General features: G+C 36.4%; 4 protein-coding genes across 9 annotated transcripts; 2 read left to right on the forward strand and 2 right to left on the reverse strand.

The window, feature by feature from the left end:
• Nucleotides 1–14,866: 14,866 nt before the first annotated feature.
• Nucleotides 14,867–19,520, reverse strand: LOC131165337 (uncharacterized). Of its 3 annotated transcripts, none has more exons than XM_058123022.1 (5): nt 19,230–19,520; nt 18,681–18,813; nt 17,330–17,574; nt 15,486–15,657; nt 14,867–15,139 (listed from the first exon to the last, which is right to left on the reverse strand). In XM_058123022.1, exons 1-5 carry the CDS (start codon nt 19,343–19,345, stop codon nt 14,957–14,959), a joined length of 849 nt encoding a protein of 282 aa, XP_057979005.1. In that variant the 5' UTR covers nt 19,346–19,520; the 3' UTR covers nt 14,867–14,956. The 3 variants fall into 3 exon arrangements, with proteins under 3 accessions (XP_057979005.1, XP_057979006.1, XP_057979004.1); XM_058123023.1 differs by having other exon boundaries at nt 18,975–19,499; XM_058123021.1 differs by having other exon boundaries at nt 14,867–15,657; nt 18,975–19,505.
• Nucleotides 19,521–24,447: 4,927 nt separating this feature from the next.
• Nucleotides 24,448–47,806, forward strand: LOC131166367 (uncharacterized). Of its 2 annotated transcripts, none has more exons than XM_058124848.1 (3): nt 24,448–24,693; nt 24,913–25,623; nt 47,402–47,806. In XM_058124848.1, exons 2-3 carry the CDS (start codon nt 25,080–25,082, stop codon nt 47,662–47,664), a joined length of 807 nt encoding a protein of 268 aa, XP_057980831.1. In that variant the 5' UTR covers nt 24,448–24,693; nt 24,913–25,079; the 3' UTR covers nt 47,665–47,806. The 2 variants fall into 2 exon arrangements, with proteins under 2 accessions (XP_057980831.1, XP_057980832.1); XM_058124849.1 differs by having other exon boundaries at nt 24,448–24,626.
• A 2,893-nt stretch (nt 47,807–50,699) lies between these two features.
• LOC131166368 (ferredoxin, root R-B2-like) lies at nt 50,700–59,837 on the forward strand. Its single transcript, XM_058124850.1, has 3 exons — nt 50,700–50,775; nt 52,237–52,354; nt 59,077–59,837. Exons 2-3 carry the CDS (start codon nt 52,297–52,299, stop codon nt 59,538–59,540), a joined length of 522 nt encoding a protein of 173 aa, XP_057980833.1. The 5' UTR covers nt 50,700–50,775; nt 52,237–52,296; the 3' UTR covers nt 59,541–59,837.
• On the reverse strand, nt 59,370–78,603 carry LOC131166369 (replication protein A 14 kDa subunit A-like). 3 transcript variants are annotated; one of them, XM_058124851.1, is made up of 4 exons: nt 78,360–78,565; nt 77,855–78,149; nt 70,174–70,435; nt 59,370–62,001 (listed from the first exon to the last, which is right to left on the reverse strand). In XM_058124851.1, exons 2-4 carry the CDS (start codon nt 77,999–78,001, stop codon nt 61,937–61,939), a joined length of 474 nt encoding a protein of 157 aa, XP_057980834.1. In that variant the 5' UTR covers nt 78,002–78,149; nt 78,360–78,565; the 3' UTR covers nt 59,370–61,936. The 3 variants fall into 3 exon arrangements, with proteins under 3 accessions (XP_057980834.1, XP_057980836.1, XP_057980837.1); XM_058124853.1 differs by lacking the exon at nt 77,855–78,149 and having other exon boundaries at nt 70,174–70,395; nt 78,447–78,603; XM_058124854.1 differs by lacking the exon at nt 77,855–78,149 and having other exon boundaries at nt 78,360–78,603.
• Nucleotides 78,604–144,179: the final 65,576 nt, after the last annotated feature.

The raw sequence follows: 144,179 nt of genomic DNA on the forward strand, positions 1-144,179 counted from the left end.
CAGTTTTAAAAAAAAATATTGAATGTCACTATTGTCATAAGAAAGGGCATATGAAGCGGGAGTGTAAAAAATTGAAATTTAAGGAGCAAAACAAAGAGAAAAATTTTGAGAAAAGAAATTTCAGTTGCATCTGATGGTGATCTTATGGTTGTTTGTGATGGAAGTTACATTAATTTGAAAAGTTAAGAGACTAATTGGGTTATTAATTTCGGTGCGTCATTCCATGTCACTTTTGGGGAAAATTCATTCACTTCCTATTCCAAAGGAAGTTATGGAGTTGTTCAGATGGGAAATGAAGGTTTGTCAAAAATTGTTGGCATGAGAAATGTTTGTTTGGAAACAAATCTGGGATGCAAGTTGTTGCTCAAAGATGTGAGACATGTACCCGACATTCGACTAAATTTGATATCTATCGGAAAGCTTGATGATGAAGGGTTTGACTACCATTTTGGTGATGGAAAATGGAAGCTCACAAAGGATAATTTGGTGGTGGCTAAAGGCAAGAAGACTAGTACATTATACATGATGCAAGGTAAAATTGGTAATGGTGTTGTGAATGCGATTGAGAGTCACTCTACCACCGATTTGTGGCATAAGCGGCTTGGACACATGAGTGAAAAAGGAATGCATTTTTTGTTAAAAAAGAAGCTTCTATCCGGAATGAAAGCTACTTCTCTTAAAACTTGTGTTCATAGAGCTCATTTTCGTGCAAAGTTTGTTACTAAAAAAATCTAATGTTCTAGATTTGATACATTTCGGAGTATGTGGTCTTTGAAAGTTAAATCTCATAGTGGTGCACTTTATTTTGTTACTTTTATTGATGATTGTTCAAGAAAAGTTTGGGCTTACACTTTGAAAACTAAGGATCAAGTTTTAGATGTGTTTAAGCATTTTCAAGTCAAAGTTGAAAGGGAGATCAGAAAGGAGGTGAAATGTGTGCACTCAGATAATGGTGAAGAGTACATTGACCCATTTGATGCATATTGTTATAGCCAAGGCATTATACATCAAAAGACCGTCAAGAAAACCCCCCAACAAAATGGAATTGCTAAAAGGATGAACCGCACCATACTGGAGAGGATGAGATGTACGCTCTCTCATGCAAAGTTGCCAAAATCATTTTGGGATGAAGAAATGAGAACGGCAGTGGACTTGATTAATTTGTCTCCTTCAACTCCTCTATTTGGTGAAGTTCCCAAAAAAAATTGAAAAGATAAGGATGTTACTTATGATCACTTGAAAGTGTTTGGTTGTCGTGCATTTGTTCACATTCCAAAAAGTGAAAGATCCAAACTTGATGATAAGACAATACAGTGTGTTTTTCTTGGCTATGAGCATTGTTAATCATCCTAGTCGGGAGTATGTAGTTTAGAAGGGGGGGGGGGAGGAATAGACTCTTTTTCGCAGAATGCATATTTTTCTACAAAATAGAATGCTTGGCAAGATACAAGTAATTATATCACAATATATGAAATATAAGTCATGCACAAGACATAAATAAAAGAGTGAAGGGAGAGAGCTTAAAATCAAAAATTTAACGTGGTTCGGCACCAAGCTTACGTCCATGCCTTAGCACCAAGTTAAGGATTCCAAAATTCACTGAGTACTCCTTTACCGGCGGAGCAAGCCTTACAACTCGGGTACCAAACCCTACACTTAGGAACAAATCCTTGCCACGCTCACTAAGAGCCTTCACTTTGGTTCACAACGAACCTTCACCAAACGGTTCACAAAGAACCTTACAAGCAACCTTACAAGAAGATGGAAATACAACACAATGCTCCTCAAATGAGCAAATATAAATTACAACCCAAACCTCACACTATTCTCTCAAGAATTGAATCAAACACAATAAGTGAGCAAGAGAGAATGAGCACATGTAATGAAGAACTAATATGCAATGTGTTAGGTTTTGTATAAAATGATGTTTTTCACTAAGAATGATCAAAGACCTTCAAAATCATGTTAATACAAGTCTAATAGCTTGTATTTATAGCCCAAGAGTCAAAGGAGTCGTTAACTAGCTGTTGGGGGGGGGGGGAAGAAAAGATATTTTATTTGGTAAACTAGTTGTTTTCTGTTTGTTGGAGCAGTTCTGTCCGTTGGACTCGTCGATAAGTCCCCTGCACTCGTCGACTAGTGTGAACTAGTCACTTATCGACGAATCCCTTGTTCTCATCAATGAGTGCCCTAAATCAAAAAAATTCATCAACATGAAAGTTGTGGAATTTTTTCTTAACTTTTCAGGGACACCAAGATCATCTTTTTGGAATTTTTTGGCAAAAACTATGCCCCAAATATTGAAGGGTGTTCAAGACTTGGAGGCTGCACTATGTCAGTCGGCGATTGCTCTATTTTTCCTTATCAAAAAGGCTTTTAATGACTTAAAACATTTCTTGGACAAAATATAAGAAAGACATTAAGTTAAATGGAGTTCAAAACTTGTCCAAGTGAGTTTTTCCTCAAATATAAGATATCTTGATTTATGAAAATACAATTGAAAGATCATTTGATATCGTATATACTTACAATGTCCTTTTACAAAAATATACTTAAATTTATTGAAACTTTAGGACATTAACCATGCTTTGACAAAATCGAGACCAAGTATAAAAATGTTCTTAAAACTAAGATGTTAACTATCCTTTCAAAACATATTTTGAGTTTAGGATTGTTTTTGACAAACTCTTTGAATTTAACTTTGAAAACCATGAATGTAAGCCTATGACTTTTAGTGCAATCCTATAAACACAAGTGTCCTAGTGTTGACCTTATAGGTCATATCCCGTTTTGATTATGACAAATACTCTGATATTTAATGGTTCATGAGTTTGTATGCAGGACCAATCGGAAGTATCATATGGTGCACGCATATGAGTTTAAAGAAGATGAAGGCTCATAATGTTTATTCATTGTAATTTATATTTATCATTTTGAGTCTGTAATAGTAACATAGGAACATAGTCTGTAACAATTAATGTCTTACTTGCATGGTAGGATTGATAAGCTTAAGACCATAGATGGACCTTAGGGATTCGGTCGACCGACGCTAGATTTTTAGGGTATATGCTCAAAGGCCTTAGATCGACTATAAGACCCAAAAAAACTGCATGAAAATGCTCCCCATAATCTTAGTGTTGATTATCATATGAATAGTGGTAACTTTATAAGAAGAAAAGACCGAAATGCACAAAAATGGTATGTTCGGTCGACCGAACTTTTACACACAGAATTATTTGGTCAACCAAACCTCCACCAGATCAACATGTTGAACATTCGGTCAACCCACCAGAAATGTTTTCCAACGTCCTGGTCGACCGAACCTCCATAGGGTCAACATTTTGACTCTTCGGTCGACTGGCCTGAAAATGAACTACGATGCTCTGGTCGACCGAATATCCTCGGAAGAAGCCCCAACCGCCCAATCGACCGAACTACCTAGTTCAAAATCACCTGGTTGACCGAATAGCACGGAAGTGAAAAATCGCCCTTGAGACCCTTAGTTCGATTGACCGAAATCCCAATTTATTTTTTGCGCGGCTGACCGAACTCTGTCACTTGGTTAACCAAACCTTAAGTCCAGTTGACCGGTACTCTCAGGTTGGACATTTTTTTTACCGAGGTTAAATTTTTTAAACGGGGGTTAACTTTGCTAAAATATTTTAAAACAATCCTAATACTACCCTACATGTCCTAAACGGTTATAATTTTGGGGAATTCTATATATACCCCCTCATTTGCAAAAATTAGTGAGAGATTAGCAAAACAATCAGTAAATTTTCTCTGATTTTCAAAAGCCCTATTTTTCACATTCAAGCTTCATTCTTTTATTCTTATTCATCCTCATTGCAGACCTTGCTACGTAAGAGTATTATTGTGAGTTTCTAGTTAAGCTTACACTCTTGTTAGTTCTAGTTGATTGACATACATTTTTATCCGAAAGTAAGCTTGAGTTTTTTTAAGAGACTTCATTAATAAGTCTTCAAACTTCGCCTGTGATGCACTTAAATGTCCTAATTTTTTCACACACAGCCGATCCCAAGCCCAGGTTAAGGAGGAGGGTTTCGTTAGGTAGCTGACAGCCAGCGTAAAATTTGTCAGATCACTATGATATGAATCCTTACCGAATATTTGCTGGGGCATCTCCTACGAGAAACGCGTTGCACTTGAACCACCCGGGTGTAGCGAAAAATGGGCGAGGGTGGGCTAGGTTGTCGCCCCGAAGCGACGCGCCGTGTCGGCGCCCAGGTACGGTGTCAAATATGCGAGGGTTCTTGCATCATTCTGGACGTGGGCAGGTAAAGACATTAGTTCAGGAAACTAGGATTAGATTAACAACTTGGAATATAGGGACACTTACGGGTAAAAGCATGGAAATTGTGGATACAATGATTAGAAGAAGAATTAATATAATTTGCCTTCAAGAAACTAAGTGAGTGGGGGAGAAAGCTAGAGAAATCGATAAATCAGGTTTTAAACTTTGGTACACTGGAAAAGAAAAACATAAGAATGGAGTAGGCATTATTATAGACAAAAACTTAAAAGATAGCGTTGTGGATGTAACTAGAGTAAGGGATAGAATTATAAAAATCAAAATGGTATTAGGACAAGAGATAATAAATATCATTAGTGCTTATGCTCCTCAAGTTGGTTTAGCAGAAAATCTTAAGAGACCAATTTGGGAAGATATGGATAGTATTATACAAGACATACTAGGGACTGAGAAAATATTTATAGGAGGAGATCTGAATGGACACGTTGGAAGAGATAATAAAAATTATGAAAGGATACATAGAGGATATGGATATGGAGAAAAAAATGAGTCTGGGGAGATGATCTTAGACTTTGTTACGTCATATGATTTTAGTATAATGAATACTTACTTTAAGAAGAGAGAAGAACACTTAATAACCTTTAAAAGTGGACAAAATAGAAGTCAAATAGATTTTTTTTTTAACTAGGAGGGTAGATCGTGTATCATGCAAGGATTGTAAAGTTATTCCAGGTGAAAGTCTAACCACACAACATTGAGTCTTAGTGTTAGATATATGCATTAAAAAATGGAAGAAAAAGGATAAAATAAACCAGTGAAGGAGAACTAGATGGTGGAACCTAAAAGGAGAAAATATAATAAAATTTAAAGATAAAATGATCAAAGATGGGGATTGGACCTTAAAGGATGGGATAGATTCAAATACTCTTTGGAATAGATTAGCTAGCTCTATTAAAAAGATAGCAAAAGAGATTTTAGGCGAATCAAGGGGAAGATTCTCAAATAGCAAAGAAAGTTGGTGGTGGGATAAAGATGTTCAAAAAATCATAAAGACAAAAAGAATTTGGTATAAAACGTGGCAAAAATGTAGAAACAACGATAATTTTGAAAAATATAAGGAGGCAAGAAAAGATGCAAAAAGAGCCGTTAGTGAAGTTAAATATAGATCATTTAATAGTTTGTATGATAGATTAGGTACAAAAGAAGGGGAAAGAGATATATTTAAACTTGCTAAAGCTAGAGAAAGGAAGAACAAGGACTTAGGAAATGTAAAATGTATAAAAAGTGAGGATGATATTGTCTTGGTTAAGGACGAAGATATTAAAGAAAGATGGCGAAGTTACTTTAGTAAGTTGTTTACCGAAAACCAAATAGAAGGCTTAAATTTAGAATTGTCAAATGAGGAAAAGACTAAAAATATAAGATTTATTCGAAAAATTAGAGTTAATGAAGTTAAGTTTGCATTAAAAAAGATGAAAAATAGGAAAGCTATGGGACCAGATAACATCCCAATTGAAGTTTGGAAATGCTTGGGTGATAACGGAATTATATGGTTAACTAATCTATTTAATACAATTGTAAAAATTAAGAAAATGTCAGATGAATGGAGGAAAAGCACTTTAATACCTATATACAAAAATAAAGGAGATATTCAAAATTGTAATAACTATCATGGAATTAAACTTATGAGTCATACGATGAAACTATGGGAAAGAGTAGTTGAACAAAGATTAAGGTTAGAAACGAAGATCTCAGAAAATCAATTTGGTTTTATGCTTGGGAGATCTACCACAGAAGCTATTTATCTTTTAAGAAAATTAATGGAAAAGTTTAGGGAAAAGAAGAGGGACTTACGTATGATATTTATTGACCTTGAGAAAGCATATGATAGGATACCTAGGGAAGTTCTATGGTGGGTTTTAGAAAAAAAGGGTGTATGTTGTAGGTATACCGATATCATTAAGGATATGTACGATGGAGTAATGACTAGTGTAAAGACTATAGATGAAGAAACTAGAGAATTTCCAATTACCATAGGTGTACATCAAGGATCTGCTTTGAGTCCTTATCTTTTTGCTTTAGTGATGGACCAATTGACTAAGAGTATTCAAAAGGAGGTTCCATGGTATATGTTGTTTGCAGATGATATTGTATTAATTGACGAAACTAGGGATGGAGTAGAGGCTGAGTTAGAATTATGGAGAGAAGCTTTGGAATCTAGAGGCTTTAAGATAAGTAGAAATAAAACAGAATATATGAAATGTAATTTTAGTAATGATAGGAGGAATATTGGAGACAAAGTTAAACTTGATGATGAAGAAATAAATAGCACTTGTAGATTTCGATACCTTGGATCTATTATGAAAGCTGAAGGAGAAATTGAAGATGATGTAATGCATAGAGTTAAAGAAGATTGGGTAAAATGGAGAAGTTCTTCAAGTGTTCTATGTGATCGTAGAATACCCTTAAAATTGAAAGGGAAGTTTTATAGGACAGCTATAAGACCAGCTATGCTATATGGATCAGAATGTTGGGCGACGAAGAAACATAATATCCAAAAAGTAAAAGTTGCCAAGATGAGGATGCTTAGATGGATGAGTGGTATAACATTAAAAGATAAATTAAGGAATGAACATATTCGTGGTAAGTTAGGTGTAGCTCCTATAGAAGATAAGATAAAGGAAGGATGACTCAGATGGTATGGACACTTGCAACGTAGGCCTTATAGTGCACCTGTGAGGAAGAGTGACTTAGTTACTATGGGGGGCAGTAGAAGGGGTAGGGGTAGACCTAAAATAACTTGGGAGGAGATAGTGAATAAGGATTTAAAATCTTTGAATCTATCAAAACAAATGGTCCATGATCGCATAAATTGGCGGAAAAGGATTCATATAACCGACCCCACTTAGTGGGACTAAGGCTTGGTTTTGTTGTTATTGTTGTTGTATTAATAAGTCTTCAGTAGGAAAACTTCGTAGAGCTTGTGAGTTTTGCATCATCATTGCAACAATCAAGAGTTCGTATTACTTTTTGTTTGTAAAATAATTTTTTATGAACCGTTTTCAAATATCCAGTGTGCTTATTTTTTAGAAAAATATTTTTGGGATATTTGCTTGTGAAGATCTTTGTTATTGTACCTTTTGATTGATAATATCATCTTGACAAAAAGATCAAATAATTTTTACAAACTGATTTCAAATATCTTGTGTGGTTTATTTTGAGAAAAATATTTGTTGAAGGTATTTGAAAGTGTGCTTGAAGATAAACACTATTTTACAAATCAACTTCAAATATCTATTGTGATTTATTGTGAAAAAAACATTTGTTGAGGATATCTGAAGCGTGCATGAGATCATTGTTGCTGCATTGTGATTGATACTATTATTTTGACAAAAAAATCATTTTACATACACTCTCATGAACTGATTGTCATAGTTGCATTAATCATTGAGAGTAGACATTAAGACTACACTGAGCTTATCGTATCTTATCATTCGGTAGTGCGCATTAATTTGTGATATTGAGCTATACTGGTGTACATATCTGCTTGTGAAGAAGCGTATTTCCATGTACAAAAATTTCATATCATTTGTTCTATTCTAGGTGTGGGCCTGAAGAGGGAGACTATCCCTGTGGAATAGTCTCAGACTGGCTTAGACCCAGTTAGGAAAGTTAGGTGCGCCACCCTGGTAAGGCATGTTGTATTAGGTGTCACTCCACTCGTTTAAGTGAGTCATAGTGGAATCCTTGTGCTAGTGTAGTCAAGGCAGGGACGTAGGCACTTTGGCCGAAGATTGATAACATATCGCGTGTATCATTTACTTTTTGCGCACTTTACTTTACTGCACATGTATGTTTGTTTATTAATTGCATAAACTGACCTTAGGTTGTGTAATACTGTTGTTAAACCAATTGACCTAGGCGATAATTTTTTACATACCTAATTCACCCCCTCTTGGGATTGCACCAATTTTAATACCTAGTATGCATGCATTGACTCAACTCTTGCTCATAAATTATGCAAAAATAAAACGCAAGAGTTACAACAAGTTCCTACCTCACACAACCCTTATTATAAATAATTCAATGATGAAGCTTCCATCAGTTGTGCTTGGGTTCATTCGACTACGTGACCTTTTGATCTTTCCTTCTTCGATTGTCAACTCGGTCCAATCTTTGCTTTCGATCCAGTACTTTGTGAATGTGTCACTTGTACCTATACTAAGCATAATCTGCAAAGATGGAAGACACTAGGAACAACGAGTATGTTAATATCTATTAGGGATTTATACTAAAAGACATGTTTTATGTAATCGGTTTTAGTATTTATTAATAACTTCAGTTATTCCATTTTAATGAGAATCTTTGTGAGCAATGTTTGACGGACATTATTTATTTAATGATTATGCATGTGTGTCTTTTATTCTATATAGTAGGTGATCTAGTGTGTAGAGTACAACTTATACACAGAAAATTAGATCATCAATTCTTATAGAATATAAATTTATTGTTCACAGTCTTAAATGAAATTGGACACACTATTGGTAGGACTGTAGGATAAGTTTTTAATAGGTCTGTCTTGACTATTGGGATACTAGTACACTTTGTGTGTATTGAATATGACCGTCTTAGGGTAATTTTTTTTTATACTAACTATGTAAAGCAATTAATATCTCATGGTTATTATGAGTGCTTATACTCTTAATCCTGATATGATTATTGGACACGTGCATATAATGCTTATTACTTTGATTCATAGAAGAGTGAGATTCTTTATGGGTCAATAAACTCAGTGAGTTGGGTGATGAACATTAATTATTGATGGAATCCACGTCCTAGTATTGAGATTGATGATATCTCATTAAGGAAGCTTATAAGTTTTGATTGTGTCAAACCCTGCAGGTGGATTTTGAATCTGAAACATCAAATAAGTTAAGTGGAAGGTCTCAGGGAATTAATGTGTCAATTAATTAAATTGTCAGAAATTTAATTTTATAGATAAGTTTGTAATCTTTACGTGGGTAGATAAATAAGCATTTAATAAAGGAGCTCGAAATTTAATTTCGAATATGACAGGGAGTGCAATTATAATTCTTTAGTGGTATGAATTATAATTAACGTAATTAAGGATTAATTCGGGTCAGATTATGAATTCTTAATTACGTGGGAAGCCCCAATCATATTTTCCCAGAGGTCCTTGCTGTAGCCTATATACACGCGTTCCATTTAGTAGTTAGGTGAACTAAAAAAAAAAAAAAAAAACTCTTACAGAGGCAGACATTTTCATGAGAGAAGAAAACCCTATCAGTCATTTACGAGTCCACTCTCTCAAGAGTAAGGCGTGTTCAAGGAATACAGTAGAAGATTCCTAGTCATCTTCAAGAGCTTGTTTTCGTACTTGCAGATTCGCGATCAAACCAGACAGATCTCGCATATATAATCCTAATCACGCAATTAGAGATTGCATGATCTGATAATTTTTTTTGTTATCCGTATGCACTATAACCGGATCTTAGGGCTATTCTGCAAGTCCCTTCAATTCGTATTAGAGCCTCGGTTGATACTGGATACGAATAATAATACTGTGCTCTTCGAAATCAAATCGATGCATGCTTGGGGTAGAACGTGTGTATGCACTAACCTCTGTTTTGCAGCATTCTGTCCAACAATTATGGTCACATGAATGTATGTTTTGTGATTGCGATTGTTTATTACAAGATTTATAACATGTGAACTCACGTTATGGAGACATAAGATTTTGTAATCTGATGCAACTTCATCACAAGAATGTATGTTTTGTGATTGCGATTGTTTATTACAAGATTTTGTAATATGATGCAGTTTCATCTGAGAATGAGGCACAACTGTGGCGTGTGCATAGCAGTAGCGAAAAATAGGAAAAACCCTAGAACAGTGATGCAGTTTTTTGTTCCTTTTTTGAATTTGAATTTGAATTTGTTTTTGAATTTGAATTTAAATTTAAATTTAAATTTGAATTTGAATTTAAATTTAACTGGACCCCTATGACTTGACCGGGTAGGTCGAACCCCGCCGAGAGCGCTGCCTTGGGGCCCCGCTGAACCCGGGCACTGCATAATGGCAAACAAGGATTCATGGTGTTATGATGCAAATTGCTTGACCATAATAGTCGGATATTTATTATATCATATTTCTTGTTTATATATGCTTGCTTGACGTGTTTGTGTTATGTCATCAACATGTAAAATTTAAAATTTCAATATTGGTTTATGCATGTGCAACTAGAGAATAAAATTAATTCTCAAGTTATAATACACTTTTTTTTATAAAAAAATATTAAGGGAATTTGGAATTTTATTTGTTGCGTGTAATTTAGTTACCAATATTGGAATATTAAATTTATTTGAATATTAACTACGTGTTTGTATCCCTCATGAATTAAATAACTAAGTGGGTGAGGGAATTTATTATATATAAATCTCATGGTCCCAATCACTAGTTTATAGGTGAAGTAATTAATTTTATATGATGATATTAGTATCTTCCTCCCAATCAGATGGAATTAATTACAGACTCACCAAGTATAAACTCTAGTAATTGTTAGTATTTGGTCACCTCTTCATCTGGGGATTCACTATGGGACAAAGGTCGAGTATTATGTGATGGTATACACTTAGCTATGAATAATAGTATCCTCACCATCTGAGTCATTGCTATTGTTTATAGGACCAAAGCTAAGTCAGCATATTTAATTTTGTTCGGCATAGTTACTTGCCTAGATAGTAAAATTAATAGGTCCTCACCTGTCTACACAAATGTTGAATAGTAGACGAACTCCCATCGAGGTATACTACTCACGGTGTGCTAGGTAGCCTAGGTTAAGTCCCGCCTTCAGGTCGCACAACCCGATCATGTGGGGTGATTACATGATATTATATGATAATCCATTCAAGAAGGTTCTTTTATGCATATATGTGAATTTACGTATACAGGGAAATTTATTAAGTCGGAGCATGTTTTGAGAAGAAAGTAAGTATTTTTAAATATATAGGCGTGAGTACAATTTTACAAGATTTCTCAATTAAAGTTAAGTTAATTATTGGACGTGTTTTTACTACACTAAAGCTCATATTGTCACACACTAATAATAATCTATTCCGTCTTACTAAGAGGTGTCTCACCCCATGATTATGCAATATAATTCAGATGTTATGTGGAGTATAATAGTTATCAAAGTAGCGCAGTGAAGCGTGGGTGGGATAGAAGGTCGTGTGTAGAATTGTATTATTTTATTTATGCTTTTTAATGAGTTCAGATCTTTATTGTGATAATGGGATTGATATTGTTATATTGGGATAGTTTAATACTCTAGTAATTTGCATTTAAGGTTTTCCATTGTCTGTATCAGTGATTATCATAATATGGAATATTCTGGTTATTATAAGTGGTATCAAAGAAATTGAATGAAATTATCCGTGTTGTTACAAAACCAACCCAAGCTTCTATTGCAAACGTATGATGTATGCAATAATCGATACTCGCCTTGCATAACTCAAGCTTGATCGACCACCTAACCCCATATCGGTCACAAGCTTAGGAAGTTTAGCACCCATCTTTATTTCTACCATGACAATGAGAAAACCAATCTTGAGTTGTTGCCAAAAATCTGTCCAAATCCACATAAAAATTTAAATCCAAAAGTTCAAAATTCATGCTCTCAAATGTAATATTAGATTTGATTGCATGCTTATTAAGCCTTTTTGTTTTTTTCTTAATATTGTTGCGGTTAATGAAAAGGAAGAATAGGTGGAGGTCATTCTTAGATAGTTTTTTTCATGTGAATGTTAGTTTTATTTGACAAATTATTGGACTTCTCAATAGAGTAGGAAACTCTGCATGCAATGTGTACTTGAGACATGATATTTATTAAATGAAATTGGATTTGAATTTATATTGAATTTGAATAAGATGTGATATAAAATTGCATTAAAATTTGTTCAAATCCACCCAAATTCAAATTTAAGGTCCAAAATCAATGCTCTCAAACGCAGCGTTAGAAAAAGTCCATTACCTTTCTAAGTGATGAGTTACATAGGCTTAATGAACTGGTTAGCTATACAATTGAAAATGCATTCATCAGGGAATTAATATTGAAGATCAATGATAAACTTCTGAAGATATAGGATCTAAATATGACCGAACACACAAGACGATGACAAAAATTAATTTTGGTCACATGCTTAGTGAGCCTTTTTTTTTTTTTTTTGTAGATAATGAAAAGAGAGAATGGTTGAAGGTCATTCTTTGATATTTTTGTTATGTGAATGTTAGTTTTATTTGGCAAATCATTGGACTTGTTAATTAAAAAAGGAACTTTTTAATTTTAGTATGCACTTTAGATGTATGACATTCATAGAATGAAATTGTTAGAATTCACTCTCTAATTTTTTATTTTTTATTTTTATTTTTGAGTTATGCATGTATATTATCAATGAGTGCTTTAATTTTTTTCTTTAAATAAAAATCATATTTTTTTTATAAAAAAAAAATAGATTTGTACATTCTAATATATTTTTTTAAAATTAATACGATTATTCCATTATATTATTATAATTATTTATACTAAACATAAGAATGGAATGGAAAATAAAAATATCCATTTCCATTATAGTGTGATCTATGTATGCAAAAGAATGGAACGTGAATAATCATCCCATTCAACTCTCCATTCAGTTACCATCCATGCATTCTCACCTACATAAACACTAAGCTGAACATACAAACAAAATTTTATTAATAATTGGGAAAGAAAATGGTACCAAATTCTTAGACTCAAAAATTGAGGAAAAGAAAAGAGGGGGAAGAAGAATTAATTAATAAAAGCTTATTACTTGTATTACCTATATCTTGGCAATCTCTCTTAAACCTGTATGAAACTGTATCAGGCAACCTCTTGATTCCACTATTATACTTGGTGTTTAATCGGAACCTCTATGAACGCTCTCCTTAATGAGCTTCTTTGGGCTTCCTTAGAGTTTCAATCGTCACACAATAGTATTTGAATAAAAAGAAAGATTTCAAGAGAGAACTTTTAGACTGAATAAACTTTTAATAATCTGTCTCAATTTTTCTTCTCCGAACAAAGGGTCGAAGATCCATAGATTCCAAGGGATAAGCACAACTTGCTTTCTCCTTGATTGACAGACTTACTTTAAAAAAGCAACTGACATCTTTACTTTAATAAAACAACTAACATAAAAAAAAATGAGTAACAAAAAACACTACGTAAATATATAGCCTATTAACCTACTTTAATAGCCTACCAACTTTGACTTTTTAATACCTATAGTACACTTCATACTTTAATAAAGTTGCTGCAAAGATAAATAATATAATCAAATAATACAACAAACCTTAATAAAAGTGTTTTAATTTAACTTGATATGGTCCGTTCTGCAATGCCTAAGTATGACGCGTGTTAGACAAGTGTTTGATATGACCCTACTAACTAGTCCGATTTACAAATCATTAAGGTTCTCTATATAAATACTTTTTCAGATATAAGTGGCTTCAAATACTTTCTATAGGCACTAGGAATCCATTGTCGAGTTGGTGGACTAAAATAGTAGGGAGCATTTCTGAACCCATGCCCGTATGGCAGATGTACAATACGTGCGGAAGAGTATTGATGAGAGAAGTACTTATATTGAACCTGAAAGAATAAGCCTCTCCACGATAGATCTCAAACTCTGTAGATAGTGGTTTTAATTTGTTGTCTTCCATGGAGTAACAACGCATGTGCTGAGCTTGAGGAGTGGGATTAACTATGTGAACCCTTCTAATCACAATTTGAACCGGCTCGGGTATTTTTCAGGTGTCCCACAGGCAGGTGATAAGGCAACAACCCTTACAGGATGGGATGTGGAAGAGCATTGATGAGAGAAAAAGGATGAACAAGCAACCGGCTTTGTTCTTCATACTCAATTAGGTAGATAAGAGCTCTGATGCAATTTCCCTCTCTCTCTCTCTCTCTCTATGTATATATATATATATATATATATATATATATATTAATTTCTTAACTTACATGCTACTAGTAATGAAATTCATTAAATAGTTTTATAACTTCAATTTTCACAATGAAGCTTTGCTTCGAACATAAATACAAAATAAACAAATGAGACAAATTTTAACTTATACTATTAACTAATTGATTTTTTAAAGGCCCCTTTAAATAAGTTTCCATGCCGATTGCGTGAATAAGTTTTTTTTTTCTTTTTACTTCCCCTTTCGTTTAGAGCCCATTTGAATCAAGAATTTTGATTGAGAAAAGAAGAGAACAGAAAAAGAAAAAAAAGAGTCAGTTTTCACTATATTTTCCCTTTATACTAAATATGCCAAAACATAAAAATTTATTTTAATGTGATTAAAGTTTTAAAAAAATAAAATATAAATGATATTTAAAATCATGTTTTTGTTCATTGAGTCGGAACATTTTTTATTTTCTTTTTTATTTTTCTTGATAATCAAAAATAAAAAAGTGAATTCCTTCATATTTTTCTCTCCTTCTCCTCAGTTTTTCCAAACTCCAAATCAGGCCTCAGAGAACATTGATTTTGAGAGAAGCAAAACCTTTTTTTATTTTCACTTTCTTCTTTGCAAATAGAAAGAAAAAACAGAGTAACCTCAGGCCACTAGCATCAACTAGGTTGTGTCCTCTTCAGATCTCTGCAACAACCGAACAAGTTGGTCTACTGTTTGCAATTCAAAACTTACATTTGGAAGATGAAGACCCAAATGATACTCCTCCTCATCAAACTCCGTCCGCTTCAGGGTTCTCTTGTAACTATCAGTGGCAGCTCTTGGGTGACCCTTTGCAATGGATACCTGTCATTGCATTAAAAAAAGGGTCACGCAAGTTGAAAGATTAAGACTCAAATGGCCTAAGAAAAAGCAACAAAATGAAACTCTGCTTCGAATGACACCAATCTAAACTACTCCAAAAGTGAAGGAAAATGGCTATCCTTGTCAGCAATTTTCTAGAGAAATTAGCTGACAGGGCAATATGCACATTTTCTCCTTCATCCCAAGTTGTGTAAGCCGCCGCTGCCAACCTACAGCAAACCCTTGCTACATTCAAAATGCCTTGTGAAACAGAACTTACACACCTCAACACTTTGAAGAACCATAAGTTAAAAGGGCAAACGAGGATTGGAAAAAAATTGAGACAAACCCAATGGCCTTTTCCCAGCTCAGAGAGCCAAAATTTCCAGTCCTCCAACTCCCTCCCATCAATTTTAACAAATATGTCGCTCCATCTGTTGTGATGAAACTCAATTTTGTCCAACCTATACCACATTCCAGTCCCTATTGCTTTGACAAATGCTTCCTTCAGACACCAGTATCTGCAGAATTAGTCCACATTGGTCAGTTACGATAGCTTTTGGATTCCAACTGATTAAAAGCCATAACAATTTGCATCCTCTTACTCTCCTATGCTCATTAGACAGTGTGAATGCTATGAAACAACACACAAATTTAGGACCCTGTTGCAACAGGAATAGAAGTAAAAAACAAAAAAATAATATAAATAATAATAAATATGAACTCAAAATCCAACCAATCACTTGACATTATAGACTGCGCAAAAAATTATGACTCAGTTAAATTCAAATTAACTTAGCCCAGGACTCAGGAGACTAACCCAACATGTTCATTGCAAGCAAACTTACAGTTTATCTAACTGGTCTGATAAAAAATTCAAAACTAAATAAATAAATTTGGATTTGGGGTTTTGATCAAAATTTGTCATCTTATTCAAATAACTACATCACGTAACAAGAAAATGCTCTACACTAAGTTCAGGATAAATCATGTGCAGACACAATTAGCTAGGAAGCAGGCTAAATCTGCAAATTTAACCAAGAGTGAAAACATAAAGTTTACTTGAACTCAGTACATTGGAATGTCAACAACAACAACAAACCAAACCTTAAGTCCCACCAGGTGAGGTTGGCACGTTGGAATGTCAATGAGCGCAAATGAAAAAAAAAAAAATCAGATCAATAATAAATTGTGCAAGTAAATCATTTTCCGAATCCTCAAGATGAATACATGCATTATTCATTTGGTTCTACATGAAGGCAAATGAAAATTGGTAAATTTGATGCTAAACTAATGACTCCAAACTTACTTTAATGATAGTTCAATTTGATGCTAAACTAAATGTATTAACTCAATATTTTAAATTTATCGTATCAAATTCATTTGAAAAAGGATAATATATATTTAATCTGATGCTAAACTAAATGTAGTAATTCAATATCTTAAATTTATAATATAAAATTCATTTGAAAAGGGATAATATACCTTCATGATAGATATTGATTTTGTGGAGTTCACATAAAATCTATTTAAAATAAATAAGATGATAAATTTTGTTTTGATTTACAAGCCCAATTTATCATGCAAAGGAATTTCTATAATATGTTGATGTATCACTTTTTTCTTGGTCGTCCTTCCTATATTAGCAAAGAAACAAGAGTGTTTTATAAATTAATAGTACAACACAGTATATTATAAATTAGTAATCAATCTTTATCTATTTAATTGAACTCCTTATTCAATGTGAGAGTACCTTATGGCAAGAAACCTATTGAGTTCAAGCAGATAAAATTACACTTTTAATATGACATATTAAATAGATAGAAATATTTTATAACTTCTTAATTTTTTATAAAATAATTAACAATAGTTAGATATAATTATGCGCTAAATTAGTAGCCTTAAATAATTAGTGAACTTCTTGAACAAAGTAAAATTAGTTAACTGAGTTGTAACATATAAAAATTTGGGGATATTCTTACACCGAGTCAAAGTTAGTAGAGTGATTTTCTATTGTGGAACAATTGATGAGTTTTCGTAACTTTAACCCAAAGAATTAAAGCAGCATTTTTTGTTAAAATTTAAAGGGAATCTGATCTTGAAGGGCCAAGTGTTAATTAAACTTCAATGAAATCATTGATGCAAGTAATACAGTTTTCCAATAATAGCAAAACCAATAAAGTAAAGTCATACCTGTAAAACTCATTCAACATTTCATCACAACTGTTGGAATAAATTATTTTACTCCATTCCCAAGTTGAGAAGTAGGATGAGAAATTTAGAATGAATTCTGGAACTGCCTCATTCTTCGGAATGGTACGAGAAACAATATCCACACCAACAAGGCAAATTGGTTCAGATGCTATTGCCACGTAGTCACCATGATGGGATGTGTTAAAGTTAAAATTGGGAAATTCCAAGTTCATTTGATCACATTCCTGGAGGAACAATGAGGATTTGTGCTCAATGACAAAAATTTAAGCAAACTATGAATGGGAATTGAAATTTGTTCGGTGAAGCACAAATATGAGACTCCTTTAAGCATGGTTAAGGAAGGCAATGGGAAGATAATAAAATAACATAAGGATGATAACGATTCCCTCATTTACTTGAACTTCACGATCTGCAAGATGTTACGCAAAAAGCATTTTTTGCAGCAACAAAATGACCATCACATAAAACAGCTAGGTTGAGTATAATGCTGGCTAAAATACAAAAACCCATGCCTAGCATTTGGGAACATGAAGTTCTAGCTTGGATTTGGATTTGGATTTGTATGGATTTTGATAAAATGTAGTATATAAAAATTTTATTTAAGTTTATAAAAAACTACACAAATCCAAATTCAAGACTTAAAATCGATGCTCCCAAACACAATCATAGAGTTAACTCCTCACAATATTTTCTTTGTTTATTTATTTATTATTAATACTAACCATGCAGACACTATGTGCACTCCCACAGCGTCCAAGTTTCCTATTTTTCAGTTATAAAATTACTTGTATTGTTTCTTTTATGATCATACCATGAGCAGTTATGGAGATATTTAGGAATTTCCAAAAAATCCTTTTCATGTAGTGAAAAATAAGGTGATGTGCGAGGTGCAAAATCCTTGAAATTATTTTGTTAGATTGCCTACATATGCTTAAAGGGCGATCTATAAATGCCAAGGGTGTATCTTTTTTTGTATATGAAGAGAAGAAATTGATGATTGAAACCTGCCAAAGGTTTTTATAACTAATAGGAGAAATATTGAAGATTAACTTTTCAAATGTACCAAGAAAATATTCTTACAGGACTACAAAGTCTCATTTTGGAAACAAAAAGTCGCCTCTAATGTTTTTGCTTTTAAGTTACAAACCCTTATTTGCCAATGTTTTTAATTTTTAAACACAGATTGTTATTTGTAGATGATTTCAATTTTCACAAATACTTCATTATAATTCGAATCCAAACCCCAAGTTGCTCAAATTATAAACTCTACCAAACGGTATTGATGAATGAAGAACATGCAAAACAAGCCAACAAGTTACTTTTGACATACCACATAGGGTTTGCCTTCAGCGGTGCGGTTAATGCTAATCTCATCAGATGGGATTCCTAACACTTCATGGACAAGCGAATATTGAAGCAAACGGCTCACCAGCGCCCGTTTTCTATCCTCCATTCTCACAAATCTAGCAATGAGAAACCACAGGGTCACAAGGCAAAGTCTAATTATTAACCCTTTAAAATCCCAGAAGTCCCTTTGCCTATAGCTTTATTAACTTCAATTACTTTAAAGGCTCCGCTACCCAGGAAACTAAAGAAACATGAAATCCTCGTTCTGTTTGATTACCGAAAAAGATCAGTTGGGCGTTTTCGGCTTCGCGCTTCATCGGGAAGCATAAGAAGGCAAATGGGATTCAGATTTTCTGTTGTTTTGATTTCTTTTCCTTCGGTTTCTGAGCAATCAAACGGAGCAGTAGAACCAGCAAGAAGCAAACTTACCCCTCAAACACTTCCCGATAGACAGTTTGGAATGAATCAAGAAAAGGGCATGTGTGAATTGCAGATAAGAATTAGAAATCTGAGAGGTCAGGGCTGAGCTGACCTGGTGATGGAGGAGTGCTGGTGCTGAGGAAGAACAGACATGGCAAAGAAGAAGTCGGGCTGAGAAGGGTTCCAATCGGAAATGTCAACTACCCATCTTTTGACGCCCTTCTCCATCCCGATCACGAACGGACAGAGCCTCGCAATCGATAATGCATCTGGTATTGTATCATGGAGAGAATCGAACCGTCGAGCATAGCGAGGAGATTGGCCATACGAAGAACTCCAGAGTGACAACGGGAGATTTCGGAATTCACCATATACGGAAATGCCTACCGCGTTTTAATTTTTTACGAAAATATTTAAATTAAAATAAAATAAATACTAAAATAAATACTATTATTGAAAATTATTATTATTAGCACCACTTTTTAATATTTTTTGTTTTCTATGCTTGTAATCTAGGCATTTTTATAATAAATACTTATTACTAAGTAGTCATGATGAAATATTAGTATAATTTTAGTTTTAGCCGAGTTTATTCATAATATCAATAATGGTATTATATTATTTTTTTTCCTTTATTTTCTCTTTTTGAAAACCCCTTTAATATTCAACAAAATATACTAAAACTCTCATTGGGGCAGACACTTAAATCTGCCCAAAAAACTTATATCAAGCCCATAGTATGGTGCTATTGAATAATATTAATGCATGTGCAACATTTTTTTTTTTTTTTTTATATCATCGGGTGTCCTCAGTCGGCATTTACCAGATTACCCTAGAATGCAACACAGCCAAGACTATTCCCGCGTCCCGTGATACTGGCCCCACAGCACCACGAGGGTGTAAATTCAGGAACCCAGGGGAAACTCGAACCCGAGAGGCACACAGGCTGACCTCGTGAGAGGCACACCCAGTGGACAAGCTTACCACATGTGCAACATATTTTAACATGATATAAAAAAGACATTCTTTTATTTATTTGTTTTTTAATTTGCAAATGATGTCCTATTAAAAAAAATACGTGGATTTTCAAGACCCAAAACAAAAGAAGAATTGATGAGTTTACTGACATAATAATTACTATATTACCTGTTCTTGTGTCATTTAGAAACATCTCTTAATTAAATTTTTTTTAAAAAATTATTAGAATTTTAAAATTAAATGGTGAGGGGAGTAACAAAAGAGTATGACATGAGAACTAGGTTAATTTTTATTTTCGATTGTGAAAGCTTTTAAGGCCGTCTAAGAGAGAGAGTGTGTGTGTGTATAATGACCCCGAATATGTATATACAATTAAAGCATAATAATAATAATAATAATAAATAAAAATAATCATTAAGTTAATATCAATACGAATGTAATTCTCTATTAGGATCTTTGATTTCATGTTTGATGCTTAAGAAATACCTTATCCTAGCGAGTGCTTAGAGATCATTGCGGCTTAATCGCTCCTTGAAGGTTGGCCTAGTCAAAATGGAATTTCATAAGATAAACAGGATAGACACTGTTTGTACATGTAAATAAGTACATATACTTAAAATAATGTTTTGATTGACATAATAATAACAATAATAATAATAATAATAATAATATAAGTATCCTATGTGGAGCCCACAAGATCGTGTGGGGCCCACATGAGTCCCGAAATCGTGTGTGGTCCACATGAGTCTTGAAGTTGTGTAGGACCCATAAAATCATGTAAGAACTATTAGAGTTGCGTAGGACCCACTTGGACCTCGAAGTTGTGTGAGACCCATATGAGTTCTCGAAATTCGAACTTAATTCTTTAAAATATATATATATATATATATATACTTAAACATAACTTAAAAATAATAACAATGATAATAATAATGGTTTCAAAAAAAAAAAACTAATTAAGTAAATTAATTAAAAATTAATAAAATGGGAGTGTCGGCAAGCGCTCCCATTTTTCCCACATGTACCCCCATCCCCATCCCGTACCTCTCATCCTATGTCCATTCCTTTATTTTAAAAAAATTATAATTTCATCATTCTCCTCACACTTTTACAAATTTCATTTTCTTCTCTAAAATTTTCCTATAAATAGGAAACTCTCAACCTTCATTTTTCACAAAAAATTCTCAAAATAAGAGAAGGATTAGTGAGTGAAAAAATTAGTGGCGGAGGAAAAAAATTTTTATAATTAAAATTCTCATTCACCCACTCTTTCTGATTTCATTTTTTAGAGATATTCGTTGTGATCGTATCACAAGATTAAGTAAGAGGTAAGTAAATTTGATTATGTTAGTTTGTGAATTACGATGTTATCCCAAGAGAGGGGTGAATTGAGTATTTTTAAAAGATTATGATCTTTAAGATCTAATTTCGAAAAACCTTCAATTAAAAACTTTCAACCTGCTTATTTTTCCATATCTTTTTTTTTTTTACATAATAACATTTATAATAATTCTAATAACCTACTTAACTGTCAAAGTCATGATCAACTTGAACCCATGGGTACTAGAAATATACCCTACAGACAGGGTAGCTCAGTCCACTTCTACTGCTGCGGGGCTCTATTCGCCCTCCTACCTGAATTTTTTGAAATATTTGTAATGTTGGGGTGAGATACCTCTCAGTAAGGAAGACAAATTAAAATCAGTGTATGGCAACATTAATATTTTTTTGTGATAAACATATAAACTATATATGATTCATATCAGGTATAAACAATTGTATCATATTTGAATAAAACATAATTTAACATAACATAATTTAACATACTAAATTCTTGTACTGAAAAATCATTTTATATAAACATATCATACTTGAATTATTACTCTGGATAGATAGATAGTTAGCTATCGTCATATCTTACCTCCCACATGACAAGGTTGTGCGGCCTGAAGACGAGACCTAACAATTGCTGGCCGACTATGCTAAGTCAAACATCAATTACAATGTAAGCACGATGGGCCTATTCCATCTGTGCTAGGCTACCAAGGGAACTACGACACCATCATAAAGCGACATTGACTGTCATCTCCCACACTCTACATAAGATGTGTGGAATTACTAACATAAATGTAAACGTAAACGTGAACATACAAGTACGGTACCGTGCTTCGTGAAACTAAAATAAGCTATCCGGATTGTGAATAATACATTTCATGATATTAAATATAGTAGTTTCATATTTAAGAGTAAAACATAACATGGTAATATTTTCTTAAATCTTGACATAATATGCATAATTACGACATTTTATGCTGTCATATCATAACGTAAAAATCATAACACTGACGTCGGCATAACATAACGTACTTGTACATGAAATTTTTGCACTTATTAACATAATATTCTTAAAACCATAGTTTTTATACTGTTTTTATGGTTTTCTTGAAAATTGCTAAAAAAATTTTATCTTGAAAAAATCATAATATTTTAAAATAACATAATTTTCATGAAAATATTATACTCATACCACACATATATAAATAACCTTTTAAACTCATGATTTGTTTTGAAATCATATTTTCTTATAAAATGTGTTAAAATCATTTTCCTATTTAACAACAGTATTCCTAAACATAATTTTATAACATACTTATTTTCTTGAAAATAAATGTTGTATAATAGTAAATAATTTCATGAAAAATATTAACTTAATTTATCCCCTTACCTGACTTACTGAGAAGCCCACAATTAAATTAAACCTACACCTGTGTGTTTCCCAGCCTAACATCTTGAAATTACATTTTTTCCAACAAAATTTCAATATTATTCTATCTAAAATATTTTTCTCAGTCCAGATTTACCAAATACCTTATAAAATTTAAAATAACCAACTTACCTAAATTTTAGAATGATACCCAAGTTGGCTTAACCAATGAATACTTTGGTAGGCTTTAAGAGAAACTTCTCAGGAGTAGCATGATGACTTCCGATCGTTGAACCGACGAAGGATGAAGCCAGAAACTTAGAGAGAAGGAAGGGGAGATGAAACTTAGAGAGAAAGGCTTGCATGCAAAACTTTTCGCTGAAACCTCGAGTTTAGGATATTTATAAAATATGGATTTGTTGACGAGACACGTCACCTCATCGACAAATCCATGAAGGGAGTTTGTCGATGAACACTTACTCCTTATCGATGAGTTTCAGACCCTGAAAACAACCCTCTCGGTAAGTTATTGTCGACGAGCCCAAGAAGCCTGTTCGTCGATAAGCACTCTGCACTCGTCGATGAGACCCTGCTGGAACCCCTTTTAAAAAATCCTTTTTCCTCATTTCTTTTATTTACTTAATTTCTATAATTCTTTGGGTCTCTACATTCTCTCCTCCTTATAATAATCTATGCTTATCAAATGAGCAGGTGTTTAGGGCCTCATGAGCGGTGCTCATCAGATGGGTCATTTGGTCTAGGCATGTTGATCCACACCGTTAAGATTCGCACCATTGGAATTTGTGTTATTGGGATTTGTGCCATTGGGGTTCATGCATTGTGAGTCTATAGGTTGCTTCCTTCCCTTCCTTGGCCACTTCATCTAGGTCCCTCAAAATTTTCCTTTTTAGATCGGTTCGACTCCTTCTTGTGGTCATGTTCAAGGATAGAAAACCTCCCAAGGGTTCTCACAAAACGGTGCCAATTGTTGCTGCTAAAAGTCGAACGGCTTTTGTGGATCATCCTTCGACCATGACCACTTGAAAGGAATTAAATAATAATGATTTGAATGACCCGATGTGTACTCTAGGGGATCACTCTGATGTCGAAGTTAGGAACTGTGAGAGACTCTATGTTGTAATAGTAATAGAAAAGTGAGAGAGAACAAGATGCTTACCTCATCTTGAGATCCCCTTTTTATAGTGATGAAGGTAAACTCTCCTTCAGCTTGGGATTTACGAATGTGCCATTATGTCTTGGGAGGTTACGAGTAATTTAAGGGTAGTTATGCATGACATCAATAACAACTCTTATAACCGCATCATAAGTTATGGATAACCTAAACGTTAATAGCAACTCTTGTAACCACATAAGTGATTATGGATAACCTAAAGGTGGTTATGCAAAACACCAAATGCTATTAAATATTGGCCTTACAACTGCTCGTTTCTATAAGCACGCCTATCAACTTGAATGTGTCAATTTTGGGTGTATCAATATATATGCATCATTTGGTAAGACCAATGATTATTTTTGCTTGTATTTTTGGTCTGGTTTTTCTGTTTATTGAGGCTTTTAGAAAGAAAAAAGCATGGAGGAGATTACGCTTTGATACTCCATTAGTCCTACGCCATCAATAATTTTAAATGCCAATGAATTAATTATTTTTGAAAAGGAAAAATCTTGCTAAATGGCTTACAAGCGTTGCCTACAAAGCACGCGCCTAGTCTTTGTGGTATATTCTGTCTCAGGAAATACACGCGACCGAAATACTTGAAAATTCGCCGAGCAACTAACCGATGAGCTTTCGACAATCGAGGGCTTGAGGTAATTCCCTATTTTCTTGAGATCCTGCAACTATGCAAGCTTGAATGTTTGATACCGCGACTTACGGGTAATTCCCTATTTTGCTTGTGTATATATATTGTCAATAAACTGTTTTGTCTAACTGAATCAAAGAACCCCGACCAAATCTTGTGGATAATTTGTTGCCGGTGAATCAAGTATACGTATTTTTTTCATCTGTTCCGTTGGGTTTTCAATTTTTCATATTTTTCTTGGAGATTCGTGCTGTATTTGTTCTGATAAAGCTTTTATTCCGCCATTGTCACAGTCTGCGTTTGATAGAAAGGAGAACGTTGAAGGCACCAAGTGAGAAATTCTTCGAAGTTTTTTCACTGAAAAAACCGCGAGTTGAAGTTCTTCTTTGATTGTTTCAGTTGTGGGTACTGGGTTAGCAACTGTTCCTTCGTCAAAAGAAGTGGGGCATTGAAGAAAAGCATGGGTTGGGGTATATCAAGGTTGATAGGGTTGAAGGGTACTTTGATGTTCTTTTTATTTGCATATCTTACACGTCTCGGCTTTGCATTGTTATCTGTACCATTCTTATATGCTTCTTTGGTATCTTTCTTGGTCTCCCTTGCTTCTCATCCATCCATCAATCTTCCCATGCTTTTGGGTAAGAAACCAGATGGGACTTTTCCCATCTGGTCTGTAATCATGTTTAGCCCATATTTGTATTTTGTTCGGGCTTTCTCTGCATTGCGAAGGTTCTGTAGTGGAGAAGCTCCTTATAGTGAGATTTGTGAGGGTGTATATGTTGGGGGGTGGCCTTATTCTTCACATGGTTTGCCACCCGGTAACCCTGCCATCATTGATTGCACTTGTGAATTCCCAAGAGGTCCACATTTATCGGAGAATGCATATTTATGCGTTCCCACTTGGGATACAAGGGCTCCTCAGCCTGCTGAAATTGAATCTGCAGTTCGCTGGGCTTGTAGAAAGAGAGCCCTGAAAAAGCCTTTGTTCGTCCACTGTGCATACGGTACAATATGAATGTTTTACTACTTATATTCAAGCATACTTAATTATAATATATTTTTACCAATTCTGTTATCTGTTTATTCCATGTTTAGATTACATGTTAGTGCATTGCTGTTACTTATTTTTTTCGTCAATTGCAATAACTATAATGGAAAATGATATTGCTTATACTGATTTGCTCAATGGTGGTTTTGTTAAATCATTCATTATCACGTATTTTTTCCCCATTTTTGTCCCTACTCAATTATACTACATGAATGATGTTCAGCAAATAGAAATTGCATCTAAAGTGATTTTCTTGTTAAGGCTTTCATGTCTTTTTTTCCTCATAATTGTCTCTACTCAGTTATACTACATGAATGATATTTGGCCATTTCATTAATGTGAACTTGTTAAATCAATGGTTGTAAACCGATAATATTTTATTTAGAAGAAGAAAAGGGGCAAAGGAAAGAAAGGAGAAGTTGTTCTACATCGTAGATCTTGCATTAATTTGCCTAAGATGTGTTGGAGTCACGCCTGTGAAGTGACAAGACCATGTCAAGTCTTGTCCACCCCTACTCATCCTCATTACATTCCAAGTTCAATTTAGTGGTTGAGTCTTACAGCATGACTAACCCTCTTCCATTGAGATTGTCATTGAGGAACAATAAGGGTGTTGAACTTGCGTTCCGCAAGCACTGAGGGTAACTCCCATGGTCTCACCTATAACACAATCCTCATGTAAAGACACTGGGGCACATGCCACTTGCCACCCATTGACTGCGTACCACTCACTAACTATAGGTGAAGTAACCACATATACTATTTGAGTTAGACATACAAAGGATTAGGTTTCTTGATGGTCCTATGAGATGAAACTACCCAAGATTATACCCGAGGGCCAACAAGGGTGAATGTCCCAACTTTTGGGTAGAGAGTGACATGTGACGTCATTCTTTAATGGGTTGTTCATAGGGCTCCCAATCCACAAGGAAGCCCAAGGTGCCACTTGAGGATGTCAAAGCCCCTCCCCTAAGCACTCCTCAAGGTGCTCACTTAGTGCCTAAAGGACATCACGGGTGGTAAGCTACTCACTTGGTTCCCCTTAAGGATTTATTGCATTCTCACTTACGCACGAGTAACCATCCATGGGTCTAATTGTCACAACTCGAGACCGCATGGCATCTGTACGGGTAAAGGGCAGCCTGGTGCACAAAGCTCCCGAGTATGCAGGGTCGGGGTACATTCAAAACACGTCGTATGACATTTCCATAATCGAATCCATGTTAACTAGAGTTACTTCCCTAACCCATCCGACATGAATACCATATCCTTTCAAATTTCCACAACTAGTTTGGTGTGTGTCATAGACACAAGAAAGTAGCACCTTAACATCTCTCCCCATACCATCTTATCAACGTTCTTGTGCTTAAAATGAACATGCCTTGCGTTGAAACTTCTATAAACTCCAAGTAGGAACTCTTGGAGCAACTGAGCCCTTGGGACCTGTCTCTATATGGCACATAGACCTATCTCTGTTTATGCAATAGATTTGAACCCATTTTTAAGACCCTCATTAGCCATCGACCATCATTAATACCCCAAGTTCAAAATATAGAAATGCTCCTCCCAGAATCCCACCTCTCTAATCCTTGATATGGATCCATTTTTTGTTCTTGTTCAAGAATACCCAAACTCTCTCTCAGTTGTGTAGAAAGATTTCATTGACGCAAATTCTTTTCAAAAGTCAACCTCACTTTTCAACTCAATTGAGATCCACATCAGTTCTGCCCCAAGGAAAGTTCAAACCCGCAATGTTGTTCTGGTTGTGATTCCCATTCCCTTAACGATATCTATCTTTGATATCCTTCCTCTATACCACTACTTGGAGGTCGCTACTGATTCTCTTTGTCTACAACAAAGTTCATTATATATCCCCTCTTTCCATAAGATTATTATTAGACCGAAGGCTTCATTGTTTTCTTTCCACATTTTCACCACTGACAAATAAGGATCCCACATCAGGTATGTCATCAAGGCTCATTTCCAACATTTTAATTCAAAGATAACTCTAGATCCCAAAGACTCTCCAAATCTAACAATCTTACAAATTTGAGGGTTCTTGTCTCCAAAATTCCTAAAAGCGCATCCAACATCCTCGCAAACCACACAATTTGAAACTCCATTTCTTCAAACATGTTTTCATTCAAAATAGGTAGGCAAACCCCATCCTTTCAAATTCAATCCTTTCAATCAAACAATTCTTTTTTTCCCCATCTATGGTCTTTCGAAACTTCAAAATGTTAGGCTTTGTGAGGCCAGCCCCCTTTGGTAAGAGTAAAACTGAGGGCCTTGGATCCGAAGAGCCATTCTTTTGTTTGATGGTGATGATTGAAGGAGTTCTGTTTTGGTTCGCTTTCCTTCTTTTTTCTTGAAGGCAAACACACATATAAACAGTCGTAATTGCTCTTAGAACAGGTGTTGAGGGGTTCTAGATAATTACCCCAAAAAAATTATTAGTCAATCACCTTGTCTATGTAGAAATGTGTTCCTTGAATGCATTCCTTGTTTCTTGTAAACTTTAAGTTTTTTTCCGAAAAAATAGAATGACTATACTTTGATTTTATTTTGTTTTGCTTTGTTTTTTTTGTGCATCCTTTCTTTTGTTCTTCTTCTCTGGAAGCATCATGCCCCTCTTATTGGCACAATAGAATCCAGCATTGACAGAGTTCATTTTAACGCTCCTCATTTTTGCATGCTATTTTGTGCTCTACCAACTACAGCTGCATGCTTTACATATTTCTTCTTATTGTGTGATTTGAAGGGGATTCTGAGCGGAGATCACCATTAAGATTCTTGTTTGCAATCCCGGTAATCGGTGCCATGGTACTCGTAATAGGGAAAAAGATATTTGTTAATATAACTCTTTGTATGAAAATAGATGAGGAAAAACAATTTGGGAAGCGAGTTAGGGACTAGTTCCAGGTTATTCCTTCAGAAACAGAAAGGAGTGGAAATTAGGATTAAAGAAGGTATGAAGATAGGGATTTAAAGAGAGTGAGAGAGAATGTGGGAGAGAGATGGGAGGAAGAAGAGAGAAGAGAAGAATTGCACAGATGCAAAGGAAGAAAAAAGTGTTTATGGTTATGCCACTGTTATGCTCTGGTTTTGCTAAGAGACTAAATAGATTTTACTAATACTATGTTGCTGGTGTGAAATTGGAAGAAAAGGTACATACAATATCTCATCAATCCTTTTTTTAGTGGAGATGGCAACTATAATGTAGTCCAATCATGTCTCTTTTTAGGATAAAGATATGCGATCAACTGATAGCAAATTAAATTCAATATATAAGTAACAAACAATATGAAGGTAAGATTTGCTACTTATGCACCCTGATCTTTACCAATTTACACCATCAGTTCTTTATTGTTATCTTCAACAATGATATCTTTCCACAACCCAGATCTGCAATCTACTTGGTTGAATTGAGGCCTAGAAAGCATTAACACTCCAAGAACCTCTGACTGTCGATGCGTCAAATACCGACTCTCGTCTGACACAGCTCAAGACTTGTCTGACACATCTGAAATCAAATTAATTGATTTTATTTTCTGGTACAGCACCGACACTTCCTGACACGTTTTGGGTTAGCCCTAACATTGCCCAACTTGTCTTTTGTATTTTTGTTGTATTTTGTTGCTAGATTGCTACTTGTTCCTGGACCTATATTTTTCGCACTCCTTATTGCTAGTTGCCTAGTGGTTTTTTTTATTAGACGGTTTTTCATTATTGATTATACTTTTTGATTATTTTATAAATGTGACAATACTTCTATAGATTTGTAGTGTTAAATGATGAAATTTGGATGTTGGCAATGAATGTAGATGAAGGATTTTTTTTTTTTTTGGGTAGAATGGGCATTAATAATGCCTTCAAGCCATCATAAATTTTCATTTGCCTCAATATTCTGCATTTAAGGGGAAAAGTATTACTATATATGCCTAAAAATTTTCATTTTTAAAAATTAATGATTGTCTTATCCAGGCCATGTCGTATCCTATTTTTCTTTTTCTTTTTTCCTTTTTTTTTTTGAAAATTGTTGTACCGCTGAATCCATTCCCTGTTATATCTGTGTCAGGTGTCAGTGTTAGTGCTTCTTATACTTGAGCACTGGGAAAATTAAGAATTATTTGTCGAGTAGTTGATTTGAACAATGTGTTTGTTCTTGATTGAGTGCATTCTCCTGTTTACTAAGGTGAAGTTGGCAACTCTAGCTAAGCCTTTCCTCTCTCTTTCTGGCAGTAGCAAGAGTTGCATATCAACATCTATATTACTTGGTAACATTTTGTGTGCTAGTACGCCAAGTGCTTGATAATTTGTAACGTTAAACAAATAATTTTTATGCCTGGAAAACACTTCAGATTCACTTTATATGTATCTTCCTTTTTTGACATTGATTTTACCAGATTCGCATATATTAAATGTTATAAAAAATTTTATCTTTACTCAATTAACATGAATGACATTCAGTGATTTCCATCTAAGGAGATGTTTTCTATTAAATCAATGGCCGTCATGTCTTTTTTTCCTCTTAAAATGCGTCTTCCACCCCCTCCCCCATGCACACGCAGCGGGTGCCATATAACATTTTGTATAGAAGAAGAAAAAGGGAAGCTGTTCTGCATCATATCTCCTTTGTGGTGTTGTCCTTTTCCTTTTAGTCATTGATCTTGGATTGTTAGTTTTGGTCACACATGATCTAGCTTTTTTAGTTGACTTTTTCTTTTTAAAGAAAAAAGAACTTTATAAAAATAAAAATAAAAGCAGGAAAAACTGAGAAGGTCAGATAACAAACTCCAAGAAATAAACTGAAGGACTAAACCCAAAAGGAAGCAAGGAAAACAACCCTATCCCGTATTAAACGCAAGGAAGCTATTTTACCTTTTAAAATCTTTGCATCCCTTTCGGTCCTCAAAGTCCAAAACAGAGCAAAACATCCCCATAAAAATTTTGATCAAGTACATCCTTCCATGTTTACTAAGATGAACTTGGCAACTCTAGCTAGCCAACCATTTCTTCTCTCTTTCTGTCACTAGCAGGTTGCTTATCACCATCTTTATCACTTGGTGACATTTTCTGTGCTATTATGCCAACTGTTTGATATTTAGTAAGCATTAAAAAAATAATTATTGCCTAGAGAACACTCCAAATTTGCTTTACACATCTCACTTCTTCCAATACCTTGATTGATGTACTAAATATATGCATACAATAAATGTTCAAAAAATTATCACTACTCAATTAACATGAATTATATTCAGCCATTTCATCTAACGTGATGTTTTCTATTAAATCAATGGATGTCAATGACTTCATTAACGGAAAGGAGAAAAAATTAAAAAGATTGAAGGATAAGATATCATCCTGAAATAACAAAAAGCAGTTACAATGGCGCACTCCTCCACTCCCTTTGAAGATTGGAAAAAAAAGAACTCCCCAAAATAAACCCAAGGAATGAGCTCAAAATGAAGCAATGAAAACAACTCTGTCCCATATTAAATGTAAGGTTTGCCATTAAAAGCCCTTGCTTTCCTTTCGACCCACAAAGTCCAAAACAGAGCAAAGCATTAAATCTCCATAATATCACCCCTTTCTTACTCCTAGAACCTGTGTACTGATTCAATGAGAAAGTGTCTAACAGTCTGTGGTAGCACCAAAGCCTTATCAAAAACTGAAAACAGATGGACCAAAGCTCCTAGCCTCCCAAAGAAGGAGAAACATGTGGTCAGCAGTTTCACTTGACTCTAAACACGTAGTAAGCAATCCAAACTGATAGCCTTATAATGTCCCGCACCTGCAACAAATCATTGTTATTGAGCCCTTCAAGAGCCATAGTCCACACAGAAGCCCTCTTCTTGATAGGAACCTTTGCCTTTGAAATGAAATAATCAAGAGAAAAGAAGGATTTGGTGATTTCAAGAGCTGAGAGAAGAATTTTGTGGAAAAAGAACCAGAAGTATCCCTATCCAAATCCTTGAATCATTTTTCACTTGAGGAGTAGAAGATTCTAACCCTCTCAACAAAATGTTCATATTACCATCCTCTTTATCATGGAGATTTTTGAAAAAATGAAAATCTTGAGAAGAGCCCCCTCCAAAGAATAATGTGCACAAGTCTGGGCATTATGAGTGGAAGACAGTCTGAAAAGACGAGGGATCAAAGACTCCAACAATACATCACCCACACTATTATCCTCCCAAAACCCAAAGAGATTCCCATTTCCAACTCGGAAACGAGTAAGGGCGCAGAATAAGTGAGCGACCTGTGAAATAAATTTTCAAGGGAGCGTTCAACCATTCCAATGCGAACCATACCTGCTTCTAATTACCATGTGCTATAACTGAAAACAGATAGACCAAAGCTCCTAGCCTCCCAAAGAAGGAGAAACATGTGGTCAGCAGTTTCACTTGACTCTAAACACGTAGTAAGCAATCCAAACTGATAGCCTTATAATGTCCCGCACCTGCAACAAATCATTGTTATTGAGCCCTTCAAGAGCCATAGTCCACACAGAAGCCCTCTTCTTGATAGGAACCTTTGCCTTTGAGATGAAATAATCAAGAGAAAAGAAGGATTTGGTGATTTCAAGAGCTGAGAGAAGAATTTTGTGGAAAAAGAACCAGAAGTATCCTTATCCAAATCCTTGAATCATTTTTCACTTGAGGAGTAGAAGATTCTAACCCTCAACAAAATGTTCATATTACCATCCTCTTTATCATGGAGATTTTTGAAAAAATGAAAATCTTGAGAAGAGCCCCCTCCAAAGAATAATGTGCACAAGTCTGGGCATTATGAGTGGAAGACAGTCTGAAAAGACGAGGGATCAAAGACTCCAACAATACATCACCCACACTATTATCCTCCCAAAACCCAAAGAGATTCCCATTTCCAACTCGGAAACGAGTAAGGGCGCAGAATAAGTGAGCGACCTGGGAAATAAATTTTCAAGAGCTTACAGGAGAAGCATCACCACTACCTCTAGCGTTCAACCATTCCAATGCGAACCATACCTGCTTCTAATTACCATGTGCTATAAGTAGTCAACCTCCAAGGGGAACTTCCTATCCATTTCCCTACTAGAGAAATTTTTTTAGACACCACACTCCTGAGTCCCAAACCTGTCAAAATTACATTTTCTGACCCTATCCCAACTAAAAAGATGGTCCCTCTTCTCCTTGCCTATACCTGACCACAAAAACTTTTATAAGCCTCTCCAAGGTAGCAGCCCCCCCCCCCTCCCCTTTTTCTCTGGAAATCTCAAAAGAGAGAAAATAAATGGGAATATTAGAAAAAGCAGCATTGATGAGAGTAATGGGACCCCCTAAAAATAAACACACCCTCGTCCAACCCTCCAACCTTCTTCCCACTCTATCCACCACCGGGTCCCGAAAGGTAATAGAAATTAATATTACCTCCAAGGGGAAGACCCAAATAAGTCAAAGATCAATCCAAAAGGGTATGAACAGCTAAATCAGCAAAATCATACAGCCAATGTTCAATCCCACTTTTACATGAGGGCAAATTAGTTTTCTGGCAATTAGAGATTACCTCTTAAGGTTTTAAAAACCACTCTAATTTTCAGTGCATAGGCGCTATCATGTGCCTTGCCTCAGTTAGCTGACTGTTGAAATCAACAATGACAAATGATGATATTACAAGGATGCCTGTTTTCCATTTTGTCCCAAAGGTTAGTTAGAAATACAAATATGCCTATATGCATTTTTCCATTTAGTTGTCTTCTCGGTAGTTTAAATGACATAAAATGTCTTTTACTTAGATTACCAAGGGGGCTTGTTGCTTGGCTTTTCCACCATCCAATCCATAGCAAATTGAGTGAAATCCAGTGAATAGAGCTTGATTTTGAAACAAGATTTTGTGATGTCAGTTTTTTGGGTTGCTAGATGTACCGTTTGACTAGATTTGTAAAGGAACAAGGTAATTTTATTATCCTTAGGGAGGGAGCTTTAATTTTCCCGGAAGATTATGCATAGGATTTTTCTTACCTCTCTTAAAGCTATAAATCTCCTGTTTAATTGTTTCAAATATTAATCTTTTCTGTAACTCTGTTAAATTGTTTCAAATTCTAACTTAACTAGGATTATGTTAATAATATTAGGTTACATTAGAGGAATAACTATTTCTTGGAATAAGATGGAAACAATGAGAAATTTGAGAATAGAGGGAATAGTTTTTCCTTGTATATTCCTTATTATTTCATCCAACATGTAATAAGGAATGCACATTCTATGGTGAAATTTGAGAACAGTTATTCCTTGTTATGGATTCATAAAAAGTTTCACTTTATTATTTGGTTTATGGTAACAACATAATTTTTTTGTATTACTAATTGTAAGTAATCTATTATAACTAGTCTATGCTTTGGAATAGGCACTGCACAAACATAACCTTATAGTTTTACTCATCTCTAAATCTTTTCCTTGTTAAAAGCTTCTTAAAAATATTATATTTTACTTGGTGGCTCACATTGCTCATTGAAATCTTGTTGATTGGGTGGCACCTAGGCAGCAAAAGTACTGGCACCTGACCATTTGCTAAATATATTGTTTGGATAATGCACCTTAATTTATTTCATTGAGTTTTTAGCATATGTTGATAATCAATTTTTTGCTTCTATTAAGACATTACGCACAAATTCTTGTGGTGAATATGTGTCTACTGAGTTTCAGGCATTTTTGGCTTCTAAAGGTATTATTCATCAACGTTCATGTCCTGCTACTCCCCAACAGAATGGAGTAACCAAACGGAAAAATTGTCATCTCCTAGATGTGGTACGTACTCTCTTGCTGGAATCCTTTGTTCCATCCTTGTTCTAGGTTGAGACTCTGAAAACTGCTACTTGATTAATTGTTTACCTTCTCAAGTCCTACTCATAGAGTCTCCCTATTTCTGCTTATTTGCTAAGCAACCTAGTTACGATAACCTCCGTACCTTTGGTTGTGTATGTTTTGTTTATTTACCTCCTCATGAGCGACATAAATTATCTGCTCAATTTGTTCGATGTGCATTCTTGGTATATAATGTGTGTCAAAAGGGATTTGTTTGCTATGATCCTACATTACATCGTGCACGCATTTTTAAGAATGTTATTTTCTTTGAAAATCAACATTTCTTTCTTGTGTCCTCTGTACCCTCCTCTTCTACTGTGATTCTCCTCTCCTTTGAGGAGCAGTTCTTGGATCCTCATCAAGTTAGTTCTCGTTTTAAACTAGGTATTGTGTATACGCAACGCTCCCACCCACAGTCTCTTTCGGTAGCTCATTTGATATATGATCCTACCGCTTTAGATTCAGTCAGTTGCAGCACCTCCAAAGCCTTTGGTACGTCGCTCTTCTCGAGTGTGTGTACCCTCGGATAGTTATGGGTTTCCCTCTTCAAGTTCTAGCAATTCTGTTTCAGCTCTTACTGCTGCATTGTCCAATTTAGATATTCCCACATCCCACTCACATGCTGCCAAGCATGATTGTTGGCGAAAAGCTATGCAGGAAGAAATTGCCGCTCTAGAGGCCAATCACACTTGGGACATTGAGCCTTGTCCTCCCACCATTGTTCCTCTAGGTTGTAAATGAGTTTACTCAGTCAAGGTCTGATCTGATGGAAGTCTGGATCATTACAAAGCTCGCCTTGTTGCACTTGAGAATAATCAGGACTATGGTGTCAATTATGAAGAGACCTTTGCTCTCGTGGCTAAGATGACTACTGTTCGTATGATTCTGGCTATTGCTGCTTCTAGTGATTGGCCACTACATCAAATGGATGTCAAGAATGCTTTTCTTCATGGGGATCTTAAAGAGTGTATTTATATGAAGCCACCCCCGGGCTTGTTTCCCTCTCCAACTTCACATGTGTGTAAGCTTCGTCGCTCATTTTATGGTCTCAAACAAGCTCCGAGGGTCTGGTTTCACAAATTCCGCGCCACTTTATTACAATTTTCATTCAAGTAGAGCAAGTATGACACTTCATTGTTTCTTTGGAAATCAAACATGGGTATTGTTGTTCTTTTGGTTTATGTTGATGATATTGTGATTACTAGTTCCAATTTTGCTTTACTTGCTCAGCTCAAAATTCATCTCTTTGAGTCCTTTCTTATGAAAATCTTGGGTCGCTCACATATTTTCTTGGTCTTGAGGTGAATCGTAGTCCCTTTGCTATTTCACTCAATCAACATAAGTATGCTAGTGACTTGGTTGCCACAGCTGCCCTTCAGAAGGGTACTTCTGTTGATACTCTCATGGAATTAAATGTCAAGTTTCGCAAAGAGGAGGGTGACTTACTTGCTGATCCTAGTTTATATTGAAAGTTGGTGGGTAGTCTTGTTTATCTCACCATAGACATTTCTTTTGCTATATAGCAATTTAGCCAGTTTCTTTAGACTCCTCGTCATCTTCATTTGGCTGCTGTCCGTAGGATCATACGCTATGTTTAGGGCACTTTTGCCCGTTGTTTATTCTTCCCTGCAGGCAATTCTACTCATCTTGCTGCTTATAGCGATGCTGATTGGGCTGGTTGTGCGGATACACGTCGCTCCATCACTAGTTGGTGTGTGTTCTTAGGTGTGATGCATTATCTCTTGGAAGAGTAAGAAGCAAGACATAGTTTCTAAGTCATCGACGGAATCTGAATACTGGGCGATGTCTCTTGCTTGTTCTGAAATTATTTGGCTTCGAGGTTTGCTTGCTGAGTTAGATTTTTCTGAGACCGATCCTACACCCCTACATGCTGATAATACGAGTGCTATCCAAATCACGCCAATCCTGTCTATCATGAGTGCACGAAACATATTGAAGTCTATTATCACTCTATCCATGAAACATTTGAAGCTTATGTTATCACTCTTCCACATATTTCCATTGAATTACAAATTGCGGATATCTTCACCAATGCTCTCACTCGTCATCGACATTGCTTCCTAAGTAGCAAATTGATGCTTGTTGATCAACCCGCATCATTTTTTAAAGAGGGGGGGGGGGGGTGTCAATGGAACAACAAACAGTAAAGCAAAAGATTTCTTTCCTTACTTTTGCCCACAATTATTTCCTTATTTCTCAATTTTTTATTTTGTACAGTTAGCATATATTTAGTTTACATGTATAAGGCTAGAATCATGCTAGAACTTATTTACTTTGCATGTATAGCATTCTTGTAAAGTCTATATATAATATACAGAACTCAAGGCCAAACCATTCAGCCATTCACACAATACTTTGACACATAGATTCTAGTGGGACAGGACTTGATGGATGGCTAAAGGGTGCTGTCGTGGGTGGCAATATAAGTTGCCATGGTATAGTGATGATAGTTAGTATCATCTAGAGAAACTTATAGATATTGTTGATTTTTTTGTATTGTAGATGACTCCCTTAGTATTATACTTCACTTTCCCTACCAAAAAAGGAGGAAAAAGAGAGGCATTTAGGACTCGTGCCAGCTTCAACATTTGTTATGGAATTTCTTGTCTATACTATTAAATTCCTTTTGATAAATTTGGAATTATATTTTTATGTTGAATGAACTGTTGAGATTGCAGCTGGTGGAGTTGTCAGCAGCCGCACCAACCAGTTGCTTATGTTGAATTTTGAGCTGTAGTAGGTGGAAACTGGTAGCCACCTTCACCTACATTGCCCACCTTGGTTGACTTGCATCCCCCCATCCATGGCTATAAATGAGATGTCTGTGTGCGAGCGTGTAGAGTTGTGTGTGCAGCAGAGAGCTCTGTGCAGAGCTGTGTGCTGTGTTGTATTTGTGGGTGGAAGTGTGTGCAAAGGGGAAGTGTAGAGCTGTGTGTGTTGTGTGAGAGAGAGTTGAGTTGAAGGCAGTAGCCTCTTCCTTGTATTATTCTCCCGATTATAGTCAATTGGTGTGTGCTCTGTGGACGTCGGTCGATTCAGCCGAACCATGTAAATCTGGTGTTCCATTCTTGTTTGTGTATTTTTGTTCATGTGTGATTGTTGTTCTTAGATCCACCCCAACAATTGGTATCATAGTGAGGTTAGAGCAAAATCGTCAGATCGGAGCAAAATTGCCGGATTGGAGCCTCTGTCTAGTAGCTCAAAACTCAATTTTGAGGCCACCATCACGTTCCTCTTGTCGAGATGAAGCCAACTGTGGTAACCGGAGGGAATATTCCGTTAAAGTTCACTGAGGTTTGACCATAACTTTGATCGGGCTTTTCAAAGCCATTTCGGATCCGTTTTTCGAACGACATGAACCATTTCTAAGGTTTTCGGTTGTTCTAGATCCAACCGTGATGTCTGTTTGAGCTAATTTCATCTCTAGATCAGCAAATTGAGATGTCGAACGAAAAGAGCTCACAGATCAAGATGCTTGACGACACGAATTTCGGTTTCTGGAAAATGCATATTGAGGACTACTTGTTTGGTAAGGAGTTGCACTTACCATTAAAGGAGAAGTCAGAATCCATGAAGGAGAGTAAGTACGAGTTGCTTGATCGAAAAGCTCTCGGAGCTATTAGAATGACGTTGGCAAAACCTGTTGCCTTCAACATCAAGCACTTGACAATCACTAAGTCTCATATGGATGTGCTATCCAATATATACGAGCAGCCTTTAACTGCAAATAAGGTACACTTGATGAAAAGATTGTTTACCATGAGCATGTCTGCAGGTGAAAGTTTTAGCAGACATTTGGATAAATTCAACGGGCTGTCGAATCAACTCGCCTCGGTTGGAATTACATTTTACAGTGAGATTCGTGCTCTACTGATTCTTAGTCACCTGCCTGAGAGTTGGAAATGTATTGTTATTGCGATCAGTAGCTTCGCAGGAAAATCAAAGCTGAAGTACGATGAGGTCATCAGCATGATTTTGACAGAAGAGATCAGAATGCTGTCGAACAATGCCTCCACTTCAAGTTCAGCCTTGAACGTGGAAAGTCGAGGAAAAGGAAGCGGGCATGGATGATCAAACAATCACGGCAAATTTAGGACCAGACAGTCTAGATATAGAAATTCCAGAGGTTCTCAAGGCACAAAGAATGTTGAGTGTCGGGACTGTGGAAAGGCCAAACATTTCAGAAACTAGTGCAAAAGTCAGAGAAAGGAATCTGAGGCAAAGACAGAAGCAAATCTCGCCCTTTCCTCGAGATAAAAAGATGCATTGATATGCTCTCTGGAGAGCAAGCAGGATTCTTGGGTCTTAGACTCCGGAGCCTTATTTCTTGCCACTTGCAGCGGAGATTGCTTAGAGGAGTACACACCAGGTAATTTCGGTAAAATGTACCTTGGCAACGATCATCCTTGCAATATAGTCGGCAAGGGAGTTGTGAAGATCAAGATAAAACGAGTCAATATGGAAGCTGAAGGATGTCAGATATATTCTATACCTGAGAAAGAATTTGATCTCGGTTGGTCAACTGGCAAATAAGGGATACATGACAACATTCATTGGCAATGAATGAAAGGTTTCAAAGGGTGTACTAATGATTGTGCGAGGTAAGAAAAGCGGAACACTTTATCTAACCTCCAATGCCTCCATGTCTATTTCAGTTGTTGCAGGAAATGACGACAGCAACATCTGGCACCAACGACTCGGTCACATGAGCGAGAAAGGACTCAGGGTGATGCACTTAAAGGGAAAATTGAGTGGTCTACGGTCGGTCGAGATTGACATGTGTGAGGATTGCATATTTGGGAAACAAAAGAGGGTCAATTTCCAAACAAACACCCGTGCCCTAAAGAAAGAGAGATTAGAACTAGTCCACTCATATGTATAGGGACCGACGCCCGTCTCATCCATAGGCAGAAGGAATTACTTCGTCACATTCATTGACAATCATTCTCGGAAGGTATGAGTTTACTTTTTGAAGTATAAGTCGGAAGTCTTTGATGCTTTCAGGGTATGAAAAGTTATGGTTGAAAATGAAACTGGTTTGAGAATCAAGAAGCTGAGAACAGACAATGGTGGTGAGTATGAAGACATCGAGTTCAAGAAATTCTGCTATGAGCACGGTATCAAGATGGAAAGAACTGTGCCAGGTATGTCTCAGCACAATGGCGTAGCCGAGTGGATGAACCGAATGTTGACTGAAAGAGCCAGAAGCATGCGTATACAGTTAGGCTTACCATTGCAGTTCTGGGCAGAAGCAGTTGGCACAGCAGCATACTTGATTAATAGGGGTCCATCAGTACCATTGGACCACCGTATACTAGAAGAGGTATGGAACGGAAAAGAGGTGAAACTTTCACATTTGAAAGTTTTTTGTTGTGTTGCATATGTACATATCAGTGATCATGTTAGAAACAAGCTTGATCCTAAGTTTCGGAAATGCACCTTCGTCAGTTATGGTGAAGATGAATATGGGTATCGCATTTGGGGCGATAAAAACAAGAAACTGATAAGAAGCAGAGACTTGATTTTCAACGAAAAGGTGATGTATAAAGATAGGCACACAGCAGAATCCATCAAACCAGTTCAGAGGGAGCCAACCTATGTAAATATGGATGATGTCCTAGAAGGTGTCGGGACGCAACAACAGAATGCTGAGAATCCTCAAGCGGAGGAACCAGTGGAGCAGATCGTTGCATCACCGCCTCCTACTTCAGCTTCGGAGCTTAGGAGATCTTTTCGGCCCCATGTACCAAATAGAAGGTATATGGATTACTTACTTCTTATAGAGGAAGGAGAGCCCGAATGCTATGATGAAGCATGTTAGGTGGCAGACACAAGCAAGTGGGAGCTTGCAATGAAGGATGAGATGAAGTCCTTAACCTCCAACAAAACGTGGGAACTAGCTGGGTCGCCCAAAAGTAAGAAGACTCTTCACAACAAGTGGGTGTACAGGATCAAAAAGGAGTAGGTTGGCTTCAGAAGGTACAAGCCTCAGTTGGTAGTCAAAGGCTTCAAGCGGAAGGAAGGAATTGACTACACCGACATCTTTGCACCAGTTGTGAAGCTGACAACCTTTAGATTAGTCCGCAGGAATCCAGCAAACAGGAAGGTGGTGACTACTGAGAAGCTGAAGTTGTGCTCAATTTCAATTGGTCTTCATGCTTGAAGACAGATATGAGCACATCATTTAGCCTATACACTGGTTGAGATGCCGCCTCTGTCTCCAAGTGGGAGATTATTGAGATTGCAGCTTGTGGAGTCGTCAGCAACCGCACCAATCTGTTGAGATTTGAGGTTGCAGGTGTGGAGTCGTTGGCAGTAGCACCTTCTCCCGCAACTTATGTTGAAATTGGAGACCTGCAATAAATGGAGACCAACAGCTCTCCATCTACCATGCCTACCATGACTGACATTAAGCCACCATGTTTGAATTTCTTACTAACCACTCCACCTCCCCATGGCTATATATATAATGTGTTGTGTTGCAGTGAGGTGTGTAGCGTGAGAAGAGCAGTGTATATGAGAGGTGTGGTGTATGTAGTGTGAGTGCTGTGAGTGCGGAGAGGTTGTGTTGTACGCAGAGAGAGTTGTGGTGATAGAGAGAAAGAGAGAGAGAGAGTTGAGCAGTGAGGCTCCTTGTAATATGTCTCCTAGTATAGTGCAGTGGTGTGTGCTCCGTGGAAGTAGGTCGATTCGATCGAACCACGTAATTTTCGGTGTTCCATTGTGGATGTGTTTGATTTTTCTTCGTGTATGATTGTTGCTCCAGGATTTATCCCCAACAATTGGTATCAGAGCTTGGTTGGAGCAAAAGCGTAGATCAAAGAAAAATTCCCGTATTTTGAGCCTCTGTCCAGTAGCTCAAAATTTAATTTTGAGGCCACCATCGCACTCATCTTGTCGAGACGAAGCAAATGGTGTCAATCGGAGCTCCAAACAAGCTCAAAAGAAGCCACACGTGCCACCGCGCGCCTTGCCAGAGAAAGACGCCTCACCACGCGCCACTCGCATGCCCACCCATCTTCCTCACCCGGACCGCCTCAACCTGACCCGAAGACTCACTCAGATTGGATCACACGAGACTCGGTCCGTGGATCCGTATCCGACCCGAATCGATCTAGACCCGATCGCCACATCATTCGGCCATGCCAACGGTGCTGAGTCAGTTGCCACGTCGGCAGTGGGCCCTGCACTGCCATGTCAGCCGGTGGGCCCCACAGTGACATGGCAGCAAATGGACCCCACTACCACGTCAGCAGGCGGATCCACAACCACGATAGCTGGCCACGTCAGCATAGTTGACTAGTTTTGACCAGGCCTTTCGAAGCCATTTTGGGTCTGTTTTCGAGCGACTTAAGCCATTTCTAGGGTTTTCGACTGTTCTAGATCCAACTGTGCTGTCCTTTGAGCTAATTCTGTCTCTAGATCAACGAATCGAGATGTCGAACGAAAAGATCTCTCAGATCGAGATGTTTGACAACACGAACTTTAGTTTCTAGAAAATGCAGATCAAGGACTATTTGTTTGGTTAGGAGTTGCACTTATCACTGAAGGAGAAGCTAGAATCCATGAAGGAGAGCGAGTGGGAGTTGCTTGACCGAAAGACTCTCGGAGCTATCAGAATGATGTTGGCAAAGTCTGTTGCCTTCAACATCAAGCACTTGATGACCACCATGTCCCTTATGGATGCGCTATCTAATATGTACGAGTAGCCATTAGCCGCGAATAAGGTACATTTGATGAAAAGATTGTTTACCATGAGTATGTCTGCAGGTGAAAGTTTTAGCAGACACCTGAATAATTTCAACAAGCTATCGGATCAACTTGCCTCGGTTGGAATTACTTTTGACAGTGAGATCCGTGCCCCACTGATTCTTAGTCAGCTGCCTGAGAGTTGGAAAGGTATTTTTACTGCGATTAGTAGCTTCGCAAGAAAATCGAAGCTGAAGTACGACGAGGTTATTAGCATGATTTTGACGGAAGAGATCAGCATGCAGTCGAACAATGCCTCCATTTTAAGTTCAGCTTTGAACGTGGAAAGCCGAGGAAAAGGAAGCGGGCATGGACGATCTAACAATCGCGGCAGATCCAGGACCAGGTGGTCTAAATCTAGAAATTCCAAAGGTTCCCAAGGCACAAAGAATGTTGAGTGTTGGAACTGTGGAAAGATCGGGCATTTCAGAAATCAGTGCAAAGGTTCGAGAAAGGAATTTGAGGTGAAGATAGAAGCAAATCTCGCCTCTTCCTCAGGAGAAAAAGATGCATTGATATGCTCTTTGGAAAGCAAGCGGGTGTCTTGGGTCTTAGACTCTAGGGCCTCATTTCATGCCACTTGCTGCAGAGATTGCCTAGAGAATTACACACCAGGTAATTTCGTACCTTGACAACGATCAACCTTGCGACATAATCGGCAAGGGAGCTGTGAAGATCAATATAAACGGGTCAGTATAGATGCTGAAAGATGTCAGACATATTCCAGACCTGAGAAAGAATTTGATCTCAGTTGGTCAGCTGGCAGATGAGGGATACACGACGACATTCAATGGCGATGAATGGAAGGTTTCAAAGGGGGTACTAATGATTGCCAGAGGTAAGAAAAGCGGTACACTTTATCTAACCTCTAATGCCTCCATGTCTATTTCAGTTGCTACAGGAAACAACGACAGCAATATTTGGCACCAACGACTCGGTCACATGAGCGAGAAAGGACTCAGGGTTATGCACTCAAAGGGAAATTAAGTGGTCTACAATTAGTGCAAATTGACATGTGTGAGGATTGCATATTTGTAAACAGAAGAGGGTCAGTTTCCAGACAAACACTCGTGCCCCAAAGAAGGAGAGATTAGAATTAGTCCACTCAGATGTGTGGGGACCGACACTTGTCTCATCCATAGGTGGAAGGAATTACTTCGTCACGTTCATTGACGATCACTCTCGGAAGGTATGAGTTTTATTTTTTAAAGTATAAGTCGGAAGAATTTGATGCTTTCAGGGTATGGAAAGCTATGGTTGAAAACAAAACTAGTTTGAGAATCAAGAAGCTGAGAACAGACAACGGTGGTGAGTATGAAGACATCAGGTTTAAGAAATTCTGCTATAAGCGCAGTATCAAGATGGAAAGAATTGTGCCAAGTACACCTCAGCACAATGGCATAGTAGAGCGGATGAACCGAACGTTGATTGAGAGAGTCAGAAGCATGCGTATACAGTCAGACTTACCATTGCAGTTATGGGCAGAAGCAGTCGGCACAGCAGCGTACTTGATTAATAGGGGTCCATCAGTACCTTTGGACCATCGTATACCAGAAGAGGTATGGAGCAGAAAAGAGGTGAGACTTTCACATTTGAAAGTTTTTGGTTGTGTTGCATATGTACACATCAGCGATCATGTCAGGAACAAACTTCATCCTAAGTCCCGAAAATGCACCTTCGTTGGTTACGGTGAAGAAGAGTATGGGTATCGCATTAGGGATGATGAAAACAAGAAGTTGATAAAAAACATAGACGTGATTTTCAATGAAAAGGTGATGTACAAAGACAAGCACACAGTAGAATCCACCGAACCAGTTCAGATGGAGTCAACCTATGTAGATATGGATGATATCCTAGAATGTGTCGGGACACAACAGCAGAATGCCGAGAATCCTTAGGCGAAGGAACCAGTGGAGCAGATCGTCGCACCACCACCTCCTACTCCAGCTCAAGAGTTTAGGAGATCTACTCGGCCTCATGTACCAAACAGAAGGTATATACTTCTTACAGATGGAGGAGAGCCTGAATGCTATGATGAAGTATGTCAGGTGGCAGATACGAGCAAGTGAGAGCTTGCGAATAAGGACGAGATGAAGTCCCTCACCTCCAACAGAACATGGGAACTAGCTGAGTTCCCCAAAAATAAGAAGGCCCTTCACAACAAGTGGGTGTATAGAATCAAAGAGGAGCATAACGGCTCTAGGAGGTACAAGACTCGGTTGGTAGTTAAAGATTTTTAGCAGAAAGAAGAAATTGACTACACCGACATCTTTGCACCAGTTGTGAAGTTGACAACCATAAAATCAGTCTTGAGTACTGTTGCCTCAGAGGGCCTACATCTCAAGCAATTAGATGTGAAGATGGCGTTTCTTCACGGTGATCTTGATGAAGTAATTTACATGCATCAACTAGAAGGATTCTTAGAGAAAGGTAAAGAGAATCTGGTGTGCAGGTTGAAGAAGAGCTTGTACGTTCTCAAACAAACTCCAAGACAATGGTACTGAAAATTTGACGACTTTATGCATAGGAATGATTTTCTAAAGTTTAACGCCGACCACTGTTGCTACTTCAAGAGGTATCAGTATAGCTATATCATTATGTTGTTATATGTTGATGACATGCTGATTGCAGGACCAGATATAGAAGAGATCAGAAAATTGAAGCAGCAAATTGTCAATGGAATTTGACATGAAGGACTTAGGCTCAGCAAAGCAGATACTTGGGATGCAGATCTCCAGAGATAAGCAACAGGGAACATTGCAGTTATCTTAGTTGGAGTACATTAGCCGTGTTTTATAGAGGTTTAACATGAGCAGCGCCAAAGCAGTAAATACACCTTTGGTAGGACACTTTTGCCTCTCTAAGGATCAGGTTCCCCAGATAGATGAAAAAAATGACTTCATGGCTAAGGTAACTTACGCCTCACCCATTGGAAGTCTCATGTACGCCATGGTTTGTACCAGACCGGACATTGGCCAAGCAGTGGGAGCAGTCAATAGATTCATGTCTAATCCAGGGAAGACTCACTGGGAAGCAGTGAAGTGGATTTTCAGGTATCTTAGAGGCATTGTTGATAAGTGCTTATGTTTCGGCAAAGGAGACTTGAAAGTCAAAGGGTATGTAAATGCCGATTTTCCTGGTGAAATTGATCACCGCAGGAGCACCACCGGATACGTGTTCACTGTTGGCATAACAGCTGTTAGTTGGATGTCACAAATACAAAAGATTGTTTTCCTATCCGCTACAGAAGCTGAGTATGTAGCAGTGACAGAAGCCAACAAAGAGATGATTTGACTTCAGGGTTTGTTGACAAAGCTTAGATTAAAACACGAGAGGAATGTTTTGTACAGCAACAATCAGAGTGCGATACATCTGGCAAAGAACTCTGCATTTCATTTCAGAACCAAACATATCGGATTGCATTATCACTTCATCAGATCTCTATTAGAAGATGGAGTACTGGCACTTGAAAAGATTTAAGGTAGCAGAAATCCAACTGACATGTTGACGAAGGTGGTGACTACAGAGAAGCTGAAGTTGTGCTCAACTTTAGTTGGTCTTCATCCTTGAAGACAGACATGAGCACATCATTTGCCTATACACTGGTTGAGATGTTGTCTCCATCTCCAAGTGGGAAATTGTTGAGAATTGAGATTGTAGGTGTGGAGTCGTCGGCAGCAGCACCTTCCCCCGTAGCTTATGTCGAAATTGGAGACCTGCAGTAAATGGAGACCAACAAATCTCTATCTACCTTGCCTACGATGGCTGACATTAAGCCACCATGTTTGAATTTCTTGCTAACCACTCCACCTCCCCATGGCTATATATATAGTGTGTTGTGTTGTAGTGAGGTGTGTAGCGTGAGAAGAGCAGTGTATGTGAGAGGTGTGGTGTATGTAGTGTGAGTGCTGTGAGTGCTAAGAGGTTGTGTTGTACGTAGAGAGAGTTGTGGTGATAGAGAGAAAGAGAGAGAGAGCGAGAAAGTTGAGCAGTGAGGCTCCTTGTAATATGTCTCCTAGTATAGTGCAGTGGTGTGTACTCCGTGGAAGTAGGTCGATTCGACCGAACCTTGTAATTTCTAGTGTTCCATTGTGGATGTGTTTGATTTTTCTTCGTGTGTGATTGTTGCTCCAGGATTTATCCCCAACACAACCAGCTACTTATGTTGAATTTTGAGCTGCAGTAGGTGGAAAGCAGCCACCTTCACCTACATTGCCCACCTTGGTTGACTTGCATTCCCCCATCCATGGCTATAAATGAGATGTTTGTGTGTGAGCGTGCAGAGCTGTGTGCTGTGTGCGTTGTGTGAGAAAAAGAGAAAGAGAGTTGAGTTGAAGGCAATAGCCTCCTCCTCCTTGTATTATTCCCCCAGTTATAGTGAATTGGTGTGTGCTCCGTGGACGTAAGTCGATTTGGCCGAACCACATAAATCTGGTGTTCTATTCTTGTTTGTGTATTTTTGCCTGTGTGAGATTGTTGCTCCTAGATCCACCCCAACATGAACCATTAACATTCAAAACATTTAAGCACAAAAGAGTAAACAAAAAATAAAAAAATAAAACATAAAAAATAAAAGAAGATGGGATCTTAATCTTTAGTGCAATTACATCTCTATTCAGAATGGTCCAGAGTGTGTTACATATCTGGGGAGAAACATATTTTGGAGTTGTTCTTTCATGGATATGTTACAAATGGGCACCTCCGGCCTATGTTTCGCACTTCTTATCTTTTTAGATATTGGTAATATCAACTCAACTGGCCATGTTATTTTTCAGGGATTGAAAGTAAAAGGAAATACCCTTTCTGGAAAGACGGCCTTGACAGAGTGGGTCTGGGCTGTCCCAGTCAAAGAAAAAATGCACATCCGCACTGGGACATCTTTGAATTCATATCTTTACAGAAAAAAAAAAATGATAATTTTCCTCTCAACACTGAAGAAGAACAAAACATTTCTGACCAGCCAGTGGAATTTGGATGTTATTAAAAGTCATTATTGCTGATTACTAGTCCTTCGAAGGAAAAAAATTTATTTGCTGCTGTATCTTTTGGGAAGTTGTTTCACTGCCTGCAAATCTTAGAGCTTGTAATCAAATTTTCTCGTGTTAATGTTTTTTGTAGGTCATGGAAGAAGTGTTGCTGTAATGTGTGCTCTACTGGTGGCTTTGGGTTTGGCAGATGATTGGAAAAATGCGGAGAAATTAATCCGGGATAAACGGCCATATATTCGTATGAATGTTCTCCATCGTAAAACCTTGGAAGAATGGTCGAGGCACCGGTTATCTTCCCCTAAAAGGAATGAAGAAATAGATGTGAGTACTGTGATTCTGTCTAACACTTCTGGGAGCTCAGAGTCCATTAGGTCTGATGATACTGTTGGGTAACATTCTTCCAAATTTGCGGACTGCTATTTCTTGCCCCTTGCACCCATTGATTGCCCGCAGTGTTGCTGTTATTCTCTTCTAATAGGTTCCATTATGTTTTTGGAAATTGATTTCTGCTAATAAACCAAAGTGCTTGATTCAATGAGTGCATGAAGTTCCTGCAGTCTCATGCTATTTGAATGGCTTATCAAATCATTCATATCGCGATAGAACTCTGTGAATGCCTTATGACTGGTCTCTTTCAAATCCGGAAAACACAAGGAAAATATTAAGGAATTTATATTTTTATGTTTTGTTATCAAGAAAAATCAAAATCAAAATAAAAAATATGCTAAATTTATGAACAATATTTTGATTTTATAAATAATTAATATTTAAATTTTTTTAATCATATCGAAATAAATTTTTATTTTCGATAGTTTTTAGTATAGAAGGAAAATACAATGGAAAATGAGTCTTCCTCCTTTTCCTTTCTTTTCTTTTCCTGAAGTAAAATTCTTGATCTAAACACACCCTAAAGGTTTCTAGTCCAGTTCTTTTTGAGCTTATGTGCACTTTTAATTTCTATTTTTTCTTGGCTTTTGTGTGTGTGCGCATGTGCGCGTGTTAAATGGATTGGTTTAAAAAGAATACATCCATTAAGAAATAAAGAAGCATACTAATTCTCTCTCTCTCTCTCTCTCTCTCTCTCTCTCTCTCTCTCTCTCTCTCTCTCTCTCTCTTATTATTTGTAGGTGGGATTAGGGGTGAGCAAATGGTCGGTACGGCCAAATTTGGGTAATTAACCGAATTAATCGAAAAATTCGGTTAAATAAAAGCATTAATCAAATCGACCGAACTGGAGGAGAAAACCGAACTTGACCCGACCAAATTACCCGAACGGGTTATTCGGTTAACTGATTTTAACCGAAATTATTTAAAATTGAGTATTATACAAAAAATTTTAAAAACCAAATCTAGCTTAATTAAATACAAACCCAAAAAAACGCACATAAATATAATAACAAAAGTGGAAGAAGAAGAAGAGGAGGAGGAGGAGGAGGAGTTACTGCCACTAGGGTCCGGGTTTGCACGGCGAGGTGGTGGCTAAGAGTGAGAGTCTGAGACGCTGAGGATCGAGACGAGAGGCTCCAGAAGTGGTCCGATGACTCCGATGGAGAGGTAGGAGAGCTGCGGCTTGCGGGCATGCGCCGTGCGGGGCAGATCGGCAATCGACAAAGCGTAGAGAAACTGAGGAACAGAGGAAGTGAGAATAAACCCTAACTCTAATCCCCAATGACCCAATCCGGCAATCCCCACTATGAGTCTGTGTCTGTGAGTGTGGAGTGAAGTGAACGAACTACGAAGGCACGAAGCCTTTTTTTCCCCCCAGGCCCAGGCCCCAAGCCCGAGTCGCCCACCCTATTATTAATATATTATAAATATAAACTATTAATAATTCGGTTAACCGATATTTTTTTAACTGTTAACCGAATCGAAACTGATTAACCGAAAGTTTGTAGAATTTTAACCAAACCAACCGAATCAGATTTTTTACCCGAATCGAACCGGCCAATTTCGACCGATTAATTCGGTTTTCACCGAATTATGCTCACCCCTAGGGGGGATGAATGGAATTGCGGAACATTTAAATTTATATGAATTTAAATAAAATATAATATAAAATTAGATTTTTTCAATTAAATTCATATATATATATATATATATATATATCTAAGTTTAAATTTTGAAGTTTATATTTTCTAACATTACTTTACCTTCTGTCAATTCATCCTGATTTTTTCATATTTTTAATTATATTAAAACAACCTTTTGTTTTTAATAATATTTGATATAAAAAAAATATAATAAAAATAAATTTCCCCCACCTTGCCTCTTTTTTTTTTTTTTTTTCAAATAAAATTCTTAATCCAAATAAATCCTAAGTTAGTGAACAAAATTTTAATACACATCCTTAATATTTGGTTTTTCTTAATTTTTAATTATATTAAAATAATTTTTTATTTTAAATGATGTTTGATTTAAAAAAATAATGAAAAATAAGTTTCCTTTTTATTTTCCTCACCTTTCCTTTCCTCAAATAAAATTCATGATCCAAATGGCTCCTAAAGTTTCATTTACCTATTTTATGCTAAAGCTTTTAATTTTTTATAATTATTTTAAGTAAAGAATGACAATGATGGAAGATGATATTATTTTAAGTGATTTGAGCTTATACTGTGTTTGATTACTTTATAATCAAAGAAGTGAGCTTTAAAGATTATTGTTATTGTTTTTATGTTTAGTTATGAAATATGAAGTATTCAATGAAAAATTAAGAATTATTCATAATCATATGTAGTGAATTTAAACGCTTATTCTTGTTATTATATTTGATTATGAAGCATTGAAAAATTTAAAAATCATTATGCCTCATGCACCCGCACATTCTTGCACAAGTCATGAGAACGTAAACCTCTCTCACGTAGGAGAGAAATTATACGTTTAATAATACTCTTTAATAAGACAATCCACGAATATTTTAAAATCGTTTACTTCTAATTAATTTTATATAGCTTTTATATATGAGCTATATTTTTTTCAATTTATTTTACTTTTAATCTATTTTATTGTAACATGTCAACCATTGTGTAAAAGAGTATTGAAAAGTAAATTGATTAATTATGAATACCGAATTGAAACACAGATATGACAATTTCATATTCTGTTTTTATTATTAAAAAAGAACCTAAAACTACTTTTGTTATGAGATAAACATATATAATTAATATTTTAGTCCATTATTCATGCCCCCTAAGATCGGACGAAAAAAATTATAAGATAAAGCCTAATTATTTTATTATTATTATTGTCATTATTATTATTATTATTATAAAGTAAATAAGTAAAAAATATTAAATATTATAATTAGGTGATGTCACGGTCGTGATACCAAACATTTTTCATGTTCTCATTGACCGTATCCATGCGCCCACGTGGTGCGACGTCGCTTTCCCAATTTGAGGAGCTCACCAGTCTCTCTCGATATATACGCACACCCCCACTAGGGTACGCGTCCGCATCGCCCACAATTCGACTCGAGAACACAGATCAGCCAACTCAACAGTCCTTGTAAGATCTCAATCTCTCATCTCTTTTTGCTTGATTCTTGTCTTCCCTCTTGCGAATTCATGAAGTCATAGGACTTCTTTCTTAAAAAAAAGAAAAAATTTATTTGGCTTATTGATTAAATACCTTGGTTGAGCTTCAATTTCTTAACATGATCGTGATCTTGTCTTATTTCCATGATGATTTTGGTTTTTGTTTTGTTTTAGTCCAGTTGATACTTCTGTTTCAAACCCTAAACCCTAATTAAATGATTTCATTTTTTTCGGAATTAGAATTTCAAACGTAAATAATTCATTTACCATAGATTGACTGCAGTAGGAGTGTATTCATGGATATTTTCATGAAATGTTCCTCCATGTATGGTTTTGCAGCAAATTGTCCTTTTTTCCCCGCCATGAAAGGAACTTTTTTCTAGTTTTCTGATTAAAATTAGGTCGAACATTAAGTAAAAAATGAAGGTGCTTCTTTTGTAGATGCTAAATTGTCAGATGAAATTGCCCATGATTGTGTAAATTGGTGTAAAAGGATTCTTGTAACCAATCGCACTTAGTGTGACTTAAGGTTTGGTTTCTTCTTCTTCTTCTTCTTCTTCTTGTTTTCACTTGGGAGGACACGAAGCATAGAAGATGCTAAAGAAATAGTTTAAATAAAGCTAGCCATTTTATGTTTTAGTACATAGTGTTTGTTTAATTATTGGTGTTGTATTCATGCATTTTATCAATCTACCAACAATGATAAATTAGCTCCTAACTGAATCCTGTAGGATAATCACTTTCACTTATCTACCAACTTTCCTTTAATATAAATAATAGATAGATAGATACTAGCCATCACACGTGGACTATGTCTTCACTTAATTTTAGAAGTGAGGATTCTGTTCTTTCTCTTTATTTGGTGTAACTACTTGAGCCGCATGAGTGCAAAATTTCATGTCCAATTTTGAAGTGGTGATTAATTAATTCTTTGTAAGTTCATTTGTTTGATTTTTTATAATGTATTAAATTCTTTTTCTCTGTTACATTTATCCTCTATCACTGTGTGAATTATTTGTAAGTTGCTTGGCAAAATATGAAATTAGAAACTTCTTAGATTACTTTTTCCTTTAGGGATTTGATAGCTTACAAAAGAATAGACAAATTTATTCCTAAATTTTATCTCAAGAATGTCTATTCCTATCTTATTGAATGTTTGATGGAATAACACAATCTTTTACGGTGCATTTGACAGTTGCTTTATCATGATTTAACATGTTTTCTTGTCTAAGATATCAAAACCAATACTACGACCATCCTATTTCTACCAGCAGACATTTTGTGAACCAAACCTAACCTTAATGGTTATTGGTTGGTGTAGAAAGATGGTGTGACCATACAAAATGAATCAAAACGCGTCCAAACCCTAGAGTACCCCACGTCTCTCTCTTATGTCACACCAAACAAGCTCAATCTCTCTCATCTCTTGCAGCTGCCATCCCATGATTCCCATCTCCTCTGGCTGTTTTCCTATATCTCACCTCTCACTACCATGCTTGTCTGCTTCGCAGCCATTGCTGGCTTTCCTCCTTGCTGCTCTCCTTTTACAGGTGTAATTTCAGAAATAAGCTGCGTAATTTCAGAATTTCTTTATGGTTTTATGAGATGTGCTTGTGACATGAATTACGATAAATATCAGAATCTGGTTTTTTGTACTATTTTACACGTTTTATTGTCCAAGCCTCTGTGTACCGTACTCTCTGCCCATCTTCATATATTTATTTATTCTCTTTTTTTATTCTAGTTTTTCCAAATCCTTTATTTTTCTTTAAATAAAGTTTCTTTAGTTTTTCATCATGGTACATCTATTGGTATGGAGTCTAGTGAGCAATTTAAGTGTTTTGTCCTGTTTTTTTTTTTAAATAAAATAAAATAAAAATTATAAGAACCTTAAAAAACCTCACATTTTTTCTGGTCATATAGTTAACACCCCCTGGGAACTGCAACCCGAATCAAACGTACCAATTGGTGGGTCAGCATCCTATATTCATGGGGGTCGGGATCTAATTCCCTGAAAGTGGTTACCTAGATTTGTTAACCATTTCAGAAATAAATCATGTGAAATTATTCACTAATTTTAAAATTACATGAAAATATTTATTGCTTGCGAAGCTTGCCACGGAGAGAGAGAAGTGAACTTCTTGTGGCTGCGAAGGCTGTGACAACAAGAGAGAAGAAGGCTTCCTGCTGCTGCAAAGCCTGCAACTGGAAGAGAGAAAGGGGGCTTCTTGCTGCTGCAATGGTGAATGGTTTTGAATAGGTGGAGAGAGAGAGAGAGAGAGAGAGAGAGAGAGTTTCCTGAGTAACCGAGAATTTTATTTGAGTACAGCTGGTAATTATTCCATCCTAAGTAAATAATTTGAAGCATACTATGATTCAACATAGTGTCTTGAATAATCACCCTGAATAAGAGGTTCATGCATACCACAATTTGAAACATCCCAACTAAGCTACGTCCCCATGAACCAAATACCTCTAAATTAGCATACTCCATTTCTGATGCTCTGCTTCAGGTGAGGGTGGGTTAGGTCGTCGCCCCGAAGCGATGCGCCGTGTCGGCGCCCGGGTGCGGTGTCAAATATGTAAGGGTTCCTGCATCATTCTAGACGTAGGTAGGTAAAGACGTTAGTTCAGGAAACTAGGATTAGATTAGTAACTTGAAATATAGGGACACTTACGGGTAAAAGCATGGAAATTGTGGATATGATGATCAGAAGAAGAATTAATATAATTTGCCTTCATGAAACTAAGTAGGTAGGGGAGAAAGCTAGAGAAATTAGGATTTAAACTTTGGTTCATTGGAAAATAAAAACATTAGAATGGAGTAAGAATTATTATAGACAAGAACTTAAAAGATAGTGTTGTTGATGTAAATAGAGTAGAGGGATAGAATTATAAAAATCAAGATGGTATTAGGACAAGATATTATATATATCATTAGTGTTTATGCTCCTCAAGTTGGCTTAGCAGAAAATCTTAAGAGACAATTTTAGGAAGATATGGATAGTATTATACAAGGTATACCAAGGACTGAGAAAATATTTGTAGGAGGAGATCTAAATGGACACATTGGAATGGATAATAAAAATTATGAGAGAGGATACATAGAGGATATGGATATGGAGACAAAAATGAGCTTGGAGAGATGATCTTAGACTTCGCTATGTCATATGATTTTAGTATAATGAATACTTGCTTTAAGAAGAGAGAAGAACATTTAATAACCTTTAAAAGTGGACAAAATAGAAGTCAAATAGTTCTTTTTTTTAACTAGGAGGGTAAATCGTTTATCATGCAAGGATTGTAAAGTTATTGCAAGTGAAAGCCTAACCACACAATATAGAGTCTTAGTGTTAGATATATGTATTAAAAAATGGAAGAAAAAATGATAAAATAAACCAGTGTAAGAGAACTAGGTGGTGGAACCTAAAAGGAGAAAATATAATAAAATTTAAAGATAAAATGATCAAAGATGGGGATTGGACTATATAAGTTGGGATAGATACAAATATTCTTTGGAATAGATTAGCTAACTCTATTAAAAAAATGGTAAAAGAGATTTTAGGCAAATCAAGGGGAAGATTCTCTAATAGTAAAGAAAGTTGGTGGTGGGATAAAGATGTACAAAAAGTCATAAAGACAAAAAGAATTTGGTATAAAACGTGGCAAAAATGTAGAAACAAAGATAATTTTGAAAAGTATAAGGAGGCGAGAAAGATGCAAAAAAGACTGTTAGTGAAGCAAAATACAAATCATTTATTAGTTTGTATGATAGATTAGATACAAAAGAAGGGGAAAGAGATATATTTAAACTTGTTAAAGTTAGAAAAAGGAAGAGTAAGGACTTAGGAAATGTAAAATGTATAAAAAATGAGGATGATATTGTCTTGGTTAAGGACGAAGACATTAAAGAAAATGGCGAAGTTACTTTATTAAGTTGTTTAATGAAAACCAAATAGAATGCTTAAACTTAGAATTATCAAATGAGGAAAAGACTAAAAATATGAGATTTATTCGCAAAATTAGAGTTAACGAAGTTAAGTTCGCACTAAAAAAGATGAAAAATGGGAAAACTATGGGACCAGATAACATCACAATTGAAGTTTGGAAATGCTTAGGTGATAACGGAATTATATGGTTAACTACTTTATTTAATACAATTATAAAAACTAAGAAAATGCCAGATGAATGGAGGAAAAACACTTTAATACCTATATACAAAAATAAATGAGAGATTCAAAATTGTAATAACTATCGTGGAATTAAACTTATGAGTCATACGATGAAACTATGGGAAAGGGTAGTTGAACAAAGATTAAGGTTAGAAACGAAGGTCTCAAAAAATCAATTTGGTTTTATGCCCGGGAGATCTGCCGTAGAAGCTATATATCTTTTAAGAAGATTAATGGAAAAGTTTAGGGAAAAAAAGAGGGACTTGCATATGGTATTTATTGATCTTGAGAAAGCATATGATAGGATATCTAAAGAAGTTCTATGGTGGGTTTTAGGAAAAAAAAAAAGGTGTATGTAGTAGGTATATTGATGTCATTAAGGATATGTACGATGTAGTAATGACTAGTGTAAGGACTATAGATGGAGAAACTAGAGAATTTCCAATCACCATAGGTGTACATTGAAGATCTGTTTTGAGTCCTTATCTTTTTGCTTTAGTGATGGGCCAATTGACTAAGAGTATTCAAAAGGAGGTTCCATGGTGTATGTTGTTTGCATATGATATTGTATTAATTGATGAAATTAGGGACAGAGTAGAGGCTGAGTTAGAATTATGGAGAGAAACTTTGAAATCTAGAGGCTTTAGGATAAGTAAAAATAAGACAGAATATATGAAATATAATTTTAGTAATGATAGGAGAAATATTTGAGACAAAATTAAACTTGATGATGAAGAAATAAATAATACTTGTAGATTTTGAAATTTTGAATCTATTATGCAAGTTGAAGGAGAAATTGAAGATGATGTAATGCATAAAATTAAAGCAGGTTGGGTAAAATGGAGAAGTGTTTCAAGTGTGCTCTGTGATCGTAGAATACTCTTAAAATTGAAAGGAAGTTTTATAGGATAGCTATAAGACCAATTATGCTTTATGGATCGGAATGTTGGGCGACAAAGAGACATAATATCCAAAAAGTAAAAGTTACCGAGATAAGAATGCTTAGATGAATGAGTGGTATAACATTGAAAGATAAACTAAGGAATGAACATATTCGCAGTAAGTTAGGTGTAGCTCCTATAGAGGGTAAGATAAGGGAGGGACGACTCAGATGCTATGGATACTGTGGGGGGCAGTAGAAGGGGTTGGGGTAGACCTAAAATAACTTGAGAGGAGATAGTAAGGATTTAATATTCCTAAATCTGTCAAAAGAAATGGTATCCATGATCGCATAAATTGGCGGAAAATGATTCATATAGTTGACCCCACCTAATGGGGACTTAAGGCTTGGTTTTGTTGTTGTTTTCGTTGTTGTTGTTAATGATTATTGATGTGTGAAAATTGTTATGTTACTTTTTTAGTGCCTTATTATAGAACTTTTGTGCTTGTGTCTTATTATATTTTTTAATATGTTTATTTTAATGTTTTAGTTCTCTGAATTTTCTTTTTTATGAATCTGTTAATCCAGATAATTCAATGAGTTTGGTTTGTGTCGTCAAACTGAACTATTGGTTAACTATGCCTTCGGTTAGCAAATAAATTTGGTTCCCAATTCAAGAATTCGTAATACTTTTTTGAATTTTGCAGTCAATTATTTCCCAAATCATGAACACCATACATGTTTGCTTTTGCACTTTACATCTTTAATTGCTAAAACTGTAGCATTGTGTTGATAGTATACACCCTTTTCTTCAGTGGGTGGACTTGTGGCTTCTGCAATATTCACTTGCCTGGCTTGCTATCCAAATAAAGAGTGCGAGCGCTGGGCAATGTGCTAGTGCTAGTCAATTGGCTTGTACCATGACTCAGCATGATCTTTTATAGTCAAATGGACCCAATGATGACTCCAAACTGAATGAACCCTGATTTACTTCCAAAATACCATAGAGTGGAGGTGTCAACTGCCACTTTTGCTATTATTGCATCTGCTAATGTAATTTGAGTCCCTATCAGCTAAGAGTGTTTCTCTCGAAGGCCTTTTCAGATGATTCAATGAAGAGACGGTCAAAGCAAGGAAAAGGAACCTAGCTTGAGACATAGTCAAAGTAAGGAAAAGAAACAAAATAGGAAAAATGTCCTAATGAATCGTAAAGCTCCTCAATGAGGCAATAAGTGAAGCCATCTCAAATTCCATCAAAAAATTGGTGGGGGTGGGTGGAAATGGAGGTGGGATGGTCCAATAACTTGAAGTTACTTAGAGTTTCTACTTTTGGCTCTGTTGTTGGATGCTTCAAAGTAATGAATTATTCAACATTTCTGCCGAGTCATCATTATATGAAGCATGGTTTTCAAAACCCCGACCCATGACCAACCCAGTGAAATCATTGGGTCAGACCAAATTGGTGATGTAATAATAATAATAATAATATACTATCAAAAAATATATATAATAATATGTTTCAAGAATATTTTAGGAAAATAAGAAATACAAGTGTTATGTTGGTTGTCATTGATGATGATAATGTGATTCTTTATATTGTTTTACTCTCTTTTAGCTTTCCTCAGTAATATATTCTCTTAATCACTCTCGTTCACTAATATGTGATTGTGACTTACGACTAACATCTTTTGCATTATTATTAAGGGAGTGTGGATTTTGGCTGTCTAAAAAACTTATCTAAAGTTGTGTGTGTGTGTAATTCTTTTACATGCTAGTTGGTTCTACTAGTAAGGACATACCTCAACATCCTTACAGTCATGGTTTCAAATCCTCTCAGCAGTGCTTGTAGCATGTAAAACTTTTTTGGTGTTAAGGGGGCGGTTGACCCTGCCTTGGCCCAGGTTCGTGCTGGGCCAGCCTGTTCTATACTGTTCTGTTCACTTCTGGTTCTTATGAACCTGGCCATTGTGGTTTTGAAAAATATGATAAGATGATCTGTGTCCAATAAGGATATTCATCCATTGCTCAAGTTGGGTTAGACTAGCTTAACACATTATAGCATCTGGTTTTGAAAAATATGATAAGATGATCTGTGTCCAATAAGGATATTCATCCATTGCTCAAGTTGGGTTAGACTAGCTTAACACATTATAGCATCGCACTCTCTCATATGGGGTTGGGACAGTGGATGACCTTGATTAGCAATACCTGCCTTCACTTAGAAACAGTGGAAGAGATAACTTTCCAAGGCCTAAGTATATTTTAAACAAAAGACATTTCTCTCAGAAACATTTTTGTGGCGTTTCATCAGTGTTATTGTTGTAAATGTGAAGTGGGAAACGGATAATAATTGTCTTTGTTTGAATGGTCATCTGGTGAACCACAAGGGAGCAGATGCTCAAGGTCCTTAACTCTTACCTCGTGATGAGGGGGTAAGTTGAGATGTAGGTGGTAATGCAAAACCACAGGGTGGTGTCTTTGTGCTTTGCAAGTTTTTTTGGAGGATGGTAGGTCATGAGTTTGAATACTGAGGGGTGGCAGTGTGAGATTTATGACCCTGATGTTAGACTTTCAACTCCATACAATGATGATCTCATTTAGGTTGGATTTAACTTCTGGCTCAACCCCCTTGATGGACCTACAGATCCCACAGCACACCATTTAGGTAGGATCACTAAATAGGCTTTTGTCTGTACTTCCCTAGTGACAGGGCTATGGCCATGCGGAGGAAGGGTTTTCACGAACTGTTGTTGCTCCATCTCACCCTTTTCGTAGGAACAAAGATAAGATTTTTAAAAAAGATGGTGATGGAAATATTATTCGAGTTGTTTTCTTTAAAATTTGGAGGTTACTTGCACTTTTGTGTGACATGTTGAACATGTTTATAAATGGCTAGAGGAAATGAAAGGCCTATTTTAAAAGGACTATATAAGTGATTTACCATCGACTTTCTTATGTAGATTGTAATGGTACCTTTTTTGGTGGTGGTTTATGATTCATTTATTTTAACAAACAGTGAATGGTTATAGCACCTCTCCCTTGTTTGAGCGTGAGATATTAATTCAGAAAAAAATTGCATGCTTTTGTCAAAAGAATGGAACCCCATGAAGAGCCTAGGACCCATAGCTATCAGCTAATGTTCACGAAGTAGTTTCTTTTAATTTGATCATCATGAAAGCATTAATGTAAGAAAATTTCTTGTATCCTGCTCTTGATTCAGGTGTAACAATGTCGGCTGTGAGACTGACTCCCTCTTGCTTACTCAGAAGCCCACCATCAGCACAAAGTAGATCATGTGCTTTAATAAAAAACCCAGGTTCATTAGGCTCTGTTCAGAGCAAGTCTAAAGCATTTGGCTTGAAGTCATCCTCCTTTAAAGTGTGCGCAATGGCAACATACAAAGTGAAACTGGTTGGGCCAAATGGCGAAGAAAATGAGTTTGAAGCCCCTGATGATGTTTACATCCTTGACTCTGCTGAAACTGCAGGACTGGAGCTGCCATACTCGTGCAGAGCTGGGGCTTGTTCTACCTGTGCTGGGCAGATGGTCTCTGGCTCAGTGGATCAATCAGATGGATCATTTCTTGATGATAAGCAGATGGAGAATGGGTATGTGCTCACATGCGTCTCGTACCCAACTTCGGATTGTGTGATACACACCCACAAGGAAGGTGATCTTTACTGATTCGTGTATTGGGTCATGCAAGCCTGGAGCTGTGGCAGAACTAGTGGGGAATTGTAGGCTTGCAGATGTTAATGTTGGCTACCTAGATTGTAGCTTCAGTGATTTTGCTTCTGTTCGTAATTGTCCCTTGGTTTGATTTGGTGATAGTAAACATCCATCGAGTTCTCAAGATTGAATTGAGAACAATAACAAGCGTGATTGTTGTAATGCTTTTGCTATGTTTTTGGGCACAAAAGGAAGTCCAATGCCTCTCTCTCTCAAACAAGACAAAACTAATGGTCTCGTTTTCGTCTTGAATTCCTGAATTTACTTTCCCTTTGGAGTTGTGGGGTCAATTTCAAGAGGCGCAGGATTAGTCACGTGGACCGTAAAATGGACAGGTGGATACCAGTGCGTAATCAAAAAAAAAAAAGACAACTAATGGCTGCACACTTAATTTAAGATTTGAAATTTATCCTATCAAATGCAATTTAAATATTTTAAAATCTATTTAATATATTTACATTTTTTTTTTAAAAGTATATTTTTTTATTGCTTTAAATAATTCATTACAATTTTAAGGTTTAATCAAGTAGGTAAATATCTTGCAACTGAAAAAAATGACAAAGATCCAGTGCTTGTTTAGTGGTAAAATTATCATTTGCATTTGAAAATTACTCGCTTAAAACATTTTATGACTGAACTTCTCATTCCATACAATTTCGTACTCCAATTTTACAACTAAAATTTATTCTTCTGAAAGAAAATAAAACTCATGAAGCTAATAGTGAAAAGATAACAGAAGAACAATTTATTTTTTCCACGTGAGGACAAAAACCAAAATGGGCCGGTATGACACTGACCATGAAAGACAAGTAAAGTGGGAATGGGCAATGAGCCCTCCTACTCCCATTTGTGGGGCCCTTGACAGATGCAGATTCGTCTCCAGGTATAGATGGCCCCACCAGGAGACTCAGGTGTCCCACCAGATCTGAGCCGCTACATGAACCGGTCGCCCACTTGCTGTCTCCCTCAACCTGCACTTTTAACTCCGGTTCATTTTCATTCATTAACTCGAACCATCTAGTTTCCATGAAAACGCGTAGAAAAAACCGCTTTAAAACTCTTCCACAGTCCTTTCTTTGCCTTTGTCCCACTTCGGACCTTCTTCGACTTGACCCTCCCCATGCACGACACTCTTGGAGAAGACGGCTCATTAACCGGTCCAATCGGCCTCCTCCTTGAATCGGACCGGTTCAGGAATAACCAAATTCTCTTGGACCGGCTCTTGTGCCGGAAATTTCCCCCGAGAAAGGATTTCCACGGCTTTGGAAAACCAACGAAAGATGCCTTGGAATTGGGTTTCAAAGTCAAAGATGAGGATGACCGTTGAGAAGAAATGGAATTTAAATTCCTCAAAACAGTTACCTTGATGGAGTCCTTGCGTTCCATGAATGCGTTGTGATCGAGCCATTCGATCTCGTCTTCCTTGGAGACCAAGAAGGATTCCGATGGAAGCTCCTGAGGATCCGATTGATTTCCATTTGATTCGCAGGAAACTGGGTTTAGGATACTGGTCTGTGACTGCATAGAGAGAGAGAGAGAGAGAGAGAGAGAGAGAGAGAGAGAGAGAGGTGGGTTGGTTTTCTCAGGAATGAGAAAATTTTCTACCAAGCGTGGAGAATTTTTGGTGGGTATTTTGCACTGAACCAATCTGACATGACAGACCATCTACTATTTTAGAGATCAATGATTAAGGTAGTGGCCATTTGGTGAAAAAAATTTCAAAAAATTTATCTTGAAAGGAATATCTTGCCTTCCACTTGGTTGGATTGATTACTATTTGTATAATGTTGTTTTTGTTTGTTTACTAGGAATGAACCACTAAAAAATGGATCACCGCTCTACCATTCTGGGTAAAATTTATATACAGCCTTGGATTATGTTTGAAGATATAATTTTTTATTTTAGAATTTAAATTTGTGTAATTTTGATGAAAATCAATACAATTTTATATGGCATTCTTTCCAAATCCGCATTTTACTTCCTTTAGAAGGCTACAAAGCACCAACTGTTTTAATTCCCTTGCATTTTACTTCTATACAGGCTGTAAAACAAAGAGATCATAATTTTCCAAGAATTACAAGAACGTCTCCAAACTCAAATCTAGGATCCAAATTCCACCCCAACTTAGCCTTGTCAATAACAATATAAGAAATGGAGAGACTTGCTTCAACTCAGCCTTCAAACAAATATATATATATAACATCGACTAAACCTTAGGTACAGATTTGCTAGATCGTTGAGGAGAAAATCGGTGCTCCAATAAATAAGTAATAGTAGCTTGCCTATGTCAAGGTTCTGGCCAATATGTATTATAATTCTCTCTGTCCCAAGCAAAATTTTGCTGCAGCCATTTAAATGAACAAAACTTTAAGTTCCCCATTTGCAAGTTGACACAGCTGATTGTATGAGTGGGTGTCTGCAACCAAAAATGAAAATGTTAAAAGCGGGACAACAATTTTCTGCAAAGCATTGTGCAGGGGTAAAATTCCAAACTAAATTTAACCAAGAAATAATATAGAAGAAAAACTCTGGAGCAGGAGCACAAGAAGCTGTGCTCAAATGAAAATATGATCAGCCAGCTTTGAGCTCCAATCATGATGAAGTGAAGTTTGTGGGAGCTCAAAATTGGAACTTTAAACCAAAAGCATCCCACAAAACTGTGACTTTTTCTCTCAATCCTGTTTGTTGAATGTTATTATTCTCTTGATAAGATTGTGTATATACACCTTACAGCTAACTGAAATGCAATAACCACTAAATATTAGATAAATACAAAACAAAGTTCCATATATGCACCCTAGGTTTCCTAAATCTATGCCTGAAATAGATATGCCCAATGGGCCGCCTAAACAGCAGTGACAGTCCTCTGTCACATGGGATCAGAGAACCTGTGATACCAAGATGATTTTGTCTTCATCTGTTTCTCCTCCCCTCTTAACAGTTTCTTCCCTATTGAATTTCAGATTTTCTCATCAAAGGCTTCTGAGTTGATTGGAATTCCCTCCATTTCTTTTTCTATTGTGGCTGTGCAGAAGCATATTTCAAAGGTTGTTGTTCATATCTTGATATAGTGGATCACTGAAGAAAAGCTGCTTCTTTTTTTTAATCAAGACCAAAGGCTTACTATGTTTATTTTCTGTTTGACGTGCGCTAGTGCTGGAAATGACTAGTTCCTGAAATTGGTAACTATTTATCTTATTGCATATTTGTAATGGTGTGTACCAAGCAGTTCCTATAGTGATCCATTTGTGATAGAAGGAACCAGTTGATTGATGTGAGATTGACAATCAGAACTTGTTTGATCAATTGTGTAACTGACAAATAGAAATTTCATGATCAATTTTGTGACTGATAGATCAGGTGTTCTGTGACTTCTGTCCCTTTCTCTGGCCTGGTATTTTACTGCCTCTTGTGATGGATTTGATACCCTTTTTTTTTTTATTCAGTTCTGTCCGGTTTCTGCTGCTTGTGTGCCTATCCCTGCTGGTCAAATGGCTGCTCTTTATTCTTATTCTGTTTCTAGTCTGCTGGCCAAGTGTAAACTGATTATATCTATTACCATCATCAAGTGATACCAAACCAAGTTCTTCTTGACAGCTCAAATATTCAGATTATTGTTTTAGTTAAATGAACTGGTTGCAGCCTTTAGAGGCTTTCCAAAGGGCAACGAACAAGCTCAAGCAATGTGATTGATGATCACCCTAAAGAAATCTTACAAGTCTTATTAGTGGAATAAAGGTTATTATCTTGTGATAAACAAGGCTACGAAATAGTATAGAATCCTCAATCAGTACCACTCTCCTGTTCTATCAAACTGCCAAAGAAGCATGGGAGTAATTAGAAGCAATACTCACAAGATAAGAATGTAGCTTGGTCTTTTAGTTGTATGAAAATATTTTTAAGTTGTAGCCAGATGATAGAACTATTAGCGAGTATTACAGTGCTCTACTGGGTATAATGGAGGAGTTGAACACCTATCAATTTCTTAGCAGTGCATTGAAAAGCAGAAGATGCAGCAGGAGTTCTGTGTTGCCATATTCTAGTAGTCCCACCGCTCAACTTTACACATGGTGGTTTTAGTAAATGGAGAGGTGATCATGGAGGCAAAGTGGTGGTAGTAGCACAGTGGAGCCAATAGGGTAAGTGAATTGTGAATTGTGAATTGTGAAGCACGTGGCTGGCTATGAAAAATGAAGACAATATTGTTTTATATCAAGCATGGGAGGAAATATGAAGTGTTTTATGACCATATATCCTCCAATAAGCATAAGTAGCACTTCAGCCATGGGTTTTGCTCAATTTTTTAGCATCTGCAGGTGTTGCATGCTTGTTCAGCTCCCAAACTCATATCATTACATTTACATGCAGTATTAATTCGATAGGAAGTATTGAAGTGGTTTACAAGTGAATCCTCTGATAGGCAACACTAGAACCATGAATCTTGCTCAGATGCTTGAACAATGTAATATATTTGGGGTGAGGTTATTTTATTTATTTATTTTTTAGGATGCCTTTTTCTTTTCTTTGTTGGAAAGTTTTGAATATGTCAGGAACTCTTCAAGATCATTGTTTTTCCATTGGCATTTTCAAAATCACACCACATATATGAGATTGCCGACATTAAAAACCTAAGGCTGTGACTAATGGATGGCTCACCTGGGGCCCTATAAAGCGGTGCAAGCACTAGCCCACACTTGCATGCGTACACAGCAGGCTGTAGGTTGCAGTGGTACATTGTGTCACTTTGGTGAAACACTTGACACTTCGCACATTTGCAGCATGCAAGTACAAGGGCTAGGATGTGTTGGGCTTTCGCCTATATTTTTTTTGGGCCAGAATATGGCTCATTTTATGATTTAATTTATCCATTTATAATGTGTCATCTATTACAGTTATCCATTTTAATATGGATCATCTAGAATTTAAATGTGGTATTTGACATTTACAAGTTTAAATTTGAACTTGAAGAGAAACAACTCTGCAAAAAAAAAAAATTTACTAATCATTTCAAAATTTGTAAAGACATAAGCATTGAATGAAAAGGTGTTTTATGCCTATCTAAACACTTACAGTAAAACCAAAAAAGTCATTGTCTTCTTCCTTCTCTTGCTGTACTATCTCTCTGCATCCATTTCTTCCAAAATTACTATTTGGAAATTTGTACATTACAGGGGAGTCCATGGGTGGGCTTGATGCACATGGGTGAGCATCAACTTAACCCAAAAGCTTAAGTCTATTAAGTCTGGGGCCCAACCAAGTATATAAGCACCCATCTTCCACTTTATTTTTCCAATGTGGGATCACAAGTGGAATTCTCACAATCTCTCCCTCACTTGTGATTTCCAACCATTCCTCCTTGAATGGAAACCGTCTTCCTTGTGAGAGTAAGCCTAATTCTTCAACAGTTATTCAAGTGGGTCTTACCCCCACACCTTACATGCCTCGGATTGCATTCCACGTGCTTTCAAACCAATCTTACCTCACATCTTGACCCTATTCGGATCCATTTACTAGACCTAGATGATCCTTATTGGCCTCGATCAGACACTTGGTCCTCCAACTATTAGCACATTAGGAGAATTAACTTCACACCTCGATTTTATGATGCCGCTCGCATAGAGTTATGAACCGTAGACTTTGATGCCACTTGTTAGCGTCCGGGGAGTCCATGGGTGGGCTTGATATGCATGAGTGAGCACCAAATTGACCAAAAATCTTAAGCTTATTAGGTCTTAGGCCCAAACATGTATATAAACATCCATCTTCAACTCTATTTTTCTAATGTAGAAAAGCTCACAAGTGGAATTCTCAATGTCATCTTTAAAGAGAATGTGATTCTGCATGTCTTAGAGCATTTCATTTTTGCTAAACTAATAAGATATAGTTTTACAATCTCCAACTCAAAGGAAAGAAGTAATTCCTTCGTCCATGCCTATAGAACAAGAGGGATTTTTAATGTTGTTCCATTAATGTCTATACCACAATAGGTGTACAATGACAACAAGAAGAAGAAGATCATGAATTCTGATTTATTGTCTTTCTTGTCAAAGGATCCTACTATTCAACAATCTATTTTTCTGCATAAAGGCACTTGCTCTTGTACGACAAAGCATCTTATTGACAATGTTGTTTCACTAGTTCACCTCTCTCCATGTGTTTGTTCTTTTGTTTTGGCCTTACCCTTTATCCTTATTTAAAAAAATTTCTCAACAAATGTCTTTGCATTGGCTGAAAACAATCCTTGGATGTTGATATTTGAACTATGAGGCAAACTAACACCTGGGAATTGACTAGCTTCCTTTAAGCAAATAAGCAATAGGTTACAGTTGTCAAATGTATACCCTAATAGCCCATCATTTAGTTGGAATATTTAGTACATTCCGTACCATAAATAATAAAATGCAAGTAATTTGTAAATGCATAAAAAGTAATCATTTTTCTGTAAATTATGAAATCGATTCATGCTGAACTTGCATATGCACAATAATGAACTAATTGTTAACTATCTTATGTTTGCATCCTATAGAAAGGCAAATAGCATTGTGCATACCCAAGATTGGTCATAGGAGTGCATTGCAGGGTCTACCTACCAATCATGATCCTAACTCCTAAGATGTTCTAGAGAGTCTTGGCTTGGAAGGATTGAATCATGACTTGTTAACGATAATCTCAAAAGCCTTTGCTAGGATTCTCAAGCATCTATCATGTGTCATTTGTGACACGTTCCTCTTTCTTCTTGCTTACTCTCATCATGTGTTGCCGCCTTATTCGACCATAAATTCTCTCTTTTTCATTAGTTGAGACATGATGTAGCATTCTTTCATTGGAGAATGACAAACTACACATATTTGCCCCTCCCCTAAAAATACCCCCAGCCACATTTTAGCATAAGTCCTTTGCCTAGTTCTTTGTGGATGCTTGTTTGCGATGCAAGTTCTCCTCTCCTTTCAAGAACACCTTCTACATAAGTTTATTCATGCTTGTTTAGTAATTCTATCACAACATGAATAAGTCCATAAAATCTAAGTTGAAAATATTAAAGCTCCAATGTATGCAGAAATGTGCTCCTTTTAATCAAAAATCCATCCATACTATACAAACAAGTTCCTATAGCAAAGTGTATCTAGGTCCTACGATACAATGGAGCACAGCCAATGCTATTGATTGCTAGCAAATTGTGCACCTAGAAACAATTATCTGTCTTACTTTAATGACAAGCCTTTCAAAACATAGGGATTTAAAAAAAATTAATGAGAAAAGATAAAAATACAAGATTTGTAGAACAACACATAGGAAATTCCCAAAGTATTTGGAGAAGCAATGAATGCCAAAGGAATTCAAAAATAATAAAGGAAAGAGTTTAATTTCTGAATTTCTTGCATGTGTTTACATAAAAATAAAAACAATTTTTATTGAATAATTGTTTCTCTACAAATTTAAACTAATTGTCATTTTCCCATAGAGCCTAAAATTTTAAATTTAAATTCTCCTTTTAACTGCTAATTGTCATATTTAAATTCTAGATGGCCAAAAATAAAATTAATAACCCAAATTAGTGATAAAAATGTGACCCATAGTAAGATAAACTAAGGACCAGTCCACTCTTGTATGATGCAAACATTCAAAGTGCTAAATATGCTACTAAAGTGACACAATGTGCTGCTAACCGACTCTAATACACTAATTATGTTGTGCAGGCAGGAGCATAGGCAAATGGGTGTGTGTACAGTAGTGCAAAAACTGCCTTATGGAGGCCCAATGGGCTATCCATGGGTGGGCTTATAATTCATAAGGGGAGACACACTTATAAAGACATCTTTCTTTTCATAACTTTCCAATATGGGACAACCTTTCCATACATTTCTCTCAAAGATGTGTGCATTATGTGGTTTTGAAACCCCATTGAAAGGCCCATTAATTTTTTTTAAAAAAATTGACAAATTTTTTCTAAACCAAATATCTATTATAGTTACAGTACTTTCTTGGTATTGAAGCTATTCATATTTAGATTATGATTAATTTTCTTTCTAGAGAAAGTATGCATTTAATCTTCTTAAAGGAAGATCCACAAGTAAGAAGCAAAGACTCCCATGGATGCTCATGCATAATATGTTGCTCGTCTCAGGGAGCTAACCTAGTTGACATTTTAGGCTTGTGGGTGAGCTAACTTAATTGACTATAATCCGACCAATTCCAGTAAAGGTTGTAAGGCAACCCATGCATGCTCCGAACAGTCACATTGGGAAGTTGTATGTTGGATTTTAGGGCATTTGAACATTTTTCCTGCGAAGGAAAGGTGATATGAAAAAAATCACAGGCTACAACCATGTTGAATGGTTGTTTATTCAAATGCAAATTAGGCTAAAAATCAAGATGATTGATGGTCCATTTCAGAGTATTATATTTTTCTATCTGGACACCTAATAAGGAGCAAAAGGTAGCAAGGTCAAATCTTTGAACCCGAATACAGAGCCATGGCTTATACTGGTTGTAAGCTTCAACAGGTTCAAGTGTAAAGACTACTCTTTCTGTGATGCAGGCTCAGGTGAAGGACCCTATGACCATGTGCTAGCTGCTATACTGCAAATAATCCTATCTTCCATGACAGGATAAAACACATTTAGCTAGACCATTATTTTATTTGTGATTTTGTCATGCCTAAGGAAGTGACGACACCCCATGTCAAGTCAGGAGAGCTAGTGGCAGATGTTATTAGTGAGCAATTGGGAAGATCAGCAATTTATAGCCTACGCATCAAGCAGTGCACGGAGGATATATATGCTCCAAGGGGAGTGTTGAGATCATGGTTTTAAATCGCGGTTGCAGGTAGCGTAACGTAACGGTAATGGGTGTAACGAGAAGCGGGAGTAGCGGATGTTACATAACAGGAAGCTGGTGTAACGGCAGTGAATTTTTTTGAAGCATGCACAACCTTGTGCATATTAGCATACTTGTATGTTTTAGGCTTTTAGCCCTTCTTAGAAACAGTTTTAGCGTATTTTGGGTCATTTAGTTTGAGTAACTAAGTTCTTTGGTAAGGGCAACAAGTTTACATTTGTTTTAAACCACCATTGATAGAAAAATTATGTGTGTGTGTGCATTTATACTTCTCATTGTTCTTATCTGTGATAAATTTTTATGTGTGCTAAATTAATTAATAGAACAAAATACATTATACACTCCATTAATCTATTAAACACATAAGACATACAAATAATACAGATATAAAATAGCTAGAAAAGAAAGATGGTTGAAGTTGAAAATATAGAACATAAATATCACATTACTAATATTATCAAAATAGAATATTTTCCTAACTAGTATTTTCAAATTGTTAATTAATGCATCTATTGTGAGTATTTAAAGAAATAGTAAATTTTGTATCATTTTCATCCTCATTATAATCTTTTCCCCATCTCGCCACATGGTATGGTGAGAATGATTTACGAAAGAGAGGAAAAAAGTGAGAAGAAAAAGTAAAAAATAAAATATTTTTTTGGGTGTAACAGCCTTGTAGCAATTACATAACGGCCGTAACGGCCTTTACGTAACAGTCATGGTCCATAACGGCCACTACGGCCTTGATTTTTCTTCACACCAATTTTGCAGTGTGTAACGGTATTGGCAACCCAAAAAACTATTACGTAATGGTGTTACGTAACAGTCACGACCTTTATTTAAAACCATGGCTGAGATTAATTTGTAAAGAAATAATACTATATGGGGTTTTAGATTCTCGGTGTAATCAGTGATCATAATATATAGAGCATGTTTTAAAGACCCGGATTGGATTGGCTGGTCCTAGCAGGTTGGACCAAAACTGGCACCACTCCAGTCCAGGTGATGTCAATTGGTTTTGAAACAAACCAGAGTTAACCCGGCAAACCCAGGAAACTTGGTGCAACACGGTCAGACCCAGCGAGTCACTGATGTTGAACCCAAGACCTTCTGGAAGGCAGGAGAGATTCTTTGCCAGCCTACTAGACACTGGTTCTTGTTCCTTTCCTCAACAAAAAAAGTATATAATCCAACTTATATTTCATATACAAATACACATAACCTTCCCACAAGCATTAAGTGCATATAATTACATATAAATTAAGTCAAATTTTAAACTCTTTTAACATTTATAAAATTTTATAATTGAATTAAATCCCCTCTCATTATAATTTAATATTAGATAGACTTTTACATATAACTGTCATTATATATATATATATATATATATATATTACTTCAGTATTACCAGGTCAACCACCAGTTTGACTTGCCAGTTCAACCAATCTGATTGAATTAATGGCTTTACCGGGTTTTTAAACTATGATATAGATTATAGAGTAAACCTAATATAGTTGCTCCAACACATCATTTATTTCCATGTCTCTCTCACTCTCCCACCACCCACCCCCATCCCACACACACACACTAACCCCAATGTATAGAAAATAAACCCTAAAATTTAACAGCATTAAAACATGATCACTCTAGGAGAGGGATGAATTCATGAAAAAGTGCATGAGGATTAAAGAGCAGTCCGTGATCATTAGCACAAGAATTGAAAAAATAACTAGAAGGATGTTAGTCATACCAAATGTTTCACCAAATTTGGTCCATATTTCAACGCAAATGGACTGCTCAGAGTCCGCAATACCAATCACCTCAGCATAACTCATCAGAGGACAGGGTGGAGGAGAGCCTTTTATAATCAATTGGCAGTCGTCTGTAGATTTCCCTGTTGTGACTCCACTGTCAACTTGCAGAATTTGAACCACTGTTCGAACTTTCCGTCCAACATACTGAGACAAAAAATCTGCATTGACAAACACTGCAGGGTTTGACGTATTCATTTCCTGAAAGTGAGTTTCACATGAAACAAAAATCATCAACAGATTAAAACTTACATGAATGCTACATCAATTTTTATCTAATAAACCAAATTAAAGTTTAGAAGGACAATGAGGATAAAGATTTAATTGAAGCACCACAACTATCAGTGTCACCAAATCATGATGCAATAATTCTCACATGCACTATGAGATAATTTTTTCTTATGGTAGAAATGACTGAAAGGTGCTTCAGGAGATTTATTAACTTTAATGAACTGCATTTCTTGATAGAAATCTTAACAAATTGTTAGCACCAGAAGAGTCCACGGATGGGCTTGATATACATGGGTGAACACTAACTTGACCCAAAAGCTTAAGCCTATTTGGCTCTTGCGTCCAGCCATGTATATAAACACCCATCATCCACTCAATTTTTTCAATGTGGGACAAACTCACAAGTGGAATTTTCAACACAAACTTCAAATGAAAAAGAAATTAGGCTCTTGTTTCCGAGTTTTTTAAAAAATATGACTCTCCAACTATTTTTTTGGAATGACACAATTCTGGGCAACACAACATAGATCACAGTAAACAGCTAAATAAGCAATAGTTCCAAAAAGTGAGGTTCTATTGAAACTCTTCACACGCCTAAAGACATTAATAACAAAAAAAATGGTGCACGCAAATCAAATGTTTGGAGATGGATCAATTCAACATGATAGTTTTGGCCTTGAAATGCAACAAAAGACCAACAGGATGTGTAAAAATTAACTAGCCAAACAGTGAGTCATACCTTATCCTCAATACTACAACGAACTGCTCATTTCTAGTTTCTCCCTGATTTTCTAAAATCCAAAAGAAAAGCACAAAATCAAAGTTCAAAACAAAATGAATTTTTGTGAGCACCAATCTAAACTGATGTGTTAAGGCAGCCTGCGGACTTGAGGGGTATCAATTATTCGATTGTTATAGAAGTTTTCTTAAGCAACTGTGAGATGGTTGCCATTTGCTACAATTGTCTCATTAACAATAATAAATTTCTAAGAGTAAATAATATGCAAGTCACTACTAGGCCATTTATCTTTAGTGCTAGAACATCACTGTAGTAACAAAGAGAGAAAATGTTGCAGAACAAAAAACGCTTCAAGACACGTTACAATGTCGTTTTCCTTAAAAACGTTATTTGCCCCCACCAGATTAATGTGTATTGAGTCAGCAAATACGTTTCTAGAATACAATGAAGCTCAGAATATAATTTGATATCAGTTTGCATTATACACAAACGAAAAACTAATCACAAACACGCTTAGAAGAATCTGAACAAATTTCTGAAATTCTGTTTCTGCAGAAAACAGAACCCAGAATTAAAGAAAATATAATTTGTGAAAGCCTTATGAGAGAAAGATAAATTTTCCTCTAGGATTCTTGAAGTTATTTCTATCTTTAAATAGACAGAATTATGCATATTCCCAATAGTTACAAAGGTGGTTATTTGAATTCTACATTTGTTCAAATTTAAACAATCAGTTAAATAACTGTTTTATTAACTGCCACTTGCCAAATTTAAATTTGACCATTAGATTATTTATGCGGTTCAGATCGCACCACTTGATCTTATAAAAAATATAAGATTAATTTTAAGTCATCCGATCATGATTAACGATCACGATCTCGTAACGATGCAAGTGTGCAAAGTGCTAAGTGCTTGTGCGCCAACTAAATGCGCCACTAGCGCCTTACGGCCCAAGCATGCGCCCGCGCGCATACGCCTACGCGTGCAGACGGTGTGAAGCACCATCCTAGGGTGCACTAGAGTACACACTATCACTATCTCTTAACCACTTTTAAGAGAATATTCCACCTTATCATTTATTAATGACTTTCCCTTTTTTACTCTTTCCAATGTGGGACAAACCCACATAGCATTTAATGCTCCTCACAAAAGCTTTAGAGAATACAAAAATGGAAGGCTTTGAAAACCCATAAAATCACTTATTATAGAAAATATTTTAACATTCCCCCACCATTTTCAAAATATAGATGAAAAACGATTTATTTAGATAAGAGAAAATTTATGCATAAATGAAGGTGTTTATAGAACTTGAACCTTCACTTAGTGAATACATATCAAAATTAATTGGGATTACATAGTAGACGAACTTTGAACTAGCAATCCTCTTTTGATTAACTGGTTACATATCACACACAAATTATCAGATCTTGGGGTGTTACCAAAAGCCGATGCGTGGATTGGCCTTGCATCTATATCCCAATTTAATAAGTGCTCTAGAGATAAATCCATTTCTCATAGGAAGCGGCACCACTTCCAACACTCATATAGGTAGGTTTATCAAAGGTACCCCTGTAATTAAAGTACCTCACAGAACCAGTTATAATCCTATTAAGAGCTTAAGCTCAACCTTCAACTTTTTCACATTACAGGTACAAAGCACTATTTTCCTTGGGATGGATTATGTGACACATATACATTTTAGTGCTTCCAATCACTACATATGATGTACTTTGCTCATTGAACTCAAGAGCTTGAAAATTTCAAGTGCTGAGTTGAGTTTCCATCATTGGTGACTATGGGTTATGGATTTAAGTCCCATCCCCTTTGATGTTTTCCAGACCGCGTCTCTTGCAAGTCCTTTTGTTAATGAATCAACCAAATTTTGGCTTGATCTCACAAAATCTATGGTAATTACACCATCAGTAATTAACTATCTCACATAACTATGTCCTAGGCCAATATGTCTAGATTTACCATTATATATATTACTATATACATGTGACAAAGTTGCCTCACTGTCACAATGCAAAGATATAGGTGGCATAGGCTTTGGCCAAAATGGAATTTCTAATAGCAAATTCCTAAGTCATTCTGCCTCTTTGCTACAAGAAGCTAAAGCCACAAATTTTGATACCATAGTGGAATTTGTTATAAGGTTTTACTTCTTTGAACCCCAGGAGATAGCTCCTCCACCAAGGGTGAATATCCACCCACTGGTTGATGTATGATCATTACCATCAGTGATCCAACTGGCATATATGAATCCTTCTCAAACAGTAGGATATCCTTCATAATGTATGCCTAATCCATAGTATTTTTCAAATACTCTAACACTCTATATATAGCATGCCAATGAATATCACCAGGATTACTAGTATATCTACTAAGTTTACCTACAGCAAATGCAATATCAAGTCTAGTAGAAGTCATAGTATGCATCAAGCAACCAATAACTCTAGCACATTCTAACTGATTTACTGCTCTACCAATGTTAGGATATAATTTCAAATTTGTATCAAAAGGTGTGCTAACAGGTTTGCAATCATAGTGATTAAACTTTTTTAATCTTTTCAATATAGTGTGATTGGGTGAGAATTAATTTATCATTGTTTCTAATTATTCTAATACCCAGAATCACATATGCATTACCCATATCTTTCATATCAAAACTAGATGACAAAAGTTTCTTAGCACTTTCAACACTTTCAATATTAGTACCAAAAATTAACATATCATCAACATATTTATTTCTATTGAACTTACTATACACATGTTTATCGGATTCATGTATCCTAAAGTCATTAGAAAGAATAACTTGGTCAAATTTTTCATGCCACTGTTTTGTGGCTTGTTTAAGTCCATAAAGAGACTTAACCAACTTACATACTTTAGATTCATTTCCAAGCATAATAAAGCCTTCAGGTTGTTCCATATAAATTTCTTCATCCAATTCTCCATTCAAGAATGCAGTTTTTACATCCATTTGATGGACTTCGAACTTATAGATGGTAGCTAAGGCAAGCAAGACTCTTATAGTTGCAATCCTAGCAACTGGAGCATAAGTATCAAAGTAGTTTATGCCTTCCTTTTGTGTAAAGCCTTTAGCTACTAACCTTGGTTTTCAAAGTCTTCCATTTCTGTATTCTCTAAAGCATTTATAAGGAGCATTTAATGCTATGTGCGCTTGTCCCACATTGGAAAGAGTGAAAAAGGAAAAGTCATTAACAAATGATAAGGTGGACTATTCTCTTAAAGTTGGTTAAGAGATAGTGCTAGTGTATACTCTAGTGCACCTTAGGACGGTGCTTCACACCGTCCGCACATGCACACGCGTGCATAGCGTGGGCTATAGGGCACTAGTAGCGCATTTAGTTGGCGCACAAGCACTTAGCACGTTGCACACTTGCATCGTTGCGAGATCGTGATCGTTGATCATGATTGGATGACTTAAAATTAATTTTATATTTTTTATAAGATCAAGTGGTACGATTTGAACCATATAAATAATCTAACGGTTAGATTTTAATCTTGCAAGTGGTAGTTAATAAAACAGTTATTTAACTGATTGTTTAAATTTGAACAAATGTAACTATTTATTCAAATAACCTCCTTTGTAACTATTGGGAATATGCATAATTCTGTCTATTTAAAGACAAAATTAACTTCAAGAATCCTAGAGGAAAATTTAATCATTCTCTCCTTTTCTTTTTCTCATAAGGCTTTCACAAATTATATCTTCTTCAATTCTGGGTTCTGTTTTCTGCAGAAATAGAATTCTAGAAATTTGTTCAAATTCTTCTAAGAGCGTTTGTGATCAGTTTTTCGTTTGTGTATAACGCAAACTGATATTAGATTATATTCTGGGTTTCTTTGTATCCTAAAAACGTATTTGCTGACTCAATACACACCGATATGGTGGGGGCAAATAACGTTTTAAGGAAAACGATATTGTAACGTGCCTTGAAACGTTTTCTGTTCTGCAGCATTTTCTCTCTTTGTTACTACATTCTTAAAACGTTATCAACAAAATGGTTGGTTTTTCAACCTTAAGGGAATTCGCTACGGATTTTTTCAAACTTGAACGATTTGATGGAAGCAATTTCAGGCACTAGCAAAAATAGATGCCCTTTATTCTTGTGGGTCTCAAAGTGGTGTATGTTTGACCACCCCCAAACCTATTGTGAATGAGAATGAGACTTTGGCTCAAGGATGTGCAAGGCTAAAATGGGAACAAGATGATTATATATGCAAAGGCCACATTTGCAATTCAATGTTAGACAATCTATTCGATCTGTATTAGAATATGGCTACTATAAAAGAGTTGCGGGATGCACTTGAGGCTAAGTATTTTACAGATGATGCGACTAGTAAGAAATTTTTGACTAAACACTTTTTCAATTATACCATGCTTGATAGTAGGCCTGTTGTAGAGCAGTTTCATGAAATTATGCATATCCTTAACCAGTTTAATCAACATATGAAAATGGAAGAATGCCTTTCTGTTTCGTCTATTATTGATAAGTTACCTCCATTCTGAAAAGATGTGAGAAAATCTTTGAAGCACGGTAAGGATGATATGTCTCTTGAACAATTGGGCCAATATTTCCAAGTTGAGTAAGTGTTTAAGCAGAACCAGAAAAGTACAGAAGAACATACTTCCAAAGTACATATGATGGAAGAAGTGGCAGTTCTAAACAGCCCCAACATCCCAAAAAAGGGAACCTGAAGAGGAAGTTCAATTCTGTCACGAATCAAAATTAGAAAAAGAAAGGTTCATGCTTCCATTGTGGAAAACCTAGACACTACAAAAATGAGTGTCGTCTTCTCAAGAAAAAGCAAGATGGAACAAACTCTAACAAGTTTGTGGTTATGATTTCTGAAATCAATGTTGTTAAAGATGACTGTGCATGGTGGATTGACTCAGGTGCAACAAGGCATGTTTGTATAGACAAGAGTTCATTCTCAAAGTATGAACCGGTGGAAGATGGCAATGTTCTCTACATGGTAAATTCATCCACTGTTGTAGTCAAAGGCAAATGAGATGTCACTTTTAAATTTACTTATGGAAAAAGTTTAACTCTCACTGAAGTATACCATGTACCAAAAATTAGGAAGAATTTAGTTTCTAGAAGCCTACTTAATAAGTTTGGATTTAAGTTAGTGTTTGAACCTGACAAATTTGTACTCTCCAAGGGTGGAGTCTTTGTGGGAAAGGGCTATATGTATGAGGGTATGTTTAAGCTTAATATCGATAAAGTGAATGTTTCTGTTTATATTGTTGATTCACTTTCTTTTTGGCATAATCGTTTAGGACATATTAATACTACAAAATTGTATGATATGGCTAATATGGAATTAATTCCTAGATATGTAAATGACATGGATGATAAGTGCAGTGTATGTATTAAAACCAAAATAACCAGAAAACCTTTTCCTAACAAAACTGCTAGAATTTCTTCTTTACTTCTATTAGTGCATAGTAATGTATGTGATTTGCATGGTACACCTACCATAGGAGGCAAAAAATATTTTGTAACATTTATAGATGATTTTTCTAGATTCTATTATGTTTATCTTATACATACTAAAGATGAAGTAATTGATAAATTTAAGGTTTATAAGGCAAAAGTTGAAAACCAATGTGACACTAAGATAAAGTGTCTTAGATCGAATAGAGGCGGTGAATATCACTTCCCCGCCTATTGTGAATTTGTAGGTGTGATACATGAAACTTTTGTAGCATATACTCCATAACAAAATGGAGTAGCAGAAAGGAAAAACCAAACATTGGTTGAAATGATCAATGCCATTATGTCAAATTCAGGACTAAATAGTGGTTATTGGGGTGAAGCCTAACTAACTGCTTGTCATATATTAAATAGAGTTCCTTTTAAGAGGACTAAGACTTCTCCATATGAGTTATGGAAGAAAGAAAGCCTAATTTAAAATATCTTAAGATTTGGGGGCGTAGAACAATTGTAAGGCTTCTTGAACCTAAGATAAGGAAATTAGGTGAGCGAGGAATAGAATGCGTATTCCTTGGCTATGTTGAACATAGCAAAGCCAATTTCCAAGTTTTATTACCCACGATAGAATCCATTTCATCGTTTGTAGCTTCTTTCCAAAATGCGGAAACTTGAGACTTCATTGCCTCTCCATAAATTAGAGGATCTGATTCCATTCTTGGTGAAATTATAGTTTGCCTAAAGTGTGATTCTCTAGTACCTTCTACTAGGTAGATTATGAAGTTTGGTCCAAATGACTTTGTTGTTCTCCTTCTCTTACTCCTCCTAGGTTCAGAAGGTTCACCACTAGTACGAAGTGGCTTCAAAGTCTCCACTGATTTATTTTGATCACTAACCCTCTGTATGGAAGTGAACTTATTTTCATAGAATTTTGCATCTCTAGATTCTATCACTGAATTAACTCCTATAGAATTATTTGGTCCAATTACCAAGATCACAGCCAAAAAAAAAAACGCATACATGCACAAAAAATATGCAATTAACTACTATAAGATCCTCATGCTACCATACTAAAGCTAAAGGAAATATTGAAACAAAACCCACATATATTTAAGAGAACAATGTCTCCTAGAGGAGACATCTTTATGGTTAGAGCAGACTTTCATGTAAGATAACTCAAGTTACCTTGGGAGGGATGGGAAGGAGCGAACGATGGGAATGAACTGCCCTTGTGGGGCAGCCCAGGTCCAATGGGCAGTGAGCTTCCAAATGGACTAAAATAAAACCAGAAACTCTCTTCAGTATATTCATGCTTAGTGGGATTATAACCATTAAACAAAACTAGTTGTTAATGCAGATTAAGAAACCAATAAAGGGACATGGGCTTAGCGCCGTTAGGTCTTTGGGTAGAATTCCAAAGATTCCAAATTGATCTGGTAGACACTGCCACTGCCAATTCAAGTAATTTCTGGATCTGCCACTGAAGGTGGGGGGATGGGGTTAAAATACTTTAAAGAAAAAAAAAACAAACAAAAAGAGTAAAGATTAATCTTGTTCCCCTAAATGAAGAATGGTAAGAGAGATCAACCCCAAAATTCAAAACACACAAACTTCATGAATTATCATTCTTAGGTCGCCAATTGTGAAACAATAAGCATGTAAATCCCGACAAGAAAGAACATACACATACCCGCTCAAGATAATAACGCATGAAACAATGAGGGAACTACACGCGCGCGCGCGCGCGCACACATACTAGCAAGGATCAGCTATTTACCAAAACAGACTCTTCCAATGGAGAATACCCCCGTCTCTATAAATCTGTCAAATGCGCCGCAGGAGAGAGAAAACCCTAATCTGATGAAGAAGCAGGGCGAGCACATTGCAGACTAAAGGTCCGAGGAGAAAAAAGGCGGGAATATTTGTGTTGTTCTACTTCTGGGTAGATTTTTGGCGGTGAGAAATTTAGAAACGAAAAAATAAATTAAAAAAAATTGGCCTTTTGAATCGTATATTTTGGGCTTTAGTTATTTTTGCTGTATTTTTATGTGCTAAGCTTTTAAAATAATCGCACAGGTTTGGTGTCGCACTAGGTCGAAGGCTTGTTGATGGTTGGAATTCGTATGTAATAAAAAATATATATATAATTTTATAAGCAAAATTGAGTAGTTGAATTTATTTTTCTTATAAAATATGTCAATTTCTAAAAATGATAATGTGTTGATTGGACAAAAATATATAGAGGTTTTAATAACTTTCCGAAACCAATATTATATTTTGGGATTTTATCCTAAAATATTACTTTTGTCCTGTCAAAATATTGCCATTTCAAATTGTTATTTAAAATTATTAAAAAAAAATTTTTTTTCCTTAAAAATGATAATCAAGGCTTAAGTTGTTGGTTACAACTGTAATTATGGAAAAAAGATTATGTCCTCCTCGAGAATTGACGTGATGCTACCGTTAAGCTCTATCATCCAATTAAATCATTCCAAATAATAAATTTCAAATGGTAGGATCCATGTATATTTTGTTGAGTCCTATTATTTGGAGTGATTTCATTGAATAGGAGGGTTAGAGGACTATACTGATCTTAATTTTTCTCGTAATCATGACTCAGGAAGCATTTGTTTGCACAATTGCATTTTATAGATTCTAAATAAAGGTTAAACTTTAAATGATTCAATATTCAATGAAGCAATAGTATTTGACTAGCATTTAAGGGGTCATTTGGTATCATTGTCAAAAATTAGAAAAGCGAAAATCAAAAATCAGAAACAAAAACTAAAAACTAGAAACCAACTACATGTTTAGTTAATATTTATAAAACTAATACAAATTTAAAACTAAATTTAAAAAATTCTCATTTTCATCTTTAAATCAAGCAAACTTATAAAAATTAATTAAACTAATAAAATTACAAATAATACCATTAAAAAAAATTATAATAAACATAAATTTTATTTTAATTATTTTACTTAATTGTTCTGTCTTCAAATTTAACTTCACAATAAACTTTTATTGGACATGACAATTGAAAAATAGTAGAAGTATTTTGTAATTGGTTTTATTATTAATATTTTGAAATTTATGTATATTTCTCTCTTAATTTATATGTAAATTCATATGATCATGTAATATTGATTTTAATTTAGAATTGTATAAAATAAATAATTTAATCTAAAAAAAACTATTTATGGATATTAAAATATCTAGCAATAGGTTGTCAAAATAACTGGAAATCATAAAATCTAGTTTTCAATTTTTTTTGGCAAATAGTTGAAAGTCGACAACAAAAATCATAAAATCTGATTTTCAATTGTTTTGACAAATAGTTGAAAACCGATAACAAAAATAAAAAAATTGATAACATAAAAAGTGTGTTTTTATAACTTGTTATTCACTATGGAGAAACAGAAATAGAAAATAGAAAATAGCAACGATACCAAACTGACCCGAAATAGGCTTTTTATAGATGAGATTAAATTGAAAAGAATTGAAGTATCAAGGTCTGTAAATGTAATTCTTTTGCCATTAAAATCCAAGTACTCGTGACGAGCTCAAATTTGTCACTAAAGGTAAAGTATTAGTGACGAATTTGAATATGTCACTAAAAGCTAAGTAGCAATGACAAATTTCGATTTCAAAATAATTTGAGTTTTAGGAACAATCTCAATTCTTTCAGTGACGCTTGGCTGTCATCACTATTAAGTGAGCAATAGTAAAGGTTTATGAAAATATCACTAATGGTCACTTGAGACGATTGATATAGTGAGTTAGTAACCAATTTTGAACTGTCACTAAGTCAACCCTAATCACTAATAATGATGTTTTGCATTATTAGTAACGATTTTATTCCGTCATTAAAAGTTATTTTTTATATTTTTTGTAAATCAATTAGAATGAGATACAGTTAAAGTCACAAAAATATACATTGTTTAAACAAAACATTCATATTTATTGATTCTTAATTTTTTTAAAACAAAATAACTCATAAAATTTGTTCGATACATCAAATATCTTATTTTTTTTAATTTATTATAAAAAAATACAGGTAAAATATACAAAATTGATGACTAAAAATGAGATATCCTATGATTTTATTACTAACACTAAATCCCTTAATATTTTTGGTAAATGTATAAATTCACAAGCTTAATAATCTTATATCAGTTTACGTTATATACAAACGAAAACTGATCATAAACACCATTAGAATAATCTGAACAAATTTTCTAAAATTCTATCTTTGCTGAAAATAGAATCCAGATTTGAAAAAGATATAATTTGTGGAAGTTTTTGAGAGAAAAATAATAAGAGAATGATGAATTTTCTGTATATTTCGTGGAGTTAACTCTATCTTTATATAGAAAAAATTTTGTCTTTTCCGAAAGGTTGCATCTATTTAAATCACGAAACAGATTTGACCTAATCGCACCCGGCGTCAACCTGGTCGAGCCTGGTCACGCCCCTGATCGAGACTCTCGGGAATTCATGTTCAGTAGATGGTACCGTCGACCAGGTCACACCTGATCTCTTGGTCGCACCACTTGATCTTAAAAAATATAAGATTAGTTTTTAACCATCCGATCATGATCAATGATCACGATCTCGCAACGATGCAAGCGTGCAAAGTGCTAAGTGCTTGTGCGCCAATTAAATGCGCCACTAGTGCCCCACAGTCCATGTCATGCGCGCGTGCGTGCGTGTGCAGATGGTGCGAAGCACCATCCTAAGGTGCACTAGAATACACATTAGCACTATCTTTTAACTAATTTTAAGAAAATATTTCACCTTATCATTTATTAATGACTTTCACTTTTTCACTCTTTCTAATGTGGGACAAACCCACATAGCATTAAATGCTCCTCACAAATGCTTTAGAAAATACAAAAATGGAAGACTTTGAAAACCCATAAAATCAATTATTTTAGAAAATATTTTAACATTCCCCCACCATTTTCAAAATATAGATGAAAAAAAATTTATTTAGATAAGAGAAAATATATGCATAACTAAAGGTGTTTTTAGAACTTGAACCTTCACTTAGTGAATACATATCAAAGTTAATCAGGATTACATAGTAGACAAACTTTGAACTAACAATTTTATTTTGATTAACAGGATATATATCACACACAAATTATCAGATCTTTAGGTGTTACCAAAAACCGATGCGTGGATTGGCCTTGCATCTATATCCTAATTTAATAAGTACTCTAGAGATAAATCCATTTCTCATAGGAAGTGACACCACTTCTGACACTCATATAGGTACGTTTATCAAAGGTACCCCTGTAATGCCCCGACCCTCTCGGTGGGCCCGAAATGCCACTAAACATACATGACATACATCTTTTTGAACCATACATATACAACCCGCCCAAACAAGGGAAAAATGGGTGTTCTATACTGATTTGTATAAACATACACAACGAAAATACATACATCATCTAATACTTACCAGAGTTTCTAACTGTTTTGCATATACATCCATAGATAACTGAAAACATAATCTGCTATATATTACAATCCCTAAAAGAGACAAACACTATCTAATATCTCACCAGCTCTGACAAGGATTGTCTACTATCCAAACTCAGCCCGACAGGATGCTAGGCTCGATCCCTCGGAGGACCTTAAACAACATTTGTATATTAGGGTGATACACCTCTCAGTAAGACGGATAATATTATCATCAGTGTGTCGCTAGTATGAGATTTCATGTGTACATATTCTACTAACATTAATCATTTAATTGGCATTATAAAACTATACTAGAATGTATATCTAAAAAATACATACTTTCATGCTAACACATTGCTGGCTCAATATAGGTATCTCTATAGTAAATATGTCCATATAAGCCTAGAAGACACAACTTGGTCTGTAGAACTAGTGTCGTCACGCACGTTCACATACTCTGCTCTAACATGCCTTCTCCCATGATGGGTTGTGTGGCCCGAAAGCGAGACCAAGCATATAGCCGACCTACTATAGCTAAGTCAATCTCTAAAGTAGTACGATGGTGCCTACCCTTACCAGGAGATGCTACCCAGGCAGAGTCATCCGGGATTACTGCATCAGATGGAGCCCCGGAATTACTACATCGAGGAGTACTTTACCCAGGTCACCAATAGTCTTTCCATACCCACACTCTAACTAAGACGTGTGGTTTCACCTCTCTCCACATTATGGCCCCGGTATCGTGCTCATAACATATCACTGATATACACAAGGCTCTAAAAACATATATGGCAATTTACATCATAATAAAACTGAAACATAATTCATTTCATAAAATTGTAATCATGATTCGTTTCATAAAACTGTATAGGAAATAAGCTATACATAATTTTGTAAACATATTTGTTAGATACTAACTTGGTAAAAACCGGCGTATCATATCTATCATAAACTGGCTCGGTAAAAATCAATAGTTCATAAACTCGGCATGTAACTGTCATATCTCATCTCTCGGCATATAGCTATCATATCTCATATCTCAGCATATAGCCGTTACATTTCAGTATTACACAAAACCTGTTCATTTAATGTCAATTAAAAACTATACTAATGCCACACAATTTTCATCTGGTAACTCATAATAAATCATCTGCTTGAGAAAGTAAATACTGCTGCTAAAATTAGGGTATAAATATCTCCAGGTTGTTATTTTACTAAATATAGATATGTAACTACTTTCGGGAAAAATGGAGACAATCAACCCTACTGTCTTTGGTTGGTTTGAAAATTAGCCTATAGTTTGAAATAACAACTTTCCAACCAATGAAATGTTCATAAAGTCCAATACTATACTTTAAAAGTATCATACTTAAATTAAACGGTTGGTTTCAAAAATAAAGTCAGTTAACCGAACCCTATGTTAGGCTCGGAAATGCTAGAAAAGTCGTAACTATTTATCTAAAAATCGTTTTAGTATTTCATTCCGTTAGAACTCATAAACATAGCTGACATAATATAATCCCTATACCTATTTCATCTTTAACATAATTAATGCAAATATGGAATAATGGAATTGATATAATATACGGGTTCTAATTTAATAATTCATACTCCAATTCTATCACAAAACCATTGAGGTAAAAATCTCCATCCTAACATTAACTTCACACACATACCCACTCATCCTAACATTCCAACCAAATTTCTTGAGTTCAAGTCCCTCAACCTAGAAACGAAACCATCGATGGATTTACCATGGTTTTCTGAAACTCACGACTGATTCAGAAAATCACAGAAGTCTGTTAATAAATTTCTGCCTCCAAGCTTCCAGACCAAAACACATCTTAACCTACCCAATCCTATCCCTATCTTATCTCAACCTATACGCTGGTTAATATCAATCCTCAAAGTCTGCAAAACCTAGCAAACCTAGGCTCTGATACCACATGTAACAACCTCAACCCGCCACATGGGCCCGGAGTGCTACTTTAGTGACGTCAGTGTACCTGATACCTTATTCATTAAATATAAAACACACATACGTAACAGAAATAAAATATAAAATCCTCAAATTACATTACCAATGTTCTAACTATCCTTATACACAAATATATCCATTTTTACATAATTACATCCTACAAACTAAACAAAAATAAAATCTCTATCTACACACTACCTACATAAATTTACACTTCTAGTCTGGCTCCTCTAACCCACTAGACCCTATTTATAGGATTTCCTAAAAAAATAATTTGTAAACTAGGGGTGAGGCATATCTCAGTAAGGAAAAAACTAAGTTAATGTCAGTTTGTGGTCAGCATGCATTTGTGTACAGAAAATAACCAGTTCACTAAGCAGATAAACACATTTATGAAAACATTCTTATTTTACACTCACATACACAATTAGTCGAGGATAGGGAAGATTACCCGCTCATACATGTAACTTCCCTCTACTCTAATACCATTATTGCTACTAGGGCACTTACCTTTCTCAGCAAGCCCTAGAAATTATCTTATTAATTATTCGTATTCACATAAATTAAAAAATATGCATATAAGACACTCCTTGTGACAAACACGTCATTTACTTCCCCATGGCACGAGTCGTGCAGCCCGAAGGCTGGACTAAGCCTGGGTGATCAGGCCAAACAAAGTCAAATACAACATCCTATGCAAACACATCTACAGGCTTCCACAGCAAAGCTGCAGGTCCGACACCCTTACTTCAACCTCACGCAAGTAGTCGGCTGAACCCCCTACACTTCTATCCAGACAGTGTGGGTGCACATGGTCTAACTAGCAACGGTACCGTACTCACAATACACTGGTCCCCAAGGTTCCTAAAACATATCATGCAATTTAGATAATAGAAAATACCATTTAAAACATCATTTCACATATATTTCTTGTTATTCCAAAAACCCAGCCCCCGACCAAAAATACAATCCGACATATAGCCATCAATTAAAACTCGGCCCTCGGCAGTCAAATAATAATCTTGGCCCTTGGCCAATCAAACAATACTCGGCCACTGGCCGTTACTTCAAACTCCTGCATTTCATAAACAATTCCAATACTTTTCACAAGCATTTCCAGTATTTCTCAAACAATTCAGTATTTCAAAATCCCAAATCCAGATATACAATAATCCATACAAATTAAATCATTTGCCACACAATTTTTCACGTTTTAACATATCTATATAAATAAACAAATTTTCCACCATTCATTTTATTCAAAAATATCATACCATATATCCTAGGTTCGTAAAATCCATTTCAAACGATTGGTTTTCAAAATAGCCTTTGAATTCCCAAATGAACAAATAAATAAATAAATATATTTATATAAACATAACAACTACATTGATTCTGTCATGCCCCGAACCCGGAAATGGGACCCGAGGGTGGAAATATAATCTAACCTGTCCCCGTATCATACAAATCATCACAGATATAGTACAAAGGATGAGGGTCCGACCCCGTTGGGTTCGCAGGCACCCTAAATACATCCAATCATAATCATATATGCAGCGGAAAAAGTCATTCTATATCAACATATGCAGTACCATACTAGAGTCTATACAAGAGCAGAACATGGCTCTAACAAAACGGATAAACAGGGTGCCCAAATACAACTCAAAATGGCAACCCAACAAAACTACAGTCCTAGCACTTACCCAAGCGCTAACACAGTACACCGGCCACCACGCTCCCTACACCAGGACGCTAGTTCTAGTTTCCCGACGGACTTGTAAAAATGTACGTACAGTAGGGGTGAGACACCTCTCAGTAAGGAAGAACACAGGTTATATCGATGTGTGACATTTGAGTGTTATCATGATACAACATACATGCAGTTAAATGCATTCTAGTACTAATTTGCACAGTGCATACACGCACACATACGGCGGTCATTTATACGCAACCCTGTCACAATACATACACATGATCAATAATCCTCAGTGCCGTCACACTCTTCGGTCCGAAGCTGGCCTACGATATACGGCGTTGGCCCATAGCCAACCCGCGAACACGGCGCCACCGGCATATGGCTAGTCCCCGACTCCCATGGCATCGTACCGGCACTAAACTGGTGGATCCACGCCCTTTGGCCTGATCTGCCGGAATAGGCTCACGCCCTCGGATATAGAGCCGGACACTCTTGCTTACATGGCAGGCGATAATACACCCTAGGATATAGAGTCGGACACTCTTAGTACCTGGGACAATTTCAGAACCGCATTCCTACTAGCATTTCAACATATCACACACACATGCATGCTCATATAACCAAACAAACCACACTCATTTGGTAATCTAAATCATGGTTTTCCAAAAAAATACAGTTTAAACAAAGTCAAGGCACGACCATCCCAATATCACAGTAAATCACACATATACTCGGTTTTTAACAAAACTTGGGATTCAGACCGTCGCCCCCTTTTTTCCAGAACTGTAATAATGAAAAACCCATAGTTTTCCCCGTTAGATCCTCCCAAATGAGTAGCCAAAACACACACAGGACCATGGACCACAGTTCCATCGAGTCCGATTTCAAAAATAACCAATACAAACATAGATCGCCTTACCTTAACCCCGTAAGCAAATCCCGAACTCCAAGGTCCCTAAACAGTAAACCGAGTTCCAAAACCTAAAAATCACAGTACAGAATATGTTCACAAGACAGTTACCTACAAATCTACCAAATCATAATTGAAAATCGAGCCTTACCTCGATTTTACGCCGAAACCTGAAAATCTCCGAAACGAAATTCCGATCTATAGAAGTTATAGAGAATCCTTTCACAATCCTCGTGGTAGCTTCCATTTTCCGATTCCATCAACGATCGATGAAGAATTCTAGAGAGGAGTAGGGAGAGGTTTAGAGAGAGAGAGAGAGAGATAAAAATCCAAGTTTGCTTAGCTTGGAAGAAATGAGAATTTCCTTTATAGTCCTTTGACCCGGGCAATTTTCAATTTTGCCCCTCTCTTAATATTTAAACTCATTTTTCATATTTTAGGTTCTTACAATCTCCCCTCCTTACAAAAATTTCGTCCTCGAAATTTGTCATCTCTCATTCCCAGATTCATACATACAATCAAATACATAGACACAACTTAAGAGCAAACTAACGATCATCACAGTGCAGTCCCATCATACACATACACATAGACACAACTCAAGAGCGAATTAGCGATCACCACAGCGCAGTCCCATCATACACATACACATAGACACAACTCAAGAGCGAACTGGTGATCACCATAGTGCAGTCTTATCTTACACATACACATACATACCCTCACTTATGGCAGAGGAATACCGTGGTTACATATACAACAGTCTCAGGAGTTCACAATACTCACACTCCCGACGACTAACCACCTGTCCCAACCCATAGTAGGATCATGTACAAGTGCTCAAAATAACTGTGGATACTTCCGACTTATTTTCGTTTCCAATTCCCAAGAAACTTCCTCAACCTCATGGTTTTGCCACAATACCTTCACTAATAGTATCTCTCTAGTACGAAACTTCTGAACTTTATGGTCCAGAACTTGAACAGGTATCTCCTTATATGCTAAAGTATCCTCAATTTCCAACTCATCATAACTAATCACATGTGAAGGATCCAACACGTACCTCCTCAACATGGAGACGTGAAACACATCATGGACCCTCGAAAGTGCTGGAGGTAATGCAACTTTGTAGGCTACCAGACCCACTCGCTCAAGTACCTCGAATGGTCCGATATACCTCGGGCTTAGCTTGCCCTTCCTGCCGAATCTCATCACTCCTTTCATCGGAGCAATACGCAGAAATACCTTACCTCCCACTTCAAACTCTAACTCATGGTGGCGAACATCTGCATAACTCTTCTGCGGACTCTGAGCCGATTTAATCCTCTCTTAGATCAAACCCACATTCTCAGACGCCTGCTGCACAAGTTCAAGTCCTAACACCTGACGTTCACCAACCTTATCCCAACACAAAGGAGATCGACACCTCCGACCATACAAAGCCTTGAACGATGCCATCCCGATACTAGATTGGAAGCTGTTGTTATAAGCAAACTCCACAAGTGGCATAAGCTGTATCCAGCTACCACCGAAGTCTAATACGCAAGCTCGCAACATATCTTCCAATATTTGTATCATCCTCTCCGACTGTCCATCAGTCTGGGGGTGGAATGCTGTACTGAAAGTAAGCTTCGTCCCCAATGCCTCCTGCAAGCTCATCCAGAATTGGGAAGTAAACCTCGAGTCCCGATATGATACTATAAACACTGGTATCTAGACCTAGCAAAGCGGATCGGGTCGGTTTATCCGTGACGGATAAGGCAGATTATCGGGTGAAAAAATCATAATCCATATTCGACTCGTTTAAGTGGCGGATTAGGCGGTTTCGGGTCGGATAATTCATGGCGGATGGGCGGATAATCCGCCATTGTCAAATATAATTTTATTAATAATTTATTTTTTATCATAATGATTTAAATTGTATACGATAACTTGCGATTAGTTTGTGTATTAACTTTTTTAGTAACTATATCAATCATTCAATCATTTATATTAATTAACAACTCCTGATTCACTCATTTCATCATTTTGATCAATTGAATTCGCTATTGACTGAGACATTTTTTTCCCAAATCCTTGTAATGCACTGCAAAAAATTATGAAATGGGATTAACAGGCAAAGTATCAATCTTAATACCAGTATATAAGTAATGAATTGAAGTCGTTAAAAAGAAAAAGGATGAAAATTCAATCAATAATAAATTAAAACTAGAAAAAAAAAAAAAGTAAGGAAAATGTGATAATCCATATAATAATTAAATATATTAAATTATATAATCAAATGGAGTGAAGCTATGTGTATATTAGAATTAACAGTTTAAAATTTTGAGAGCATTGACAATAGTCATAATTCAATGATGTTTTTAAGTATATATATAGTGTGTGTGTGTGTGTGTATGTGTGTGTCTAATAACTCTGAAAAAAAAATTTTTTTTCTCATTTAAAACAACTATGATAATTATTTTTAGTGAAATATTATGGTGAATATTATAAATTTTATAAATTGCATTAACTGTTTTATAAATCATTACTGAAGTAATTATGTTTTACTAGTGAAGAATTAAATATAAAATTTTAAGTTAATCTGTTAATGTCTGTATTGGAAAATACCAAGTCTTCTTTAAAGAATTTACCAAGGAATCAATATTTAATATATTTAAAATTAAATAAAAATAGAAGCATGGCTGCATAAGGAAGAAAAGTAGAAAAATAAAATAAAAATACAGTACACAGTGGAAGTGTGGACTGTGGAACAGATGAACAGTGGTGGAAGGCATAAACCATAAAGAGTGGAGCTCGGAGGGACTTCCAAACTACCTTCTGAGTTCTGAGTTCTAAAGCCACCTCCTGCTGGTTCGAAGCTCCTGGCAGTGGCACCTGCTGGTTCGAAGCTTGAAGCTCCTGGCACCTGCTGTGGCGATCGCGTATCCAAAGACTGGTTCGAAGGATCAAAGAGACTCGTGAGTCGCCAAAGGTCAGAGACTCGGAGGGCCAAGGGCAGAGGGCTTCGAAGGGTCGAAGAAGAAGGGTCTCGTGCGGCCGCCGACTGGTTTCCACTTCCCCACTTCTCCTTCTCTGAGTCTCTAACTTTGTGGCTAGGGCTCAAATGGGTGAATGGGGCTGACTTGGGGGCTGGGAGCTTGGGAGCCTGGGAGTCTGGGACTCTAGGACTGGGAGGGCCAAGGGGCCGAGACTCAAGAGGGGCACGCGTGTGCACCATGTGGGCTGTGGGCACTTGGGCCGGGCATTGGGCCTTTGAGTTTTGGGCAGTGCCTCAGTGGGCTGGAGGCTGGAGCCGCTAGACCAGCCGGGCTGGCTTAGGGGCAGTGGGCTGCTTTCTATGGGTTCATATTTAATAAAATAAGCGGTTTGGCGGATATCCGCCGAATAAACCCGACCCGACCCACTAAGGGGGCGAATATGAAAATGAAAACTCATATTCGACTCATTTAACAAACAGATGATTATGAGTCGGTTAGAACGGGTCAGATACAGTTCGGATTAATGGATTTTTATCTATTTTGCCAGGTCTAGCGGTATCCCGTGCATTCTCACAATCTCATGCACATACAAATCTGCTAGCCTACTCAAAGGATAGCAAACTTTCATCGGTATGAAATGAGCAGATTTTATCAATCTATCCACGATCACCCAAATAGCATTCTACCCATGAAGTGCTGGTGGCAAACCGGTCACAAAATCCATGGAAATATGCTCCCATTTCCACAATGAAATAGGCAAAGGCTGCAACGGCCATGCCGGCCTCTGATGTTCAGCTTTCACCTGCTGACATGTCAGACACTGCTCCACGAACTGAGCATTCTTCCTCTTCATACCAGACCACCAAAAGGTCTCGTGCAAGTCTCGATACATCTTTGTACTACTAGGATGTACCGTATACATAGAACGATGCATCTCCTCTAGAATCATCCTTCTGATCTCATCATCGTTCGGAACACACAGTTTGGTCCCAAATCTCAACACACCTCCTTCAGAGATGTTAAACTCTGTAGCCAATCCCTATTGTACCTTTTTCATAGCCTCTGCCAACTCTGCATCACTAACCTGCACGACTTTTATACGCTCAAATAGGGTCGGTTGGACCACCAAACCAGCAAAATAAGCCCGATGATCACCAACCACCAACTTTATACCTGAGCTCTCCAAATCCTGTCTAATGTCACACTAAGTTACAACTGCAGATACAGCTGTAGGTCCTGACTTCCAACTCAACGCATCAGCCACCACATTTGCCTTCCCCGGGTGATAACTGATCGTGCAATCGTAGTCCTTAATCAACTCTAGCCACCGCCTCTGCCTCATATTCAACTCCTTCTGTGTGAAGAAATACCTGAGGCTCTTATGGTCAGTGAAGATCTCACACTGCACCCCGTACAAATAGTGTCGCCAGATCTTCAGTGCATACACAACAGCAGCCAGCTCCAGATCATGCGTAGGATAATTCTTCTCATACTCTTTCAGTTGCCGAGAAGCATACGCCACAACCTTACCCTGCTACATAAGCACACATCCTAAGCCCTTCAGAGACGTGTTCCTATAAATCACAAATCCACCATCCCTCGAAGGAATGGTCAACACTGGAGCAGTAACCAGCCGGTGCTTCAACTCCTGAAAGCATTGCTCGCAATCATTGGTCCACTCAAACTAGACTCCCTTCATGGTCAATCGAGTCAGAGGTCCAGACAGTTTAGAGAAACCCTCTACGAACCGACGATAGTATCCCGCCAGTCCTAGAAAACTCCGAACCTCCTACACATTCTTCGGCCTTACCTAGTTGACCACAGCTTCAATCTTGCTAGGATCAAATGATATTCCATCCCCAGTAATCACATGCGCAATCTGACTCAACCAGAATTCACATTTCTTCAACTTAGCATACAACTTCTTCTCTCGCAGAATTTGTAACACTAACCTCAAATGTTCCACGTGTTCTTCCGTACTCCTCGAGTATACCAGAATGTCATTAATGAATACCACCACGAATCGATCTAGGTACTCATGGAAAACCCTATTCATCAGATCCATGAACACCGCTGGAGCATTCGTCAACCCAAAAGGCATGACTAAAAACTCGTAGTGGCCATATCTGGTTCAGAAAGTCGTCTTCGCTACATCCTCCGCTTTAACCCTCACCTGATGATATCCTGACCGCAAATCGATCTTCGAAAAGACCCACGTCCCCTGCAACTGGTCAAAGAGATCATCTATATGAGGTAAAGGATAATAATTCTTCATAGTTACCTTGTTAATCTCACGGCAATCAATGCACATCCACATCGACCTGTCCTTCTTCTTCACAAACAGTACTGGAGCTCCCCAGGGCGAAACACTAAGTCGAATGAATCCCCTGTCCAGTAATTCCTGCAGCTGCTTCTTTAACTCTTGAAATTCTGCTTGAGCCATCCGCTTCGGAGCTTCAGAGATCAGCGCCTTACCAGGCAGCAACTCTATCGCAAACTCCACCTCGCGATCCGGAGGTAAATCGGGTAAATCATCTGGGAACGCATCCAGGAATTCGCTGACTACCCGAATATCCTCGAGTCTCAACTCATCCCGCAGCGGTTCCTCCACACAAGCTAAGTACCCCTGATATCCGTCCAAGAGTAGCCTCCTCGCCTATAGTGCCGATAGAATCTGTGGCGTTGAACGCACACACGATCCCACGAACTTGTACTCTTGCTCCCCAGGAGGTTTGAAAACTACCACCTTTCTATGACAGTCGATCACGGCATAACTAGAGAACAACTAGTCCATCCCCAGAATGACATCGAACCTTGACATGTCATATACCACAAGATTCACCGGTAACAACTTTCCATGAATTTCCACTGGGCAGTCTATCAACATCTTCCTACAGAAAGATACACTCCCAGATGGTGTAGTAACAGCTAATACCTCATTCATGTCTCGGGTCTCAATCCCACACCGTCCCATAAAATTTATAGATACAAAAGAATGGGTTGCACCCGAATCAAATAGAATATAAGCTTTATTTGAAAGCAATAATAAGGTATCTGTCACCACTTTACCTATATGCTCAGCGTCTACTGGAGTAAGAGAGTATAATCTGGCCGGAGCTGTATTCGTCTGAGTGGTTCCCCGAGGTATCTGATTACTCCCTCGATCCCCACTAACTGCAGGCACGTCTCGCCTCGGTGCTCAACAATCACGAGACATGTGGCCTGGATGGCCACAGTTGTAGCAACTACCCCCAAATGACCGGCACTCTCCCTCGTGCCACTTGTGACATCTGGTACAACGACCACCGGTCTAGCTCATCTAAGAGTCCTAGCGCTCGGTATTTTGGCGGTAACCCGAGCCCTTGCTCCTCTTTTTCCACGATCCCTAACGAGATCCTGTCTAAGAACCAGAAGGTACGTCCTCTTCCTCGATTCCTGATCCACCTCGTCCTCTCGGATACCAGTCTCAATCACCATGGCTTTATCCACCAACATCGAGAACTCGCGGATCTGAAGCATACCCACTAGTCTGCGGATATCCTTCCTCAAACCCTTCTCGAACCTCCAAGTCTTCTCATAGTCGCTCGAGATCATTCATGGTGCAAAGCGGGATAGCTCTATGTATTGAGCTGCATACCCCATGCACCGTCAAACTCACCTGAGTCAGTGCAAAAAACTCATCTGCCTTTGCATCTTGTACAGAAGCCGGGAAGTATCTGTCAAAGAACACCTGCTTGAATCGGCTCCACGTCATCTCCTCAGGACCAGCTCTCTGCTTCTCCAACAGATTCACCGTAGTCCACCATCGACCCGCTTCCCCAGATAGCTGGAAGGTAGCATAAAGAACTCGCTGCCTATCCGTGTAGTGTAGGACCTCCAAGATCCTCTCAGTATTTTCCATCCAGTCCTCTGTTGTTATCGGGTTAGGTCCTCTAGAGAACGTCAGAGGATGCATGCGTGTGAACCTCTCAATGGTGCACCCCGCAGCAGTAGGAGAGCGCTCGCGTCTCCTCACACTCCACCCGATCTCCCGCTATACCTGCCTCGTCAAACCCCGAGGCACAGAAGGAGACTCATCACTCGCAGTCTCCTCGGAGCCACTTCCCAGATTATTATCCTTGGGCTCCATTCTACAACACAATAGGAATCTATCAGTATCCCTATAACACATACAGTTAACACAATGATGTACACTAATCGTGTTAACTACTTCTTGCCAGGTCTAGGTATGTCCTATCACACCGACACGAAAGTCATCAATGATCTGCCCTGCTTTTACTGGAATCGTCATCCCAAGAAAAATATGTAATATCGTCGACAATTCCTGGTCTAGCAACTGAACACCTCTCAACCAACTCTACCCATATCCACATCCTATACTCTGGTATGTACTCATAACTAAGCCTAACCAAGTCTACAAGATCTAGTAACCTAGTTAACTTTGATACCAAGCTGTCACGCACCGAAACTGAAAATGGGACCCGAGGGTGGAAATATAATCTAACCTGTCTCCGTATCATACAAATTATCACAGATACAGTACAAAGGATGAGGGTCCGATCCCATTGGGTTTCCAGGAACCCTAAACACGTCCAATCATAATCATATACGCAGCGAAAAAAGTCATTCTATATCAACATATGCAGTACCATACCAGAGTCTATACAAGAGCAGAACATGGCTCTAAAAAAACATACAAACTGGGTGCCCAAATACAACTCAAACTGGCAACCCAAAAAAACTACAGTCCTAGCACTTACCCAAGCGTTAACGCAGTACACCAGCCACCACGCTCCCTACACCAGGACGCTAGTTCCAGTTACCCGAAGGACCTGTAAAAATATACGTACAGTAGGGGTAAGACACCTCTCAGTAAGGAAGAACACAGGTTATATCGGTGTGTAACATTTGAGTGTTATCATGATACAACATACACGCAATTAAATGCATTCCAGTACTAATTTGCACAGTGCATACACGCACACATACGGCGGCCATTTATACGCAGCCCTATCACAATACATGCACATGATCAGTAATCCTCAGTGTTGTCATACCCTTCGGCCCGAAATCGGCCTACGATATACGGCGTTGGTCCGTAGCCAACCCGCGAACATGGCGCCACCGGCACATGGCTAGTCCCCGACTCCCATGGCATCGTATCGGTGCTAAATTGGTGGATCCACACCCTTCGGCCTGATCTACCGAAATAGGCTCACACCCTCGGATATAGAGTCAGACACTCTTGCCTACATGGCAGGCAATAACATGCCCTAGGATATAGATCCGGACACTCTTAGTACCTGGGACAATTTCGGAACCGCGTTCCTACTAGCATTTTAACATATCACACACACATGCATGCTCATATAACCAAACAACCACACTCATTTGGTAATCTAAATCATGGTTTTCCAAAAAAATACAGTTTAAACAAAGTCAAGGCACGATCATCCCAATATCACAGTATAAATCACACATATACTCGATTTTCAACAAAAACTCGAGATTCAGCCCGTTGCCCCCTTTTTCCTAAAACTGTAATAATGAAAAATCCATAGTTTTTCCCGTTAGATCCCCTCAAATGAGTAGCCAAAACACACACAGGACCGTGGACCACAGTTCCACTGAGTCCGATTTCAAAAATAACCAATATAAACATAGTTTCCCTTACCTTAACCCTGTAAGCAAATCTTGAACTCCAAGGTCCCTAAACAGCGAACCGAGTTCCAAAACCTAAAAATCACAGTACAGAATATGTTCACAAGACAGTTACCTACAAATCTACCAAATTAGAATTGAAAACCGAGTCTTACCTCGATTTTACTTTGAAACCCAAAAATCTCTAAAACGAGATTCCGATCCGTAGAAATTGTAGAGAATCCTTCCACGATCCTCGTGGTAGCTTCCATTTTCCGATTCCATTAACGATCAGTGAAGAATTCTAGAGAGGAGTAGGGAGAGGTTCAGAGAGAGAGAGAGAGAGATAAAAATCTAAATTTGCTTAGCTTGGAAGAAATGAGAATTTCCTTTATAATCCTTTGACCCGGGCAATTTCCAATTTTGCCCCTCTCTTAATATTTAAACCCATTTTTCATATTTTGGGTTCTGACATATTCAAATTTCATAAAATTACTGACTCAATTTAATCCCCTTACCTGATTTCTGAAAAGTTAGATAAAACCACGGCCTACGCCCCACGGTGTTCAAAAAACCCCTGAAACCCTAAAATTCAAACTTCACCACATTACTCATCAAAATCCCTAGAATATTTTTTCCTAAAATTTCATTAGGTTCTAAATACCCTAAATAGCCTAATAAAAGCCTAAATTATCAAACTTACCCTCGATTTAAGATTGGTACCCCAGAGCTCCAATTTGAAAACTCGCTCCGGCTAGATCGTAGAAAATCTCCCCACGAGTCTCCTGGAAATTTTCGTTCGTTAATGGGGCTTATAGTTGAAGAAAAATTAAGGTAAGTTTGAGATTTGGCCTTACCCCAGTAGATATGCGTACGCCGCTCCCACGATAGATCTGCTCCAGTAGAAGTGTCGGTGGCGGCGAGTAGAGCCCAACGGTATTTTCAAATTTTTTATCGGTCGAATATTGGAGACGAGATGGAGGAGAGAGCGTTTATTGTATCCTCTTCATTTGCATTATTGTTGCAACTTGAAGAGTGAATATTTTTGTGTGTTTTCATACATTATTTTAAAGCTAGTATACTCTCTCATTTATTACTGTTGAAATTATTTTTAGAGAGTTAGCTTGAGTTGATCCCAAATTATTTCATTGATAAATATTATTTTGGGATAACTCGCTTGAGCTTGTGAATCTTACATTATTGTTGCAAGTATTCAAAGGCTGGTTCTTGTGCTTTGTTAAATATTTTTCAAATAAGCATGATTTCGAATATCTTTTGTCACGACCTGCTCATTTTCCACATATATATATATATATATATTTTTATCATCATAAAATCATTACCACACATCTCATTTCCTAACACAGCAGGTCACAATCCACCTGAACCCGTGGGTACTAGGGATATATCAGAACATACAGCAGAAGCCTAAGTAGTAGAAAATGTACAATCATATATATATACCATCATATCATACATCATAATGTACCAGAGTTACTACAATCACTGTACTTCCATATCTACATCCCAAAAATGAAATCTAAGGACAATTCCCACAAAACCATACTATCCCTACCAAAAACTTACCCTTCAAAAAGGGCAGATAAACCACACTATGTCAGCGGGGCTTTTCCCGCTCTCTTATTTGGGACTCCTGAAAAATTTAGAAAGTTTAGGGGTGAGACACCTCTCAGTAAGGGAAGTAAACTAATACTAGTGTGTGGCAACATGAGTATTCTGTGTTTTACATATACCATACATAACATATCCGGTACTGTTGATCAAATATGGGAAAACATATGAATATCAAAACATGGCAGAACATACTGCATTTTCATAAACATTTCTCATCTCATATCATAATAATAATAACATAAAAATCATCCTAGTAGGTTAGCTGGCTGTTGTCATGTATTACCCCCATATAACTGGATTGTGTGGCCTAAAAGTGGGACTTGAAAATGGTTGGCCGACTACTACCAAGTCAATAGTCTAGTCTGTAGGTCCGATGGGTCTACCCGGACTGGTCCGTACACCGGGGGTGATAATATCACACTTCTTGAAAATAACCACATTGACCATCCAATCTCACACCACTCCGTACAGCAGCGTTAACACAAATATCATGATCACGAAGACCATGGACACATAGCAATGGTACCTTGTAAGTGCTAGCCTAGACCAAGCCAACCAGGTTCTGATATCATATATATATACTAAAAATCGTGATACATGGATATCTCATATCAATAATTATCAAATCAATCATATCATTTTTCACATATACATATTTCATGAAAATCATCGGCCCGTACGCCAGAATTACACATTTTATCATAGCTCGGCCCGTACACCGGCAAATCACATAGCACAGCCCGGACGCTGGAAAATCATATAGCTTGGCCCGTACATCGGAAAATCACATAGCACAGCCCATATGTTGGTAAATCACGGCCCGTACGCCGAAAAATTTCATCCACATAACATGGCCCATACACCGGCAATCATATCCACATAGCACGGCCATACGCTAGCAAATCACATATATATATATATATATATATATAAATATCTCCGCCCGTACGCCTGTTTTCCCATCATAAAGACCCATATCATCCACATTCCCAGAAAACAGTATTTCACAATACTTTATACTCATGCCACACAAACGGTATTTCACATATTCAATCATATGATCATTTTCACAGTATTTTGCAAATATGAAACATATATATAAATACATATACATTTTCCGCAAATAAGATGCTAAGTATATATACATACATTTTCTCAAAGCAAACTAGCTTAGTTTATCCCCTTACCTGACTCCTGCAAAGCCCCTAAGAAAATTTTCCCCGCACCCGCAGGGTTCCCGACTCAACACCCTGAAAATAAAAAATTCCAAAATTCAACTTCAGTATTTCTAAGTGTATAACACTTCTCATAACTATCATTAAGTCAACTTTAGCTTAAAAGTCTTACCTCAATTTAGGGATGATTCCCAACGTTCCCAATCAACACCCCTCGAAATGAAAACTCCCAGTATTAAACTTTAGTATTTTCATGCGCACAACATTTCTTATAACTAGCGTAAGACCAAATATGACTTAAAAAACCTTACCTCAACTCTGGGATGATTTCCAACTAGCTTTCTTCCACGATCCACTCCAGCAGATTTGGAGAGAACTCCGCTATGAGCGTCATGGTGACTTCAGATTGTTGATCCGGCGAAGATCTGGCCTGAAATCGATAAAAGAAAAGAGAAAACCGAATGGGAGAGAGAGAGAGAAAAGAGATGGCTTCCTTAATAAGATAAAAATTCGGATTTTCATATTTATAAGTAGGGGATTTCATCGACGAGCCCGTCCTTCGTCGACGAGTCCTTCACACATTTCGTCGACGAAATCCACTCCTCGTCGACGAAATTCAGTCGGCTCCAAAAACCCCTCTCGGTATTTTCTCGTCGACGAAGCCTTGTGTTCGTCGACGAAATATTTAAAGCCTCCGTTGATGAAGTCGACGGCCTCCTTCTGTTTTCGGTTTCCATATCCCTTTTCTTTTATTATTTAACTACCATTTTATTCGGGTCGTTACAACTTTTGTATTAGAATCTTGAGAAAATCATCTTAGAGATATTTTGATTACATTTTATGAAAATCTTTGAAACCCTATTTGTGATTGATATATATCTATATATAGTTTCAAAGATAGATTGCAAACACACTCTCACACTTGGATTGACTAGTGACATTATCTTGAGAGTTGTAGTATTATCTGCACTGAACTTATAGTTCTTATATTATTGATGTGCATTGATTGATTGATTATACTATGTTTAGTGATACATAATCTGCTTAGTGTAAGAAGCATTTCCATATACGCAAAAATTTATACACATTTGTTGTATTCCAGGCACGGGCCTGAAGAGGGAGACTAGCCCTATTAAATAGTCCCAAATTAGCTTAGACCCGGTTAGGAAAGTTAGGTGCGCCATCTTGGTAAGCTGTGTTGGTTGAGGTCAGCCCCTTGAATTGACTTGTTTGTATCCAGTGCCGCTCCACCCATTAAGTGAGCATTAGTGGAATCCTTGTGTTGATGTAGCCAAAGCGGGGACGTAGGCATAGTTGGCTGAACCCCGATAACATTTCTTGTGCATGCTTTTAATTTCTGCATTTTAAATTTCAGCATATGAATGTTTATATTTTACTATTGTGAATGATTGAGTTTATAATTGTTTAGAAATACCCTTGGTTTGTGAAATACTGCTTGCTAAATTAGTTGAACCTAGGGGATTAATTTTTAAGTACCCAATTCACTCGCCCTCTTGGGAATACACCAAGGCTGACACTTTTCTTATTTAATTTCCTTATTTTACGAGTTCAGGTCTCTACAATCTCCAAAAATCTAATTTAATCAATTCCCTACAATTTAACTTATTCCCAAAACACTCCAAAAAATTTGATATAATTAAATACTACAATTTGATAATTAAATACTACAATTTAATTGGTTAAAATTTTAAAACAACTCACATAATTTGTACTCCCTATCTTAGCCTTGGAATGGTGCCTTGGACGCTCAAATCAAAAATCCGCTCCGATTATCTTGGAAAGAATCGCCCCTAGAACTACGTGGTGGTTTTCGATCGTCAATTTGACTGAGTATTGGGGAGAAATTGAAGAGAGAGAGAGTTGGTTTACCTTACCCCACGAGTGGTGCCTACAACGTTGCTACAAAAAATTCACTTCGGTTAAATTGACGATTGCGGAGAATGGAACCTAGTGTTATTTTCCATTTTCCGATCGACCGAGTATTTGTCGAGAAAATGAGGAAAGAGAGAAGGAAGGCGGAGGAGAGAGAGAGAGAGAGAGGCGTAGAGAGCTGGAAAAATAGAGAGATGTCTCTGTAATGGAAACTTAAAAGGTAAGTTGTCATATATTTATATATATATATATATCTATATATATGTATATATGTTTACTTATATATCCATCATATTACTTAATTTACCAAAGGGGAGAGAGAGAGAAAAGAGATGGCTTCCTTAATAATATAAAAATTCGGATTTTCATATTTATAAGCAGGGGATTTCGTCAACGAGCCCATCCTTCGTCAACGAGTCCTTCACACATTTCGTCGACGAAATCCACTCCTCGTCGACGAAATTCAGTCGGCTCCAAAAACCCCTCTCGGTGTTTTCTCGTCGACGAAGCCCTGTGTTCATCGACGAAATATTTAAAGCCTCCGTTGATGAAGTCGACGGCCTCCTTCTGTTTTCGGTTTCCATATCCCTTTTCTTTTATTATTTAACTACCATTTTATTCGGGTCGTTACAACTTTTGTATTAGAATCTTGCGAAAATCATCTTAGAGATATTTTGATTACATTTTATGAAAATCTTTGAAACCCTATTTGTGATTGATATATATCTATATATAGTTTCAAAGATAGATTGCAAACACACTCTCACACTTGGATTGACTAGTGACATTATCTTGAGAGTTGTAGTATTATCCGCACCGAACTTATTGTTCTTATATTATTGATGTGCATTGATTGATTGATTATACTATGTTTATTGATACATAATCTGCTTAGTGTAAGAAGCATTTCCATATATGCAAAAATTTATACACATTTGTTGTATTCCAGGCACGGGCCTGAAGAGGGAGACTAGCCCTATTAAATAGTCCCAAATTAGCTTAGACCCGGTTAGGAAAGCTAGATGCGCCATCTTGGTAAGCCGTGTTGGTTGAGGTCAGCCCCTTGAATTGACCTGTTTGTATCCGGTGCCGCTCCACCCATTAAGTGAGTATTAGTGGAATCCTTGTGCTGATGTAGCCAAAGCGGGGACGTAGGCATAGTTGGCTGAACCCCGATAACATTTCTTGTGCATGCTTTTAATTTCTGCATTTTAAATTCCAGCACATGAATGTTTATATTTTACTATTGTGAATGATTGAGTTTATAATTGTTTAGAAATACCCTTGGTTTGTGAAATACTGCTTGCTAAATTAGTTGAACCTAGGGGATTAATTTTTAAGTACCCAATTCACTCGCCCTCTTGGAAATACACCAAGGCTGATACTTTTCTTATTTAATTTCCTTATTTTATGAGTTCAAGTCTCTACAATCTCCAAAAATCTAATTTAATCAATTCCCTACAATTTAACTTATTCCCAAAACACTCCAAAAAATTTGATATAATTAAATACTACAATTTGATAATTAAATACTACAATTTAATCTGTTAAAATTTTAAAACAACTCACATAATTTATACTCCCCATCTTAGCCTTGGAATGGTGCCTAGGACGCTCAAATCAAAAATCCGCTCCGATTATATTGGAAAGAATCGCCCCTAGAACTACGTGGTGGTTTTCGATCATCAATTTGACTGAGTATTGGGGAGAAATTGAAGAGAGAGAGTTGGTTTACCTTACCCCACGAGTGGTGCCTACAACGTTGCTACAAAAAATTCACTTCAATTAAATTGACGATTGCTGAGAATGGAACCTAGTGTTATTTTCCATTTTCCGATCGGCCGAGTATTTGTCGAGAAAATGAGGAAAGAGAGAAGGAAGGCAGAGGAGAGAGAGAGAGAGAGAGAGAGAGAGAGAGAGAGAGAGAGAGAGAGAGAGGCGTAGAGAGCTCGAAAAACAGAGAGATGTCTCTGTAATGGAAACTTAAAAGGTAAGTTTTCATATATTTATATATATATATCTATATATATGTATATATGTTTACTTATATATCCATCATATTACTTAATTTAATTAATATTAATTAATTAATTTTTTTCCCAGGTTACTACATTCTCTCCTCCTTAAAAGAATTTCGTCCTCGAAATTCGCTACCCGATCATTTTACATAACTCTAAAATTAACTAATCATCATCATACCACTAATTTCAATATACTCCAATTTAAATATCAAACACCCAACTTGACCACAAATCGTCAAATTACAATACCTAAATTACCAACATTCTCCTTCAAAGATTTTTTTCCCACTATCAGCTTCCAAATCTTCGAGTTCTAATTTCAAGTTCCTATCTCTTTACTTGGAAATATCACCGTCGATGGATTTACTGTGGTTTTTTGAAACCAGCTACTACTCCATAAAAACACAGAAGACCATCAAGGGATTTCTGACTCTAGGCTTACGAAACAAAAACTCAAAAGTCTTAACAATGTCCTAATCTACCCATTCCTATCCTCGTCCTAACTCGAACCTATACTCTGATATTAATCCTCCTAAAGTCTACAGGACCTAACAACCTAAAGCTCTATTACCACTTTGTCACGCCCCGAACCCACCAAGTGGGGCCCGAGGTGTGATGTGATCCAATCACCTGTGTCTGATATCATAACCTCAATCATGCAGCAAAAAAATAAATAAACATTCTCAATAATATACCAGAGTTCTATATAAACATCCCAAAAATTTTCCATCATCTAGTATCCATACATCTCTAAAAACTAAATAAAACATAAACCCAAAAATACATCCAAGATCTGTACCCTCTCACAAAAATACTATACCAACAAAAAAATACTAACAAACTCGGTCCTGAGCTCACTAAGCTCGATCACATGGAGGACCTGAAAAAGATGAATTGTATAACAGGCGAGACACATCTTAGTAAGAAAAAATAGATTAATGCCAGTGTGTGGCTATCATGAGTTTTGTGTATACAAAATATCATCAATTGTTAATTAACCATAGTTATAAAATCATTCTTAGCCCATACTCACACACACACACACACACACACACACAAATATTTATAAGTGAAAGTTCCCGAGGATAGGGAAGATTACACGCTCATACATGTACCTTCCCTATACTCTAATACCATTACAACTACCAGGGCACTCACCTTATTCAGTAAGCCCTCGGGGTCATGTTTAAAAGCAAAGTCTTCGAGAATAGGGAAAATTATATGCCCATACATGTAACTTCCCTTTACTCTGATACCAGACTATAATTACCAGGGCACTCGCCTTTCTCAGCAAGCACTCCGACGGAGAGTTTACTTTGCCCCAAATACATATAATAAAATTATATTTAATACATTTAATACTTTGTTACTTTACTCTGTATGTTGTTATCTCTATAAAACCCCAACTCTTCATAATATCTGTCTTTCATATATTACTCGGCTCTTCATATGCTCTATTTTCATTTACTCTACTCTGTTCTCTTATCACATACTCTTTTTTCACATTTCACATCCTCTGTCTTCATATATTCTGTATTCACATACACTGTTTTGTATTTACATGCATTGTTCTATTATACGAGGGTTCAATCTACAATTATGAATTTAGAACTTACTGCCAGATGGATAAAAACCGATATGCTTCCCCCCATGACAGGTTATGCGGCTCGTAGGCTGGACTTAACCCTGGTCGGCCCACCAGAGTTAAATCAATATCCAACTCTTTAGCCTGCTTGTCCGACTGGCTTTCCTATGCTGGTCTAGACTGCAGGGGGAACTCTACCCTTCATAGCTCAATCGACTATTCAATACCAACACTCTCTCTAAAACGTGTGGTTGCACAAAGCTTTCTTTAACTCTCGCAACGATATCGTGCATACTGTGGTCTACTGGAGTTCTCAAACCATACATTGCAATTTAACATTAATATTCTGCTCTGAATAAATAATTCCAAATACAATATAATCCCAACACATTTCAGTATTTCCACATGTTATACATATTTCATAACTCAATACAGTATTTTCATTTTTCCTCATGCCACACAATTTGAATAATACACATATTTATAATAATTACTGAAATAATAAGTCAATCCATATTCATTATCTGCTTTACTAAAAATATAGAGTAAATTATCTCCACAATCTATCTAATACTCAAAATAAGCGTTAATAAGAAAAACGGAGATAATTAACCCGATTCACCTTGACCAATTTTAGAAAATGTAAAACAATTCCAACTAATCATTTCAACTAGTCAAATTATCCAGATAATCCATTACTTAAATCTTGTAGCCTTTTTCTTTACTTTAATCGGTTCATTTTCGAAAATGATAGCTATTAACACAACCCTAGGCTCAAAAACCTCAGTTTAAATGGTTGGCTTTTAAAACTTGCATGATAATCATATACATACACATATAATTTCCATTTTAACCGGTAGAATTTACAAAAAACGACCTACTTAATTACTATATTTTTTTTATATACTATGATAATCTCTGATACCATACTGGGAGTAAACCCAATCAATAACCTAAGCAGCGAGAAGCATAAATCACATAGACATAACCATATGAAAATATATATATCATACCAAACCAATACCAGAGTATGACATGTTTTCCAAAATATATATACATACGTCTGTTCCCCAAAATGCCTTTAACTAGCTAGGGTATACAAAAATACTCCCAAAATGTACTCACTCTCTGACAGGGCACTACTGAAGCTCCTCTATCTGCGAGCCTGATCTGCTCGCCTATCTGAATCACCTGAAAAATGAATCAACACTGGGATGAGCCAACGCTCAGTAAGAAGAAATATGCTATTACTAGTGTGTGACAAATGAGCTACTATATCATGAAAATCTGTTTTCAAATAAACATGTATAACTGAATATATAAATAAAGTATAAGTGATAAAATCCACCACCCCTGCCCCTAATGTTTAACATGTTAATATCGGAGAATGTTATTCAAAATACTTCTAGTATAAGTAAGTATATTCCCTGTTTCTGCAAATCTATACATACGTAATAATAACTGAAACTGTTCCCTGTTGATATTTGTGTGTCATGACTTACCCCCTCATGACAGGGTTGTGCGGGCGTAAGCAGGATTTGTCTTGACTGGCCAACCAGGAATAAATCACTATACTCCATCGGTCAATCTGCCCACCTCAATCCATATCTAGATGGGGAGTCTAACCTCTTCAAGGGCCTAGGTGATCGACCTAACCACGTATTATCTAAATAGGTGGTTGCACTCAAAAAGTAACGTAATATCTGTAGCAACGGTACCGTGCTCTGTAGCTGCATAGTCCAAGAGGGTCTGATATCATATAATATATTTTTATATACATATCTATCTGATTTACCATGATTCTGAAATACTGAAATAACTATGATGCTGCATAAACTGTGACTGTAGTTCATACGTAATATAGAGAACTGTATAATCTTAACACTGACATCTGCATAATCATAGTATTGAAACTACATGATCATAATACTGATATTCGTATTATCATGGTATTGAGGTTCATGAAATCATGGTACTAAAATATCGTAAAATCAAAATACTGAAATATCGTAAAACATATCTCCGTACTATATTCATATTCACAAGCCACACGATATTGTAATACATAATTTTCATCATTTAATAAAGTGTATAATATTCTAAAAATACCTAGCATAACATATTTCCTTTACCTGACTACTGGAAAGCTCTTATGGAATACTAGCCTAACACCCACATGGCCTCTTACACAACTCCCTGAAAACAATATTTTTCAGAACAAAATATCAATATTTTATCGCCTACATCATTTCTTATAACTACCATAAGGTCAAAAATAGGCTAAAAGACCTTACTCTGAATTTGGGATGAAATCCAACTTCGTTTTCCCAACGATCCGCTCCGGCAGACTTGCAGAGAACTTTGCCAGGAGTGTCGTGGTAGCCTCAAATCTTCGATCCGGCGACCAGCGGGGCCAAAATCGAAAAGAGAAGGGAGAGAAAGACGTAGGAGAGAGAGAGAGAGAGAGAGAGAGAGAGAGAGAGAGAGAGAGAGAGAGAAAGAGAGAGAGAAGTGCGGAGAGTGAATAAAAATCAGATTTTTAGCTATTTATAGGGCCAGATTCGTCAACGAGGCATGTCACCTCGTCGACGAGTCCTTCATTAAATTCGTTGACGAGACCCTGTATTCTTCGACGAAATTTAGAGTAGCCAAAAACCTCGCTCGGTATTTTCTCGTCGATGAAACCCTGTATTTTTCGACGAATTTCCTTATGCACTCGTCGACGAAGCCCTGTATTCGTCGACGAGTCCTGGCAATCCCTCTTATTATTATTAAAATGCTATTATTCTTCGGGTCACTACACTTAATCTATTCCTTTTACCTTATTCACGGAGACTATGCCTATAAGATTCCTAAACCAACGCCTACAACATTTAGAGCACAAACCCTGTAACCACATATTTCAGTATAATTAGCTATGTTCTCGAATAATAATTATTTTTATATCGCTAGGCTTGCACACTTCTGTTAACCAGTTAAATTCTAAAAACGGGGGGATGATCCACTTCCCATATTTAAATTTAATCTCTAACATATTAAAAAAAAAATACCAATATGATCAAATCCTTGCAGTTTAATCTAATTCCAAAATATTTCCAAAATTCTAATTTAATCAAATCTTTGTAATTTAACTTAATTCCAAAATGTTTCCCAAAAATTATATTTAATCAAATTCCTGCAATTTAATTTAATCCCAAGAATATCTCCAAAAATCTAATTTAATCAATTCTCGACAATTTAACTTATTCCCAAAATACTCCCAAAAATCTGATATAATTCAATACTATATGAAAACTAAGGTGTAGTCCCATGAGGAGGGGTGAATTGGATTTAAAAATTTTCTTTTAATTCTTTTCAAGAATCCTTAACTACTTTTTCTTCTTTTAATGAATTATTTACTTCTTGTTGATTTATTCAAATACACGATAAATACTTTGAATCCACAACGACAAGTATTTAAACAAACAAGTTATCAATCAATCAATCAAACGAATCAATTTTTCAATCAACCACAATATCCAAACTAAGATAGAAGATTCATCTTGTGTTTGTTTACAACCTTGTAGTTAATGAATTTGCTTTCTTAAAATGAGGTGCAATCCAATACTCTTTCCAAAACCTTAGACGTTAAATAAACTTTCAGTTTAAAGAATCTTTAAGTATTTCACCAATCAACGTACTCCCTTACGGTTTATGCAAAAGATGGATCAACCAACGTAATCCCTTTCGATTTTTGCAATCCCAAAAAACAAATTAAGCTTAAGTTTACTTAATATCAAATCCACCCAGTGTTTATGATTAAGGAATTTAAAACATCCACGCAGTTTATATATATACTGAAAATAAAGAGCAAAGGAAAGAGAGAGTGAGACCACAAGTTTTATAAGGTTCGGTTTATACCCAGTCTACGTCCTCGCCTTTGGAAAACCACCAAAGGATTTACTAAAACCAATTCCTTTGCGGGGCGGAACAACACCGTTTACACACTTCTTCAGTAGGCTAGAGTCCGCCTCTCCAAGTGATATCCCCTCACTCGATCACTCCTTTAAATAGGTTAGAGCAGCATCTCTCTAAGCGATATCCCCTCACTTAGCCAACGATCCAACAATCCTGGAATCGTCACAATCTAAGAGAATACAAGATAAACTCTGCGTACAAAAACATTCTTAAACACAAAGCAAGTTGTACAAGTTAAATCATTAATCGTACTTTAAAAACCAAAACTAAATTGAAAATATGAAGCTCAAGGTTTAGAAGTCACAAATGGTTCTTTCTTATTGATATAGAAATCTTAGTTGCAAATCAGAACCAAAGCTTTTTAATCAACCGGCAATTTCGTAGAGTTTCCCTCAGCAAGAGTGTGAGCAAGTATGAGCTTTAGGAGAGTTTTAGCGTAGAAATCGTGTATTGCTTGAGTGTATATTTTCATTAAGCAAGAGAAGTATTTATGGATTTCTTAAAGAAAAGTTTCCTCATTTAACATGAAGTATTTAAGTAACTTTTCAAAAGATATTAAATCATAGAATTAATTTTGAAAAACTTCCTGTATAGATCGAAATTTAAAATCTCCGTAGAGTCGGTCAGCTGACTCACTCGACTGGGTCAACATTTGTATTAGTCAGTCGGCTGGACAGGCGACTAAGGACATTCTTTCTGCTAAAAATTTATTTCAAGAAAATGTCAGTCAGTTGACTGAACCACATTCAAAATGGTCAGTCGGCTAGGCAAGCAAGAATGTCAGTCGGCTGACTAATTCTAGTTCAGAAAGGTCAGTCGACTGGACAGGTTTTCAAAAGATAATTTGGGTCAGTCGGCTAAGTCATTCTAATGTGTTTTGGTTAGTCGGCTAATCAGTTCTCTCTTTTCAAATATTTTTTATTTCTGATTATAAATTTAGTTTACTTGAAAAACTCAAATACAACTTTTCAAACACATTTTCAAGGGTTTTTCAAATGCTAGTCTCTAAGTCTTTGTATCTAAAGGAGCTTCATATATTTAAATAGTAATGAATTAAAGTACGTACAAATATCCCTCTAAGCATTATCTCATTAACTACTAAGTCTTCCAGTCTCTTGAGATTCAGTCTTTTACTTCAAGTCCTTTTAAGCTCTTCATTTGTCGCTCATTACTTCAATATATTGAGAATCTTTCACTTGATTGACTTTGATTTCCAGCTTACTTCCATGATTAACCATGAGTGTCATTTTACTTAGACCTAAAATAAAGTCACTCAACAACACATGTTAAAACATCCTTCATTTGTTATCATCAAAACAAGATTGAAAAATCCAGTTAGGCCAACAATCTCCTCATTTTTTATGATGACAAATGAGGAGCCAAAATTTGAGTAAGTCTTAAAAAGACTCTCCCTTACAATAAGCACCATCTTAACAATATTTGTAGTTTCAGAGACCAATCTCAATATCATACAATATCATGCTCATTACATCATTCAAGTTCAAAATCATTCAATATCAAATACTTCTTCCCCTTCCTTTTGATACATATATCATGTTTGAATTTTTTTTAATACTCAATTTTTGCTCAATACTTCTCCCCCTTTTGACATCAATAAAAAAGAACAAGATATCAAAAAAATTAAGTTCAAATGAACATATGAACACACACTTCTCAATATATTGCAATATAGTATATGTAGTGTGCTTCAATAGTCAAATAGTTATGCATATTTCATATTTATCATTCATATTGGATATGTGTTGTGACATCTTTGAATTTACAATCAGGTATATGTTGGACAACATTTATATTAGCTAAAAATACTTCAAAAGTCATATTTGTCATTCATAATTCATCATTATTTCCCTCATTTGACATTAATTCATGAAAATTAGGAAAAAATCATACTACAAGCAATGAGTCATAATACTTCCACTGAATTTAATACATTCAGATTTGCTACCAATTATGCTTTTAAGTTTATCATCTCATGCTTCAAATATTGATTCATATCATGTATGTGCTCATGGATACTAATACCAAATACCAATATCATGTCAATATCATCAATATCATGACATGCTCGAAATTATGTTGTCTTACTCAAATACTAATTGATATATTCATGGATACCAATATACTTCTAAGATACTAATGTTGATGTCATATCATGCACTGCTCATAGATACCAAATTATTTAGATGCCAATTTTTCATTTATCCATGTGATCCATCATAAGCATACATGGTCAAAAATTAATCAAGTCATTTCAAAATTCATGTTTCTAAATCATATTTAATAACTTTATGCTCAGATTTTCAAAATATAGTGAGCCATAAATCATTAATATTTTTATCGTCTTTAAAGATTTCAAAATACCAATTTCAAGATATACACATGTAGCATATTGCATATCACATAAACATAAAGTCCATCATTATCATGTGCATTGTGCTATACTTTAACTTGGATTGTTGTTATGTTGCTCAAGTATTTCATTTCAAACTTGTTTTAAAAAAATTTACCATTAGTTAGTCGGCTGACCTATCCTTTTGTTCAGTCAGTTGACTGATCTTATGGTCAGTTGGCTGACCACTTCTCTGTCAAGCTCTCTTCTTTAAAATACTTTTGCAATAAGTTCAATTTGTTTCAGATTTTCTTTTCTTTTGATTTCATATGAACTCCAAAATTTGCTTTGCAAATTTTAATGTTTTCTAACTTAAGTCTTTTACGATTCACTCATTGATTAAGGCCAACAATTTTTATTATGATAAGCATCATTGGGCTTCTTAAAACTCATCTTTTCATTTCAACCAGTTCAATATCCTTGTAGAAGATGTGATTAAGTTTCTTTCATAATTTCTAAAAGGAATACCTAACATCTATAGAGTCCTTGATTTATGAACTTTACTTTTATCTTGGTACTCATATTTTCTTGGGTATGGATGGTTTAACAAGAAAAGTTTCTTTTACTTTCCAAACTTGTTTAATTTTCACATATTTCCTCTTTAATGGACATTCAAACTTTATATGTCTCTTCTTCTTACATAGGTAGCATATAGTGTGAGTATAGCCATTAGAAGAGGTGCTAGCATAATTTTTTTAGGCTTTTGTAAAGTATCCCATGTAGAGATTGTTTTTTCTTTTATTCTCAGTTCCATTAAATCCTATGCCTTCTTTGTTTAGGGACATTTTTTGTGATCCAATTATTTTGTTAAAATTTTCTTTCCCTCTAGTAAAATTGTAAATGATCTTTTCTTTATCTTCAATTTGGCTTTTGAGATCATTTATGTAAGGACCCGAACTTGAGTGGGTTCTTACATATAAATTTTTTCAGTGGATGCAAATAAATCTAAATTATTTTTATAACTAGAGCACTAATTAGCTTTGTTACAATATATGTCTCAATTATTAAAATACAAAATTCTAAAATTCTAAATTATATTATATTAAATTTTTATTCTACTCTGCTATTTCTAATCCCGACCATGCACTTGCTACGTTAGATTTTTGGTACACTCTTCAAAATTATATGAAATGTAAATAATGATTGGGGTGAGACGACGCTCAATAAGTAAATAAAATTATTATTAGTGTGTGGCCAAAATGAACTTTCATAATTTCGTAAAATAATATTTAATACTATAACTTTAAAAATGCTTTTAAAATAAATATATATTTAAAAATTTTACATAAAAACTTTTGCCATCAACTACAATAGTAAAATTTTATAATCATATACTATAATTGTTAAACTGAACTTTTTAACTTTTAAAACTATAACTATTAAATTAAACTTTTAACTTTAAAAACTGTAATTATAATTTTTAATTATATACATATATATATATATATATATATATATATATATATATATTTCCTTATACATTTCCTTTAAATCATCATTTAGGCACAATAATGGTCATATTCATATAAACTTATACTTTACCTTCAAATCATCAATAATTATGTATACGTAATTAAATATGTATATACACATACTATAAAAATCACCCTTAGACCTGTTAATCGTAAGTCATGTTTACCCCCATGACTGGGTTGTGCGGTCCGAAAATTAGATTTAGTAGATTGGCCAGCCAAACTAAATCAACGTACATCATCATTAAGTGAGATTTTTCCTATCAAACCCTGATCCGACCTAGGTGTGCACTTAAGAGAAATTTACTACCATACAAAATGACTCTGTAAATAGCGTGGGTGCACACTGATCTGTTTAAACTTTAAACTGCAGTACCGAGCATCTATAACTTTGAACTTTCTTTGCCATAAGGGGTTTTAAAAATATTTTTATTATATAATTTGTACAATTAAAATAATATCAGAAAAGTCTTATTTTTACTCATATTTTCGTGAAATACACAACGTAGAAAAATCAACTCATGTGATCTTTACTCAAATTTTTGTGAAATGTGCAATGTATAAATAAACTCATGCCATACAATTTTCGTATTAAAAATATTTTTTTGAATAGAAATTAATGATGTAAAATACCCGAGGGGTTTAAAATATTTCTTAACTCAAAAATAAATGTAAGTATATTAAAGATAAAACTAGTATAATTAAATATGCATAAAAATGAACTCAAAAGAATTTTATGAAACTAACTAACATAATCGAAATTTACTTACAAATAAACTCGGGTATGAATTTTAAATAAAAATCTAACGTAATCAAATTTACTTACCTTTTTTTTTATCTTGTGCTACGAACACAATGAATATCTCTAAGAAATGAAATCGGAAAGAGTGGGTGAGTGAGAACTTACTCAAAAATCATCTCTCAACTACTAATTCTTTCACTCACTAATCCTTCTCTTACTTTGAAATTTTTTGTGAAAAATGAAGGTTGAGAGCTTCCTATTTATAGGAAAATTTTGGGGAAGAAATGAAATTTGTAAAAGTGTGGGGAGGGGTGAAATTATAATTTTTTTAAAAAATTAAAGAATTGGCAAGGGATGAGTTAAGTATGGGATAGGGATGGAGGCCACGTGAGAGTGCTTGCCACCACTCCCCTTTAATTAATTTTTAATTAATTAATTATTATTTTTTAAATTTTTTAAATAATAATAATAATTATTATTATTATTTTAAGCCATGTTTTAGTATTATATATATTTTTTAAAAAAAATTAAATTCGAATTTCGAAAATTCATGTGGGCCCCGCACAACTTCGAGACCCAAGTGGGTCATACGTAATTCCAATAGTCCTTACACGATTTTATGAGCTCTACATAGCTTCAGGACTCATGTGGACCCCACACAGTTTTGTAGGCCCCACATAGGATACCTATATTATTTTTATTATTTTACCATATATTCCTACAAATTATGTCTGTCAAAATACTATTTTATGTATATGTACTTATTTACGTGTATAAACAGTGTTTATCCTGTTTATCCTATGAAATTCCATTTTGACCAGACCGACTTCCAGGGAGCGATTGAGCCGCAATGGTCTCTGAGCACTCGCTAAGACAAGGTCTTTCTTAGGCATTAAACATGGAATCAAGGATCCTACAGAAAGCACTTCTGTATTGATATTAACTTAATGACCATTTTTATTATTATTATTATTATTATTATTATTATTATTATTATTATTATTATTATACTTTAATCGTATATATATTTTTGGGTCATCACAATTTATCTCTATATATTTCTTGCCATCAACATTCACTTGTGATTTCACTATTTCTTGAGACAAGTTATTGATTTTACTTTTTAATTCAGAAATATATATGTCTTTCTAAATTTCCATAGAAGTTTAGAGTTTTAGATCTTCTATTTCTTTCAACAATTTTTCATTCTTGCTTTCTAATTTCTTGAATTTCAAATTTTTTTCCTTTTTAGCAAGATTTTTAGCTTCTAACTCTTTCATAACTCCTTCATTCTTGTTTTTTAATGATATGTATCGTTTAGTCACATTAACAAACATCTTATGAACCTTAAATAAATCACTTTGAAGTTCTTCATAAGATGACATGCTCTCATCATCGAATTCATTAGATGAATCATTGCCATATTCATTATCCGATTCGGATGAGGAACAATGTTCTTCATCGTCATCCCATGACATATAGCTAGTATAATCAACCTCTTTGTCACTTGATTCATCATCAGAACTACTTGTACTTAGATTATCCCAAGTAGTGGCTTTCATTGCCTTTTTCTTTTTGGAATCCTTCTTAAGTAGTGGACATTCTGATTTTATATGTCCAACTTTGTTGCAATTATAACATGTAGGAATTTTATTTCTTGATTTCTTTTTGCTAATTTCTTCTTCATTTGATTTGGAGTTTTGGTTTCTTATTTTGAATTTGTTTTTCCTTCTAAGGATTTTTGCAAGTTTCTTAGATATGAAGGTTAGTTCATCTTCATCCATCTCTTCTTCACTACTAGAGTTTTCTTTTGAAGCTTTGAATGCTATAGATTTTTGAGCTTTGGTTTTACCATTCCTTTCATTCATTGACATTTCATATGTGAGTAGAGAACCTATTAGTTCATCTAAAGAAGTGGTTTTAAGGTTCCTACTTCCGTTATTGTAGTGGCCTTTGGTTCCCATATAGGTGGCAGCCCTCTAAGAACTTTTCTTATCATCTCATAGGTAGTGTAGGTTTTTCCTAAAGCATTTAGGAAATTTATTATGTGAGTGAACCTAGAGTACATGCTAGTTATAGATTCATCTGAGTTCATCTTAAAAGCTTCATATTCGCTTGTAAGCATATAAATCCTATTATCCCTAACATCTATAATGCCTTCATAGGTTACCTCAAGTTTGTCCTATATTTCCTTGGTTGATTTGTAAGCCATGACTCTATTCAATTCATTCATATCTAAAGCACAATATAAAGCATTCATAGCACTAGAATTAACTTGCAGCATTTTGTGATCAATTTCAGTTATGTCCTTTTTCTCCTTAGGAACTTGTTTTTCATCTACTAGTTTAAGGGGAATTAGGTCACCATCCGTGAAAACCTTCTAAAGGTTCCAATTCATAATTTGAAAATATATTCTCATACGTTGTTTCTAAAAAGTATAGTTCAAACCACAAAAGATGGGTGGCCTGGTTGAGGATTGACCTTCTTCGAAGGGAGCTACTCCTATGTGTGCCATTAGATCTTTCTATAACTACTTTTTAGGATTTGTTATAACCCCGCTCTGATACCAATTGAAAACTAAGGTGTAGTCCTAAGAGGGCAGTGAATTGGATTTAAAAATTTTCTTTTAATTATTTTCAAAAATCCTTAACTTCTTTTTCTTCTTTTAATGACTTCTTTACTTCTTGTTGATTTATTCAAATACACAATAAATACTTTCAATCCACAACGACAAGTATTTAAACAAACTAGTTACCAATCAATCAAACCAATCAATTTTCCAATCAACCACAATATCCAAACTAAGTTAGAAGATTCAGCTTGTGTTTGTTTACAACCATGTAGTTAATGAATTTGCTTTCTTAAAATGAGGTGCAATCCAATACTCTTTCCAAAATCTTAGACGTTAAATAAACTTTCAATTTAAAGAATCTTTGAGTGTTTCACCAATCAATGTACTCTCTTACGGCTTCCGTAAAGAATGGATCAACCAACGTACTCCCTTTCGATTTCCGCAATCCCAAAAACATATTAAGCTTAAGTTTACTTAAAATCAAATCCATGTAGTGTTTATGATTAAGGAATTTAAAACATCCACGCAGTTTATATATATACTAAAAAAAAAAGCAAAGGAAAGAGAGAGTGAGACCACGATTTTTATGAGGTTCGACTTATACCCAGGCTACGTCCTCGCCTTTGGAAAACCACCAAAGGATTTACTAAAACCAATTCCTTTGCGGGGCGGAACAACACCGTTTACACACTTCTTCAGTAGGCTAGAGTCCGCCTCTCCAAGTGATATCCCCTCACTCGATCACTCCTTTAAATAGGTTAGAGCAGCATCTCTCTAAGCGATATCCCCTCACTTAGCCAACGATCCAACAATCCTGGAATCGTCACAATCTAAGAGAATACAAGATAAACTCTGCGTACAAAAACATTCTTAAACACAAAGCAAGTTGTACAAGTTAAATCATTAATCGTACTTTAAAAACCAAAACTAAATTGAAAATATGAAGCTCAAGGTTTAGAAGTCACAAATGGTTCTTTCTTATTGATATAGAAATCTTAGTTGCAAATCAGAACCAAAGCTTTTTTTCCCCCAACAAGAGTGTGAGCAAGTATGAGCTTTAGGAGAGGTTTAGTGTAGAAATTGTGTATTGATTGAGTGTATATTTTCATTGAGCAAGATAAGTATTTATAGACTTCTTAAAGAAAAGTTTCCTCATTTAACATGGAGTATTTAGGTAACTTTTTAAAAGATATTAAATCACAGAATTAATTTTGAAAAACTTTCCGTATAGTTCGAAATTCAAAATCTCCATAGAGTCAGTTGGTTAACTTACTTGACTGGGTCAACATTTGTATTGGTCAGTCGGCTGAACAGGCGACTGAGAACCTTCTGTCTGCCAAAAATTTATTTCAAAAAAACGTTAGTTGGCTGACTGAACCACGTTCAAAATGATCAGTCAGCTGGGCAGGCAAGAATGTCAGTAAGCTGACTAATTCTAGTTTAGAAAGGTTAGTCGGCTGGACGGGTTTTCAAAAGATAACTTGGGTTAGTCGGCTGAGTCATTCTAATGTGTTTAGGTCAGTTGGCTGACCAGTCCTCTCTTTTCAAATATTTTTATTTCTGATTTTAAAATCTAGTTTACTTGAAAAACTCAAATACAACTTTTCAAAAACATTTTCAAGGGTTTTTCAAGTGCTAGTCTCTAAGTCTTTGTATCTTAAGGAACTTCATATATCTAAATAGTAATGAATTGAAGTACTTACAAATATCCCTCTAAGTATGATCTCATTAACCACTAAGTCTTCCAGTCTCTTGAGATTCAGTCTTTTACTTCAAGTCCTTTTAAGCTCTTCATTTTTCGCTCATTACTTCAATATACTGAGAAACTTTCACTTGATTGACTTTGATTTCCAACTTACTTCCATGATTAACCATGAGTGTCCTTTTACTTAAACCGGAAATAAAGTCACTCAACAACACATGTTAAAACATCATTCATTTTTTATCATCAAAATAAGATTGAAAAGCCCAGTTAGGCCAACACTATAATTTAATAATTAAATACTACAATTTAATAGGTTAAAATTTTAAAACAACCTAAATAATTTGTACTCTTTACCTTAACCTTGGAGTGGTGCCTAGGACCCCCAAATCAAAAATCCGCTCTGATTATCTTGGAAAGAATCGCCCCTAGAACCATGTGGTAGTTTTCGATCGTCAATTTGACTAAGTATTAGGGAGAAATTGAAGAGAAATGGTGAGTTTACCTTACCCCAGCAGTGGTGCCTACAACGCTCCTATAAAAAACCACTCCGGTTAAATTGACGATGGCAGAGAATGGAACCCAGCGGTATTTCTCATTTTTAGATCGACCGAGTATTTGTCGAGAAAATGACGAGAGAGAAGGAAAGCGGAGGAGAGAGAGAGAGGCATAGAGAGATGGAGAAACAGAGAGATGCCTCTATAATGGAAACTTAAAAGGTAAGTTTTCATATATATATATATATATATACATATGTTTACTAATCTATCCATCATATTACTTAATTTAATTAATAATATTTAATTAATTAATTAATTAATTTCCGGGTTACTACATAAATATCAGGCACCAAAAGGGGCTATTATTATGAAACTACAAAACATCTACAATTTTAGCCTTTTTCTGAGACGCAATGTCGAAAACGTGTCGGAAAAGGTTAAGAAGAGTGTCCAAGGAGGTCCATTTGTTAGTCCAAAGGTTTGTTTTATTCCCGTACCCAACCAAAATCTTCATATGATCCCACAATACCGAATTGAGTTTAAGGATAGTCATCCAAACACTTCCACCTGTGGTGGGATGACCTGAATATTTACACAGCGGAAGAGCTCAAATATTTTTACCTGAAAAAAGAATGAAATTTCTTTATTTCTTGAATTCAGAATCATGTACATCCTAATCTTACAATATATAATACAATGAAATATTCTAAATAAGGAAACAATCTCCCTACAAAACAATATACAAACTTCGACATCCTAACTTACTCAATATTCTTAAGGATACTTGGGATTTCAACACTCCCCCTTAAGTTGGGTCATAGATATTAATCATCTCCAACTTACTAATGAAATCATCAAAGTTCTATCGTACTAACCCTTTAGTAAAGATATATACAGTTTGTTCCTTGGTAGGTACATAAGTCATACAGATGGTTCCTTTTTCAACCTTCTCTTTGATAAAATATCGGTCCACTTCCATATGTTTATTCCTATCATGTTGAAATGGATTGAGAGAGATACTGATGACCGCTTTGTTGTCACAATAGAGTTTGATATTTCAGGACCCGAAAAAATATAATAATAAAAAGAAAATTGGGAAAGTAGGATTTTGGACGGTTTAGGAGAAAACCAGCGATGATTTTCTAGAGAGGAAGAAAACCGGCGACGGTTTTGGTTTTCACCACAAAATGGTAAAAGGGTAAATGGTAAAATAGGACCGGTTAAAGAGAAAACCAGCGACAATTTTTTGGAGGCCCGAGAAAATCGACGACGGTTTTCTGCGCAGAGGGGATATTAAGGAAAGTCATGCGAGCAGATTTCAAAGAGAAATCAAATTCTCTCTTTTTCTCTTTGAAACCCTGTGGTCTCCCCACCCTTCCATCTTCGATTCTCGCTCCGTTAAGCCCCGTTTTGACGATCAAGAACCACCATGGGATTCTTGGGAAGATTCTCTACAACCTACGCGGAGCAGATTTTCAGTTTGAGGTTCCGGGGCATCATCCCAAAATCAGGGTAAGTAGGGTATTTTTAAGTTTTATTCATAATATGGAGTATGTAGGGCCTAGGGAATGATACAATAGCATTTTATTGAAATTTATATTGATTAACTCGGGTTTTTGAATTAAGGTTTGGGTGAGTGTCGCATGTGACGTTTCGGGGTTTCCACGGGCGTAAATCTAAGAAAACAGGTAAGGGGAATAATTATAGTAGGTTTTTGTTAAATTTTAAACAGAATAACTTGGATATACAATATATATATATATATATATATGTTTAGGTATGATTTATTTGAATAGATGGGCATTTGAAAAATATTGACCTTTGTTATAATTTATATATATGGAAAAGAAATTGTGTGGCAGGAATACAACTTTTACAATATAATTGGCTGATGTGAGTGCAGATTGATGAAATATACTGTTGATTTGTGAACATTGGTTAGCTGTGAGTACAGTTTATTGGTGAATAATGATTGTTTGTGAATACTGCTGCTTGAGATTACTGCGTGACAAATAATGTGATGTGTAAACATAGGTCATTTTGTGTGGTTATTCGTGTGTATCATAATATAATGTTGGCAGGCCTGAGGAGTTCATTATATTGCCTAGATGTAATCACGATATACGTTGGCAGGTCTGAGGAGTTCGTATATTGTCATTATATATTGGGGTAGAGCATTGGCAGGCCTGAGGAGGTTGTTCTACTGATATACTACGGGTAGGTCATGGGGATCAGTACTGGTGGTTAGTGGTGCCTGTGTGGACCATGTTTCTATATGAAGTTAGTCCCGTATGGACCATGTATCTGTGTGATATTAGTCCTATGTGGACCATGTATCTGTGTGATGTTAGTTCTGTGTGGACCAGTCCTGCGTGTGGACCATGTTTCTGTGTAAAGTTAGTTCTGTGTGGACCATGTATTCTGTGAAAATATTAGTCCTGTGTGGACCGTGTATTCTGTGTGAAGTTAGTCCCGTGTGGACTAGTCCTGTGTGGACCGTGTGTTCTATGTGGAATGTTTATGTGGAATGCGACCTGATAAGATAAATGGTATGTTAATTTAATTATATGTATATTTATGGCAAGGTATAATTTTCTGCCAAAAGCTTACTGAGAAAGGTGAGTGCCCAAGTATTTTCAGTTTGGTACCAGAGCAGAGGGAAGCTACTTGTATGGGCAGGTAACCTTCCCTATTCTTGGAGACTTTGCCTATATACATAGCCCGAGGGCTTACCGAGTAAGGTGAGTGCCCTGATATTAGTTTTAGAGCAGAGGGAAACTACTTGTATTGGTGGATAATCTTCCCTATTCTCGGGTATTGTCATTAACAAAAAAATAGTTATAATGCGAGTATGTTATCAGATGATGGTTTTATTGTTAATGATGCATTTTCTCAGTTGCTATTGACAGTAAATTACAAATGAATATATGTTCTGTATTATTTAAACTCTCTGCCACACACTGCTATGATTTGTTCTTCCTTATTGAGATGTGTCTCACCCTAGTGGATGATCATATTTTTAGGTCCATCAGGAGATCGAGCTTAGGGCTCCGGCAGGGTAGCGTTTTGGTAATAATGGGGAGCTTGTAAAAATAGCTTATGTATAGTTTATGTTTTGAAATACTGGTATGTAATATAAACAAATGGTGGTAGTTGTTTATGGGATATATATATATATATATATATATATGGGTAGACTCTGGTATTTAATTATAGATTGTGTATCTTATTTTCGCTGCATAATTGTGGTGTTTGGTATCAGAAACAGGTGATTGGAACACGAAACCTCCGAGCCTCACTTGGCAGGTTCAGGGCGTTATAGGAAATTTTATCGAAATCTGTAGCTCTTCTAAGAGTTTTCGTAACCGCAATCCTTCACATAGTCCTTGTGCAACTGCCCTGAATTTAGCTTCAACACTCCTTCGAGCCACTACATTCTGTTTTTTGCTTCTCCAAGTTACCAAATTTCCCCATACAAAGGTGCAATATTTGGTGGTAGGCCTTCTATCTTCCACTGATTCTGCCCAATCTGCATTTGTAAAAATTTCTACTTCATTGCTTTCACATTTCTTGAAGAAGAGTCCTTTGCCCGAAGAGCCCTTGAGGTACTTGAGGATCTTGTACACAACATCTAGGTGAGTCTTTTTTAGTGAATGCATGTGTTGGCTTACCACACTTACCAGAAATGCAATATCGGGTTTGGTATGTGATAGGTAGATTAGCTTACCAACCAATCTTTGATACCTCTCATTTTCAACCGGTATTCCGCAGTCTTCGTGTAATGACCCGAAAAATAATGATATTTAAATAATAAAAGAAAGGGAAATGGGAAACAGAAACAGAAGGAGGCAGCATGCTTCGTCGATGAACGCGAAGATGTGTCTCGTCGACGAGAAAATATCGAGAGCTTGTTTTGGGCGACTCTGAATTTCGTCGACGAAGGAGAGAGCCCATCGACGAATTTCCTCTTGACCTTGTCGACGAGGTGACATGGCTTGTCGACGAGGTGACGTGGCTCGTCGACGAAACCCATAATATAAATAGCCCAAAACTTCGAATTTTACGCAGAAAATTAGAATAATTCTTTCTCTCTCTCCTCCCTATGATTTCTCTCTCCTCTCTCTTCGATTTCGACTCCGCTATTCTCCGGATTGACGATTTGAGACCACCAGGACGCTCCTGGGGAAGTTCTCTCCAAATCTACAGGAACGGATCGTTAGTGGGGTAGAGTTGGAATTCATCACTGGTTTAAGGTAAGACTTTTTATGCAAAATTTGGTATTACCATAGTTATAGGAAATGTTACTCACTGAAAAATACTGAAGTTATTTATGGGAGTTGTCGTTTTTAGGGTATTGAACGGGGAACCCTGTGGGTGCAGGACAAGCGTATTTTAGGGGTTTCTTTTGAGTTTCAGGTAAATGAATAAATTAAAGTAGTTATTTTCTGTGCAAAGTATTATTATTTATCAATAAATTAACTTTCAGGAAAACATATATTATATGTGTATATTATAAAGAAAATGCATATTTCGAAAATAATGCTATTATGTTAAAATGTATATATATATGTATGAAATGCCAGAAATTATGATTTTAGAATATAATGTATGGTTTTATACAGCAATGTGTGGCATGAATATTATTTTATGTGGGAAGTATTATGATATGGCAGTTTTATGAGTAAAGTATGTTTTTAGAGATTATGAAATAATGCAGAACATTATGGTTTTTGAAATACATGATAAATGATTTCTTTATTCAGAATGATATGTATGAAATATTCGGCGCAAGGCTGTGATTGATAGCTGGCGTAAGGTCGTGTATGATATATGATTTCGGCGCAAGGTCGTATGTTTTTACATTATTACAGAACATGCTATCAATCTATTTACATTAAACTATATATTATCATGTATTATGTATTATCAGAACTCGGATGATAGTTCAGTTCAGTTGCAAAAGCACGATACCGTTACTATATTGATCAGATATCTTTGTTCAGACTTATGCTAACAACCCCACAAGGGGGTGGGAGATGGATAGTCGATGTGGCTTTCAGTGTAGAGTTGTAAACGTCAATCTGGCAATCCAGACCAGGATTTGGCGGGCCCATCGTACTTACAGACATTTTTGACTCGACAGTAGTCACTCAGCCATTGTCGGGTCCCGCCTTCGGGTTGTACAACCTGTCATGGGGGGTAATACATGACATCAACTAGTTATACATCCTGGGTGAAATTTTAGTATTATCAGTTATATCAGACATTTCATGATCAATATAAATTGTTAGAAATTATGAAAGTTATGCTTATTCAATATGCTATGATGAATGTTTTCAAGTATATGAAATGTACTGTATATGTATAATTGCATCAAATATTCATGTTGTCACACAACTGTATTTAGTTTATTTTCCCTTATTGAGAGGTGTCTCACCCCCTAACATTAAATAATTTTCAGGAAACCCAGAAAGACCGACGGATCAAGGCCGCCGTTGAGTCTGTTGTGCTACCCCATTAGGAGGGTAAGTTTGAACTAGGATCAGGAGTTTTGTGTGGGATCCTAATGGTATTTTTGTATTTTTGGGAGATTGGATATAAATACAGTGTTTTGGAATATAGTTAACTCTGGTATATATATTTTGTGGTTATGAGAATGATGATTTACATTTATAGTTGTCTAGGTTCCGTTGTGTATGACAGGTGTCCTCGTTACCCACGAGTTTCGGGTTGACTATTTTATTTATTATGTTTTATTATATGATAAGATAAGCTGGTCGTTACATTTCGACCCTCTTTACCGCTTCAATCGGGGTTTCACTAGGTTTGCATCCAATCATGCCAATTTCGGTTAGGAGATCAGTGATATACTTTCACTGAGAGACACTAATACCCTTTTTTGATCTAGCAACTTCCATTCCCAAGAAATACCACATTTTTCCCAAGTCTTTAACTTCAAACTCAGTAGCTAGTACTTTCTTTAATCTTTCCATATCTACTATATCATCCCTAGTTAGTATTATATTTACGATGCCCCTTCCTTCTCTTTACGATTCCCGCTCCGTTAATGCTCTGTTTGACGATTCAGAACCACCATGAGGCTCATGGGAGAATTCTCTACAACTTTGGCAGAGAGAATTTTCAATTTGGGGTTCCAGAACACCATCCCAAAAACAGGGTAAGTGGGGTATTGGAGTATATTATTTGAAGGTTGCGTTAAATAACTTGGGAAAAATGAATTTCATACTTTTGAGCTGCGAACACCGAGGAGCATGGGTTTTAGGGTGTTAGTGGACCTCTCAGTAAGTTAGGTAAGGGGAATAAATTATAATAGTATTTTCTGAAATTACTAAATGAATGGATATGTGAAAAAGGAAAATATGTTATTTTATCTACGAATATTAGAATATGAATATTAGACGAAATTGTGTAGCATATGGTTTATACTAAGAATTGTTTTATTGAGAAATGATGAAATATGAATTATAGAAAGACTTTACTGTGAAATGTTGAATATCATGGAATGAGATTTATATGTGTTATTATGAGATGAAATGTGTGATGAAATGATAAAAATATCATTGATATGACGGGATGAATTTGTGAATGCTGAAAATGAAAATATTGCAATGTAAATCTCGAAATGTGAATATGAGATGGGGAACACTGAATTTGTGAATACTGAAAATGTGAAAATTGTAAGGAGAATTCTGCAATGTGAATACTGGAATGTGAGTATGAAAATGTGAATATTGCAATGAAAATGTTGAAATGTGAATATTGAAATGCGAATTTGAGAATGTGAATAGTGTAACGTGAATACTACAATATGAATGTGAAATGTGAATACTAGAATTGTGAATATGGAGACATGGAAAAATTGCAATGTGAATACTGGGAGGTGAATGAGTAATGCGAAATGATGAAATGTGGAGAACATAACCTCGACCATGGGGAGAAGCATGGCGTAGAGATTATTTTCAGGGGAGCATAACCTCAACCATAGGGAGGAGCATAGCTAGAGAATATGTTCAGGGCAGTATAACCTCGATCGTGGGGTGAAGCATGGCGGGTAAAATATATATTCGAGGCGGTATAACCTCGACCATGGGGTGAAGCATGGCGGGTAGAATATATTTAGGCGGTATAACCTTGACCATGGGATGAAACATGACGCGTAGAATATATTCAAGCAGTATAACCTTGACCATGGGGTGAAACATGAAGTGATAAATATTTTCAGAATAGTATAACCTCAACCATGGGGTGAAGCATAGCATGGTGAATATTTTCAGGGGACTATAACCTTGACCATGGAGCATGGCGTGAAAAACGTCTTCAGGGTAGTACAACCTTGACCATGGGGTGAAGCAGGGCCTAGAAAGAATATTCTCAGGGCAGTGTGTTAGATGATGAAATGAAATTGAAAGTGAAAAGAAGGTGCGTGAGTTTAATAACATAGATAAATAAGGTGAAGTAAAACTCTCCACCTGAGGACTTACTATGTAAGGTAAGTGCCCTGATAAGTATCAGTTGTAGTCATACCCGAGTTAATCGGGCTGGATTACAAACGATATCAGAGGAGAGGAGAGTTACATGTATGGGCGTGTATTCTCTCCTACCCTCAGGGACTTTTGCTGGTAAATATAGATTACATGTGAATGAGATGAAAGATAGGAATTAAGCTTATAAAAACTTGTATTTTATATCTATATGATTATGAGAATGATTGGTGTATTTTCTTAAATGATTTTATCACTGAAATGTATATGATGATATAATGAAACTCATATTGCCATACACTGTAAATAATTTATTCTGTCTTACTGAGATGTGTCTCACCCAAACTTCTAAATATTTCAAGAAACCAAGTTAGACTAGGTGATAGAGCTCCGAGATAGAGGGGAGCTGATACGCTGAGTAGACAGGGTGAGTGTTCTGAGCTAGGGATGGAGGATTCCCCTAGAGGATTTTGTATTTCTTTTTGGGAATGTGTTACACATGTATATATGGATGGTTAGTACTCTGGTATGTGTATTCACTGTGGTATGTATATATATACTGACTTCCGTTGTTAGGTTTGTGTGTTTGAGAATGATTGTCTACCCGGTACCCACTTCGGGTCGAATTATGTTTGTATGGTATCATAGGTTTTGACGTGGCCGATGTTTGGTTTGAATATTTATTGTTTATTATTTTTTTTAAAAATGGTATGAAAATCGGGGCATCACAGTTTGGTATCAAAGCCTAGGTTGTTAGGTTCTGTAAACTTTAGTCAACAACGGAATACAATACCAGAGTATAGGAATGATTTTTGATGAGATATGAGTCTATTATTTTTAGATGATGAGATTAGAATTTAGGATTCTATCTTATAACCTAGAGATAGGAGCTCCGTTGTTGTTTTTGTGAATTTCCTAGGGTGACGATTTCAGGAAAATCATGGATACTATTGTCGGTTCTTGTTTCTGAATGGTAGGATTGAATTTTAAGTTGGGATTGAGGAATATTTTATGAGTTATGGTTTGATTAGTGTACTGGTTGCGTGATAGTAACTGAGTTATGAGATTTGTTTTCCCTTTGCAGGATGGACCCTAGGAATAGTGACACGAATGCTAGACGTGATGGGACAGGGCCTTCTAGTACGGGTGGCGAAGACCCCGATGCAGTACTATGTAGTGTCACCCAGTAGGTGATGTCATAGATAGCTAGGAGTTGAGGAGGGCAGAGCTGCATGATTAAGTAGTTCACGCGTATAAGACCCCCGATGTTCTTTAGAGGGATTGACTCACTGGTAGCTGAGAACTGGGTCCAAGATATAGATGACATACTGACAGTTTTCTCATGTATAGATGAGCAGAAAGTATTATTTTCGACATTCAAATTAACTAGGGAAGCTAAATGTTGGTGGAGATCAGCAAGATTATCGGAGGAGCAAAGACCTAACCCTGTAACGGTGACGTGGAGCCATTTTAGGAAGATCTTTTTCAAGAGATACTTCCCCGCTACTGTTAGGAGTGTGAAGGCAGCAAAGTTCTTACACTTGATGCAAGGGGTCGATGATGGTACAACAGTATGCAGCTAGATTCATTGAACTGTCCCAGTTTGCCCCATATTTGGTTCCAGATGAGGAGAGGAAGGCGAGAAAGGAGGGCCTGAGACAGAGCTTTTTTTATCAGGTCATAGGCTTTCGGGCCCAGACCTTTGCAGAGGTAGTGGATAGAATTGCAGTGATTGAGGGTGGCCTTCAACGAGGCACAGTAGCGTCGAGCCAGGGAAAGAGGCCCGTAACTCTAGATTTTCAGGCAGGGTCCAACTGAGGGTCTTGGAGAAAATAGGATTACAATGGAGGAAAAAGATAGGGAGGGGGAGATCGGAGAGTACAGGGCAGAAAGATGCCTCCTCTTTATCCTATGTGCTACAGAAGACACCTGGGGAAGTGTTAGGTCAGGGAGATTGTTTGTTACCGGTGCCCTCAGCCTGGGCATATGGTGAGAGATTTTCGAGCACTGCGAGCTGTTGCGCTTATTCCTAGACCATACTGAGGAGGTCACCAGGCACCTCGAGGCGGACAACAGAGGAATGTTGCCTCGGCATGAGTTTACGCACTGACACCAGAGGATGCTGAGGCAGCAGGAGATGTCGTGACATGTATTATTTCAATACTATCATGTATAGCTACTGCTTTGTTTGATTCAGGGGCGACTTATTCTTTTATCACCCGAGAGTTTGTTAAATCTTGTGTGTTGACCTTATAGGTCACACCCAGTTTTGATAATAACAAATACTAAGGTATTTAATGTCTATCAAGTTTGTGTGCAGGTCTATATTAGCAGATCACTTGATGACAGATGAAGACTCAAAGTCTAAAGTCCCAGAAGATTTCCTTTTATTGTAATTTATATTATTGCTCTATTCGGGGTCTGTAATAGTAACATAGGAAAAAGTCTCTAATAATCACCGCATATCATGCATGTAGATGCAATAAGCTCAATGCCCTATTGACTAAAGTTAATCATCATATGAATATGGACAATCTTATAAGAAAAAAAAGACCGAAATGCTCAAATTGGCATGTTCAGTTAATCGAACCCTAATACTCAGGGTCTTTCGGTCAAACGAACCTCCTTGGGGACAACAGTTTGACCCTTTGGTCGACCGATCAAAAATGTAAAGCAACGCCCTAGTTGACTGAACGGACACGTGGGAAGTCCTAACGCCCTGGTCAATCGAACCACCAAGTTTAAAAGCACTTGGTCGACCGAAGATCATAAAGTTTGGTCAATCGAACTTAGTCTGGTCGACCGAACCTCGGAAGGTTCAGAATCGCCTTTGGACGGTCGACCAAACCTGTAGTTCAAAAATCCCTTGGTCGATCGAACTTGGCAACCCGATCAACCGAACCATGAAAATGGTCGACCGACCCTCTAGGGTTGCTCGATTTTTACTGAGGTTCAAACACTGTTATTTTTTATTAACCTTATTTAAACTTTTCCAGAAAATACTAATAGGTCCCAAACGGTCAAAAATTCAGGGGTGTCTATATATACCCCCTCATTTGGAAAGATTAGTATTAATTAGCAAAAGTGATTAAGCCAAAAACTCTCTGAATTTTTCCAAGCCTATATTGTTCATACTACTTCCAAATACTCTCCTGCTCCACATTCCTTGATTATTCAATCCTAGTAAGAGTATTTAAATTGTTTGTGCTCCATTCTAAAAAACCCACAACTCTAATTTGAAGTTTGTATTGCTTGATTTTTATCTTGAGAGTTAGGCTAGAGTTTTTCCCACTAATTTGAATAAATAAATCTTGTGTGGGAAAACTCATTGGCTTTGGGGTCTTTACATTGATATTGCAAGATTCCTTAAACATTATTTTTTGGTGTGCAAAATATTTTAGAAGCATGATTTTAAACAACTCTTGTGTTTGCTATATTTGAGAAAATACTTTTGAGTTTGTTTGAATATTATTGTTACCATCTTTGAAACACTAATCTGACTTTGAGATTTGGTATACTTGGTTTTCAAAGAATAGCTTGTTTGAACACTCTTGTACATATTTGAGATTATACATTATACTGAGTGTTGCTTGCACATATAAAGCATTGAGATTATTGTTTTATACATTATTGGCGTGTTCTGATTATTATTGGTACAAATCTGCTTGACTAAGAAACATTATATTTGTATGCATTTTGTATTGAGATTCTGTTGTATTCCAAGCGTGGCCCGAGGGGGTGGTAATCCAGCCTAGAAGGATTGGTTATGTAGGTTAAGGTCAGCCCTATGCTAATTGACCTGATTGTATTAGGTACCGCTCCACTTGTTAAGTGAGCATATAGTGTAATCCTTGTGCTTGTAAGCCAAGGCGGGGACATAGGCAGTTTGCCGAACCTCGATAATATTTTTGGTGTCGTCTCCATTTACTGCTTTATTGTGCATGCTTGGTTAATTTACTTGTGCAGTTTAATTTCCACTAAATATATATATTATTTAATTTTAAACGCACTAGATTGACCTTAGGTTTGTGTAATACTGTCGTTAGTGGATTGACCTAGGGGATTGAATTTTAAAATACCAATTCACCCCCTCTGTTGGGATTACAGTAAAGCTAACATTGTGGGATTGAAACTCAGTAGTTAGATGTCAGTTTGTCAGTGGCTATGCCGACTGTGGCTATAGGAATATGTAAGAAGGTACTCAAGAACTGTCCTATTTATTTTCAGGGAAAGTCTTTACCAGTTAATCTAGTGGTTTTGGAGATGCATAGGTTCGAGGTAATTCTGGGGATGGACTGGCTAGCTGCCCACTATGTCAGTATTGACTGCAATCAGAGAGAGGTAGTGTTTAGACTTCCAAGGGAACATGAGTACATATTCGTGGGGTCATGTGTGTGTTCCCCACCACAGTTATTATCTGCCATTCAGGCTAGGAGATTGTTACTAGAAGGCTATCATGGATATTTGGCCAATGTGAAAGAGATATTGGAAGGGAAGTTAAGGTTAGAGGATATCTCGGTAGTGAGGGATTTTACTAATGTTTTTCTCAAAGAATTGTCGGGACTACCTCTTGATCGATAGGTAGAGTTTGCTATTGACTTAGTTCGGGGGACAGCACCGATTTCGTAAGCGTCGTATAGAATGACACTGGCAGAATTGAAGGAATAGTTGTAGGACCTATTACAAAAGAGATTTATTCGGCCCAGCGTGTCACTCTGGGGAGCACCGGTATTGTTTATGGAAAAGAAATACGGGTCAATGAGAATGTGCATCGACTACAGAGAAATTAATAAAGTGACTATTAAGAATAAATACCCGCTTCCCTGCATCAATGATTTATTTGACCAGTTATAAGGGACACAGATTTTATAAAGATAAATCTACGGTCTGGGTATCATCGGGTAAAGGTTAGAGCAGAAGATGTGTCAAAGACAGCATTCAGGACCCAGTATGACCATTATGAATTCTTAGTTATGCCGTTTGATTTGAAAAATGCTCCTGTAGTGTTTATGGATTTGATGAACCAGGTATTCCACTAGTATTTAGACCAGTTTATGGTAGTGTTTATTGACGACATATTGGTGTATTCAAAGAGCCCAGAGGAACACGAGGAACATCTGAGGATACCACTTCAAGTGCTAAGGGAAAGGAAATTGTATGTGAAACTTAAGAAGTACGAGTTCTAGTCACGCCCCGAACCCGGAAATGGGACCTAGGGGTGAATTTAAGTAACCTAACCTGTCTCTGTATCAATTAAAACATACATGATACCTCATACAAAGAGGGTCCGACCCCGTGGGGTGAACGGAAGCCCTACATACATACATACGATCCTCCATACTCATCAAAATACGCAGTGAAATATGGTCTTTCTATACATCAAATTGTACCATACTAGAGTCTATACCATACAAGGTTATACATTCCCACAATACTATACATACTACGGGTGTCTACAAAACCCATCACGACAACCCGGTTACAAAACTCGTACCTATCAGGTACTAGCAGTAGCTAAACACACCCCCGCTTCTGGATGCTAGGATGTTAGTTTCGATTACCTGAAGGACCTGAAAAGCATTTGTATATATTCGGGGTGAGACACCTCTCAGTAAGGGAGAAAACAGGTTATATCAGTGTGTGGCATACCAGTGTCATTTTCATACTTTATACCACATTCATACTATACAGTTTGAAACACATACGTACAGTTTCAAAACAAGTTCCATACATTTCCATATAAGTTCATACAGTTCCAGTATTTCCACAAAATCCATTCCAGTTCATACGATACTCAAATACATACATACATACATACATACATATGGTCAGTGTCGTCACACTACTCACAGCTGCACAAGTCACCTAGTCTCACAGCGGTTATGTTCCAACACATTAAACTACGAAGGTTTCCGACTCAGGCCCAATAGTGAATCCATTGCTACACATGCAACTACATAAGGTCACCTGGTCTAACCCCGATTACGTTACCATGTGCAAACTACGCTGCATCAACCTAGGCCCACTGTGGTCCGTTGCTACATTTGGTGACCAACCGAATCATACTGGAGATATTTCGCACCCCAGATATAGAGTCGGCCACTCTTGCCCTCGGTAGTTAGCCGTTACAGGGCACAGCGTACGGTAGTTAGCCGCCCCTAGCTGTTACAACGTACAGTAGTTAGCCGCCCCTAGCTGTTACGGCGTACAGTAGTTAGCCACCCCTAGCCGTTTCAGCGTACGATAGTTAGCCGCCCCTAGCCAATTTTCACAAAACCTGGAATCACTTTGGAACTCACGTCCCTATACATTTCAACATACGGTAATAAGCCGCCACATAGTTATTTTTCACAAATACCTAGAACATTTACATACATACACATGTACCACACTTATTTGGTTTACGGAAAATCATATCGTTTACAATTTCAAGTATACAGTTTATGCAAATATGGATTACGGTCACCTCAATAATACAGTTTAAATAACATAAACGATTTTCCAATCAAATAAGAGATGATACCCAAAATCCCCAATTTTCCTGAAAACTATAACCCAAAAATTCCGTGTTTTTACCCAATAGATTTTCCTAAATAAGTAGTCAAAACGTACATACGATCATAGCCTACAGGCTTACCGATCCTGATTTCGAAAATGAACTGATATAAACAGAATCCCCTTACCTCCACCCGAAACCGAACCATGAACTCTACGGCCCTCAAAACTACGAATCGAGACTCCGAAATCTACAAACCACAATACTAAACATGCTTATAATCCATACTACTACACATATACCAAATCAAAAATGAAAACCAAGTCTTACCTCAATTTTGGCCCGAAACCCGAAAATGCTCGAACCGAGATTCCGATCCACAGAAGTTGAAGAGAATCCCTCCACGATCCTCGTGGTAACCTCAGATTTTCGATTCTATTAACGACCGGCGAGGAAATCTAGAGAGAGAGAGAGAGAGAGAGAGAGAGTAGAGAGAGAGAGTAGAGAAACTTAATGAAGAAGAAAAGTAATTTTCCTTTTATACCCCCTTTGACCCGCCCGATCGCGGATGTCGGTAGCCTCGTCGACGAAGTCTGATATTTAAATTTTTCCAAACCTCTCGGCTTCTCTTCGTCGACGAACCTCTGAATTTCGTCGACAAAAAGTCTACTGCCTTCGTTGACGAAATCTGGCTTCGTCGACGAAATCTGCAGAAATTCCTTTCATATTTTTCGGGTTCTTACAGTTCTAGCTAGAGCAGGTTGCCTTCCTTGGACACGTGGTATCCAAGGGTGGTATTTCAACAGATCCAAACAAGATTGAGGCGGTAGTAGATTGGGTATAATCGAATGATGTGTAGGAAATCAGAAATTTCCTAGGATTGGCCGGATACTACTGTAGATTTGTAGATGGTTTCCCTAAATTGTCGGGGTCGTCGACTAAATTAACTGGAAAAGGGGTGAAATTTGAGTGGTCGGATGAATGTAAACGAAGTTTCCAGGAATTAAAGCAGCAGCTCATCACTGCACCGGTTTTGACGATTCCTTCAGGGGAAGAGGGTTTTGTGATTTATAGTGATGTGTCACATAAAGGACTCGGTTGTGTTCTGATGCAACAGGGGAGAGTTGTAGCGTATGTCTCTCGACATTTGAAAGAATATGAGAAAAATTACCCTACCCATGATCCGGAGTTAGCAGCGATGGTCTATGTGTTGAAAATTTGGAGACATTATCTTTATAGGGGTAGGTGTGAGATTTTCACTAATCATAAGAGTTTAAAATACTTTTTCATACATAAATAATTGAACATGAGGCAAAGAGATGGTTGGAGCTAATAAAAGATTACTATTGCACCATCAGTTACCACCTAAGAAAGGATAATGTGGTGGCTGATGCCTTGAGCCAAAAATCAGTGGGTGCGTTAATATCTGTAGTGGAGATACAACATCCAATTCAGATGGATTTGAAGAGACTTGAGATAGAACTCGTAGAGGGTGATCGTCAAACATTTATTGCCAACTGGTGTTACAGCCGACTCTACAGGAAATAATTAAAGCTGCTCAGAGGAGTGATGCAGAGTTGGTAGAGCTTATAGAGAAAATACAGGATGGTCACGAGGCAGATTTTAGTATCTCAGATAATGGAGCCTTGAGGTTCCATTCTAAGTTATGTGTACCTGCTGACCTTGAGATGAAGAAAGTGATTTTGGAGAAAGCACACCGATTCCTATATACGGTACATTTTGGTAGCGCTAAAATGTATAGGGATCTTCGCAAGTATTTTTTTTGGAGTGGAATGAAAAGAGAGATTGTTGAATTTATAGCACAGTGTTTGACATGCTAGCAGGTGAAAGCTGAGCATCAGAGATCGGCAGGGTCATTACAGTCGTTATATATTCCTGAGTAGAAATGAGAACATATAGCGATGGATTTTTTCATAGGATTATTGCCGACACTACATGGACAGGACGTCATTTGGGTAGTTGTAGATCGACTTACGAAGACTGCCCATTTTCTGCCTATTTGAATTAATTATTCTTAAACAGATTGGTAGAGTTGTATATACAGGAGATAGTTAGAATGCATGGTGTGCCAGTGTCCATAATTTCAGACCGAGATCCACGGTTCACATCCCATTTCTGGAGAAATTTGCAAGGAGCCATGGGTTCTTAGTTGTTGTTCAGTACAACGTTTCATTCTTAGACAGATGGGTAGACAGGGAGGACAATACAGATATTAGAGGATATGCTGTGTAACGACCCAAAATCCATACCATTTTTTCTTGTTTATAAAAACTAAGAAACTATATTACTCTGATACCCCTGTAATACTTATTATAATAACTTGGTCCCAAAGTGGGCACCAAGGAATCATTGTTCATAAGATAACACATCTACGCAATGGAAAATATAAAATCATATAACCATCATTACAACACCAGAATTCAATATCTTCCCAAAACATATAAATTCATCACTCCAGTATTCACCACTAGATCATCTAGTATCTACATAAAAATACATCTCCTAGCATATACTTACCCTTTTGACAGGGCAGTATAAATGTCTCCTCTATCTCCAAGCCTAATCTGCTCGTCTAACTGGTTCACCTGAAATGTTTAAATTACTAGGATGAGACAACTTTCAGTATGACGAAATATGCTATTACCAGTGTGTGACAGCTGAGTTTACATAAACAATATACTTATAATTAACTGAAATCGAGATAACATGTAAATAAGAATACAATTTAACTCACACCTATGTGGCTTAAAATACAACTGTTTTTTGACTTTCTATTCAATCATACTTTTAGTATCTATAGGTATAACTGTTGTTTTCTGTAAATCTATATATATAACTATGAAAACTTCCCTAGATGACTGTATGTCATGATTTAACCCCTTATGACAAGGTTGTGCGGTCCGCATGCAGGACTTAATACTGGTTGGCCTACCAGGATAAGTCAACTGAATCCTCTATCGTTAGATCGGCCGCCTCAACTTGGACTATCAAGGAGTCTGCCAGCTCTCCCAAGGCACGATCGACTACTAATAAAATCCACACCTTATCTAAAATATGTGGTTGCAGTCTATACTGTAATAGCTACGGTACCGTACCCTGTAATATGATATGTCCTATCAGGATCTGATACTATATAATACTATTATATATCTTACTAATTTTACCATGATTATGTTCAACTGTAATAACCATGATTCTGTATAACTGTATTAACCATAACACTGTAATAAACTAATCTGTATAAACTATAATACCTGTATGCTATGGTTTTATAAGATCTGTATATCCTAGTTCTGTAATCTATATATCATAGTACTATAAAAATTGTATATTTGAATAAACTGTAGTATCTGAATAAACTATAATATATGAATAATCTGTGTAAATGATAGTTATGTAAAACACTGAATAGCCATAGCTCTGTAAATAAAACTGTAAAATCTGTGTATCATAATTCTGTAAACTATATAATCGTATTTCTGTAAAAGCTGAGTAGATATTTGTACTATAATAATATTTCTCATGCCACACAAGTTAATAAAACTCTTTAACTGTAATCTGTAAAATTGTATATTTTCTTACTTTACAAACCCATAAACATATTCTATATTTTTTCTAGTAAAATTTTTGATTTAACTGGCATAACATACTTCCCTTACCTGACTAACTGAACTCGTTTACTGATTTCTAACTCACGCCTCTACGAAATTCATGATTTCAAACCCTGAAATTATACACATATATATTTCTCCAGTCAATCAACTGAATCCCCACAATAATTGTCATATTTTTTCCCAAATTAACCGGGTCAATCTCCATAATATCTATCATTCACTATTCTCTAGGCCTTAAATACTCCAATTTAACCATTTAAACTAATATTTAACACCCTTACCTCAGTTTTGGAGCGGTGCCCTGAAACCCCAAACTGAAAATCGGTTCCGCCTACGTTGTAGGGAATCTTCCCAAGGACCCTGTGGTTGTTCTTGATCGTCAAAATGGAGCTTAACAGGGCTAGAATTGAAGGTGGAAGGGTGGAGGACCGTAGGGTTTAAGAGAGGAGAGGAGAGAGAGAGAGAGAGAGAGAGAGAGAGAGAGAGAGAGAGAGAGAGAGAGAGAGAGAGAGAGAGTTTTATTTTAATTTAAAAATCGCTCTCAGTTCTTTATATCTCCAGCACTGCAAGCAAAAACCGTCAACGATTTTCTCTAACTCCTAGAAAACCATCACCAGTTTTATATTAACCAACCCAAAATTTACCATTTACCCTTTACCTAGCCGCGGTAATTTAGCAAAACCATTGATAGTTTTCTTTGCTATTCAGAAAATCGTCACTGGTTTTCTCTTTAACTGGCTCAATTTTACCGTTTTACCTATTACTGACCTGCGGTAATTCCCCAAAACCATCCCCGATTTTCTTTCTCTCTAGAAAATCGTCACCGATTTTCTCCTTCCCCAGCCAAAAATCCATTTTTCCTCATTTCTTCTATTTTTATATTTTACGGGTCTCAACATGGTGTGTGCATGTGTGCTAGATATTGGAGGCAATTGGATTTGATTTATGTCACTAGTCGAGTTTGCGTATAATAACAATTATCAGACTAGTATTGGGATGACACCATTTGAGGCATTATAGGCAGGAGGTGTCAATCCCCATTATATTGGGATGATATTGGGGAACGTCAGATTTTGGGGCCAGCACTGATACAATAGACTCAAGATAAAGTCTGACTCATCAGAGATGGGATCAGAACAGCACATAGTCGACAAAAGAGTTATGCAGATACTCACCGATGAGAGTTAGAGTTTGACATTGGGGATCATGTCTTTCTGAGGGTGACACCGTTGAAAGGAGTTATGCGATTTGGGAGGAAGGGTGAACTGAGCCCTAGGTATATTGGATCATTCTAGATTCTTGAAAGAGTGGATCCAGTTGCCTACAGGTTGGTGTTACCGTTGGTTTTGACTAGAATTCATGACGTATTTCACGTTTCCTTGTTGAGGAAATACGTCCCAGATCCCTCACATGTGATTAGATATGAGGCACTGGAGCTTAGTGATGCCTTGTCTTATGAGGAAGTGCCAGTGCAAATTTTGGATCAGAAAGAGCAGGAGCTGCATATGAAAAACATACCAATGGTAAAGGTTCTGTGGCTCAACCATGCAATAGAGGAAACTACTTGAGAATTAGAGGAGCAGCTGCACCAAAGATACCTACGCCTCTTCAATGGGAACTAGGGTTAAGGTATTTATTTTGATTTGTATAGTATAGGATAGGTAGTATTTTGATTTTGATAAGAATGGTTTTTGGGAGAGTTTTGTTTGGATTATTGTAATCTCCCAGAACCCTCCTATGTAACCAAGGTATTCTTCCGCCATAAGTGAGGATAATTGATAAAATGGTAGTGTTTTTATTTAAAAATGAAAATGTGATAAATGGCAAATTTCGAGGACGAAATTTTATAAAGAGGGAAGAATGTAGAGACCTGGAAAATTTTAAATAATAAGGAAAATAAGAAAAGGAGGAAAATTGGTTTGGGAAGCCCAAACCGTCTACAATTTCGTGAGGGTCGTAGAAAATCGTCAACAGTTTTCTTTTTACCGTGGGCTGGTAACAAATAAAAAGGTAAAAAGGGCGCGTTAAAGCCCAAACCATCGACGGTTTTGCGAGCAGTACAGAAAATCGTCGACGGTTTTCTTTGTAGTGAGGGCAATAAGAAAGTCCCACAAGCTCATTTCTTTTTATCAAATAAATCTTCTCCCTCACTCTCTCCCAAACCCTATGAAGTCCCCTCATTCTTTCTACAATTCCCACTCCGTTAAAGCTCGGTTTGATGATTCGGAATTACCACGAGGCTCGTCGGAGAATTCTCTACAACTTTGGAGGAGCGGATTTTCAATTTGGGGTTCCAGAGCACCATCCCAAAATCAAGGTAAGTGGAGTATTTTGGAGTTTTAAAGTTAATTTGGAGTATATAGAACCTTGGGAATACAAAATGGCAATATTTGAAGGTTGAGTTGAATAATTTGGGAAAAATTAATTTCAGGCTTTTGAACTGCCAACATCGAGGAGCGTGGGTTTTAAGGTGTTAGTGAACCTCTCAGTAACTCAGGTAAGGGGAATAAATTATAATAGTATTTTTTTTAAATTACTGAATAAATGGATATGTAAAAAATGAAAATATGTTATTTTATCTACGAATATTAAAATATGAATATTACACGAAATTGTGTGGCATATGGTTTATACTGAGAATTGTTTTATTGAGAAATGATGAAATATGAATTATAGAAAGACTTTACTGTGAAATGTTGAATATCATGGAATGAGATTTATATGTGTTATTATGAGATGAAATGTGTGATGAAATGATAAAAATATCATTGATATGAAGGGAAGAATTTGTGAATGCTGAAAATGAAAATATTGCAATGTAAATCTCGAAATGTGAATATTGAGATGGGGAACACTGAATTTGTGAATATTGGAAATGTAAAAATTGCAAGGAGAATTTTGCAATGTGAATACTAGAATGTGAGTATGAAAATGTGAATATGCAATGAAAATGTTGAAATGTGAATATTGACATGCGAATTTGAGAATGTGAATATTGTAACGTGAATACTGCAATATGAATGTGAAATGTGAATACTGGAATTGTGAATATGGAGATGTGGAAAAATTGCAATGTGAATACTGGGAGGTGAATGAGTAATGTGAAATGATGAAATATGGAGAGCATAACCTCGACCATGGGGAGAAGCACGGCGTAGAGATTATTTTCAGGGGAGCATAACCTCGACCTTGGGGAGGAGCATGGCATAGAGAATATGTTCAGGGAAGTATAACCTCGACCGTGGGGTGAAGCATGACATGTAAAATATATATTCGGGACAGTTTAACCTCGACCATGGGGTGAAGCATGGCGGGTAGAATATATTCAGGCGGTATAACCGTGACCATGGGATGAAACATGGCGTGATAAATAATTTTAAAATAGTATAACCTCGACCATGGGGTGAAGCATGGCGTAGTGAATATTTTTAGTGGACTATAACCTCGACCATAGGGAGAAGCATGGCATGAAAAACGTCTTCAGGGTAGTACAACCTTGACCATGGGGTGAAACATGGCATAGAAAGAATATTCTCAGGGCAGTGTGTTAGATGATGAAATGAAATTGAAAGTGAGAAGGAGGCGCGTGAGTTTAATAACATAGATAAATGAGGCGAAGTAAAACTCTCCGCTTGAGGGCTTACTGTGTAAGGTGAGTATCCTAATAAGTATTAGTTATAGTCGTACCTGAGTTAATTGGGTTGGGTTACAAACGATATCAGAGCAAAGGGGAGTTACATGTATGGGCGTGTATTCTCCCCTATCCTCAGGGACTTTTGCTGGTAAATGTAGATTACATGTGAATGAGATGAAAGATGGGAATTAAGCTTATAAAAGCTTGTGTTTTATATCTATATGATTATGAGAATGATTGGTGTATTTTCTCAGATGATTTTATCACTGAAATGTATATGATGATATAATGAAACTCATATTGTCACACACTGTAAATAATTTATTCTATCTTACTGAGATGTGTCTCACCCAAGCTTCCAAATATTTCAGGAAACCGAGTTAGACTAGGTGATAAAGCTCTGAGATAAAGGGGAGCACGTATGCTGAGTAGACAGGGTGAGTGTTTTGTGCTAGGGATGGAGGATTCCCTTAGAGTATTTTTTATTTCTTTTTGGGAATATGTTACACATGTATACATGGATGGTAAGTACTCTGGTATGTGTATTCGTTGTGGTATGTATATATATACTAACTTCCGCTATTAGGTTTGTGTGTTTGAGAATGGCTATGTACCTAGTACCCACTTCGAGTCGTGTTATGTTTTTATGGTATTAGAGGTGTTGACATGGCCGATGTGTGGTTTAAATATTTATTGTTTACTATTTTAAAAAATGGTATGAAAATCGAGGCATCACATCCTTGATTCTTTATTACTTTTGAAATCTGACGAACCACGCTCTAGGAGATCGCTTGAGTTCATACAAGGATTTCTTAAGTTTACATACTCTATTTTCTTCACTTTTCTTACTAAAACCTGGTGGTATCATCATATAGACTTCTTCTTCTAACTCGCAATTTAGAAATGCATTCTTAATGTCGAGTTGTTGTAGTGGCCAATCTAAGTTAGTTGCCAAGGACAAGAGGACCCGAACTATATTCAAGTTTGCCACTGGTGCAAATGTTTCCGTGTAGTTAATGTCATAAGTCTGTGTAAATCCTTTTGCAATGAGTCTAACTTTATATCGTTCAACTGTCCCATCAGCTTTCTATTTCACTGTGAAGACCCATTTACAACCAACTGGTTTCTTCCCTTTCGGCAAATTCATAACGTCCCAAGTTCCATTTTTCTCCAGGGCCCACAATTCCTACAGATAGCCTCCCTCCATTCAGGAATTTCTAGGGCTTCCTGAATATTCTTTGGAATTTTCATCCTGTCAAGGTTAGAGGTTAAAAACACGATATGTTGTAGATAAGCTTTTATAAATCATGTATTTAGACTAGGGATATTGAGTACATGACCTGATTTGTTTTCTAATTGCAATGGGTAAATTGATGTCATGGGGCACAGGTTTATCAGAAGGAAGCTCATGACCATCTATTACCTAATCGGGATTGGGTGTGGACTCATGGTTGCTTAGAGCTATCATCGATTCCAACTCTCTTAATGCCTTGGGTATGAGATTCTCCCTTTTTTTTTTGTGTTTGACTTTCTTGAGTAAATAAGTATTTCTGTGTTGTTTTTCTTTTCTGCATCTCCCCCGAGGTTAAGTGATCTTTTGTGCATAACAAGTCAGGAAATGATGCAATGGTAGACTCAGGAAATGATGCAAGGGTCGACTCAATGTATGGCACAGATTTATCAATAGAGAAATCAAAGAACCGATCTTCACTCCATTTCTCCCTCTGAAGAGAGGGCTTTGGGAAGTAAGAAGTGGTTTCAAAGAACGTGATATCAAGGCTAACAAACAACTTTTTCATGATAGGATCATAACATTTGTAGCCTTTCTGAGTAGGAGCGTAACCAATAAAAACGCACTTAATGGCACGAGGTTCCAATTTATCCCGATTATGAGCATGAACATGAACAAATGCAGTATACTTAAAGATTTTCAGAGAGAGATTGGAGTGGAGCTGAGTGTTGGGAAACCATTCCTGGAGTTTCTAGAGAGGAGTTGCAAAAGAAAGATCTCGACCATTCATTTGATTAATGAGATATGTAGTTGTTAAAATGGCATCGCCCTAAAAATATTTTTTCATGTTTGTTGTGAACATCAATGCCCGAGCTACTTCAAGAATATGCCTATTTTTATGTTCAGCAACCCCATTTTGTTGAGGGGTATCCACACAAGAACTTTGATGAACAATTCCATTTTCTTGAAGATAATGTCCCAAGATATCATTAAAATATTCCGTACCATTATCAGTACGTAGAATTTGAATGTGAGTTTGGAATTATGTTTGAATCATGGAGTGGAAACTAGCGAAAATGGAACAAACTTCAATTTTTTCTTTCAACAAGTAAACCCAACAAATACGAGTATGATCATCAATAAAAGTAACAAACCATCTTGTGTGAGTGCGATTAAGAGAGCGTGAGAGCCCCTATAAATCACTATGAATCATAGTAAAGGGTCTGGAAGGTTTGTATGTGGATTTAGGAAAGGAATTATGCTGATGTTTTGCAAGTCCACAAATCTCACACTGAAATTCAGAAGACGTTTTATTTGAAAAAAATGGGAGGAAATAAACGTCTTAGATATTGAAAATTTGGATGACCCATCCTAGAATCCCATAACAAAATTTCACTATCACTAGAAACAAATGCAGAATCACAAATAGCAGTTTTACATTGTTCACTCACATTAGCCTCTTCAAAGTAGTAGAGTCCCTCATACTCCTTAGCACTGTCAATCGTCTTCCCCAATGATAGGTCCTGAAAAACACAATGAGAGGGAAGAAATTTAGCAGAACAATTAAAGTTTTTAGTTAACTGGCTAATGTTTAGTAAGTTGTAGGATAAATTAGGAACATGAAGAATAGACTCTAGTGTGATGGAGTCAGAGAGTCAGATAGTACCTTTGCCTACGACAGACGAGAGTGATCCATATGCAATTTTAACTTTCAAATTTCCAGCACAGGGTGAATATGATAAGAAAATATGATAGGCATCGGTCACGTGGTTAGAAGCGATATAATCAATAATCCAAGGAGTTTTGGATTTAGAGGTTATATTCAAGGCTTGCAAAAAAATTACCTCTTTGGGCTAAAGAACCCGAAAATATGTTTGTGGAAGATGAAGTCGTACAATAACTAAATGAGGTATGATCCACCGAACTAGGTAGGCCCTACCTCAACATTTTTCCATCAATAAAAGGCTCCCCTCCATAATTTTTAATTGCAGCATCGTTTGCAATTATGTCGCTTTATCCTAGGGGGATATATCCAGAGACTTCGTTGCCACCACCTCATTCTACTTCTACTTTCTCATCTCCATTACCTTCCTATGAGAGTTTGAATGCATCCTTCCAGTACTGTTACTGTTGCTCGTTTCAAGAATCGACTCCGGGCTCCGTTGCTTTGGGAAGGCATCTTTGTTCGATAGCCATTCCAGTTCTTCTTCTGCAACTTCAGGGAACAAACGGTTGCAATCATCGAGATCCATCTTGGTCAAGAGAGAAATAGAAAAAGGTAGACTCGCTTTGGTTTTGTCGTCATCGTCTTCGTCATCGCCTATTTCGGACGAGAAGTTCAAGAGGTCATCCACGAAATGGTCGCCATTGCGCTTGTAGAAGACATTAAGCTACTCGTTACTGCCATCCTCCATCTTCTTGAGATGGATCTCCGACCAGGAGTCCATTGTCACCGATCGAACGAAGTTGATGTGAGCAACAAGGTCGCGGTGCTTGCGAGAGCACTCGAGACACATGAAGACGTCGTGCGATACCGACACCCATTGTGGGTTCTTTTGCGAGCAATCGACGCAGGTCTTGTTCGCCGGCTGCAATTGGAGTTCTCGGAGTTGCTGCGATGCCGCCATTGGACCCAATCTGAGAGACCCCACGATGGAGGTGGCTTCAGAGTCACTGTCGAAAGTTTCAGAGGAGCACGACCCTCTGCTATTGACGGCACCGTCGGCATTGCTAACTAAGGTTTAGAAACCCTAGCTATGATACCATGAAAACATAATGAAATTCTTTATTTCTTGAATTATGAATCATGTACATTCTAATCTTACAATATATAATACAATCAAATATTCTAAACAAGGAAACAATCTCCCTACTGAACAATATACAATCTTCTACATTTACCCACTTTCCTAATTTACTCAATTTTCCAAAGATACTCAGGATTTCAACATTACCAGAGTACTAAAAACCTTTATTACAAAAATATCTCTAATATCAAATATTATCATCCTTAAAATTCTAAAATATACTAAAATAACAAATTTAATACTTTGTCTAAAGTGTGTTTTCTAACCCCACCCCCCCCCCCCCCCACCCACGCTTTGGCTACGCTACTCTGATTTCGACTAGGCTCCTTAGGGTATCTGAAATGTATGAAAATAATTGGATGAAACACCTCTCAATAAGTATGGACTAGATCATTATCAGTGTGTGACTAATATGAGCTTGAGAGTATAAAAATATATTTAATAATATTACTTTAATAAAAACTGCATTTATAAACCATAGGTCACATATATAATTAAATATACGAACTTTTCTCCAAAACATCATTTAAGCCTATTAATTGTCCACAATCACATAAATATATAAATATGTATAAAAAAACTCCTTTTGACCTGTACAAGTCATGTTTACCCCCATGACCGGGTTGTGCGATCCGAAAACTAGACTTAACTGGTTAGCGAACCAACCAACCAAACTAAGTCAAATATCATGTCTGTAAGTGGGATTTGCCTATCACATTCATGCTCATTCTCATACTCATACTCATACCCCAAGTCAAATCCACTATCCACCGCCAATACTTTCACAACATTGTGACTACACTAATATTCATCTATAGTTGCAGCCATTAGGGTTCTTAAAACATATAATACAATTTATGCAATTAAACAGTATAATAATCTGATTATTTTCCCATTCAAACACGTAATAAATATAACACTGTAAAATTCACAATAAAACACATAATAAATATAACACCACAAAAATCTCAAACTTACTCAAATATGCAATAAAATAAAATAAACTTATGCCACACAATTTGTATAATAATTATAATTTCATATGATCAATCTCACATATTTAATTTAATTCCAATATATTAAAAAAAACCCAATATAATACAATCCCTGCAATTTAATTGAACTCATACATATAATTAAATTCACGTAATCAAATTTAATCGGGCATAATTTTAAAATAAAATCTGACATAATCTAACCCACTTACCCTAATCCTAGAGTAGTGCCTACGGCATTCAAAAGACGAAATCTCTCTGATTAAATCCTTGGTGGCCGAAATTGGAACCCACGGATATTTTCCATTCTTCAATTGGCGCAGGTTTCGTCAAGAAAATTGAGGAGAGAGAGTGTGTGTGGAGAGAGAGAGAGAGAGAGAGAGAGAGTGCAAAGAGAGGAGAGAGACGTGAAGGGGGGGATTTCTGATTTCAATTTGAAATCTGAGGAAGACTTCCTAAGTGTATATAAATATATATATATATTAATTATTATATTATATTATATTATTTAATTAATATTAATTAATTAATTAATAATTTTGTAAATTAATTTCATTTATTTATTTATTTATTTTCATTTTAATTTTTTTTTAGGATCATTCCACTAATCTTGTATATATATGTTTAGGGTCGTTACATGTGGGGCCAGGGGAGATAGGCCGGGGAGCGCCATATGGGTGTACTGAATCCGTACTTAACACATATCACCTTTTTCCATAGGCTATTGTCTTCAATAGCAAATCTAGAAATCCATTTACCGAGAAGAGTCTTATTCACGATCTCCAATGCTTGATTCCGAGACCTCCCTTATTTTTGGGAAGAGTTATTGACCTCCATTTGACAAGGGAATATTTAAAACTCTCGGTCTTTCTTGC

Source organism: Malania oleifera, chromosome 10, assembly GCF_029873635.1.
Source record: "Malania oleifera isolate guangnan ecotype guangnan chromosome 10, ASM2987363v1, whole genome shotgun sequence".
Classification (NCBI taxonomy): Eukaryota; Viridiplantae; Streptophyta; class Magnoliopsida; order Santalales; family Ximeniaceae; genus Malania; species Malania oleifera.

What these genes read in the sequence shown, in the direction of transcription:
- LOC131165337 (XM_058123021.1), bottom strand. Translation starts at nt 19,024, where the DNA reads ATGCTTCCCGATGAAGCGCGAAGCCGAAAACGCCCAACTGATCTTTTT. An exon ending in CTGAAGGCAAACCCTATGTG is followed by an intron (nt 17,575 to 18,680) that starts GTATGTCAAAAG and finishes TTGTTCCTCCAG; the next exon opens with GAATGTGATCAAATGAACTT. An exon ending in ATGTTGAATGAGTTTTACAG is followed by an intron (nt 15,658 to 17,329) that starts GTATGACTTTAC and finishes CTAATTCTGCAG; the next exon opens with ATACTGGTGTCTGAAGGAAG.
- LOC131166367 (XM_058124848.1), top strand. Translation starts at nt 25,080, where the DNA reads ATGGGTTGGGGTATATCAAGGTTGATAGGGTTGAAGGGTACTTTGATG. An exon ending in GTTCGTCCACTGTGCATACG is followed by an intron (nt 25,624 to 47,401) that starts GTACAATATGAA and finishes TGTTTTTTGTAG; the next exon opens with GTCATGGAAGAAGTGTTGCT.
- LOC131166368 (XM_058124850.1), top strand. Translation starts at nt 52,297, where the DNA reads ATGCTTGTCTGCTTCGCAGCCATTGCTGGCTTTCCTCCTTGCTGCTCT. An exon ending in TTGCTGCTCTCCTTTTACAG is followed by an intron (nt 52,355 to 59,076) that starts GTGTAATTTCAG and finishes CTCTTGATTCAG; the next exon opens with GTGTAACAATGTCGGCTGTG.
- LOC131166369 (XM_058124851.1), bottom strand. Translation starts at nt 78,001, where the DNA reads ATGGTTATAATCCCACTAAGCATGAATATACTGAAGAGAGTTTCTGGT. An exon ending in TCCTTCCCATCCCTCCCAAG is followed by an intron (nt 70,436 to 77,854) that starts GTAACTTGAGTT and finishes ACTCACTTTCAG; the next exon opens with GAAATGAATACGTCAAACCC. An exon ending in CAAATTTGGTGAAACATTTG is followed by an intron (nt 62,002 to 70,173) that starts GTATGACTAACA and finishes TTTTGGTTGCAG; the next exon opens with ACACCCACTCATACAATCAG.